Below are 144,179 nucleotides of genomic sequence, written 5' to 3' on the forward strand. Positions count from 1 at the left end.
CAGACTGGGGCGAAGGTTCACTTTCCAAAAGGACAACGACCCTAAGAACACAGCCAAGACAACGCAGGAGTGGCTGAGTGGCCCTTGAGTGGCCCAGCCAGAGCCCGGACTTGAACCCGATCGAACATCTCTGGAGAAACCTGTAAATATCTGAGCAGCGACACTCCCCATCTAACCTGACAGAGCTTGAGAGAATCTGCAGAGAAGATTGTAGCGTCATACCCAAGAAGACTCAAGGCTGTAATCACTGCCAAAGGTGCTTCAACAAAATACTGACTAAAGGGCCTGAATACTTATGTAAATGTGATATTTCGGTTTTATTTATATACATTTATATACATTTGCAAAAACATTATTTTGCTTTGTCATTATGGGCTATTGTTAGTAGATTGATGAGGGAAAAAACACTTTAATCCATTTAAGAATAAGGCTGTAAAGTAACAACATCTGGAAAAAGTCAAGAGGTCTGAATACTTTTCGAATGCCCTGTAAGAATGATTGAGGCAGCTGTGTTCTTGGGGACCTTCAATGCTGCAGAAATGTTCGACACAATCCTGTCTCGCCATTCCAAGATGGCGTAGCAGTTCAGACGTCTTTGTCTTGTCGTGTCCTGTGTATATATATTTTTTAACCTCAGTTTCAACATATTCTCCTGCAACCCGCCTCACCCAATGTGGTATGGATCTGCAATTTTTTATACTTTAGAACCGGAACTCCCAACAGAAGCTAGCCAGCTAACTAGCTATTAGCTAGTAGTCAGTTAGCCACTGCTAGCAGTCATCAACTAGCCTTAGCCTGGTCAACTCCTGCCAGTCTGCACAGCGCGATTAAACCCAGAGCATACCAGACTGCTTTTTCTCCACATCTTCGGTTTCCTACCGCAAGCTCTGAACCTTTTCACCTGGATCATCGCAGCTAGCTAGCTGTTATCCGAGTGGTTACCCCCTAGCTAACGTCTCTGTCCTGAAGCAAGCACCAGTGAGCCTGGAGCTAGCCTCGTGCTAGGCCCATCTCCCAGCTAGCTGAAGAGGTCCAACAGCCACCCCTTGGGCTACAATACATATTTTGCCAATTGGCCTGGAACCCTTTTACTGCCGACACGGAGCCCCGCCGATTCCATCACGACTGGTCTACCGACGTAATCCGCCAGAGGGGTATCAACAGGCTCCTCCGTCGCAATGTCCCCTGAATACCCATCTGCTAGACTGCAAGCCACGGCCCGCTAGCTGTCTAGAGCATATCGGACTGTTAGCTGAAGAGGACCATCAGCCAATTTCTTGGGCTACAATACCTATTTTGCCAATTGGCCTGGACCCTTTTACCGCCTACACGGAGCCCTGCCGATCCAACACGTCTGGTCTGCCGACATAACCGTCTGAGGGGGTTACAACAGACTTCTTCAGTCGTGACGTCCTCCTAAGGCCCTTCTGCTAGCCTGCTAGCCCCGGCCCGCTAACTGTCTGAATCCCCGTGTCTCCAGCTCACCTAGCTTCCCACTGGTCCCTATGATCACTCGGCTATGCTTGCCTCTCCCTAATGTCAATATGTCGTGTCCATTGCTGTTTTGGTTAATGATTATTGTCTTATTTCACTGTAGAGCCTTCAGCCCTGCTCAATATATATGCCTTAGCTAGCCCATTTGTTTCACCTCCCACACTTGCGGTGACATCACCTGGTCTAAATGATGTTTTCAGAGACAAAACCTCTCTCATCGTCACTCAATGCCTAGGTTTACCTCCACTGTATTCACACCCTACCATACCTTTGTCTGTACATTATGCCTTGAATCTATTCTTCCACACCCAGAAACCTGCTCCTTTTACTCTCTGTTCCGAACGCACTAGACGACCAGTTCTTATAGCCTTTAGTTGTACCCTTATCCTACTCCTGCTTTGTTCCTCTGGTGATGTAGATGTAAATCCAGGCCCTGCAGCGCCTAGCTCCACTCCCATTCCCCAGGCGCTCTCATTTGTTGACTTCTGTAACCGTAAAAGACTTGGTTTCATGCATGTCAACATTAGAAGCCTCCTCCCTAAGTTTGTTTTACTCACTGCTTTAGCACACTCTGCCAACCTGGATGTCCTAGTCATGTCTGATCTTGGCTTAGGAAGGGAACCAAAAATCATGAAATTTCCATCCCTAACTATAACATTTTCCGACAAGATAGAACTGCCAAAGGGGGCGGAGTTGTAATCTACTGCAGAGATAGTCTGCAGAGTTCTGTCATACTATCCAGGTCTGGGCCCAATGAATTTGAGCTTCTACTTCTAAAAATCCACCTTTACAAAAACAAGTCTCTCACCGTTGCCGCTTGTTATAGACCACCTTCTGTCCCCAACTGTTCCCTGGACACCATATGTGAATTGATTGCCCCCCATCTATCTTCAGAGCTTGTGCTGTTAGGTGACCTAAACTGGGACATGCTTAACACCCCGGCTGTCCTACAATCTAAGCTAGATGCCCTCAAACTCACACAAATGATCAATGAACCTACTAGGTACAACCCCAAATCTGTAAACACAGGCACCCTCATAGATATCATCCTGACCAACCTGCCCTCTAAATCAAATCAAATTTATTTTATATAGCCCTTCGTACATCAGCTGATATCTCAAAGTGCTGTACAGAAACCCATCCTAAAACCCCAAACAGCAAGCAATGCAGGTGTAGAAGCACGGTGGCTAGGAAAAACTCCATAGAAAGGCCAAAACGTAGAAAGAAACCTAGAGAGGAACCAGGCTATGTGGGGTGGCCAGTCCTCTTCTGGCTGTGCCGGGTGGAGATTATAACAGAACATGGCCAAGATGTTCAAATGTTCATAAATGACCAGCATGGTCAAATAATAATAATCACAGGCAGAACAGTTGAAACTGGAGCAGCAGCACGGCCAGGTGGACTGGGGACAGCAAGGAGTCATCATGTCAGGTAGTCCTGAGGCATGGTCCTAGGGCTCAGGTCCTCCGAGAGAGAGAAAGAAAAAGAGAGAAAGAGAGAATTAGAGAGAGCATACTTGAATTCACACAGGACACCGGATAGGACAGGAGAAGTACTCCAGATATAACAAACTGACCCTAGCCCCCCGACACAAACCACTGCAGCATAAATACTGGAGGCTGAGACAGGAGGGGTCAGGAGACACTGTGGCCCCATCCGATGACACCCCCGGACAGGGCCAAAACAGGAAGGATATACACCTCTGCTGTCTTCAACCAGAATCTCAGCGATCGCTGACTCATTGCCTGTGTCCGTAATGGGTCTGCGGTCAAACGACCACCCCTCATCACTGTCAAACACTTCCTAAAACACTTCAGCGAGCAGGCCTTTCTAATCGACCTGGCCTGGGTATCCTGGAAGGATATTGTACTCATCCCGGCAGTAGAGGATGCTGGGTTATTCTTTAAAAGTGCTTTCCTCACCATCTTAAATAAGCAAGCCCCATTGAAAAAATGTAGAACCAGGAACAGGTATAGCCCTTGGTTCACTCCACAACTGACTGCCCTTGACCAGCACAAAAACATCCTGTGGCGTTCTGCATTAAGATCAAATAGCCCCTGCGATATGCAACTTTTCAGGGAAGTTAGGAACCAATATACACAGGCAGTTAGGAAAGCAAAGGCTAGTTTTTTCAAACAGAAATTTGCATCCAGTAGCACAAACTCCAAAAGGTTCTGGGAAACTGTAAGGGCCATGGAGAATAAGAGCACCTCCTCCAAGCTGCCCACTGCACCGAGCCTAGGAACCACTGTCACCACCGATAAATCCACAATAATTGAGAATTTCAACAAGCATTTTTCTACGGCTGGCCATGCTTTCCACCTGGCTACCCCTACCCGGGTCAACAGTCCTGCACCCCCCACAGCAATTCGCCCAAGTCTAAGGTCTTTGAAAGCCAAGTTAACAAACAGATCACCGACCATTTCGAATCCCACCGTACCTTCTCCGCTATATAATCCTGTAATCTTGTAATCTTTCCAAGCTGGTCATGGGTGCATCTCAGCCACACTCAAGGTCCTAAACGATATCATAACCACCATCGATAAAAGACAATACTGTGCAGCCGTATTCATTGACCTGCCCAAGGCTTTCGACCCTGTCAATCACCACATTCTTATCGGCAGACTCAACAGCCTTGGTTTCTGAAATGACTGCCTCGTCTGGTTCACCAACTACTTATAAGATAGAGTCTCAGCTCACTGGTCACCATAGCAGCACCCACCCGTAGCACGTGCTCCAGTAGGTATACATCACTGGTCACCCCCAAAGCCTATTCCTCCTTTGGCCACCTTTCCTTCCACTTCTCTGCTGCCATTGACTGGAACGAATTGCAAAAATCACTGAAGCTGGAGACTCATATCTCCCTCACTAACTTTAAGCATCAGCTGTCAGAGCAGCGCACAGATCATTGCACCTGTACATAGCCCATCTGTAAATAGCTCATCCAACTACCCCATCCCCATTTTGTTATATATTTATTTATGCTCCTTTGCACCCCAGTATCTCTACTTGCACATTCGTCTTCTGCACATCTATCACTCCAGTGGTTAATTGCTAAATTGTAATTACTTTGCCACTACAGCCTATTTTTTGCCTTACCTCCCTAATCTTACCTCCTTTGCACACACTGTATATATACTTTTTCGATTGTGTTATTGACTGTACGTTTGTTTTTTCCATGTATAACTCTGTTGTTTGTGTCGCACTGCTTTGCATTATCTTGGCCAGGTCGCAGTTGTAAATGAGAACTTGTTCTCAACTGGCCTACCTAGTTAAATAAAGGGGAAATAAAATAAACAATAAAAAGTCTCAGAGCTCTACGGGCAATTCCTTCGACCTCATGACTTGGTATTTGCTCTGACATGCACTGTCAACTGTGGGACCTTATATAGACAGGTGTGTGCCTTTCCAAATCATGTCCAATCAATTGAATTTACCACAGGTGGACTCCAATCAAGTTGTAGAAACACTCAAGGATGATCAATGGAACCAGGATGCACCTGAGTTCAATTTCGAGTCTCATAGCAAAGGGTCTGAATACTTATGTACATCAGGTATTTCTGTTTTCACTTTGTCATTATGGGGTATTGTGTGTAGATTTTGGAGGAAAATGTTTTATTTAAATAAATTTTAGAATAAGGCTGTAACATAACAACATGTGGAAAAAGTCAAGGGGTCTGAAAAAATCATTCGGAAAGTATTCAGACCCCTTGACTCCTAGACTTTTTCTACATTCTGTTACGTTACAGCCTTATTCTAAAATGGATTGTCGTTTTTTTCCTCAATCTATACACAATTCCTTATAATGACAAAGCAAAAACATGTTTTGGGAAATTTTTGCTAATTATATATCACATTCACATAAGCATTCAGACCCTTTACTCAGTACTTTGTTGAAGCATTGATTACAGCCTCAAATCTTATTGGGTATGACGTTACAAGCTTGGCGTAGCAGTCAGACGTCGTGTCGTGTCCCTTGTATATATTTGTTTGTTTTTTTAACATATTTTTCTTCGCATATCTTTTAAAACATTTTTCTAAACCTCAACATCTAAATACTCTCCTGCAACCCGCCTCACCCTATGTAGCGCGTGGATCTGCTTTTTTTCTAAAGTATTTATATTTACTTCGGATCCGGAACCCCTCAACTGAAGCTAGCCAGCTAACTACCAGCTATCAGTCAGCAAACCATTGCTAGCGGTCATCAGCTAGCCTTTAGCTCGGAAAGCTCTCGCCAGTTCGAGCAACGCGACTCTAACCAGAGCATAACGAACCTATTATTTTTATCCCCGGATTCCCACCGCAAACGGAACTTTTTTCATCTGGATCTTCACAACTAGCTAACTAGCTAACCGCAACCCTGGATGACTACTCCTGGCTAGCGTTTCCATCCACCCTGTGCTACCACCGAAGCATACTCCTGGGCTACAATATCCGGACCCACGACCGGTCTATCGATGTCACTGCATGAAGAGGCATAAACAGACTCAACCCCCATCGCGACGTCCCCCAAAGGCTAACTTTCTAGCCCTTGCTATCTGCTTGCTTGCTAATTCGCCCTGCTAACTGCTAGCTTGTTTAACACAGGCCTGCTAACTGTCTGAATCGCCGCGTTCCCAGCCAGCCCATTCACTCACTGGACCCATATTTACTTTCAATCTCTTTTCGATTTTTTATTTGATTATACCTTCCGGTAACCTGCCTCACCCAATGTGATACGGAATCGCTATTATTTTAAATTTTTAGAACACATTCAAGAACCTCCAGAAGCCAACCAGCTAACTAGCTACAAGCTATTTAGTCATTGTTAGCCACTGCTAGCGGCTTTTACCTTCTGCACAGCCAGCCAGTTTTTTTAGCCTGGATAATACTCGCCAGTCTAGCTTCCCTGTCCCATCCACCGCTGCCCCCTGGACACCGTGATCACTTGGCTACATAGCTGATGCCTGCTGGACTGTCCATTCATCACGGTACTCCATTCTGTCTGTTTATGTTTTATCTGTCGGCCGCACTCAGGCTGTGTGTAGTTAATCCGACCCTCCCTGCCTAGTCAACGCCATTTTACCTGCTGTTGTTGTGCAAGCTGATTAGCTGTTGTTGTCTCACCTACTGGTTTAGCTAGCTCTCCCAATCAACACCTGTGATTACTGTATGCCTCGCTGTATGTCTCTCTCAAATGTCAATATGCCTTGTATACTGTTGTTCAGGTTAGTTATCACTGTTTTAGCTTACAATGGAGCCCCTAGTTCCACTCTTCATACCCCTGATACCTCCTTTGTCCCACCTCCCACACATGCGGTGACCTCACCCATTACAACCAGCATGTCCAGAGATACAACCTCTCTTATCATCACCCAGTGCCTGGGCTTACCTCCGCTGTACCCGTACCCCACCATACCCCTGTCTGCGCTGAATGCCCTGAATATATACTACCATGCCCAGAAATCCGCTCCTTTTATTCTTTGTCCCCAACGCTCTAGGCGACCAGTTTTGATAGCTCAGGAAGGCCACCAAAAATTCTGAGATTTCCATACCCAACTATAATTTCCGTCAAGATAGAACTGCCAAAGGGGGAGGAGTTGCAGTCTACTGCAGAGATAGCCTGCAAAGTAACGTCATACTTTCCAGGTCCATACCCAAACAGTTCGAACTACTAATTTTAAAAATTACTCTCTCCAGAAATAAGTCTCTCACTGTTGCCGCCCGCTACCGACCCCCCTCAGCTCCCAGCTGTGCCCTGGGTGAATTGATTGCCCCCCATCTAGCTTCAGAGTTTGTTCTGTTAGGTGACCTAAACTGGGATATGCTTAACACCCCGTCAGTCCTACAATCTAAGCTAGATGCCCTCAATCTCACACAAATCATCAAGGAACCCACCAGGTACAACCATAAATCTGTAAACAAGGGCACCCTCATAGACGTCATCCTGACCAACTGGCCCTCCAAATACACCTCCGCTGTCTTCAACCAGGATCTCAGCGATCACTGCCTCATTGCCTGTATCCGCTAAAGTCAAACGACCACCCTCATCACTGTCAAACGCTCCCTAAAACACTTCTGTGAGCAGGCCTTTCTAATCGACCTGGCCCGGGTATCCTGGAAGGACATTGACCTCATCCCGTCAGTTGAGGATGCCTGGTCATTCTTTAAAAGTAACTTCCTCACCATTTTAGATAAGTATGCTCCGTTCAAAAAATGCAGAACTAAGAACAGATATAGCCCTTGGTTCACTCCAGACCTGACTGCCCTCGACCAGCACAAAAACATCCTGTGGCGGACTGCAATAGCATCGAATAGTCCCCGCGATATGCAACTGTTCAGGGAAGTCATGAACCAATACACGCAGTCAGTCAGGAAAGCAAAGGCCAGCTTCTTCAGGCAGAAATTTGCATCCTGTAGCTCTAACTCCAAAAAGTTCTGGGACACTGTGAAGTCCATGGAGAACAAGAGCACCTCCTCCCAGCTGCCCACTGCACTGAGGCTAGGTAACACGGTCACCACCGATAAAGCCATGATTATCGAAAACTTCAACAAGCATTTCTCAATGGCTGGCCATGCCTTCCTCCTGGCTACTCCAACCTCGGCCAACAGCCCCCCCGCAGCTACTCGCCCAAGCCTCTCCAGGTTCTCCTTTACCCAAATCCAGATAGCAGATGTTCTGAAAGAGCTGCAAAACTTGGACCCGTACAAATCAGCTGGGCTTGACAATCTGGACCCTCTATTTCTGAAACTATCCCCCGCCATTGTCGCAACCCCTATTACCAGCCTGTTCAACCTCCCTTTCATATCGTCTGAGATCCCCAAGGATTGGAAAGCTGCCGCAGTCATCCCCCTCTTCAAAGGGGGAGACACCCTGGACCCAAACTGTTACAGACCTATATCCACCCTGCCCTGCCTATCTAAGGTCTTCGAAAGCCAAGTCAACAAACAGGTCACTGACCATCTCGAATCCCACCGTACCTTCTCCGCTGTGCAATCTGGTTTCCGAGTCGGTCACGGGTGCACCTCAGCCACATTCAAGGTCCTAAACGATATCATAACCGCCATCGATAAAAGACAGTAATGTGCAGCCGTCTTCATCGACCTTGCCAAGGCTTTCGACTCTGTCAATCACCATATTCTTATCGGCAGACTCAGTAGCCTCGGTTTTTCTGATGACTGCCTTGCCTGGTTCACCAACTACTTTGCAGACAAAGTTCAGTGTGTCAAATGGGAGGGCATGCTGTCCAGTCCTCTGGCAGTCTCTATGGGGGTGCCACAGGGTTCAATTCTCGGGCCGACTCTTTTCTCTGTATATATCAATGATGTTGCTCTTGCTGCGGGCGATTCCCTGATCCACCTCTACGCAGACGACACCATTCTGTATACTTCCGGCCCGTCCTTGGACACTGTGCTATCTAACCTCCAAACGAGCTTCAATGCCATACAGCACTCCTTCCGTGGCCTCCAACTGCTCTTAAACGCTAGTAAAACCAAATGCATGCTTTTCAACCGTTCGCTGCCTGCCACCGCACGCCCGACTAGCATCACCACCCTGGATGGTTCCGACCTAGAATATGACCTATAAGTACCTAGGTGTCTGGCTAGACTGTAAACTCTCCTCCAGACTCATGTCAAACATCTCCCATCTAAAATCAAATCTAGAGTCGGCTTTCTTTTCCGCAACAAAGCCTCCTTCACTCACGCCGCCAAACTTACCCTAGTAAAACTGACTATCCTACCGATCCTCGACTTCGGCGATGTCATCTACAAAATAGCTTCCAACACTCTACTCAGCAAACTGGATGCAGTTTATCACAGTGCCATCCGTTTTGTTACTAAAGCACCTTATACCACCCACCACTGCGACCAGTATGCTCTAGTCGGCTGGCCCTCGCTACATATTCGTCGCCAGACCCACTGGCTCCAGGTCATCTACAAGTCCATGCTAGGTAAAGCACCGCCTTATCTCAGTTCACTGGTCACGATGGCAACACCCACCCGTAGCAGGCGCTCCAGCAGGTGTATCTCACTGATCATCCCTAAAGCCAACACCTCATTGGCCGCCTTTCGTTCCAGTTCTCTGCTGCCTGTGACTGGAACGAATTGCAAAAATCGCTGGAGACTTTTATCCCCCTCACCAACTTCAAACATCTGCTATCTGAGCAGCTAACCGATCGCTGCAGCTGTACATAGTCTATCGGTAAATAGCCCACCCAATTTTACTTACCTCATCCCCATACTGTTTATTTATTTACTTTTCTGCTTTTTTGCACACCAATATTTCTACCTGTACATGACCATCTGATCATTTATCACTCCAGTGTTAATCTGCAAAATTGTAATTATTCGCCTACCTCCTCATGCCTTTTGCACACAATGTATATAGACTCTTTTTTTTCTACTGTGTTATTGACTTGTTAATTGTTTACTCCATGTGTAACTCTGTGTTGTCTGTTCACACTGCTATGCTTTATCTTGGCCAGGTCGCAGTTGCAAACGAGAACTTGTTCTCAACTAGCCTACCTGGTTAAATAAAGGTGAAATAAAATAAAATAAAACACCTGTATTTGGGGAGATTCTCCCATTGCTCTCTGCAGATCCTCTCAAGCTCTGTCATGTTGGATGGGGAGATTGGCTGCACAGCTATTTTCAGGTCTCTCCAGAGATGTTCGATCGGGTTCAAGGACATTTAGAGACTTTTCCCGAAGCCACTCCTGCCTTGTCTTGGCTGTGTGCTTAGGGTCGTTGTCCTGTTGGAAGGTGAACCTTCGCTCCAGTTTGAGGTCCTGAGCGCTCTGGAGCAGGTTTTCATCAAGGATCTCTCTGTACTTTGCTCCATTCATCTTTCCCTCGATCCTGACGAGTCACCAAGTCCCTGCCGCCCGAAAAACATCCCCCACAGCATGATGCTGCCACCACCATGCTTCACCATAAGGATGGTGCCTGGTTTCCTCAGATGTGTAAGTGCGACATCGGCGGATGTGGTGGATTTAGATTCATCCAATGCAAAAAAAAAAACTGACAGATTATGATGGGTATTTTTTTTATAACGCACCGGTCCGTCAATCGACTCTAGTTAATAGACACTTACTTGTATGTTTTTATTTAACATTTTGAGACGGGAAACATGTTTTTCATAAAGTTGAACTTGTGCTCTTTATGACAGAATGTTAAAATTAGGTGAAACTTTTTTGGTCCAAGTTAGACTTCTCAAAAGGGACAGAATTGGTGGAACGACCCAGTAATAGTAACAAAAGCTAGTACCATGGACAATTGTGCATAATATATAATTATTTGTAGGCTATAGAAACGGTGTCCTTCAGTAAATTATTTCAGCGCATAAACTCACTGAAAGTCCTCCCAGCATGAGAAAGGGGGCTTGCTGGTGAGTCCATCTTTTGGTGTTTCAGTGGCTTCTTCGATAAGATGATAAACTTCAGATCAGAGTAGGCCTACATCAAACTGGAACCTGAGGTAAACTACTTCTTGGTATTTATTATTTTGTCAAACGCAGAGACAACATACAATCCCAAAATAGGCCTATTAATTGTCCTACAAATAACTTTTCTGATGAGCGGTCAAAACGTGAGCAAATTTTAAAATGGGCATTTCGGTAACAGCTTGTAGAAATGTTGTTCTTGAGGCTGAGATGTCCAGTATACATCCATATGAGGAAGAGGATAACTGAACGCATTACTAATTGTGGCACGTTGCATGCGCATCATTGCGGGAAGCGTGATCAATAGGATCGATAGTGTACGGCTGTAATGTAGGCTATATTAATATTTTAAAAATATGTCTAAATCTATTACTTTATATCAAGATTAGTTGCAGACAGTGCTATACCACATGGATTCTTAATATCCTGGCAATTGGAACATTCTTTCACTGACCCGTGTCTGCTTGACTATAAAAAGACAATAACCTTGTTCCTTTTCTGTATAAGAGTCCAAATCTATAAGAGCAAACAAAGTAAACTAAATTAATATGTTAAATGTGGCTTTGGCTACACAAGAACCAACCCAATGATACAGATTATGCATTGACATTGCACAGAACATAAGTAATATAATTATAAATAATTAAAAAGTTAATACTTAACTATTAACACTGAGATCAAGGCAGAAGTGTGTGAAATGTGCAATGTGAAGACATGTGAAATGCACTCCCCTTGTTTCAATTGTGGTTGAGGTAAAAGCAAGAGACAGAGAACCACGTCTATTTTTGAAACGCATCAGGCTCACACATTTTGTCCCGATGTAAAAACAATGAACAACACAATACAATGTCAGTGTAAAGGAAGATAGAACTGTTTTTTCCCCCCAACTTAAATGAGATTCTGCACAAAAAGTGAACCAAGATTTTATTGACAAAATTACATTTTCAAAAATGTATATGTTTTTAGAAGATTATGCGACACACGTTGTGCTGAACCTGAAACGAAATATGACTTGAATATGAAATGTATGAATCATACAATTACAAATGACATTATGCGGGAACAAGCATCAAATCAAATGTATTTGTCATAAGCTTTGTAAATAACAGGTGTAGACTAACAGTGAAATGCTTACTTATAGGATAAAGTGTGACATCCTGAGGAGTCGTATACCATAAGTATTTTATATCTATGTTATAAAAAATAAACACATTTTGTAGGCCCCATTCACAGTGAAGATGAAACCTCTTCCTTGGGCTCTGCAACAAAAAAAAGACAGGAGTTAGAGTTATGTCCTGTGATATACTATATGTTGCATATAAGTTAAGTGTATTTCTTGTGATGCATTATATTCATTAATTAATGGGGCTTGCGAAAGCGCCAACTTTAAATCTTTGACAAACTTCTGACTTATTATACTGTAGTTACACTGTGTTATTAGTGGGGTTTGTGACGCACAACCCCCATTTTAAATCTTTGACATACTTTTTTTTTTTTTTTGGAATGTGATTCCTCCTACACTGTTTAAGCTAGAAACGTCATTCACACGTCAAGACATGCAGATCGGGTCTGGAATAGTGTGCTTGTAAAACATTGATATCTTTTTACTTTTCCTGAGATTTCCTCAGCATTCTAAAGGCCCCATTGACTTTCAACATTCCATTCACTGTAAATGCTATGATGCAACTCTTAACACAAAATCAGCTACTTTGACCACTTTGCCAACTACTTCTTAGACAAAAGGTTAGAACATGTAAAATCTTCCTCTACTTATCTGCTTTTCGAATCTGAACTCAGAAGTAATGTCAAAGACATTTTGATCTAACTTTTTATAAACAACTGGCATTTTGGCCACTTTCCCAACAAGTTAAACAAAAATGTAGAGGTCAGAACATCTTCGTCTACTTCTGTTATTCAAATCTGTCATCGTAACAAAAAAATATCTGTTACCAATCCAACAATACAGCTGTTTTAGTAACTGCATTGACACATTTTTTCCCAAATTCTTCCAAACTGCCATTTTGACTTACTCCCACCAAAATGCAGACAAAAACTTAGTGTATGAAATGTTCCTCTACTTGTCTGCTTTTCAAATCTGAAATCAGAACAGGAATAGCTTCTAAGTAGAGCTGTTTCAGTAATTCACCAACTGCTTTCATTAAAGATGCAGTAAGTGATGTCAGAAACTAGAAGATTCATTACTTACCAAAAACAGCTGCAAATTCCAATGTCATAAAATTAGCAACTACGTTTTGACTTACCAAAAGTAATGACCACAACTACTGACAACAACCACACAACTACTGACCACAACTACTAAACCTCAAATACTGACCACAACCACAAAACTACTAACTACCACTACTGACCACAGCAACTACTGAACTACACAACTAATGACCACAACCACAAAACTACTGACCACAACCACACAACTACTGACCACAACTACTAAACCTGGAATACTGACTAAAACCACAAAACTACTGACTACCACTGCTGACCACAACCACACACCTACTGGCCACTATTGACCACAACTAATAAACCACAACTACTGACCACCTCTACACACCAAAACTACTGACCACAACCACACACCTACTGCCCACAACTAATGAACCACACAACTACTAACCACAAAACTACTGAACCACACAACTTATGATCACAACGGCACAACTACTAAACACAACTGCTGACCATGTCCACACTATAGGGCCCAAAGAACCTGCAACACAACCACTCAACTACTGACCACATAATTACTGACCACTATTGACCACAACTACTGACCATAACCACACAACTACTGACCACAATTACTAAACCTCAAATACTGACCACAACCACAAAACTACTGACCATAACTAGGGACAACACAACTACTGAACCACACAACTAATGAACATAACTACTAAACTTGGAATACTGTAGCTGTACATAGTCCATCTGTAAATAGCCCACCCAATCTACCTACTTCATCCCCATATTGTTTTTATTTACTTTGCTGCTCTTTAGCACATCAGTATCACTACTTACACACCATCATCTGCTCATCATCATCTGCTCATCTTTCACTCCAGTGTTAATCTGCTAAATTGTATTTACTTTGCTACTATGACCTATTTATTGCCATACCTCCTCATGCCATTTGCACACACTGTATATAGACTCTTTTTTCCCCCTATTCTGTTGACTGTACACTTGTTTATTCCATGTAACTCTGTGTTGTTGTTTCTGTCGCACTGCTTTGCTTTATCTTGGCCAGGTCGCAGTTGTAAATGAGAACTTGCTTTGTCTAGACGCATGGCTAGAACTTTGGCATCCATCTTCATTTCTGTTCCGATTAAACTGATTGGCCGAAAATTTGCACAATTTGTGAGGTCTTTTACTTTCTTAGGGATTAGGGATATAATAGCTGTATTGATGTCTCTGTGGAGTTGTCCTTTTTCAATAGCAATGTTAAGCAATTCAAGAATAACTGGTCCTAGGTCATCCCAAAAATGAGAATGAGTTCAGGCGGTATTCCATCAATACCAGGCACTTTATCTTGTTTCATATTTAAAAGAGCAGCTTTCAGTTGAGATAGTGACAGGGTCCTCTAATAAATCTTCTTGAGAAAGTTTGGGCAACGTAAGGTTCTCCAGGAACTGCCGAACAAGCAGAAGTATCAAAGCTATGTGAGGAACTGTATAAATCTGAATAATATGCTGTAAAAGTTGTATTTATTGCTGTAGGATAAGATAACAGTCCCTTAGTAGGAGGTCTGATCAGCTGTATTGATGGTCTTGTTAAAGCATGTTTAAGCTGCAGCGCCAGTAAGTGGCTAGGCCTACTCCCTTGAAAATAGTATATTTGTCGCACCCTCTGCATCTACTTGTTTTTTAGATACATGTCTCTCTCTGTTGAATGGTTCCAGCATTTCCCAATGATTTTCAAATTCACTGATCTTCTAAAGTCTTAATTTCTGTAAATTAGAGGGAAGATGTGTAGTGTTTCCTCTTATGAAACCTTGTACAGCTAACCATACCATAGTTGAGTCCTCCACTGAGTGGTAACTTATTTCTATTTTTATTTTTTTTTAAGATCTAAACTTGAAGATGAAATCAGAGTTGTGTAGTAAAGTATTATTAAACCTCCATTTTAGTGCACACATATTCATTGGTAAGATTTTTAATTTACAAAGAATGGGATTATGATCAAATAGAATGGCCAGTAATGTTTTTATAAATTCCATGTTACCTGTAATATCAGTAGATGTTAAAACAGTACCAAACAGTACATCTTCGAGAAAGTCTTAAATCTAGCAGAAAAGCATGTATAGTCCTTAGTTTTGGGATTATGACATTTCCAACAGTTACTAAAACTAAGATCTTTAAGAAATGGTTTGGAAGCAATCACTTGTGATGAGCTATGAGAAGGTCCAGATATATCTAGCTAAGAATCAATAATAGCATTCATGTCAGCTCCAATAATATGCGTATAATCTGAAGGGAGAAAATCTTTGTTATAGGAGCATAAATAGATACAAATGCTATTTAAACACATACAGAGTGGAACATATGTTAGTAAATCAGCCCTGTTTATAATTTCCACTTTTTTCAATTGTAAGGGGTAGATTGCGTTTATGTAGAATAAGTACCCCTTTAGATTTAAAGCAGGAAACAGCTGCCCGTTTGTCGTATTTGTTTTGAAGTCAATGGACATCACCCTCTAAAAGATGTGTCTCTTGCAATAGAGCAATGTCAACTTTATTCCTATGTAATACGTCAAGACATTCCTTATTTGGCTCAGTAGAACCCCTCAGATTACAAGAAATGATCACAAAATTAGCCATGATCCATCTGTGGTAATGTGAATACCAGTTTGATGGATAAAAGGGGAGAAAAGTAATTTATGATAACTATAAAATGACTATTTAGTTTCCAACTAAAGAACTGTATACCAGATATTCCTGAAAAAAACTGTAAACATATCCATTGTTGGATAAAATGACAAAACCCTTCAGATTGCCATTCCACCCCAAAACCCTGACAAATGTATCAAAACAGTTGATACAAAGAATCCCTCCCCTCCCTGACAGGTTAGGACACAAAAGTCCTCCCTCTCCACTCAATGTTAAGACCTATGACTGAACGCAGCGGTGTCTATCACTAAACCCCCCCAAATATCCCTGTACGTCTCACTCCATTTCCTAAATATCTTGCAAGAAAGCATTACTAGGGAGGTGATCAAGAACCCGATGGTCACTCTGACAGAGCTCCAGAAGGTTCAACTTCCAACAGGACAACGACCCTAAGCACAGTCAAGACAACGCAGGAGTGGCTTCGGGACAAGTCTCTGAATGTCATTGAGTGGCCCAGCCAGAGCCAGGACTTGAATCCTATCTTACATCTCTAGAGAGAACTGAAAATCGCTGTGCTGTGACGCTCTCCATCCAACCGGACAGAGCTTGAGAGGATCTGCAGGAAAGACTGGGAGAAACTCCCCAAATACAGGCGTGCCACCTTGTAGCGTCATACCCAAGAAGACTCAAGGCTGTAATAACTGCCAAAGGTGCTTCAACAAACTACTGAGTAAAGGGTGTAAATCACATTATGTAAATGTGATATTTCAGTTTTTGGTTTAATGATTTTGCTTTGTCATTATGGGGTATTGTGTGTAGATTGATGACGAAAAACCAACAAGGCTGTAATGTAACAAAATGTGGAAAAAGTCAAGGGGTCGGAATACTTTCCGAATGCAATGTACAAACCTATTCTACATAGTTCTTCAACTACCACAAAAATACTTTTAAAGAGCTGCCATCACTAGATGCACCATCATATTTCTTTCCACAAATAGCGTAACACTCTATTTTCATTACATCATCATTCAACTAAAATCAAATTTAATTTACACTAAACGTTTCAAAAAAGTAAATTGCGCATCTATTTATCTGAAACCCACAGCATAAATGATTGAGTTGCTTTGCTTTCCTAAGAGTGTTGTCCACATGATGCTGCCTTTTATTCCCATCTTCTGACAGAAGATCGCTTTGTTCTGTATCTTTCTTGTATCAGTTTTCACACGCATCAACTGTAGTTTAGCCATTTTTGCGATCTAACTGCCACACAATCGAAAGAAATAAAGGTTGATATAGTAGTCTATCAAAAATAATTAGACCAAATATTTTACTTTGTCTATATGTATGATTTGCTTTAAATAGTAAAGTAAAACTTTTTAAACTTCTTCCATAACCACAAAAATACTTGTAAAGAGCTAAAGCAAGTCCAACAACTTTACTTTTAAAGTTACCATCTAGTTCATATATGCTGTTACTTTGACAGCATATGGCAATGTTATAGTATAAGTTTCATTGGATAGGCCTGTATGTGATATGGTATAGAAATATTACATTTGAATGATTTTATAGGATAAGCAGTGTAATACAGTACCTGTCCATGTTCGGTGCACAGGTAGCTTAAGGGCCGGGTGGGTGATCTCCACGCTCACTCTCAGTCGTGCTCTCTCCTCCCCTCTGGGCCCCTTTCTCACGTTCACCCTGTTTATGTGCAACGTTTCCACTCCTTCTTCCTCTTCCCTACTCTCATCCTCCACCTCCATCTGCGTCACCTTCCTTTCCACGTTGTTGTTCTCTCCGTCTCTTTCGTCAATGTACTCTATTCCTTCCGTTTCGGGGTCAGCGACTGCGGCTTTTGTTTCTACAGACATTAATAGATATAAAGAGATATTTAGTCACTTTACTGGTTAAGATGTGAATGCATGTGAATGCATGTACAAGTACTGCATAGGATTTGTATTACTAATGTTTAAACTTAAATCATAGGCGCAATGAGTTTGCATAAGCACACATAACATTGACTTAATTAGCCACAATAGCATTAGCTTGGGTCGAAACAGGGAGATGTTCAATAAGGCAAATCATTGCAAATAGTTTTGAAACTGAAAACTAAATGAGTGTTTCTTATATTAGACAAATGCTTGTAGTCCCTCCCTTTTCAGTCCGTTTTCTTCCATTTCATGCTTAATGAACACAATCCAGTTCTAACATGGACAGGTACTATTTCACTAGTGTTAATAAAAACCCACTAAGTGTGTGTCCATTTTTCCGACTGTCCATCTGACCATTTTCGTCTGTCTGACTGAGCCAGCAAGTGGATCTCTCCAAAGCGCACACGCTCCTAAACTCTCTCTGTCCGTCCACTCCTTTCCCGCCTGTCTCGTTGGACACCAGGGGTATGAGGGTGGTGCCCCCTGCTGCCCAGAGCACTTTAGCTTTTGGGTTGCCTCCCGTCAATAGGAGATTGAAAACCCCAACACCCTCGCTGGTCCAATGGACAGTAAGAGAGGAGGGGATGGAGGGAGCAGCTGGGAAAAAGAGAGAGAGAAAGAGGGAGGATTAAAGGTCAAAGTATTTTGAAAATGTATAGTAGATAGAATTCCTTGGATATAACATACAGTATACTAAAAAAAAAATATATATATACTGTTTGATAGGTTATATAAGAAAGTGCATACGACCAGTTACAGTCTTAAAACAGTTGGTGTACTGCTAAACAACATTTAAATGAAGTCTATACTAACAATGTTCACATTACATGAATGTCGACTAAAGAGAGACAGGTACCGATAAGAATATTTCTCCACTGCCTCTCGATGGGCTCCTCCAGCGAACAGTGCTCCACTCGGCACACCACCCCTCCTGTGCTCTCCTTCTCTTCATTTGTTCCCCTCTTCCTCAGAGTGGCATTGGCACGGTAGGTACTGGGACCGCTCAGCAGGGGCCCCCAGACTTCTCCTCCTTCTATCACCTCTTCCTCTCGGTCATCCACTTCTCCTTCTCTCAGATGGAGCCAGGTGACTGAGATGCCTGGAGGGTAGAACCCAGTCATGTCACAGCCCAATGTCAAATATTGACCAGGGAAGGAGGCAGAGGTGATGATCTCGGACACATTGGGCCTCTTTATGAAACCTGCAAGGAACAAGATGTAATTGAAGATGAGTGGACCAATGTTCAAAAAATTCTACACTGAGCAAATTTCAGGTCTGTTGAGCGCAAAATTGAACGTTCTGTGCAACTTCCAAAAATCAAATCAAATCAAATTTTATTTGTCACATACACATGGTTAGCAGATATTAATGCGAGTGTAGCGAAATGCTTGTGCTTCTAGTTCCGACAATGCAGTAATAACCAACAAGTAATCTAACTAACAATTCCAAAACTACTGTCTTATACACAGTGTAAGGGGATAAAGAATATGTACATAAGGATATATGAATGAGTGATGGTACAGAGCAGCATAGGCAAGATACAGTAGATGGTATCGAGTACAGTATATACATATGAGATGAGTATGTAAACAAAGTGGCATAGTTAAAGTGGCTAGTGATACATGTATTACATAAGGATGCAGTCGATGATATAGAGTACAGTATATACGTATGCATATGAGATGAATAATGTAGGGTAAGTAACATTATATAAGGTAGCATTGTTTAAAGTGGCTAGTGATATATTTACATCATTTCCCATCAATTCCCATTATTAAAGTGGCTGGAGTTGAGTCAGTGTCAGTGTCAGTGTGATTGAGTTGGAGGCGTGCGTGGCCATGCAGTCCAGGGAGTACAGGAGAGGGCTTGGCAGCAGCCACTCAATGTTAGTGGTGGCTGTTTAACAGTCTGTCCTTGGATAGAAGTGTTTTTCCTCTGATGCACCTGTTTCTGGATGATAGCGATGTCCTTGAGATAGAAGCTGTTTTTCAGTCTCTCGATCCCAGCTTTGATGCACCTGTACTGACCTCGCCTTCTGGATGATAGCGGGGTGAACAGGCAGTGGCTCGGGTGGTTGATGTCCTTGATGATCTTTATGGCCTTCTTGTAACATCGGGTGGTGTAGGTGTCCTGGAGGGCAGGTAGTTTGCCCCCGGTGATGCGTTTGTGCAGACCTCACTACCCTCTGGAGAGCCTTACGGTTGAGGGCGGAGCTGACGCAGTCTGCCGTGATGGAAGCCAGGCGGTGATTGGACAGCCCGCCAGGATGCAAAATGGAGTCGTGGTCAGATTGTGCATCTGTAGAAGTTTGTGAGTGCTTTTGGTGACAAGCAGCCTCCGAATGGTTCTTTGCAGCAGAGCCATCCTGAGGTTGAAGAGGCGCTGCTGCGCCTTCTTCACGATGCTGTCTGTGTGAGTGGACCAATTCAGTTTGTCTGTGATGTGTATGCCGAGGAACTTAAAACAGAAGCTAGGATATGCATATAATTGGTAGATTTGGATAGAAAACCCTGGTTAGGAATTTCACGCGAATGCTGCCATCAGGGTTAGGGAATGTTTTAATCGCTATTGACATCTTCAACGCAGTCTAAAGTTTCTAAAACTGTTAAAAAATAATGTATGTGAGTATAACAGAACTGAAATGGCAAGCAAAACCCCAAGGACAAACCCAATAAAAAAAAATCCTACCACTGATTTCAATGGCTGGCAGTTTTATTATAAGGCGAAATCCTCCCCGATTGCACTTCCTAGGGCTTCCACTAGATGTCAAGTCTTTAGAAAGCTCTGGCTGTTTAAAAAAAAAATAGGTAGAGGTTGTAGTTTTTGTAAGTGGCTCCCATTTTGGCTTGTAGTGTTTCCATGCGCATGGACGTGTGCGAGTTTTTTGTTTATCTCCGGTAAAGACAATAACGATTCTCCATCTTAAATTTGATCATTTATTTACATATAAGGGTACCTAAGGTTTGATTATAAACGTTGTTTGACTTGTTTGGAAAAGTTTATTAGTAATGTTTGGGATTCATTTTGTATGCATTTTCATGGAGGGAAACCAGTGGATTATTGACTGAAGCGCGCCAGCTAAACTCTGTTTTTATGGATATAAAGAAGGACTTTATCGAACAAAATGACCATTTGTAATGTAACTGGGACCTTTTGGAGTGCCAACAGAAGAAGATCTTCAAAGGTAAGGCATATTTTATATCGCTATTTCTGACTTTCGTGTCACAACTGCCTGGTTCAAAAACGATTTTCATGCATTTGTATGCTGGGCGCTGTCCTCAGGTAATCTCATGGTATGCTTTCGCCGTAAAACCTTTTTGAAATCTGACACCGTGGCTGGATTAACAAGAAGTTAAGCTTTATTTTTATGTATTGCATGTGTATTTTCATGAATGTTAAATATTTAAAATTCTGTATTTTGAATTTGGCGCCCTGCAATTTCACCGGATGTTGTCAAGGTGTGCCACTAGCGGCACGCCTAGCCCAAAGAGATTTTAAGCATCAGCTGTCAGATCACTGCAGCTGTACATAGCACATCTGTAAATAGCCCATCCAACTACCTCATCCCCATACTGTATTTATTTATTTATCTTGCTCCTTTGCACCCCAGTATCTCTACATGCACATTCATCTTCTGCACATCTACCATTCCAGTGTTTAATTGCTATATGGTAATTACTTCGCCACCATGGCCTATTTATTGCCTTACCTCATTTGCTCACACTGTATATAGTCTATTTTTTTCTACTGTATTATTGACTGTATGTTTGTTTATTCCATGTGTAACTGTGTTATTGTATGTGTAAAAAATGCTTTGCTTTATCTTGGCCAGGTCGAAGTTGTAAATGAGAACTTGTTCTTAACTAGCCTACCTGGTTAAATAAAAGGTGAAATATTATTTTTTATTTTTTAAATAAATGGATTTAATAAAAGGTATCACTAGTCACTTTAAATAACGACACTTTAATAATGTCTACATGTCCTACATTACTAATCTCATATGATTATACTGTATTCTATACCATCTACTGCATCTTGCCTATGCCGCACGGCCATCGCTCATCCATATATTTACATATTCTTATTCATCCCTTTATATTTGTGTGTATAAGGTAGTCGTTGTGAATTTGTTAGATTACTTGTTAGATATTACTGCACTGTCGTAACTAGAAGCACAAGCCTTTTGCTACACTCGCATTAACATCTGTGTATATGTGACCAATAAAATTTGATTTGATTTGACAAAGAAGGCCTCTCCAATAGTAGTACCAAAACATTGAAAGACGGTTTTCTCAAAAGTGAGTTTACAAGTTGATCAACTTTCAAAGCAGAATTACTTTCCCATTGTTTCCTCAAATGCAGTGTATGATATATAATTTTGTAGCTCTGGGTCTCTACTTTTATCCAATGTAAAAAACAGAAATTCAAATGTTGCTACATAAGACCGAATCCAGGTGGTGAGTCACATATGGAAATGGTCTATTTGTATATAGGCCTACTGCAGCTTTGATTGTTAATGCCACACCGGTCTGTGTAAACTAGTCTGGGCTGAGAAGTGTGTGTCAATGCAATAGAATCCTACTCTGATGTGTTCTGCAGACAACAAAATCTCGTGTAGTTCGTTTTGTTATGTTGCATTGAAAATGGCTAAAATTGCACTGATCCCAATTGTCACAGTAAAGGGAAACGTTGATAGTGTTAATAACAGGAAACACTCTAGAACAGTGTTCACCAACCTTTTCTGAGTCAAGATCACTTTGAGTCAAAATGCAAACCAAGATCTACCACTCAGATTTCTTTTTTACATGACTCAAAAACGTAAGCCGATGCAACAATTATCCAACTTTCAGGGAGAGGGAGAGAGAGAAACACAGCTGCATGTGAGCTCTCACATTTTTCAACATGTTTTTTACAAAAAGATAGATTTGGAGTTAGATCAACTTTGGTTTTTGGTAGGGACATATACAGGACACTACCCTCCACAGCATAACCTTCACTCCAGATCAAACCTTCAAACCTCTACAACCTAATTTTGGACAAAAGGACCTGGAAGGATTAATACTACCAAGCTACCATCCAACCTGGAACTGAGACAGACCAGATAGACCAGATACAACTTCAATTAGCACTGACGTGTGAACTGAGAGGGCCTTTGAGCCCAACAAATGGCAGGCTACCCCACCCAAATCTAAAGGCCTTGAAGCCCCCTCCTGCCATTCAGAGACCATCTACTGGCATTTTCTACTAGAAATCTGCCTCCAGAAAAAAGCTTCTCCCAAGTGGGTGTGACACATACTCCCGTTGCCTGCTGCACTGCTGCTTGGATTCCACCTGGTGATCTGTTCTCCGTCTGCCCTGGTTGTCTCCCCCCGTCTGGTACAGGTACCCCCACCACACTCCCCCCTCTCTCCCGAGCTTTCGCTCGCCTCCAGCACACAGGCACTGTTGGGGCGAGTGACTCTGAACTTACAATGGCTAGCCCCAAGTCGTTATACATTTTTTCTTGTGTATTTTGCTATTTGCCTCATGACTCCTGCATGCTTTGTTGACTATGAACTTTCTTGTTTACCCAACCGTGGGACAGACTGTTTGTTCCCACACTTGGTACTCTGACTCTCTATTGGTTACATGGACTCTTGGCCTCCCATCCTATTCTAACCACCTCTCGCCGGCTTTGCATTCATGTTACCTGATGAAATTGCTGTATAATATGATCTTGTTTCCATCTAATGCACATTCAAACGTCATAATTCAGCACTGCAGAGCTCTCCCTGTCCTCTGCTGTGCATTGATTGTATTAGTGTTGATGATATCTGGAAATGTGCATTTACACCCTGGCCCATTTACTGTTACTAGCCCCAATTTTTACTTTCTGCTCTCGTAAAAGCCTGCTTAAACCTAAAGCAGTGACACTCCCTAAAACTTTCTCAGATTATTACCAATCCCACAAGACTCCAAACACCCAGACAAGGCTACTCTCCTCGATGTTATCAATCCTGATAGGTCTTAGATAGGTATTAGTCTAGTGTTTTCTGTAATGACCTTAGTGATCACTATTTTACAGCCTGTGTTCATAATGGCTGCTCAGTGAAACGTCATGTCCTGATTTGTCATAGATGCTTTCTAAAAAAACTTTAATGAGCAAGCCATCCTTCATGACCTGGCCTCTTTAAATTGGTATAGAATCAGCTGGATCCCATCTGTCGAAGAGGCTTGGACCTTTTTAAAGAATATGTTCACTGATATTGTTAACAAACACATCCCCATAAAGAAAATGAGAATTAAAAACAGGTTCAGCCACTGGTTCGACGGTGATCTTGCAGAGTTACTCCACCTTAAGAATTTCATTTGGCGAAAGGCTCGGCACACGCATACTCAGGCTGACTGGCTCTCTTTCAGGCAAATGAGAAATAAGTGCACTCAGGCTATCTGGAAGGCCAAAGTTAGTTACTTTAAGGAGCAGTTCTCTCTCTGTGGCTCTAACCCCAAGAAGTTCTGGAAAATAGTTAAAGACCTGGAGAATAAACCCTCCTCCTCAAAGCTGCCCATATCCCTTAAAGTTGATGATGTGGTTGTTACTGACAAGAAGCACATGGCTGAGCTTTTAAATCACCACTTCATTAAGTCAGGATTCCTATTTGACTCAGCCACGCCTCCTTGCCCATCCAACATTTCCTCATCTCCCTCCCTTTCTAATGCGACTAGCCCTGATGCTCCTCCCTCTGTCACACTACAAAGTTTCTCCATGCAGGCAGTCACTGAGTCCGAGGTGCTAAAGGAGCTCCTTAAACTTGACCCCCAAAAAACTTCTGGGTCAGATGGTTTAGACCCTTTCTGCTGCCCCTATATTCGCCAAGCCTGTCTCTTTTCTCTGGGGAAGTTCCCATTGCTTGGAAGGCAGCCACGGTTCGTCTTTTATTATAAGGGGGAGATCAAGCTGATCCTAGCTGTTATAGGCCTAATTTGCCATGTTCATCAAAAGTGTTTGAAAAGCTTGTCAATAATCAACTGACTGGCTTTCTTGATGTCTATAGTATTCTCTCTGGTATGCAATCTGGTTTCCGCTCCGTGTCACTGCAACCTTAAAATGTCCTCAATGAGGTCACCATTGCCCTGGATTCTAAGCAAAGTGGTGTAATTTTAATTTACTTGGCCAAAGCTTTTGATACGGTAGACCAGTGGTTCCCAAACATTTTATAGTCCCGTACCCCTTCAAACATTCAACCAGGATCAGCACACCGTCAAATGTTGTTTTTTTGCCTTCATTGTAAGCCTGCCACACACACACTATACGACACAGTTATTAAACATAAGAATGAGTGTGAGTTTGTCACAACCTGGCTCATGGGAAGTGACAAATAGCTCTTATAGGACCGGGGCACAAATAATAATATAATAATAATCAATAATCTTGCTCTTTATTTAACCATCTTACATATTAAACCTTATTTGTTGAAAACTGTGAATAACTCACCACAGGTTAAAACTTGTTCACGCTACCACGTTCCCCAAGGGGTACCAGCCCCCCCCCCCTGACTTCCTGATTGATGTCTTGGCATGTTGCTTCAATATATCCACATAATGTTTCTTACCTCTTGATGCCATCTATTTTGTGAAGTGCACCAGGCCCTCCTGCAGAAAAGCACCCACACAACATAATGCTGCCACGCCCGTGCTTCACGGTTGGGATGGTGTTCTTCGGCTTGCAAGTAACCCCCTTTTTCCTCCAAACATAACGATGGTAATTATGACCAAACAGTTCTATATTTGTTTCATCAGACCAGAGGACATTTCTCCAAAAAGTACGATCTTTGTCCCCATGTGCAGTTGCAAACCGTAGTCTGGCTTTATTATGGTAGTTTTGAAGCAGTGGCTTCTTCCTTGCTGAGCGGCCTTTTAGATTAATGTTGATATAGGACTCGTTTTACTGTGGATATATATACTTTTGTACCTGTTTCCTCCAGCATCTTCACAAGGTCCTTTGCTGTTGTTCTGGCATTGATTTGCACTTTTCACACGAAAGTATGTTCATCTCTATGAGACAGAACGCGTCTCTTTCCTAAGCGGTATGACAGCCTGCGTGGTCCCATTGTGTTTATACTATTGCATACTATTGTTTGTACAGATGAACGTGGTACCTTCAGGCATTTGGAAATTGCTCCCAAGGATGAACCAGACTTGTGGAGGTCTACAATTTTTTTGGAGGTCTTGGCTGATTTCTTTTGATTTTCCCATGATGTCAAGCAAAGAGGCACTGAGTTTGAAGGTAGGCCTTGAAATACATCCACAGGTACACCTCCAGTTGGCTCAAATTATGTAATTTAGCCTATCAGAAGCTTCTAAAGCCATGACATCATTTTCTGGAATTGTCCAAGCTGTTTAAAGGCAAAATCAACTTAGTGTATGTAAACTTCTGACCCACTGGAATTGTGATACAGTGAATTATAAGTGAAATAATCTGTCTGTAAACAATTGTTGGAAAAATGACTTGTGTCATGCACAAAGTAGATGTCCTAACCGACATGCCAAAACTATAGTTTGTTAACAAGAAATGTGTGGAGTGGTTGAAAAACTAGTTTTAATGACTCCAACCAAAGTGTATGTAAACTTCCAGCTTCAACTGTAGTTGCGGAGAGTCCCTGTAATCCTAGATTCAGAACATTCAGGCGAGAAAAAACATCACCCAGACAGGCCAGTCGTGTGAGAAACTCGTCATTATGCAAGCGGTCAGAGAAGTGAAAAGGATGGTCAGTAAAGAAAACTTTAAGCTCATCTCTCAATTTAAAAAAATGGGTCAATACTTTGCCTCTTGATAACCAGCACACGGTATGATGTAAAAGTGTTACTTGGTCGCTGCCCATATCATTCCATAGTGCAGAAAATATACAAGTAATTGTTTCACAACATCTCCTGCCATGTCACTGATGAGTTATGAAACAATTGTTTGATGAAGATACTGTCTGTATAGTTTTTGGGGCCTTTTCCCCCAGCATTGTCCCAGCCATATCCACGGCAGCAGGAATAATTAAGTCCTCCACAATAGTATGAGTCTTGCCTGTCCTAGCCACTCAGTTGCTCATCATACAAAGCACTTCTAGCCCTTCTTAATGGTATCTGTTGCTTTTATACATGCTTTTATATACTACTCAAAAGTAGTCTTTATTCTCACTCAAACAACTCCTGTGGCTTATTTTTCAAATTGGCATGTTTTATTTCTAAATGTCTGCGCAAGAGTGAAGGTTTCATTGAGTTGTGAGATAGTACTTTTGCACATATAAACACACTCTGGCTGAGGAAAGGCACTACTCCCAATATAATTGAACCCCAAATCAATGTAGTTCTCTTCATATTTGCACCTCTTCGATGGTCCAAAGTCCCTGTCTGTTGTTCGGTGATTTTCCAGGTAAGGGGGTAGTAGCTCTTCAGCTGCATCAGATTGACAACTGTCAGTGTCCATGCTAACAGGCTAACAACAAATGTAGAATTACTGATGCTAGCATTGGATGTGCTCGTAGAAGCAGAACAACTTGTGTCGTCGACAGGTGCAGGTGTAGTACTGCTGGTAGTAGTAGTACTACCAGTAGAGCTGGAATGTGTCTCTATGGACGCGGGCATTACTTTTTTTAACCATTTGTCAATTTTTGGGCAAACGGAATGATCAGAAGCTACGTTTGGCTATATACGGACCGTTAGTGGAATTCGGTTAATTAACGGTTAATGTGATTGGATGTTATTTATTTGACTAGGCTACCTGTATTTGACATTGTGTTTTTATTTCGCTGAACACTAGGCCCCACGCTCTTCTCAATTTACATCAACAACATAGCTCAGCCACTAGGAAGCTCTCTCACATCCATTTATATGCAGATGATACAGTCTTATACTCAGCTGGCCCTCCCTGTATTTTGTGTTAAACGCTCCACAACAAAGCTTTCTTAGTGTCCAACAAGCTTTCTCTGCCCTTAATTAACCTTGTTCTGAACACATCCAAAACAAAGGTCATGTGGTTTGGTTATAAGAATTCCCCTCTCCCCACAGGTGTGATTACTACCTCTGAGGGTTTAGAGCTTGAGGTAGCCACCTCATACAAGTACTTGGGAGTATGGCTAGATGGTACGCTTGTCCTTCTCTCTGCACAAATCAAAGCAGCAGGCTAAAGTTAAATCTAGACTTGGTTTCCTCTATCGTAATCGCTCCTCTTTCACCCTAGTTGCCAAACGAATCCTGATTCAGATGACCATCCTACCCATGCTAGATTACGGAGTTGTAATTTATAGATCGGCAGGTAAGGGTGCTCTTGAATGGCTAGATGTTCTTTACCATTCGGCCATAAGATTTGCCACCAATGCTCCTTATAGGACACATCACTGCACTCCATACTCTTCTGTAAACTGGTCATCTCTGTATACCCGTCACAAGACCCACTGGTTGATGCTTATTTACAAAACCCTCTCACTCCCCACTATCTGACATATCTACTGCAGCCCTCATCCTCCACATACAACACCTGTTCTGCCAGTCACATTCTGTTAAAGGTTCCCAAAGCACACATATCCCTGGGTTGCTCATCTTTTCAGTTCGCTGCAACTAGCGACTGGAACGAGCTACAACAAACACTCAGATTTGACAGTTTTATCTCTTCATTCAGACTCAATCATGGACATTCTTACTGACAGTTGTGGCTGCTTTGCATGATGTATTGTTGTCTCTACCTTCTTGCCCTTTGTGCTGTTGTCTGTGCCCAATAATGTTTGTACCATGATTTGTGCTTGATTTGTGTTGCCATGTTGTGTTGCTACCATGTTGTTTTGCTACCATGCTGTGTTGTCATGTGTTGCTGCCATGCTATATTGTCGTCTTAGGTCTCTATGTAGTTTTGTGTTGCCTCTTGTCATGATGTGTGTTTTGTCCTATATTTTGATTTTATTATTATTTTTTATTTTTATTTTTTTAAATCCCAGCCCTCGTCCCTTCAGGAGGCCATTTGTTAGGCCTTTTGTTAGGCCGTCATTGTAAATAACTGACTTGCCTAGTTAAATAAAAGGTAAAATAAAAAAGCACCTTTGGCAGCGATTAGAGCCTCGAGTCTTCTTGGGTATGATTCTACAAGCTTAGCACACCTGTATTTGGGGAGTTTCTCCCATTCTTCTCCGCAGATTCTCTCAAGCTCTGTCAGGTTGGATGGGGAGTGTCTGTGCACAGCTATTTTCAGGTCTCTCCAGAGATGTTCAATCGGGTTCAAGGACATTCAGAGATTTGTCCCGAAGACACTTCTGTGTTTTCTTGGCTGTGTGCTTAGGGTTGTTGAGCCCTCACTCTCTGTGTAGCTTTCTTTTATGCCTGCTACATTACTGCAGACAGGTCATCTGAGCCATCTGATTGGTCAGCGGTAGGCCTGTAGTGCAGTTGATTTGCTCTCTGGGCCTGCGGGGAAGTTAGAGTTTGTACCTTCAGACAAATTAAATGGTTCAAAATGACAACAGTTCACCTACCCAGCACTGCAGTGCAGCTGAATCGGGTGCACCTACGGCCAACAGCCCGAGAGAAAAAAAAGAAGAAGAAGAAAATAGGAACAGAAGGCTTTATCGTAGTTTTACAGGAATGTTTGCAGATTGACTAGGAATGCCTTGGAGATCGACCGGTTGGTGACCACAGCTCTAGAAAGTTGAGTGAATTACAATCTTTGGGCTGATAGGTCTATTTCTGAGTGGCAGTCCAAAGGAGCTGTGCAACAATCTTAGGACAACTGTATGCGCGCATGTTTGCAGTTTAGAGGGAACATTGGTCATTCCTGAGTGGCAGTCCAAAGGAGCTGTGCAACAATCTTAGGACAACTGTATGCGCGCATGTTTGCAGTTTAGAGGGAACATTGGTCATTCCTCACACCTATTTGTTACATTTATGAAACTTCTGTGGAAAAAGACACAAAATATGTCATTACTCCTGCCCCTCCTCCCTTAAAGGGGTAGTTGACCCAAATTATTAAATTATGTATTTGTTTCCTTAGCCTAAAAGCAGTCTGTGGACTCTTAGGTAAATAAAACCAAAGCTTGGGTTGCAGTCTCTCCTTTTCCATAAACTATATGTAAGGGAACAAATAATACACCTTTAACCCTCACAAACACCACCTTCCTCTCACCTCGGGTCTCGCGGGTGATGGGGTGCTTGAGGGCGATGTGATGGACGCTCACCCACACCTTGGTGCCGCCGTGCTCCAGCTCGGCGCGGGGCAGCTTGCACTGGCTCATGGCCGAGAAGAAGCCCTGGGTGTCGGGCCGTGGGGCAGATAGGGCCTGGGAAGCCACAGGGCTCAGTTCGCCCCCCTGGCAGAACCAACGGAAGGTGATGATGTCTGGATGGAAGCACAAGGCCTGGGTGGTCAGGGTGACCACACCTGGAGGAGAGAGTGGAAAGAGACATGAAGCGTATAGACTTGTGTGGTTCAGTTGGTAACAGTGCAGCACTGGCAAAGCCAAGGTTGTGTGTTCAATTACCACAGGGATCATACACACACACAACATTTTTTGCACGGACTGAATTGTAAGTTGTTTTGGATAAAAATGTCTGCTATATTGTCAAAACTGTAAAAAACGCAATTGGTCAAGTTGAAATAGAATTGACTCCAATCCTGATATGCAATGTACTTTAATTTGAATTTAAAATTAACTTGAGTTCATCTTACTGGAGTCATCACCTGCCTCTGTGAGCTGAATCTCTGAGACCTTGGGGGGAGCTGAAGAAAAGTAAGAGAGGACAGGACAAGTAATTTGAAAGTATTTTTTCCACATTTTGTTGTGTTACAATCTGAAATTAAAATGGATGAAATTGAGATTTGTCGTCTCTGACCTACACACAATACCCCATAATGTCAAAGTGGAATTATGTTTCTTAGAAAAAAAAGAATGTTCAGGAGTAAAAATGTGCTTAACAAGTAACATAGTAAGTTGCATGGACTCAGTCTCGACAATAATAGTGTTTAACATGATTTTTGAATGGCTACCTCATCTCTGTACCCCACACATACAGATCATTTTAAGGTCCCACAGTCGAGCAGTGAATTTCAAAGACAGATTCAAAGACACATGAGCATGGTGAAGTTATTAATTACACTTTGGATGGTATATCAATACACAGTCACTGCAAAGATACAGGCATCCTTCCTACCTCAGCTGCCGGAGAGTAAGGAAACCGCTTAGGGATTTCACCAAGAGGCCAATGGTGACTTTAAAACAGTTACAGTTTAATGGCTGTGATAGGAGAAAACTGAGGATGGATCAACAACATTGTAGTTACTCCACAATAGCAACCTAAATGACTGAGTGAAAAGAATGAAGCCTGTACAGAATAAAAATATTCCAAAACATGCATCCTATTTGCAATAAGGCACTAAAGTAGAACTGCAAAAAAATGTGCCAAAGAAATTAACTTTGTCCTGAATACAAAACATTAATTTGGGGCAAATCCAATACAACATCATATGTTCAAGCATTGTGGTGGCTGCATCATGTTATGGGTATGCTTATCATCGACAAAGACTAGGGTTTTTTGGGGGGATAAAAATAAATGGAATAGAGCTAAGCACAGGCAAAATCCTAGAGGAAAGCCTGGTTCAGTGTGCTTTCCAACAGACACTGTGAGACAAATTATTCTTTCAGCAGGACAATAACCTAAAACACAAAGTCAAATATACACTGGGGTTGCTTACCAAGAAAGACAACATTGAATGTTCCTGAGTGGCTTAGTTACAGTTTTTACTTAAATCTACTTGAAAATCTATGGCAAGATTTGAAAATGGCTTTCTAGCAATGATCAACAACCAACTTGAGAGAGCCCGAAGAATTTAAAAAATAATAATATGATAATATTGTACAATCTGGGAGTGGAAAGCTCTTAGAGACTTAACCAGAAAGACTCACAGCTGTAATCACTGCCAAAGGTGATTTTAATATGTAAATGAGATATTTCTCGATCAATCAATTTGCAAAAATATATAAAAACATGTTTTCACTTTCTATTATGGGGTATTGTGTGTCATTTTTATTTTATTTAATCCATTTTGAATTCACGCTATAATGTGGAATAAGTCCAGGGGTATGAATACTTTCTGAAGGCACTTCTGAGACAGAAGGAAGAGAAAAAGTTAAATACAGCCTTTCTGTAAAAGAGACAGGATTGTATTCAATTCCATTTTAATTCAATAACATTTTCTGAATTGAAGAAAATTGACACAAACCCTGTTGCGAGAGCTGTCCCTTACCTAATATGGTGAACTTGTCTGACACCCTCTCCACCACAACCTGGTCTTTCCCCACATAAGACACCTGGCACTTGAACACCGCACCCTTGTGGATGGAGATCAGGGGGATGAAGGAGAGCGAGGACAGCAGTCGCTGCTTGCTGCTGTCCCCCGTCGAGTGCAGCGGGCCCTGGGTGTGCAGCTTGTAATAGCCCACGTCGCCACCAGAGAGCAGCAGGGGACACTTCTCCGAGACTGGGGAGGTGAAAGTGAGACCGTAGGGTAGAAGCATGGTGCTTAGTTGGTTACGGAGAAAGTTAGTGTTGTTAGCGTACGCTTTGAATGTGGGACGGGATTCTGGTCATTTGATGTTGGACAATATTTGTTAGTAGAATTATGTCATGAAAAAGACAAAAGGCAACAAGTTACTTAAGATAATGTACTGAACAAAGGCAAAATGCTAAATAAATGACAAAATAAAGTAATACTTCACTTAATTAAAAGTCCTTGTATAATTACTTGTATAATACTTTATAACTTGTATGAGCCTTTGCCTACTGCTGTCTCTCTATGTAGGACATTATAAACTGGCTGAAAATTCTATACAAATTCTGTCAGTTATTCAGTCAGGATCATTATGAGATGATAATAAGACATAATACATGCTTATGACATGTCTTACAATACATTCTAACTGTATAGTAATGTTTTATACCTATAGGCTGTAATTAAAGTGTTACCGAAAGAGACATTGTGGTCTGGCTCTATGTGTATATACACTCAACACAATATGCATTTGGACAGTGAAGCATTTTCAATTTGTCTCTATATTCCAGCATTTTGGATTTGGACAGAGTGTCACCATTAATTTGAAGATATTTTCATAGACATCCGTTTACCATTTTAAAATGAAAGCACTTACTTTATTTTATCCAACGTTTTGTAGTTGGTACCATATTCCTTGTAAGCAAATAACTATATCAGGCTTGTGACTTTACAAACTAGTTGGATGCATTTGCAGTTTGTTTTGGTTTGGTTTACGTTTTGCCCAATAGTAACTGAAGGGTGAATAAGCAGTAATATTATTTCTAAGTGAGTAGATCAAATGTTTCTGAACACATCTAAATTAATTCCGCTTATGCCATAATTAGGAAAACTCATGAATGAATCAAGAATAACGATGAGGGATAATGTTAAAGAGGCTACAACAAATCATGCTAACCTCTCACTATTACTAACAACAGGGGAGGTTCACAATTTTTTGGGGGGGTACAGTATGATATTTGTGACTCTAACTTTCTCACTCATCATTATTCACGATCCAGTCATGATTTTCCATAATCATAGTAGCATCCACATGAATGTAAGTGTTCAGAAACATTTCTTATTCTTACTCTAACAATAAAAGTGGCTCCAAAATGACACAAGACATAATCTGAAACACAACCAAAACAAACTGCAAATGCATCCAACAAGCTTGATGTAGTCATTGTGTGCAAGGAATATGGGATCAAATGCTAAACTTTTGACTACTTAATATACATAGCCACATTAAAGCCACATTAAAACATGTAACTTCACTGTCCAAATACATGTTATAGAGTGTATATAATGCTATGATGCTTTATAATAGTATAATGCTTTATAACATATTATAATCATGAATGGGCCTTAAAAATGTCTTAGAATAAAGCTTACAATATGTTATGTAACATATTGTGGTTTGGCTCTACCTGTGTGTGAGGTGTCTGAAATGGGGGTGTCATTGAGAAACCAGGTGGTCTGGACCCTGTCCACCCTCCTCCCCTCCACACTGATGGTCACCCTGCCCTTCTGACCCACAATGACCCGGGGAGGTAGAATGATCCCCGATACATTTAGAAACTTCTGCTTCTCTGGGGAGGGAACGAGGGAGAGGGACAGAGAGAGAGGAGAGGGAGATACATGTCAGTGGTGATATGAACACAATTTTCTGAGACTAGTCATGTTACAAAACTTCATAATAAAAGTGCAATTATATACATACAGTGGGGTCTGAAATTATGGCACCCTTGATAACTATGAGGGGAAAAAAGACTATCCTGCGTCTGCGTTTATGGACTGCTCTCTTCAACTCAAACTACAGGTTCAAACTACAAGTCCAGAGATGACCATTGCAAAATGTTGATTTTGTGGTTAATTAACAAATTATTTGTGGAATTTGACGTGTGCTTGGAGTTATTGTCTTGCTGGAAGATCCACTTGAGGCCAAGCCTTAGCTTCCTGGCAGAGGCAACCAGGTTTTTGGCTAAAATGTCCTGGTACTGGGTAAGATTCATGATGCTGTTGACATTAACAAGGGCCCCAAGACCGGTAGCACAAAATAGCACCATAACATCAAAGATCCACCACCTGATGTTACAGTAAGTATGGGGTACTTTTTCTGCATATGCTTCTTTCCTTCGACACAAAATCCACCACTGGTGTACATGACCAAAGAGCTCTATTTTCATGTAATCTGACCATAGCACCATGAAAATATAGCCCTTTGGCCACTCACACCAGTGCTGGGTTTTGCTTCAAAAGAAAGATGCATATGCAGAAAAATAGCCCATACCTACTGTAAAATCAGGTTGTGTGTCTTTGATGTTATGGGGCCATCTTGCTTCCAGTGGTCCTGGGGCCCTTGTTAACACTAGAACCACCTGGCCTTTCAGCCTTTAAGTACCCACTAGACAACATTGCCGGGCGTCCTATTTAGCATACTGATCAGATGCATATCAACACACAAGGTGAGCAAACATAAGCACCAAGGCTCAATAAATTGCAGATAAGCAATTGTAAACCATGAATTGCATCAAGAAATATTTGTGGAAATATATCCGTGTAAAAATATAACAATAATGGTTATTTCTCTAAATAGAGTCAAGGATATTGGGGGGGTTATAGCGCCCCTCCTTGGGTTGTGCCGTGGCGGAGATCTTTCTGGGTTATACTCAGCCTCGTCTCAGCATGGTAAGTTGTTGGTTGAAGATATCCCTCTAATGGTGTGGGGGCTGTGCTTTGGCCAAGTGGGTGGGGTTATATTCTACCTGTTTGGCCCTGTGCGGGGGTATCATCAGATGGGGCCACAGTGTCTCCTGACCCCTCCTGTCTCAACCTCCAGTATTTATGCTGCAGTAGTTTGTGTGTCGGGGGGCTAGGGTCAGTCTGTTATATCTGGAGCATTTCTCCTGTCTTATCCGGTGTCCTGTGTGAATTTAAGTATGCTCTCTCTAATTCTCTCTTTCGCTCTTTCTTTCTTTCTTTCTTTCTTTCTTTCTTTCTTTCTTTCTTTCTTTCTTTCTTTCTTTCTTTCTTTCTTTCTTTCTCTCTTTCTTTCTTTCTCTCTTTCTTTCTTTCTCTCTTTCTTTCTCTCTTTCTTTCTCTCTTTCTCTCTTTCTCTCTTTCTCTCTTTCTGAGATCCTGAGCCCTAGAACCATGCCTCAGGACTTCCTGGCATGATGACTCCTAGCTGTCCCCAGTCCACCTGGCCATGTTGCTGCTCCAGTTTCAACTGTTCTGCCTGCGGCGATGGAACCTTGACCTGTTCACCGGACATGCTACCTGTCCCAGACCTGCTGTTTTCAACTCTCTAAAGACAGCAGGTGTGGTAGAGATACTCTGTGTCATGCCCTGACCTTAGTATTCTTTGTTTTCTTTATTATTTTGGTTAGGTCAGGGTGTGACAAGGGTGATAATACGTTTTTGTCCTGTCTAGGGTTTTTGCATGTTTATGGGGTTGGGACCAGTCTAGGGGTTTTGTATGTCTATGGTTGCCTAGATTGGTTCTCAATTGAGAGGCAGCTGTTTATCGTTGTCTCTGATTGGGAACCATATTTAGGCAGCCATATTCCTTGAGTATTTTGTGGGTGATTATCTATGTCTATGTGTTAGTTGCCTGTGTCTGCACTTATCATATATAGCTTCACGTTAGTTTTGTTGTTTTGTAAGTTTGTTTAAGTGTTCTTCGTTTCATTAAATAAGAAGATGTATTCATCTCACACTGCGCCTTGGTCTCATCCATACAATGAACGTGACACTCTGAATGATCGGCTATGAAAAGCCAACTGACATTTACTCCTGAGGTGCTGACTTGTTGCACCCTCGACAACTACTGTGATTATTATTATTATTATTTGACCATGCTGGTAATTTATGAACATTTGAACATCTTGGTCATGTTCTGTTACAATCTCCACCTGGCACAGCCAGAAGAGGACTGGCCACCCCTCATAGCCTGGTTTCTTCCTAGATTTTGGCCTTTCTAGGGAGTTTTTCCTAGCCACTGTGCTTCTACACCTGCATCGCTTATTGTTTGGGGTTTTAGGCTGGGTTTCTGTACAGCCCTTTATATATGAGCTGATGTAATAAGGGCTATATAAATACATTTGATATATTTGTATAATTCTACAAAGTCCTAGTGAAAAAAAGCAAATTCTTCTAACCAATGACGCATCAACATTCTAACAGTCTAATAAATAAATGTAATTTATGCTATCGGAAGAATAATAATTTGATTGTTTTTATAAAGGTCTAAGGTAACATTAGAAAACCAAAAAACATTCCATTTTGTACCATCAAAAGTATGATTATATGTAGAAACCAGATAACATAGTTTAAGTCTTTAAAATCGATAGAACAATATATCCCAGAGCAACCGGGATTACGGCTGTGGCTGTCATGCAAAGGTCTGCCCCTTTCAAGGTAATTGGCCGTTAATTAACATGAACACATTTAGCCTCCACGCATAGAAACCGCTGATTGGCGCCTTTGGGACATCTACATTAAGATATTTGAATAAATCTATTTGATAATATACACCATCACAATAAATCCATTATTTCTTTTAGGCAGCTCTAAGGAAACATTATGACATGAAGAAAATGTATTTCAGAAGAACAGAACATGACTTGGCCTACTATACAGTGGGGCAAAAAAGTATTTAGTCAGCCACCAATTGTGCAAGTTCTCCCACTTAAAAAGATGAGAGAGGCCTGTAATTTTCATCATAGGTACACTTCAACTATGACAGACAAAACGAGCAAAAATAAATCCAGAAAATCACATTGTAGGATTTTTAATGAATTTTATTTGCAAATTATGGTGGAAAATAAGTATTTGGTCAATAACAAAAGTTTATCTCAATACTTTGTCATATACCCTTTGTTGGCAATGACAGAGGTCAAACGTTTTCGGTAAGTCTTCACAAGGTTTTCACACACTGTTGCTGGTATTTTGGCCCATTCCTCCATGCAGATCTCCTCTAGAGCAGTGATGTTTTGGGGCTGTTGCTGCTCAACACGGACTTTCAACTCCCTCCAAAGATTTTCTATGGGGTTGAGATCTGGAGACTGGCTAGGCCACTCCAGGACCTTGAAATGCTTCTTACGAAGCCACTCCTTCGTTGCCCGGGCGGTGTGTTTGCGATTATTGTCATGCTGAAAGACCCAGACACGTTTCATCTTCAATGCCCTTGCTGATGGAAGGAGGTTTTCACTCAAAATCTCACGATACATGGCCCCATTCATTCTTTCCTTTACACGGATCAGTCGTACTGGTCCCTTTGCAGAAAAACAGCCCCAAAGCATGATGTTTCCACCCCCATGCTTCACAGTAGGTATGGTGGTCTTTGGATGCAACTCAGCATTCTTTGTCCTCCAAACACGACGAGTTGAGTTTTTACCAAAAAGTTATATTTTGGTTTCATCTGACCATATGACATTCTCCCAATCTTCTTTTGTATCATCCAAATGCTCTCTAGCAAACTTCAGACGGGCCTGGACATGTACTGGCTTAAGCAGGGGGACACGTCTGGCACTGCAGGATTTGAGTCCCTGGCGGCGTAGTGTGTTACTGATGGTAGGCTTTAATACTTTGGTCCCAGCTCTCTGCAGGTCATTCACTAGGTCCCCCCGTGTGGTTCTGGGATTTTTGCTCACCGTTCTTGTGATCATTTTGACCCCACAGGGTGAGATCTTGCGTGGAGCCCCAGATCGAGGGAGATTATCAGTGGTCTTGTATGTCTTCCATTTCCTAATAATTGCTCCCACAGTTGATTTCTTCAAACCAAGCTGCTTACCTATTGCAGATTCAGTCTTCCCAGCCTGGTGCAGGTCTACAATTTTGTTTCTGGTGTCCTTTGACAGCTCTTTGGTCTTGGCCATGGTGGAGTTTGGAGTGTGACTGTTTGAGGTTGTGGTCTTTTATACTGATAACAAGTTCAAACAGGTGCCATTAATACAGGTAATGAGTGGAGGACAGAGGAGCCTCTTAAAGAAGAAATTACAGGTCTGTGAGAGCCAGAAATCTTGCTTGTTTGTAGGTGAACAAATACTTATTTTCCACCATAATTTGCAAATAAATTCATTAAAAATCCCACAATGTGATTTTCTGGATTTTGTCTGTCATAGTTGAAGTGTACCTATGATGAAAATTACAGGCCTCTCTCATCTTTTTAAGTGGGAGAACTTGCACAATTGGTGGCTGACTAAATACTTTTTTGCCCCACTGTATGTTATCTGGCTATGTGCCATGCCATAGGCTGGAGGTTTGTTCATTTAGCAGACACGACATGCTTATAAGTCAGGTGTCCTTATTTTATATTGTATGATTTTATAGTAAGAAGAATATAATTTAACTTAGCTGAAAAAAATAGAAAGGATATTTTCCCCATTCCAGAGCGAGAGTGCACATATGAAGTGCCTATGTTGAGCGTAAAAGTGATCATTTGAAACAGGTTCTAGATGTTAGATTGAGTTATTTGGCTATAGTTGTGAAGGATTTAAACCATAGAATGCCTTAAAAATCAAAAGATACAGTATATGGGCTGCATGATGCGACTATAGGCTATTGATGATTTGAGAAGTCGCAAAAAAAGCTTGTGCTCTTTTCCTTGCCTTAGGCTGCACAGCTGTTCTCTCTTCAAGAGATCATATTTTCACCCAGACTATCCTCAATTTCATCTCGTCTTTACTAATATGTCAAATTAGTTTCGATTTAGAATAGCTAATGGGCTGGAACAGAGGCAAGAGAAAAAAGGTATGTCATCCATATGCACAGAATGGAGGCCACTTTCCCGCCCATGCTTTTCACTCATGTCAGGTAGGCTACTCTGGTTATTTCGCTAAGCGACAGGTCATATTTTGCCCAAACTCTGTAGGCTATTCCACGGTCTCTCAAACCTATTCCTGCAGCTACCCATTGCTTAATTAGGGAATCCAAGTGAAATCTGTTTGGGAACATCGATAGTAACAACGAAACACATTTAATTAAACTGAGGAGAGAGGGGAGGGGATGGAAATGCACAGTGGTGAGATATTCTGTTTCTAAAGTTAACTGTGTCAGCCTATTAATCATGAAAATATTTAGAAAAATGCCCCATTACTAGGCTATTCAAAATCAAATAGAAATGCACAATAATTATAGGCCTGTGTATGCCTACGCTCTAAAATGCATATGGGTCTTTTGAATTAATCATCACCTTAGAAAGCACTGTCCATTTCGTTGTGTTAGTCCTTGTGGATGTTGTTTCAAAGCCTACTTTTTCCACTCCGTTTCAACCTGTTGTTGAACTTCTTACTTCAAATGTATCAATCACAGTGAGGTCAGTTTTAAAAGCTCATAGTGTTTTGATGATAAGTGTTTGACGTGATTTTCGATTTCGGTGTATAGATATCAGAGTGCTTAGAGGGACAATAGAGCCCAGAGTACCAGTCTATTAGTGACCTGATAATCATTAACGAGTTGAGTACTGCTAAAACATGTTCAGAGTGCATAAGAGGAGATTACTGTAACTCAACCGTCATGTACAATTTTATGGCAGTCATGACTCTTACCATTTTACGGCGTTAATATGTTCACTGCAACAGGATAGAGTGAGCGGTCAGTTATACACAATAGCGAACCAATCTTTAATTAAAGCGACGCTGAGCCTCGAACCCAATGAGCCATGGCTTCCCTTAGAGGAAAAGACAAAGAACAACTTGCAGATGCAAATGAAAGCAACACACAGATAAAGGATATCCAGGAAAGCATAGCTAAAATGCTGTCAATGCTCACCAAAACAAACAAATTGTTACAATCTGTTGTTAAAAAATAAGATTTGCTCGAAAAGAAAGTAGTCTATTGTGTCAGATATGTATATACAGGGTGGGCGTGTGGACGAACAAGACAACAAAAATTGGCCTTCTGGAAACAAAAGGTGCAAACTTTAGAAGATGAACTGATCAAGACAAAATAATGTGAAAATATTGTGCATACCCGAAGGCGAAGAAACAGAGAATGGAGTACACAAGCACCGATGAAGCCCAGAACAGGCTGCAGGAAACCTTGCAAGTTGAGAGAGAGCCTAGTACCCTGAGGAGAGGTAAAAGTGGAAAAAAACTGATAAGAACACTAGGCTACATACAGTGATGCCGAAAACCAGCTTATCGTTAATTGAGACCATATTCCTTCCCTCTCCCCCTAATACAATCTAAACTATATTGTCCCAAAGTAACTGTTCTTCTCTAGGATGTAATGATAGAAATAGCCAATGCCAATGAGATATACACAGACACTGAAAATACAGTATAAAAGAGGAAATATAGCATGTAAGTCATTCATTGTCAATAATTGATTGATGTACAGTTGAAGTCAGAAGTTTACATACACTTAGGTTGGAGTCATTAAAACTCGTGTTTCAACCACTCCACAAATTTCTTGTTAATTAACAAACTATAGTTTTGGCAAGTCGGTTAGGACATCTACTTTGTGCATGACACAATACATTTTTCCAACAATTGTTTACAGACAGATTATTTCACTTTGTATTCACTATCACAATTCCAGTGGGTCAGAAGTTTACAGACACTAAGTTGACTGTGCCTTTAAACAGCTTGGAAAATTCCAGAAAATGATGTCATGGCTTTAGAAACTTCTGATAAGCTAAATGACATCCTTTGAGTCAATTGGAGGTGTACCTCTAGATGTATTTCAAGGCCTACCTTCAAACTTGCTTGACATCATGGGAAAATAAAAAGAAATCAGCCAAGACCTCAGAAAAAGAATTGTAGACATCCACAAGTCTGGTTCATCCTTGGGAGCAATTTCCAAATGCCTGAAGGCACCACGTTCATCGGTACACACAATAGTACGCAAGAATAAACACCATGGGACCACGCAGCCGTCATACCGCTCAGGAAGGAGACGCGTTCTGTCTCCTAGAAATGAACGTACTTTGGTGCGAAAAGTGCAAATCTATGCCAGAACAACAGCAAAGGACATTGTGAAGATGCTGGAGGAAAAGGTACAAAAGTATCTATATCCACAGTAAAAATGAGTCCTATATCAACATAACCGGAAAGGCCGCTCAGCAAGGAAGAAGCCACAGCTCCAAAACTGGCATAAAAAAGCCAGACTACGGTTTGCAACTGCTCATGGGGACAAAGATCGTACTTTTTGGAGAAATGTCCTCTGGTCTGATGAAACAAAAATAGAACTGTTTGGCCATAATGACCATCGTTATGTTTGGAGGAAAAGGGGGGAGGCTTGCAAGCCGAAGAACTCCATCCCAACCGTGAAGCACGGGAGTGGCAGCATCATGTTGTGGGGTGCTTTGGTGCATCAGGGCCTGGTGCACTTCTCAAAATAGATGGCATCATGAGGTAGGAACATTATGTGGATATATTGAAAGGTCTCAAGACATCAGTCAGGAAGTTAAAGCTTGGTCGCAAATTGTTCTTCCAAATGGCCAATGACCCCAAGCATACTTCCAAAGTTGTGGCAAAATGGCTAAATGCCAACAAAGTCAAGGTTTTGGAGTGGCCATCACAAAGCCCGGATCTCAATCCTATAGAAATTGTTTGGGCAGAACTGAAAAAGCGTGAAAAAGCAAGGAGACCTACAAACCGGACTCAATTACACCAGCTCTGCCAGGAGGAATGGGCCAAAATTCACCCAATGTAAGGGAGTGTGTAACTGGCGGCAGGGAAGTCAGGCGCAGGACAGCAAAACAGGGTAATCAACGGAGCAGTTTTATTCAGAAAACCACCGGAATCCAGAAAAACAAACAAATGGGTACTAAACCCGTCGCGCACCAGAGAAAACGTGCACTTACAATAAACAATCCCACACAAAGACATGGGGGGAACAGAGGGTTAAATATACAACAAGTAATTGAGGGAATTGAAACCAGGTGTGAGGAAAAACAAGACAAAACACATGAAAAATTAAAAGTGGATCGATGATGGCTAGAAGACCGGCAACGCCGACCGCCGCCTGAACAAGGAGAGGACCGGACTTCGCGGAAGTCGTGACACTCAACTTATTGTGGGAAGCTTGTGGAAGGCAACCCAAAACATTTGACCCGAGTTAAATTTAAAGGCAATGCTTCCAAATAGTAATTGAGTGTATGTAATCTTCTGACCCACTGGGAATGTGATGAAAAATAAATGCTGAAATAAATAAAAAATCTCTACTATTATTCTGACATTTCACATTCTTAAAATAAAGTGGTGATCCTAACTGACCTAAGACAGGGAATTTTTACTTGGATTATATGTCAGGATTGATGAAAAATGGAGTTTGAATGTATTTGGCTAAGGTGTATGTAGAATTTAGAATTCAATTGTACATGTTGTGTGTGTGTGTGCCTCTGCATACAAATGGGAGAGTGAAGGAGGGCGTATATGAATATGTGTAGGAGGGCGAGAGAGAATGGTTGTGCAGAGGCATAGGGTATATGTTGTGTGTGAATGAAGGAGAATGGATGAGTAAGTAGATGTGTAGAGGGTCGTAAGTAAATTTGTTTGAGTAGATGGGAGGCAGGAAAAACTTAGCCTAGATGGGTAAGGAGGGGAGATGGTAATAAGCTTGGCTTGGGGAGGGGGGCAAGGGGGAGTAAAGATTGGTGGGGATGAGCTCGGCTTGGACGGGGTAAAGGGGGGAGAACAGGAAGGGGGTGGTGGAGAGCAATGGATTTGGTTTGGAAGAGAGAGAAGGAAGGAAGGACTTGATTATACTACATTGTAATTATATTTATTTTGTTCATGACTAAAATGAATGAGAGTTCTGGACAGATTAGGAAAGGATATCGAATCATTATTATTCCGTGTTCGTCTTTACAACTAAGAGTTAATAATGGTGGTTATTCATGAGAATGGAGAGTGGCTATATCTGTTTGTCGGACAAGAATCATCTAATAATGATAAAATATAAATAAAATATTTTTATCTGGACACTTTCTGTATTTGATATTTCTACTATGCAAGTAAACACTTCACTGTACCGTTTACACCTTCTGTATACTGTGCATTTGACAAATAAACAGATTTTATTTCATATAGCTAGTGTTTACCACATGGCCTCACATGTGAATCCTTAACGAGATGGGTGTGAGCGATGCTGAGTGGGTGTAGACAAAGAAGAGCTCTCCAGTCGGTGTATTGAAACATTCAAGGGCCATTTTCTCAAAAGTGGGGTTACAAGTTTATCAACTTTCAAAGCAGAATTTCTTTCCAATTGTTCCTCAACTGCAGTGTAATATACAATTTTCTAGCTCTGAGTCTCTACTTTTATCCAATGCAAAAAACACAATTTCAAATGTTGCTACATAAGACTGAATCGAGGTGGTCAGTCCAAGCTAAAAAGCCCTAAAAAAGGCATGGCGCCTCAAGTACAAAGACATAAAATATGTCTTCTCAGCCCACATGCTCTATTTATGTAATGTTTACAATACCTATGTTTTTATTCTATTATCCTCCCATTTTATGGAATGCCGACCACGCTCATATGTCATGTCTGCTAAAATGTAGTACTTGGTTTTTCAATGATAGACGGAACAGATAAGGTTAACTTTGATTTGATACAAGACCAACAAAATCCAATTTATCACATGGAATGTGCACGGGCTCCATGATGAAAAAAGAAAGCATATGGGTCTCAAACACTTAAAGATATTCTCAGTAGATGTTGTTTTCATGCAAGAATTACATTTTTAAAACGCAGAAAATGAACATTCAAAGAGGAGCTGGGTTGGAGAGACCTATGATGCCACCTACTGTTGTATCAGCAGAGGTGTAGGCATCCTGATAAAGAAGACTATACAATTTTCCCTTATATCCCAGCACATTGACCAAGAAGGACGTTTTTGAATGTTGAATTTGACCTTAAAATGGTGAAAATAGACATTGTTCTCATTGAATATCCGACCCGGGGAAAATCTAAGCTATATTATGTTCTGCCTTATTATTATTCGACCATGCATTTATGAACATTTGAACATCTTGGCCATGTTCTGTTATAATCTCCACCCGGCACAGCCAGAAGAGGACTGGCCATCCCACATATGCTCTCTCTAATTCTCTCTTTCTTTCTCTCTCTCGGAGGACCTGAGCCCTAGGACCATGCCCCAGGAATACCTGACATGATGCTGACATGATGCATGATACCTGACTGCTGCTCCAGTTTCAACTGTTCTGCCTTATTATTATTTGACCATGCTGGTCATTTATGAACATTTGAACATCTTGACCATGTTCTGTTATAATCTCCACCCGGCACAGCCAGAAGAGGACTGGCCACCCCACATAGCCTGGTTCCTCTCTAGGTTTCTTCCTAGGTTTTGGCCTTTCTAGGGAGTTTTTCCTAGCCACCGTGCTTCTACACCTGCATTGCTTGCTGTTTGGGGTTTTAGGCTGGGTTTCTGTACAGCACTTTGAGATATCAGCTGATGTACGAAGGGCTATATAAATAAATTTGATTTGATTTGATTTGATATTAGATCAAATCCAGATGGGAAATATTATTTTAGCAAGTGACCTAAATTATACATTCGATTAGATTGACAGACGTAATAATAAAAAAGGCACATTTTGGGAGCCTCCAACGAGGCTGAAAACTGTCATTTCTACAAATAATTTACAGGACCCCTGGAGATTATTATCCCATTACAGTCAAAGCCCTGTTTAAACCTGGTCGTACTAAGCTATATGAAACTGTTTTAAGAAGGTCATACCTAGGATCATTTTGCTTTACTGCTATTATCCCATACAAACGCATTGAATAACAGATTCACTACATGGAAGATCAGATAGAAGTCCCCCCCTAAAGGAAGTTTGTTCTGATGTGTCTGTCCTATATCTGAGAGATATAATAAAGATCAGGAAACATTTTTTTCTTCATGTATTTAACCCCTTATTTTTGGCACTAAACGGTCTTTACTTCCATACATTTTTTCAACTGCTACCTAGGAACCTTCAGACGAATCCTGTGAGGCTTGTGGGCGTCTTAGACCAAAACAACTGACGTGTTTGTGAGAGTCTCACCTTTCCACTAATATATTAGTGTGTCGCCCAAACTGTTTGAATGATACAGACAGAAGTTGGCAGATCGGCTGTACCAACTTCAGACAGTCCCAAGACTTTGTGGGGGTCGTAGAGGAAAATGGAGAGCATCATTGTGTTCGGTCAGACACCACAGACAATTTTGTGAGAAGACCGAATTCGGGATGTCTCATGGTCTGACAAATATCGCTCTAGCTCTGTCACCTTTCATGGCAGATGCAGAAGTGCGACATCGGCGGATGCAGTGGATTGAGACGCAGATGTCTCTAGCTTAAACTGACAGATTTTTTACAAGGAATTGTGTATTACGCTAATTAGATTTCCACGAGGTGTGGATATGCCAACTTTAGGGCATTTATTTCCAATTACACAATGGGTGGGTCTAATCCTGAATGCTGATTGGTTAAAACCGCATTCCAGCCGGTCTATTACACAAGTTACCACCGGCTAAATCTATGACGTTAAAATGCCTATTTACTTTGTTCCATCTGACTGTGCAATCCACTGTCTCATCAGCCCAGCCAAGCAATTTATAAACTTGATCTCCACTATTAAAAGCATCTAGACATGATCTCATTTCTTTTAGACTAACATTTTGCTTTTAAATGCATAGATTTGTATAAACCTTGCTGTCTGTCTCTCTGACATTTGCAAAATTGTTTCAATATTAAAATTCGATCTCCAGCTGTCCCATACTGTGGTAATGAACATGTCGGGAGTCTGGACGAAACAGACAGGCAGACAGCGTTTCTTAACCAGTCGAAATCATGAATCAGCTGGCATCCTTTTTATGGATATATATAAAGAAATGTCAATTGATTTTTTTAAATTATGAAACAAAGTGCAGCTAGTTTGCCGTCTTTCAGCTTCAGTTTGAAGTGTTTGTGTTAGCTGTGTTGTTGGATAGCTCCTCGGAACAACAGTGTCCTGACGAGCGAGCACATTTTCTATGCCAGGCGATGTCATGCCTCATTAGCTCATTGTTATGGATGTATCCAATTAAATGTCACTAGAAAACCACTTTTAAAAAATGCAAATGCAGTTACTTTGTTGTTATTCTGGCTGCAATGTTTGATGTGACTGTAAATTAGCCGTAGCTGGCTAGCTAGCAAGCAAGGGATAAGAATGTTGTCAGCCAGTATGGCAGTGGAACATTTAGAATGAACAACTGGGTCGGGTTCATAGATACAGAACAAAAAGACTGAACGACTGGGTCGCTTCTCCAGCAACCAAACTGATAGAACGAACGACCAGCCGGCTTGGGTAGCAACCCTAGATTTGTATCGGGACTATATCTTGTGGAATGATTAAATAGTATGAATAAATTAAAAAGAAAGTTTTTATTGAAAATGTCAATCATTATTTGAATATTTAGGTGACCCGTTGTATAAAAGTGATGAAGCTGATGTTTGGAGGATATATTGGCACGGTTTGCCAGCCCTCAACTTCGCCTTGGGCCTAACAACACCCATGCCAATATATCCTCCAAAAATTGTCTTCTCAGACATTATCACTTAATTACAAAATACTATTCTTTTATTTCTCAAAGTAAGAAAAGCTATTGAAGAATTGACAACATTTATATTTCCAAAAATGCACTAAACAATTTACTAGATAAAAATGTTTTATCATATAGTGATCGGATCATTCTCCAGTATCATGTTTCATTACACCAATAGAACATACACTTAGCGACTGAGTTTGGAGAATGAACAGAACGCATCTTCTGGACCCGAAATGTATTAAATACATAAAGAAAAAATCTACACTTTTACCATTACAAATGTAGACATGGAGAACAGAGAAAAGCAGACCCCCGATATAATTTGGGAAGCCTTTAAGGCATACATTAGGGGGATTACAATCTCATGCTCTGCAAAAATTAAATCTTATTTAGAAATTAAAATGAAAGAAAAATAAATCACTATCTTTAATAAAGTCTTTACCCAATAAGAAATATTAGATACTGTTAAAACATTCACACGGAGAAAAGCACCAGGAATGGATTGCTTTCCCATAGAATTCTATTCAACATTTTGGGACAAAGTAGCCCCCCTATTTACACAAATGACAACACGTCACTCAATTGAGTACTTCCCAGTTCCATGTATCAAACAGTAATTTCAGTTATATTTAAAACAAGAAAATCTGGAGAGTGCCTTACTGATTATAGACCCATAAATGCAATAAATTGTGAAAGTAAAATAACAAAGTTTATAAGCAATACAATGGCAAAAGTCTTACCAGACTTGATACATAACAATCAAACACGGTTTATTAAAAATAGACACTTACAAACACCCCATGGGTCTCCTAGTCGCAGCCGGCTGCGACAGAGCCTGGACTCGAACCAAGATCTCTAGTGGCACAGATAGACCACTACGCCACTCGGGAGGTCCCTATAAACTAAACCTGTTTGATGATGATGTCTAGATATACCTGACCAATATTGAAAACTCAATGCACCCTTTGCTAAAAAATAAATAAATCTGAATACCCCAAAAAATCTGGATATAAAATTTAGGTGGAAAAAACTAAATAACTACTTAGGATCTTTAATAAGTGACAACAAACAACAAATATATAAAGATCATTGTATTCCATTAGTCAACAACATGAAAGCAGATCTAATTAAATAGAATACATCTTCCAATAAATCTTACAAATATAATAAACCTCTTTTAGAACAGCATGGCAGCCAAAGTTTTTGTATTTATTGTCAGTAATACCAATTACCCCACAGAAGACATCCTTTAAAAAAAGTATACTCTGTCATAACAGAGTTCGTGTGGGTAAATAAAATTTGAAGAATAAAAAGGAACATTTTACATCTCCCTAAGTCTGAGGGTGGTTTTAACCTTGGAATTGTATCAACTCGCTACCCAAGGCTTTTACTTGCGACATATATAAAATGCACTAAAGAGGAGCGACGGTTACTTATTTTAGACATGCATGCTCATCCTCAGAATATTTTTACATGTCTATTTTCAAAGGATTAAGCTAAGAACATTAACAATTTCATAGGTAAGAACGGTATAACAATATGGAATCAAATAAAACATATTTGACAAAAACCAACATGTCTTCCTATAAACACCTATAAAACAATCCTTGGATAGCTTTTCAGAATTCACCAATAAATTGGTGCACATGGAAACTAAAGGCATAGAAACTGTAAATGACTTGGAAATACCTTTATTTCCAAGACAGTATTAAAAAGTAATTTTGGACTGACCAATGTAGATGGTTTAAAATACATGCAACTTAAATGTTACATATACTGTAAATACATTTCATTTTGAAATCATTCAAATCATTCAGTCCAACCTTGAGGGAATCCTATTTGAGTCAGAATAGGATGTTCATATGATAGGGAAGATATATAACACCTTGCAGAGATCATATCCAAGAATGTATGATACAAGAGACAAAATTCAGAAATTCTACAGCACAACAGCACAACAGCAGAGTCATGTCTTAAGTGTAAAACTAATAATGACTAATTAATCAATGCTTTCAAGGAATACTTCAACGTCCAGAAGTTGTGGGCGGAGTAAGAAAGTTGGCTGTCAGATGTATTACAATGTAAACGTACTTTTAATCCATCGGTCTGCATATTTCAAGACGTGGCACAGTGGGGTGTAGTGAGATACCCGATGGGTTGGACGATCCTCTTCTCATAACTTACCTTTAAAAAAGCGTATACTACAGACTTGGAAATCAATAAATCTGCCATCATTAACACAATGTAAAAATAAAATGATTTATTATTTAAATATTGAAAGTGTGTATGCTACTTAGAGAAACAAAAAATGGTGCAGTTTCAGGCCATGTGGTGGAAAATGATGTGGGCACTGGAGATGGGCTGTGTGTTAGTGTGTCTGAGCAGGTTTGATGTAGTTGATGTTGTCATTTGTATGTGTATGTATTGTACTGTTTATAAAAGATCAAATAAAATCATAATTTTTACATTTTTATTGTGTCATTTCGAACTTTATCCGTAGCGTTATATTCCATTTTGTTGCGACTTGAGCAATACCTCTCCCTTATTCTACAGGTAACTGCCAAAATAAAGGAACAGCATATTGAAAGCATGGGGCGCTTCCACACATTAAGTTCCAGACACTTCTAGAATCTATGCCAAGGCGCATTGACGCTGTTCTGGCAGCTCATTTTGGGTTAATGCCCTATTAAGAGACTTTATGTCGGTGTTTCCTTTATTTTGGCAGTTACCCGTAGTAGCAGGCTACACAGAGAATGGAACAGCTGTATTGAGGAAAAGGCTCTAGTTGCACAAAAGGGAATATGACATTGCGGATAAAGTTCGCAAATTTCATGTGTACAACTACAGATCTGCATCACTATAATGAGAGCTTTGCTTTTTCTAAAAGGACGTATTTGTTCATGTTTTCAAGGGCACCCATACTACACAATTAGGATGAGGAGTTGATTTGCAGTTTGGGGTAAGCTTCTCAAAATCAAGTGAAGTCACCAAAATAATGTGTCTGAACCTTTCTATAACATGCCATTTACATCCAAAATAGAGATTTCATTGTAAAACGTATCCTTCAAGGTCAACAGCATTTTGAACTACCCAGCACCAGGACATGTGAGCTAAAAATCTGGTTGCCTCTGGCAGGAGGCTGAAACTTGGCCGCAAGTATATCTTTTAGCAAGACAATAACCCCAAGCACACATCCAAATCCACAAAGAAATGTCATAATTGACCACAAAATAAAAAAAATTCAATGGCCATCTCTGCCTCTGGACTTAAAGCCCATTGTGGTTTGAATTGGAGAGGGCAGCCCATAAGTACAGAAAAAGATATCAAGGATCTGGAAATATTCTGTATGGAGGAATGGTCTAAGACCCCTCCCAAGTGTTCTCCAATCTCAAAACATTTTAGAGAAAGGCTCAATGCTGTTAACCTCGCAAGGTGAGGTATTGAAAACAGGGGTGCCAATAATTTCCATTGAGCATGCTTTTTAGTCCAGGACTAGTCTTAATCTGTTTCTGGGAAACCGGCTCTATATGTAGCACCAGTCCATCTCAAATGACAGAAGTTTTGAACTTCAATTAGCTATTTATGGCCTGTAGGCCTCATTGACCTGAGCTCATACAACACTCGTTTTTGAGTTGCATAATGTATGGATTATTTTGACTATAACAAATAGTCCGATTAAACATATTGTGCTATTTATCACAGACTACTTTGTGTCAAAGTTTAACAAGGATATTTGTTTCGAAACCATTTCAATTTTTTAAATAGTGGCAGGATTTCATGTAATCAACTGTTGGCTCTGGGGTCATCCAGATAACATTTCAGCCGACAGCTGACCTCTCCTCTCAGGTGGGGATGAAGACCAGGACAAATTCCCATTATTTGACCGGAATGTAACAAAAACCTCAACAGGGCCCCTTTCTCATCACTAAATTGTTCCACATCGGATGTCTCTTGGTCTGGATCATATTCTTTGTTGTCATCAACGACTGACACTTCCTCCTCTAATGCATCTTCACTGTCAGTTTCCTGGTCTCTTTCCTCCTCACCAGTATCGTGATCAAAGATATGATCAAGAGCCTCACATGCAGTATATCATTTGGTCATTGTGCTGCCACAGAATGAATTGGCCTCAAAAAAGCTTTATACACCAGAGCTGCGAGAAAAGTTCTATATATTACTGAAACAATGTTGTGATTGTTTGTGAGAATCCCAACAGGTGTGGTTCTAATGGGGGAAAGATTACAGTTGAAGTCAGAAGTTTACATACACCTAAGCCAAATAGATTTAAACTCAGTTTCCCAATTCCTTAAATTTAACCCTAGTAAAATTCCCTCTCTTTGGTCAGGTAGGATCACCACTTTATTTTAATAATGTGAAATGTCAGAATAATAGTAGAGAGAATGATTTATTTCAGCTTTTATTTCTTTCATCACATTCCCAGTGGGTCAGAAGTTTACATACACTCATTTAGTATTTGGTAGCATTGCCTTTAAATTGTTTTACTTGGGTCAAATGTTTCGGGGAGCCTTCCACAAGCTTCCCACAATAAGCTGGGTGAATTTTGGCCCATTCCTCCTGACAGAGCTGGTGTAACTGAGTCAGGTTTGTAGGCCTCTTTGCTCGCACACACTTTTTCAGTTCTGCCCACACATTTTCTATAGGATTGAGGTCAGGGCTTTGTGATGGCCATTCCAATACCTTGACTTGGTTGTCCTTAAGCCATTTTGCCACAACTTTGGAAGTATGCTTGGGGTCATTGTCCATTTGGAAGATCCATTTGCGACCAAGCTTTAACTTCCTGACTGATGTCTTGAGATGTTGCTTCAATATACCACATAATTTTCCCATCCACATAATGTTCCTTCCTCATGAAGCCATCTATTTTGTGAAGTGCACCAGTCCCTCCTGCAGTAAAACACCCCAACAACATGATGCTGCCACTCCTGTGCTTCACGGTTGGGATGGTGATCTTCTGCTGGCAAGCCTCCCTCTTTTTCCTCCAAACATAACGATGGTCATTATGGCCAAACAGTTCTATTTTTGTTTCATCAGACCAGAGGATATTTCTCCAAAAAGTACAATCTTTGTCCCCATGATCAGTTGCAAGCCGCAGTCTGGCTTTTTTATGGTGGTTTTGAAGCAGTGGCTTCTTCCTTGCTGAGTGGCCTTTCAGGTTATGTCGATATAGGACTTGTTTTACTGTGGATATAGATACTTTTGTACCTGTTTCCTCCAGCATCTTCACAAGGTCCTTTGTTGTTGTTCTGGGATTGATTTGCACTTTCGTAGCAAAGTACGTTCATCTCTAGGAAACAGAACGCATCTCCTTCCTGAGCGGTATGACGGCTGCGTGGTCCCATGGTGTTTATACTTGCGTACTATTGTTTGAACAGATGAACGTGGTACCTTCAGGCGTTTGGAAATTGCTCCCAAGGATAAACCAGACATGTGGAGGTCTACAATTTTTTTTCAGAGGTCTTTGCTGATTTCTTTTGATTTTCCCATGATTTCAAGCAAAGAGGCACCAAGTTTGAAGGTAGGCCTTGAAATACATCCACAGGTACACCTCCAATTGACTCAAAGGATGTCAATTAGCCTATCAGAAGCTTCTAAATCCATGACATAATTTTCTGGAATTTTCCAAGCTGTTTAAAAGGCACAGTCAACTTAGTGTATCTAAACTTCTGACCCACTGGAATTGTGATACAGTGAATTATAAGTGAAATAATGTCTGTAAACATTTTTTGTGGAAAAATTACTTGTGTCATGCAAAGTAGATGTCCTAACCGACTTGCCAAAACTATAGTTTGTTAACAAGAAATTTGTGGAACGGTTGAAAAATGAGTTTTAATGACTCCAACCGAAGTGTATGTAAACTTCCAACTTCAACTGTATATTGGCAACCCCGTGGGGGGTTGCCCGTGGGGGGTTGCCATGGAAGTCAAGAAGGGGAGTGAGGTGTGTGTGTGCGCTCAAACACATATGCATGTGGGGGTCTGGGAGAGGAAGTGTGTCCATCTGATGAATGGGCATGTGCCTGAACACAATTTTATACTCAAATTGTAGTCTCACCCATTCATTTCTAATGACTGGTCATTTTTGACCGGGACCACCAGAGGTGTACAAAAGTTAAATAAAACACACAAAATGTTATGAAAATAATCAAAATGTATTTTGTGTGTTCAGATGCCCTGTGTGGACAAAGCCATGGAACCTTATGACAGTCAGATTAAATTAACTACATTTTTCCGAGATAAAACTTGTAAATTGGTCCAAGTCGACTGGAATACAGCAGAAGGGCTAGTTAAGTGTCTAGAGCATCAGCATTTGTGAGTTCGATTACAGGCTCAAAATGACCAGAAAAAAATAACTTCCTTCTGAAACTTGTCGGTCTGAGAAATTAAGGCTATTCCATGCGAGAAACTGCCAAGAAACTGAAGATCTCGTACAATGTGTACTACTCCCTTCACAGAACAGCGCAAACTGGCTCTAACCAGAATAGAAAAAGGAGTGGGAGGCCCCGGTGCACAACTGAGCAAGAGGAAGTACATTAGAGTGTCTAGTTTGAGAAACAGGCGCCTCAAGTCCTCAACTGGCAGTTTCATTAAATAGTACCCGCAAATAAAAAGCCATATCTCAGACTGACCAATAAAAAAAGAAAAGATTAAGATGGGCAAAAGAACACAGGCTTTTTCTTCGCAACTCTGCCTAGAAGGCCAGCATCCCGGAGTCGCCTCTTCACTGTTGACGTTGAGACTGGTGTTTTTCGGGTACTATTTAATGAAGTAGCCAGTTGAGGACTTGTTAGGCGTCTGTTTCTGCTGATTTTAAAAAATAAAATAAAAATTATTTCACCTTTATTTAACCAGGTAGGCAAGTTGAGAACAAGTTCTCATTTATAATTGCAACCTGGCCAAGATAAAGCAAAGCAGGTCGACACATACAACAACAGAGTTACACATGGAGTAAAACAAACATACAGTCAATAATACAGTAGAAAAATAAGTCTATATACAATGTGAGCAAATGACGTGAGAAGGGAGGTAAAAGCCCCCCCCAAAAAAGGCCGTGGTGGCGAAGTAAATACAATATAGCAAGTAAAACACTGGAATGGTAGATTTGCAGTGGAAGAATGTGCATAGCAGAGATATAAATAATGGGGTGCAAAGTAGCAAAATAAATAAAGACAGTAGGGGGAGAGGTAGTTGTTTGGGCAAAATTATAGATGGGCTATGTACAGGTGCAGTAATCTGTGAGCTGCTCTGACAGCTGGTGCTTAAAGCTAGTGAGGGAGATAAGTGTTTCCAGTTTCAGAGATTTTTGTAGTTCTTTCCAGTCATTGGCAGCAGAGAACTGGAAGGAGAGGCGGGCAAAGGAAGAATAGGTTTTGGGGGTGACCAGAGAGATATACCTGCTGGAGCGCGTGCTACAGGTGGGTGATGATATGGTGACCAGCGAGCTGAGATAAGGGGGGACTTTACCTAGCAGGGTCTTGTAGATGACCTGGAGCCAGTGGGTTTGGCAACGAGTATGAAGCGAGGGCCAGCCAACGAGAGCGTACAGGTCGCAGTGGTGGGTAGTATATGGGGCTTTGGTGACAGAACGGATGGCACTGTGATAGACTGCATCCAATTTATTGAGTAGGGTATTGGAGGCTATTTTGTAAATGACATCACCGAAGTCGAGGATCGGTAGGATGGTCAGTTTGACAAGGGTGTTTGGCAGTATGAGTGAAGGATGCTTTGTTGCGAAATAGTAAGCCAATTCTAGATTTAACTTTCGATTGGAGATGTTTGATGTGAGTCTGGAAGGAGAGTTTAGAGGTGGATCAGAGACTCACCAGCAGCAAGAGCGACATCATTGATGTATACAGAGAAGAGAGTTGGTCCAAGAATTGAACCCTGATGCTCCAGATACTCTTCAAGTTTAAAGAAGGCCAGTTTTATTGCTTCTTTAATCAGGACAACAGTTTTCAGCTGTGCTAACATAATTGCAAAAGGGTTTTCTAATTATCAATTAGCCTTTTAAAATTATAAACTTAGATTAGCTAACCCAACGTGCCATTACAACACAGGAGTAATGGTTGCAGATAATGGGCCTCTGTACGCCAATGTAGATATTACATTTCCAGCTTCAATAGTCATTTACAACAATAACATATTATTTCTGATCAATTTGATGTTATTTTAATGGACAAAAAAATGTGCATTTCTTTAAAAAACAAGAATTTCTAACTGACAACAAACTTTTGAACAGCGGTATATGTTGCACCAACCAATCTATATACTGTGTATACTACTTTCATTAAGATGGCATTAGCAGGTATTACAGTACACAGTGCATGAACACATCATTCATTATATACTGTATTTATATTCAGATATACATATGGAAATATATGAAAATGTAAATATGATGTACATTATTAATAAAGTGAAATAATATTATGTTTTACTCACCATCTCGCCTTCTCCAGGAGAAGCCAAAGCAGAGCAGAAAGACCAGCACCAGAGAGATGCACATCAGAGACACAGATGCCTTGGCAGACTTGGTCAGCGCAGTTTGTGTCTCTGGGAGAGGAGATACACAAGGGAGGAGGGTAGAATATGTTTGAGGCCAGGCTGAATAGAATATATACTTTATTGTCCATTTGGTAAGGACATACATTTGTTCTCTTTTCCCCAACCTCAGACACACACACACACACGTTGAGAGGCACAGGGTCAGCCGTGTTGCAGCGCCCCTGGATGGAGAGCTAGTTTTGGGGTTAAGTGCCTAGCTCAAGGGAACAACAGCATTGGTAGTAATGATTTACACCAGAAGCCCTCCAGTGGCCAGTTCAGTCCACGCTTTTTCATCAACTAATCCTTTTGGTTACTGGTCCATCTCTCTAACCTCTTACCACCCTCTGCTGTTTCTAAGAGCGGGTTATGGTGGAAACCCAGCTATGAATTTGATCAAACCCAATGTTGGGATTTCTTGAATTTGTGAACATTCTCTCTGTCCTCTTCCCTTCTTCTCTCTCTTTCTCCCTATCCCCTCCGCACTCTCTTTCTTACCTATGATGGGGTCGATGTCTGCCAGGGCTGCGGAGGTGACCACAGGTTCAGTGATGCTGGGCAGATGGACGACACACTCCACCTCCCCGGCTAGCTCCCTCTGCTCGGGGCTCAGGGTGTAGTAGCGCCTGGTTCTGAAGGTGCCATCCGGGCCCGACTCGCTCAGCAGAGGTGCGGGGAGCTCCGTGCCATTCTGTAGCCAGGAAACGGAGACGTCCTCCGGATAGAAGCCCTCGATGTCGCAGGAGAGGGTGAGTGGGGAGTCGCGGGAGGGCAAGGGCATTGCGGAGAGGGTGACAGTCGGGAGGTCTGGGGAGGAAAGAGTAATATACACTACCGTTCAAAAGTTTGCGGTCACTTAGAAATGTCCTTGTTTTTAAAATGACGTCAAATTGATCAGAAATACAGTGTAGACATTGTTAATGTTGTAAATGACTATTGAAGCTGGAAACGGAAGATTTTTTAAATGGAATATCTACATAGGCGTACAGAGGCCCATTATTAGCAACCATCACTCCTGTGTTCCAATGGCACGCTGTGTTAGCTCATCCAAGTTGATCATTTTAAAAGGCTAATTGATCATTAGAAAACCCTTTTGCAATTATGTTAGCACAGCTGAAAACGGTTGTCCTGATTAAAGAAGCAATAAAACTGGCCTTCTTTAGACTAGTTGAGTATCTGGAGCATCAGCATTTCTGGGTTTGATTACAGGCTCAAATGGACAAAAACAAATAACTTTCTTCTGAAACTGGTCAGTCTATTCTTGTTCTGAGAAATGAAGACTATTCGTGGTGAGAAATTGCCAAGAAACTGAAGATCTTGTAATAGTCTTCATTTCTAGTAGCCATTATTTACTGTTTTACACCTAAGGTGTAAACCCATTTTATAAGAGATTCTCCAAAATTGGAATATTCCAAGCATTTATGTATATATATGTATACACACTCCAGTCATACTTTATCAAAACTCCTTTTTAAAGTCAGCTATGAATACCTGGCCTGGTTTCCCATATTTTTCATAGTGTTCTATTGTTTCCAGTACTTGTCTTATATTGTCTACAATGTATAACATCAGACAATAGCTTTTTAATTCTATGCATTTTCCTATAATTTTTGCACCACAACGCTGAAGTGTAAGAGGCCTACGATTTTTTTAATGGACTGGATCTTTATATTTACCACTTGGATCGTGTTTCAGTAATAATGAAATCAGACCTTCTTGGTATATGTCTAATAATGTACCATTTTTATAGGAGCGGTTAAAACATGCTAATAACGGCCCTCTGAGTATATCAAAGGTTTGGTATACCTCCACTGGTATGCCTTCCAGCCCTAGTTTTCCCAGACTTAAAGGCATTAATTGCGTCAAGAAGTTCTTCCTCTGTAATTTGGCCTTCACATCAGTCTTTCTGTAGAGCTGTCAATTTTACATTGTTAATAGAAAAGAAATCCATACAATTAGCTTCGGTTCGTGGAGATGGAGACAAATGTAAACATATGCTTAAAGTACTTCCTCTTTCAAAATATTGTTTGGTGAATCATGGGTGACTCATGGGTCATTTGTAACAACTTTCAGAAAATTATTTTTGGAAGCATGTCTATGTTAAAGATAAAACAATTATTTGGTGCATTTTCCCCCATATTCCATCGAGTTGGCTTTATTTTTATAATATATTACACTTGATCCTTCTTGAATAAGTTCTTCCATTTCTTTTTGCTTTTCCTCTAACTTAATCTGAGCCTCTATGGTACAGTTTTGATTGCTATCTGTATGGTTTGTTCTTCCCTTTCCTTTGTTAATATGGACTCTTGACCTAAATTACTTTTGCTTTTGAAATAGGTACTGAATTGCATGGCCTCCAAAGGCACATTTAAAAGTGTCCCATACATTAAGGGGATCTGTGTACATATATTATGTCGAAAAAAGTCAGTTATAAATTCTTCTGCCCTAGTTAAAAACAAGTTATCATCCAATAGGCTTTGATAAAATTTCCAATATCCTCTCGCACGTGGAAATTCTGTCAGAGTAATATATATGCCAATTATTTGATGGTCTGACCTCATTCTGTCCCCAATCAACACTTTTTAAACTTTTGGTGCCAGAGAGAATGACAATAGAAGGTAGTCAAGGTGACTAACTTGATTGAGCTTCCGCCATGCATATCTCCCTAGGTCAGGTGTAATGGAGAGGCTGGGAATCAAGAAGCAAGGGGGTGACATGGAACGAGACAAAACAAGAGCAGCATCTGGACATGAAACATAACTAATACTGTCTGCGGAATGAATCAAAGTGTATAGATACAGATATAGGTGAGGTAATCAGTGAAGTGATGGAGTCCAGGTGAGTCTGATAATGAGTCACAGGTGCACATAACGATGGTGCCAGGTGTGTGTAATGGTTGTCAGAGCCAGTGATTAGTAAACTGGCGACGTCGAGCGGGAGTAGACGTGACATCAGGAAATTTAAGCCTCCATATATCCACTAGTTCCAACATATCCATGACATTCCTGATTTCCTTAAGTGCATGAGGGTGATAGTTTGTATTGTGATTTCCTTTACAGTCCATAGAGGTATTTAAAACCGTATTATAAACTAACCATAAGAAGTGTTAAACAAATCAAAATATATTTTATATTGGAGATTCTTCAAATAGCCACCCTTTGCCTTTTGATGACAGTTTTGCACACTCCTTGCGTCGTTTTATGAGTTATTGGCGTTCAAACAGGCAGCAATCTGGCCGGTATTTTTTATTTGTTATTTTTTTATTTAACCAGGTGGGCTAGTTGAGAACAAGTTCTCATTTGCAACTGCGACCTGGCCAAGATAAAGCATAGCAGTGTGAACAGACAACAACACAGAGTTACAAATGGAGTAAACAATAAACAAGTCAATAACATAGTAGAAAAAAAGAATCTATATACATTGTGTATGAGGTAGCACCGTGATAAAGTCTCACTACACTGGAAGTTAATAGGAATGTGATTTTTCACTACACTGGAAGTTAATAGGAATATGATTTTTAGATTGTGAAAACGTCTATCATACATGTCAGATTTCAATACTGGTCGATGTCATAACTCGGGAGGGTATCTTCTCTCGAATGAGCCATTGATCATACTTCTGCGATATTCTTACCTTGAAAAATGTGTAATTTAACAGAGGGTCTAGCACATTTTTGCCATTAGTCTGCCTCTTTAGTCCAGAGTGCATTGCATGGTGCCGTTGACAGAGATATTATAGAAACGAGATAGGAATCAAATCAATTAATGTAAAACACCACACCCAACATACTGCTGACCAATCGCGTTCACGTTGCCATGACCCTTCACGCGGTTTCTAAGCTAATCATCGCGCAGTACCTTCTCAAAGTCAGTGGAAATGTATAGAAAAGTTCTTATTTTCCTCGAATGTATGTAACGGCACGATTCCAGAGCTATACGTTAATACAGAGAGCAAGTTCATTAGCTCACATTGAGTTTTTTTTTTAACTAGCACAAAATAAACTCAAATTCATACCATGAAGGAGAGTGATCCTTGTCACAGAATCTTCCAGAATGCAATACACGGCCCATTGACGTAGCATGGGCAACATTTCCCATCTCCTCAAAAGTGTATCTGTCGTTGTGAATGTCAGCCTCCTGTCTGTGAGGCATATCAATCTGCAGGTTGGACATGGAGAGATTGTAGACTCCAAAATCTGATAATGCAGTTTGTTTAGGCAATTTTACAGCTAACTAGTTACGCTACTGCCTCTGATCTGGAGGACAAACTAAACACAAATGCTTCATTTGTAAATTGTGTCTGAGTGTTGGAGTGTGCCCCTGGCTGTCGTTAATAATAAAATAATCATGCTGTCTGGTTCGCTTAATATAAGGAATTTGAAATGGTTTATACTTTTACTTTTGATACTTAAGTATATTTAAAACCAAATAATTTTAGACTTTTACTCAAGTAATATTTTACTGGGTGACTTTTACCCTGAATCATTTTCTATTAAGGTATCTTTACTTTTACTCAAGTATGACAATTGAGTACTTTTTCGACCACTGTTGCTACCTAGCCTGCCAACCAGACCATAGAGAGAGTATTGCATTTTGGATTTTGTAGTCGACTTGACCTGCAACAGATTTCCACAACGCTTTTCCATGTTGCTACCAACCTCATTATAACGCCAAAATTAAACATTTGTTCACAAAATATATTGTTCTCACCTATTAGTGTTATTTAACATGGCAAATTAAAGGAATTAGTGGATTTTAATAAACTGCATGCTTTCCCGACAAGTTGTAATGGGAGAACCACACAGCATGACTCCAAGTTTACATTGATATGATGGTGTCATACCCTGATCTGTTTCACCTGTCTTTGTGCTTGTCTCCACCCCCTTCCAGATGTCGCCAATCTTCCCCATTATCCCCAGTGTATTTATACCTGTGTTCTCTGTTTGTTTGTTGCCAGTTCGTTTTGTTTCGGGAAACCTACTAGTAGTATTCCCCTTGCGTCTGTATGTTCTAGTGCCTGTTTTCTAGTTTATCCCAGTTTTGACCAGTCTGCCTACCCTGAGTCTGCCTGCTGTTCTGTACTTTGCCACACCACACTGGATTATTGACCCCTGCCTGCTCTGACTATGAGAGTGCCTGCAGTTCTGGACCTTTTGCACCCTATCTGGATTACCGACCTCTGCCTGCCCTTGACCTAGTAATAAACTTTTGTTACTTCAACACTGTCTGCATCTGCGTCTTACCTAAAACGTGATAGTACGAACTGGCCATGACTGACCCAGCAAACTCGGACCAGCTCCGCAACCGCATCTCATCCCAAGGAGCCACCATTGGAAGGTACGAAGAGGTGCTTCGGGGTCTTATGGAAGGCTTCCAGACCTTGGCCGAACGCCATGACCAAGCATTGAACACATTGCTGGAGCAATTCTGCGTGTTGTCTGTTAGGCAACCTACCACGACGGTAACCTCCCAGCCCCTCAATAACCCGGCCGTAAGCAGCACTGCCTCCCCGGTCACCCCGGTTTCCAAAGAACCCCTCTTACCTCTCCCCAGAATGCTTCGATGGAGAGTCGGGCCTGCCGGGCGTTTCTCGCTCAGTGTTCCCTCATCATTGTGCTGCAGCCCTCCTCCTTCACCTTGGGCCGCTCTAAGATAGCATAGCTCATTACACTGATGTCCAGGAGGGCTCACGCCTGTGCTACAGCAGTACAACAGTTGGCCGTATGCTTCAGTCTGGAGGAGTTCGTGGCAGAGGTGAAAGTTTTTGATGCTCCATTGTCCAGGAGAGAGGCTGCCCGGAAGTTACATCAGCTTCGGCAAGACTCCCGCAATGTGGCAGACTATGCGGTGCATTTCTGCACATTTGCAACTGTGTGCCTGGAACCCGGAAGCGCTGTTTGACATGTACCTGCACGGAGTATCGGAGGAAGTAAAGGACGAGCTTGCAAACCGGAAACTACTGACGGCTCTCGACTCGCTCATTGCCTTGACCATTTGTTTCGATGGGCGGCCACGGGAAGGAGAGGAGATTTCACCCGCCCATCCAAGGATTCCACCTTGCCTCCAAGGCATCCCGGAAGTCTCTGTTGCCGAGAGAACCCGAGGCTACCTGAGTTCCCCCGAGAGTCCCCGAAGGCTGCCTAGTCGCTGCCGAAGGCTGCCTATTCAACTAGGCAGCGCTAGGCTGTCTCCAGCAGCACTACCGGTCATTTCGTCTCCACCTGTCCACTAAAACACTTGTCTCACTGGTAGGAGCGAGAAATCTGGTAGGCCATACGGAGAACTTTTCCTCTCCCCTTATTCGTACCCCTTTTCATGCAATTTTGCTATGAGGGAATCAGTCAATCTCTCAAGGTACTCATTAACTCTGTGGCTGAGAGATTTATGGACGCTACCTTGGCTTCTAAGCTGGACATCCCTACAGCCCCTCTCCATTCCCATGGATGTTAGAGCACTGGACGGCCGCTCTGTAGGCCGGGTCACCCACAATACCACCCCCATCAACCTACGTGTGTCAGGGAACCACAGCGAGACGATCCAATTCCTGCTTATTAACTTCTTATGGCTGCAGGGGCAGTATTGAGAATCTTGGATGAAAAGGTGCCCAGAGTAAACGGCCAGCTCCTCAGTCTCAGTTTCTAATTATTAGTATTGGATAGAAAACACTCTAAAGTTTCCAAAACTGTCAAAAATATTGTCTGTGAGTATAACAGAACGGCTATTGCAGGCGAAACCCTGAGGAAAATCAAACCAGGAAGTGGCTTCCATTTTGAAAACTCCATGTTCCATAGCTTGCCTTTGCTCCATTTAAAGAGATATCAACGAGATTCCTTTTCCTTTCGCTTCCTCAAGGTGTCAACAGTCTTCAGACATAGTTTTAGGCTTTTATTTTGAAAAATGAGCCAGAAAGATAACATCGCGTCAGGTGTTCGCATGAGTTTTGCTCGCGCAACAGAGTTTGGGCAGCCATTGCCTTTCCCTCTCCTACTGAAAAATACAGTTGTGGTTGATATATTATTGATTATATATTTTAAAAACAACCTGAGGATTGATTATAAAAAACGTTTGACATGTTTCTGTGGATATTACGGAAACAACTTGTCGTGACTGCTCTTTCCTGTGGATTTCTGAACATAACGCGCCAAACAAAAGGAAGCATTTTGGATATAAAAATAATCTTTATGGAACAAAAGGAACATTTATTGTGTAACTGGGAGTCTCGTGAGTGAAAACATCCGAAGATCAAAGGTAAACCATTAATTTGATTGATTTTCTGATTTTCGTGACCAAGCTACTTGATTGTAAGTGTACATAATGTTTTGACGAGCGATCGGTGAACTTGCACAAACGCTTGTATTGCTTTCGCTGTAAAGCATAATTTCAAAATCCGACACGACAGGTGGATTAACAAAAGGCTAAACTGTGTTTTCCTATATTGCACTTGTGATTTCATCAATATAAATATTTTTAGTAATATTGTTTGAATGTGGCGCTATGCAATTTTTTTATTTTAAATATGTGTGTGTAATGGTTGTCAGAGCCAGTGATTAGTAAACTGGCGACGTCGAGCGGGAGTAGACGTGACATCAGGAAATTTAAGCCTCCATATATCCACTAGTTCCAACATATCCATGACTTTCCTGATTTCCTTAAGTGCATGAGGGTGATAGTTTGTATTGTGATTTCCTTTACAGTCCATAGAGGTATTTAAAACCGTATTATAAACTAACCATAAGAAGTGTTAAACAAATCAAAATATATTTTATATTGGAGATTCTTCAAATAGCCACCCTTTGCCTTTTGATGACAGTTTTGCACACTCCTTGCTTCGTTTCATGAGTAATTGGCGTTCAAAAAGGCAGCAATCTGGCCGGTATTTTTTATATGTTTTTTTTTTATTTAACCAGGTGGGCTAGTTGAGAACAAGTTCTCATTTGCAACTGCGACCTGGCCAAGATAAAGCATAGCAGTGTGAACAGACAACACAGAGTTACACATGGAGTAAACAATTAACAAGTCAATAACACAGTAGAAAAAAGAGTCTATATACATTGTGTGCAAAAGGCATGAGGAGGTAGGCGAATAATTACAATTTTGCAGATTAACACTGGTGTGATAAATGATCAGATGGTCATGTACAGGTAGAGATATTGGTGTGCAAAAGAGCAGAAAAGTAAATAAATAAAAACAGTATGGGGATGAGGTAGGTAAAATTGGGTGGGCTATTTACCGATAGACTATGTACAGCTGCAGCGATCGGTTAGCTGCTCAGATAGCAGATGTTTGAAATTGGTGAGGGAGATAAAAGTCTCCAACTTCAGCGATTTTTGCAATTCGTTCCAGTCACAGGCAGCAGAGAACTGGAACGAAAGGCGGCCAAATGAGGTGTTGGCTTTAGGGATGATCAGTGAGATACACCTGCTGGAGCGCGTGCTACGGGTGGGTGTTGCCATCGTGACCAGTGAACTGAGATAAGGCGGAGCTTTACCTAGCATGGACTTGTAGATGACCTGGAGCCTGGCGACGAATATGTAGCGAGGGCCAGCCGACTAGAGCATACAGGTCGCAGTGGTGGGTGGTATAAGGTGCTTTAGTAACAAAACGGATGGCACTGTGATAAACTGCATCCAGTTTGCTGAGTAGAGTGTTGGAAGCTATTTTGTAGATGACATCGCCGAAGTCGAGGATCGGTAGGATAGTCAGTTTTACTAGGGTAAGCCTGGCAGCGTGAGTGAAGGAGGATTTGTTGCGGAATAGAAAGCTGACTCTAGATTTGATTTTAGATTGGAGATGTTTGATGTGAGTCTGGAAGGAGAGTTTACAGTCTAGCCAGACACCTAGGTACTTATAGATGTCCACATATTCTAGGTCGGAACCATCCAGGGTGGTGCTGCTAGTCGGGTGTGCGGTGCAGGCAGCGAACGGTTGAAAAGCATGCATTTGGTTTTACTAGCGTTTAAGAGCAGTTGGAGGCCACGGAAGTAGTGTTGTATGGCATTGAAGCTCGTTTGGAGGTTAGATAGCACAGGTCCAAGGACGGGCCGGAAGTATACAGAATGGTGTCGTCTGCCTAGAGGTGGATCAGGGAATCGCCCGCAGCAAGAGCAACATCATTGATATATACAGAGAAAAGAGTCGGCCCGAGAATTGAACCCTGTGGCACCCCCATAGAGACTGCCAGAGGACCGGACAGCATGCCCTCCGATTTGACACACTGAACTCTGTCTGCAAAGTAGTTGGTGAACCAGGCAAGGCAGTCATCAGAAAAACCGAGGCTACTGAGTCTGCCGATAAGAATATGGTGATTGACAGAGTCGAAAGCCTTGGCAAGGTCGATGAAGACGGCTGCACAGTACTGTCTTTTATTGATGGCGGTAATTATATCGTTTAGTAGCTTGAGCGTGGCTGAGGTACACCCGTGACCGGCTCGGAAACCAGATTGCACAGCGGAGAAGGTACGGTGGGATTCGAGATGGTCAGTGACCTGTTTGTTGACTTGGCTTTCGAAGATCTTAGATAGGCAGGGCAGGATGGATATAGGTCTGTAACAGTTTGGGTCCAGGGTGTCTCCCCCTTTGAAGAGGGGGATGACTGCGGCAGCTTTCCAATCCTTGGGGATCTCAGACGATATGAAAGAGAGGTTGAACAGGCTGGTAATAGGGGTTGTGACAATGGCGGCGGATAGTTTCAGAAATAGAGGGTCCAGATTGTCAAGCCCAGCTGATTTGTACGGGTCCAGGTACAAGCTCTTTCAGAACATCTGCTATCTGGGGGGGGTTGCATACCGCGGGGACTATTCGATGCTATTGCAGTCTGCCACAGGATGTTTTTGTGCTGGTCGAGGGCAGTCAGGTCTGGAGTGAACCAAGGGCTATATCTGTTCTTAGTTCTGCATTTTTTGAACGGAGCATGCTTATCTAAAATGGTGAGGAAGTTACTTTTAATGAATGACCAGGCATCCTCAACTGATGGGATGAGGTCAATATCCTTCCAGGATACCCGGGCCAGGTCGATTAGAAAGGCCTGCTCACAGAAGTGTTTTAGGGAGGGTTTGACAGTGATGAGGGGTAGTCGTTTGACTGCGGATCCGTAGCGAATACAGGCACTGAGGCAGTGATCGCTGAGATCCTGGTTGAAGACAGCGGAGGTGTATTTTGAGGGCCAGTTGGTCAGGATGACGTCTATGAGGGTGCCCATGTTTACAGATTTAGGGTTGTACCTGGTGGGTTCCTTGATGATTTGTGTGAGATTGAGGGCATCTAGCTTAGATTGTAGGACTGCCGGGGTGTTAAGCATATCCCAGTTTAGGTCACCTAACAGAACAAACTCTGAAGCTAGATGGGGGGGAGATTAATTCACAAATGGTGTCCAGGGCACAGCTGGGAGCTGAGGGGGGTCGGTAGCAGGCGGCAACAGTGAGAGACTTATTTCTGGAGAAAGTCATTTTTAAAATTAGTAGTTCGAACTGTTTGGGTATGGACCTGGAAAGTATGACATTACTTTGCAGGATATCTCTGCAGTAGACTGCAACTCCTCCCCCTTTGGCAGTTCTATCTTGACGGAAAATGTTATAGTTGGGTATGGAAATCTCAGAATTTTTGGTGGCCTTCCTGAGACAGGATTCAGACACGGCAAGGACATCAGGGTTAGCAGAGTGTGCTAAAGCAGTGAGTAAAACAAACTTAGGGAGGAGGCTTCTGATGTTGACATGCATGAAACCAAGGCTTTTTCGAACACAGAAGTCAACAACTGAGGGTGCCTGGGGACATGCAGGGCCTGGGTTTACCTCCACATCCCCCGCGGAACAGAGGAGGAGTAGTATGAGGGTGCGGCTAAAGGCTATCAAAACTGGTCGCCTAGAGCGTTGGGGACAAAGAATAAAAGGAGCAGATTTCTGGGCATGGTAGAATATATTCAGGGCATAATGCGCAGACAGGGGTATGGTGGGGTGTGGGTACAGCGGAGGTAAGCCCAGGCACTGGGTGATGATAAGAGAGGTTGCATCTCTGGACATGCTGGTTGTAATGGGTGAGGTCACCGCATGTGTGGGAGGTGGGACAAAGGAGGTATCAGGGGTATGAAGAGTGGAACTAGGGGCTCCATTGTAAACTAAAACAATGATAACTAACCTGAACAACAGTATACAAGGCATATTGACATTTGAGAGAGACATACAGCGAGGCATACGGTAATCACAGGTGTTGATTGGGAGAGCTAGCTAAAACAGTAGGTGAGACAACAACAGCTAATCAGCTAGCACAACAACAGCAGGTAAAATGGCGTTGACTAGACAGAGAGGGTCAGATTAACTACACACAGAGCCTGAGTGCGGCTGGGGCCGACAGATAAAACATAAACAAACAGAATGGAGTACTGTGATTAATGGACAGTCCAGCAGGCATCAGCTATGTAGCCAAGTGATCACAGTGTCCAGGGGGCAGCGATGGATGGGACAGGGAAGCTAGACTGGTGAGTATTATCCAGGCAAAAAAAAACTGGCTGGCTGTGCATCAGCGGTTGTTGATGACAATTATCCCGTTAACGGGATTGCAGCCATAACAAGTTACATTTCCTCAGGTTCCCGTGGTATTGGGATTCTCTTGGCTCCAGCTCTTCTGGTGCCATCATGGGCTGGGGCCCATTGCCTGAAGTCAGCACAACCTGCCCCAGGACGTCTTCCTGGGGGCTCGGAAGTTGCCATTCCTGAGTGTACCAGGACCGCCGGGAGGTCTTCAGTAAGGCCCAGGCTACTTCGCTTATGGCGCACTGACCCTATGACTGCGGGATAGACCTTCTCCCAGGCACCACTCCGCCCCGGGGACTACTGTACTCTGTCAGGTCCGGAGACCAAGGTTATGGCAATCTACATTGAGGACTCCTTAGCTGCAGTGTTCCTCCATCCTTCTGCCTTCCCCTGCCAACGCAGTGTTCTTCTTTGTGGAGAAGGACAAAACCCTGTGCCCAAGGTCTCAACAAAACGGTGAAGAACCGCTACCCCCTAACCCTTATCTCCCCGGACTTCGAGTCGCTCCAGTGTTCTCCAAGCTGGACCTACAGAATGCCCTACCACCTGGTACGGCTACGGGAAGGGGACGAGTGGAAAACTGCCTTCATCGCTGTCACTACGAGTATCTGGTCATACCATTTGGCCTTACCAACGCCTCTGTTCCAGGCTCTGGTTAATGATGCTATCCGGGACATGTTGAACCGGTTAGTCTTTGTCTACCTTGATGACATCCTCGTGTTCTCCCGCTTCGCCAAAGAACACGTGCTCCAACACCTCCTGGAGAAAGCAGGGAAGTGCGAATTCTAGTGCTCCACCATCCCCTTTCTGGGTTACATCATTGTTGCATGGAGTGTACAGATGGTTCCTGGATCGGTGGTGGATTGGCCCCAGCCTACCATCCAGGGTGCAACTGCAATGTTTCCTGGGATTCGCCATCTTTTATCCGGGGCACAGCACCCTGGCTTCCCGCCTGTCTGCACTCACCTCTCCCAAGGTTCCGTTCACTTGGTCCTCAGCTGCTGACCGTGCATTCCGGGATCTCAAACACCGCTTCACCACAGCTCCCATCTTGGTTCATCCTGACCTGCCAGTCCATGGTTGAGGCCGATTGTTTCGGGTGACGGCTGTCCTGTCCCAGCGTTCTGGCCTGGATCTCAAGTTGCATTCCTACGTCTTCTCCCACCGCCTCAATGCCAAAGAGAGGAACTATGATGTGGGGAATTGTGAGCTTCTCACTATGAAGATGGCGTTGGCATGGAGGCACTGGTTGGAGGGGGCGGAACATCCGTTCATTGTGTGGACTGCCCACAAGAATCTGACATATCTTCACCGCCAAGCACCGCCAAGTGCCTCAGATGTTCCTTCCTGATGCGGTCCGCTCCTTGGTCCTGGAGTGGGCCCACTCTCCAGGCTTGCCTGCCTCCCGGGCTCCTGGTGGACCATGGCCTTTATGCAACAATACTTTTGGTGACCTACCATGGTTCCTGGCATCTCCGTGTTCGTCGCCGCATGTACGATCTGTCCACAGAACAAGACTCTTCGGCAAGCTCTGCTTCAACCTCTGCCTGTCCCTCACCGTCCCTGGTCTCACATTGTCATGGGTCCCCCCCATTTGATGCCCCCCCCGTTCGATGGCAACACCGCCATTCTGACCATAGTGATCGGTTTTCCAAAGCCGCCCACATTCCTCTGCCAGCACGTCTTCCGGATCCATGGACATGGTCTCCGACAGTGGTCCTCAGTTCTCGTCCCGGTTCTGGAAGGTGGTCTGTACACTCATTGGATCATCGGCCAGCCAGTCTTCCGGGTTTCACTCCCAGTCCAACGGCCAGTCAGCCCGAGTCAACCAAGACCCGGAGACGACTCTACGACCACCTGGAGCCAGCAACTAGTGTTGAATACGCCCACAACACCCTTCCTTGCTCTGCCACGGGTCTATCGCCCTTTGAGTGTTCCCTGGGGTATCAGCCCCTGCTCTTCCCTGAGCAGGAGGAAGATGTCAGCATACGTTCGGGCCAGATGTTTGTCCTCTGCTGTCATACCTGGACGAGAGCCTGGTTGGCCCTTCTCAAAACCACCTCCAGATATTGATGACAAGCGGATTGACCCCAGTGCCCCGGTATCGTCAGGGGCAGAAGGTATGGCTGTCCACTCGGGATCTTCCCCTCCTGGTGGAATCCTGCAACCCCCCGGTTTATTGACCCATCCAAATCTCAAAAGATCATTAACCCGTCTGGTGTTCATCTTCTGTTGCCTCGTACCTTCCATATATATCTCACTTTTCATGTTTCCAGAATGTCCCACAGCCCTCTGTCTCCTGTTTCCAGACCCATCCCTCTCCCCCGTCTCATCGACGGCCAACCGGCTTACATGGTGAGGTCTCCTGAAGGTTCGACCTCAGGGCACGGGGTTCCAGTACCTAGTTTACTGGGAGGGTTATGGCCCAGAGGAGAGGTGCTGGGTCCCCGCTAGGGACATCCTGGACCCAAGCCATACTTTATTTCCAATGCCGACACCCCACTCAATCAGGTAGGTGCCCAGGGAGGATGCCAGGTGGCACCCTTGGGGGAGGAGGTACTGTCACACCCTGATCTGTGTCACCTGTCTTTGTGCTTGTCTCCACCCTCCAAGTGTCACCAATCTTCCCCATTATCCCCAGTGTTTTTAGACCCGTTCTGTTTGCCTGTCTGCTGTTCTGTACCTTGCCACACCACACTGGATTATTCACCCCTGCCTGCTCTGACCCTGAGACTGCCTGCCATTCTGAACCTTTTGCACCCTATCTGGATTACTGACCTCTGCCTGCCCTTGACCTGTCGTTTTGCCTGCCCCTCTACTAGCAATATTATATCAATATTTGGTTATAAGTGTTTCCGCCTAAATGTTTTCTCACATAATTAATTTTACAGACACAAGAATATCTAACCTTGTGTAGTGTATTTTGTTTCTTAACATTTGGAAAGTTTACCGAAATGTTTTCTGTTTCCATTTTATCTGACATTTACTTAAGTCACAAAGGTTGGCTGGAAACCTGGTTAGTAGCTAGGTTTCCATCTAATTGGCAACATTTTTATGCGACTCTATTCAAGTAAGCATAAAGAAAATATGCAGATTTTTCCATCAAACTGACTTGTTGCAGATAAAAAGCAGTGTGGTGATAGTGCACACAATTCACTTAAGTTTTCATGTACCGACTAAAATCTAATGTTCATTGTGTTTCCAGTGCCTTTTCAACTCTACCGATTAGTTTTGTCAAACTGTTGCGTTAAATATCAAATGGCCCTACTCTGGTCTTGGCACTTGCGCTCTAGGCATACAGCTCTCAGATACAGTGCTTGTAGGCTGTGTGGTTAGGCTAGTCTACATAATGGGATTATGAATAAGTGGGAATGGTGTTTTTATTTGTCAAAACTGCAGTCAAGTATTTATTGTGTCAGCAGCTCATACCATGCACTTTCACCACCCTGTGAAATTCATCACGTATTTTATCTGTAGCCTAATTTAAATTGCATGGTTTCCGAACTTGTAGTGGGAGGACCACAAACCATATCATCTCGTGACTTACTTCAATATGGTTATATCAATATTTGCGCATAAAGGCATTTCCACAAATTTCTCGCATGATTAACTTTACTGGCACAAAAAGATCCCACCATGTCAAACGAACAAATGATCTGTCGGCATTTATAAAATTGCACAGAAATGTTCTGTTCCCATCATAGCTGTCATACATTTTTTATATATGGTATGACTTTACTCACAAACTGCGGATGGAAATGGATAGTGAGAATTCTAAATGACAAATTGTTAATGTTCAATGAACTTCTATAATCTAGAGGCGAAAGAAACGCACACCTACAGTATTCAAGTGAGGTGCTGGCTAGCGGAGTGGAACACTTAAAAAATAAAGGAGAGCCGCACACTCTAGGAGCTCAGATGCAACAATATTTATGTCCAACCTTTCGACAGACAAGTTGTCTTCATCAGGGTATAATGACAAACACTGAAGGATAACTAATTTATATAGTGTCAAAAGACACACACAGGTGTCTGTGTTCACGGCCGGGTGTGGCCTGATATCATTGGTTAATTCTCATGTATTAAAATAGCATACAAAAACATCCTATATTTTTCAATGAACTTCTATACCATATAAAAAATCTGAAAATGGTCTCTTGACATGTATCATGTTGATAACCATGTATTGTATTAATCAAATGAGAGTAATTAATTGAAAAAGTTGACACTTACAGACGAAGCTGAGTTGAAACTCTAAGCTCAGCAGTTTGTCCAGGGCGGCGTGAGTGACCACACAGCCATAGATCACATTCTGGTCGTCCACCAAAGGGATAAATTTCAAGACGTTGACCGCCCAGTAGGTCCCTTCTGGGGTGTGGTCGACCGCTGTGACCGCTTGCTCTAGCTGGACTACCTCCCCAGCTCTGGTCCAGGAGAAGTAGACGAGTGGAGGGCTAAAACCCTCTGCAATACACTGAAGCTCACTCTTCACATCCAGTACCACCATCGTGGAGGGAATGGAGAGAGTGGGTGGAACTAAGAAATGAGAGAGATTCATTTATTTGTTTCATGGTGAAGCATTCAGATTCACATGACCAGTTGTGTCCAATGTTTTTTTAACTTAACTTCCTGTTGCCCTTACTTATCTGAGAGAACTGGATACATGAATGTCACATGAGGGAACAACTACAAATTAGAAACTACTTCATGGCATCCTTTCCTTTCTCCCTTTAGTGAATGTTATTGGATTGGTGAAAGCTGTGAAGAGGACCTCATGTTTTTACCTATCCAAACATGTTAGATCATTCAATACATCACGGAAGTGTGGAAGAGAGGTATTTGAGCAGGGCCTTAGACCTAATTTAAAACTGAAAGGACTACGAAAGACTTACCTTTGATGTCCAATGTAACATTGCTGGAGTGTAGCTCGGAGACGTTGTATCTGACTTGACACTCATACACGCCCTGTTGGTCAAGAGTGGCATTAAGCACAGTCAGAGAGAAGGTCCCATTGACAAATAAACTGGTGTCCCAACTAAAGCCTTTGTCGACATGGTTGTCGTCTGTCGTCCCGAAGGAGGCTATATGGGATCCGTTGAAGGTCCAACTGATCCCCAGGAGAGAGTCGCCTACAGGAGGGACTGAGATAGAACAGGGTAGAAGGGCAGACGTATGTGGCCGGACCCAAACTTCAGTTGGGGAGACTGAAAGAAAGAGTGAAAAAAATTGAAAATATCAGTGGTCTATATACATGTTCATAAAGGTTTTGTCCTTATTGACAAACAAAAGTATCATCAGAGATGGATGAAGTTACATCAAAATGTATCTAGTTACAAAACTCGTTTAAGACTAACGTACCAAAGTAAAATACAAAATACTGGTGCCGAAAAAATTATGCAATTCAAATAAATGTATTTTGTATTTTCTAATCTGTAAAGGGGGAAAAATGCCCTTTTGGGATATTACAACAAAAAAAACAAGTTACTTCAAACAACAAAAACTGTTTTTTCCCCCTCAGACATCATTGCACGTGCGATAGAACACCAGAATATGTACTACAATTATTTTTACCATGCTGCTGGACACTCCTCTCCTCTGTTTCATCAATAAAACTTAAACAATAACAAAGGTGCTGGGTCGAACAGTGGCGGTGTTTCCCACTTGACGGATTTCAGCTTTAAATGAGTTATAAATAACCTTGCGACCCTTGGCTAACACGCTATGAGCAGTACCAAAAGTCCAGTTAATTGGCACAGTTCATGGCGTGTTAATCTTCAGAGCTTTGTGGCACCCTTTAAGTCCAAATTCACTGCACTGGTGTCAGAAATGAGATATCAGAGGTGCAGGTAGAAAGCGGTTTGAAAGAAATGAGAGGCATGGCACTCATTACCCGAATGAAAGTGAGTGTAGTGATTGTGTGGCAATAACATTGTGTGTGTTTGCTTTCAAAGTTGAGTTCAGTTCCCACTTTTGGTCTAAATTCACCCCATTATCCTCACTCTGGAAGTGCATCCCTGTGCATACAACTTTATTTCAAGGACCTCCACTCATCCATCAACACCTCTCATGGCCTCACACGATAGTGCCATCAGACTTCTGATACCAATGCAACAAATTTGGCATGACGGGGGCCACAACATTTTGAAGTGCTATAAACAATGGTAGAAAAGTATTTTTAGTGATTTGAAAATGCAAAATACCATTCCCTGAAGTATCTTACTACAATTACATGTTTTTTTAGATGTTTCAAATACAAATGACCAAATACTCAAAAGTAATTGAAATACATATGTCAAATACATAGAAATACAACCATAATAGAAATACTAGAAATAGAGATATTACCATCTCTGAGTATCAGCAACGTCTTAATTATGAAGTTATGTAAAAGTTCAACATAACCTGTAAGATCAATAGCTACATATACATCTTGGTCAACTCACTGAAAGCTCAGTTGATGAAACATGAGTTAATTCAGTGAGTTTAGAGCAGATTTACTTATCCCAGCAGACCACAATCAATCAATAAATCAATCAGATGTATTTTATAAAGCCCTTTATACATCAGCAGTTGTCACAAAGTGTTTTACAGATTCACAGCCTAAAACCCCAAAGCTCAATCAATGCAGAGCACAGTGGCTAGGGAAAACTCCCTAAAAGGCAAGAACCTAAGAAGAATCAGGCTCCAAGGGGTGGCCGGTCCTTTTCTGTCTGTACCAGGTATAGATTTAAGACTACATGTGGCCAAATCATTTTTCAAGACATTCAAATGTTCATAGATTTCAATTTTTTACCAGGCAAGTCAGTTAAGAACACATTCTTGTTTTCAATGACAGCCTAAGAGCAGTGGGCTAACTGCCTTGTTCAGGGGCAGAACAACAGATATTTACCTTGTCAGCTCAGGGATTTGATATTGCAACCTTTCAGTTACTAGTCCAACACTCTAACCACTACGCTACTTGCTGCCTAGTAGATTACCAGCAGTGTCAAATAATATCCATGATGGCTATAGAGGGTGCAACACTTCAACGCTTCAAGATTCAGTGTCAGTTGGCTTTTCATAGTCAGACATTCAAACCGCAACGTAAGAATGGTAGCAGGTTGACGTTTATTGTCATGAATCTTGTCCTGGCGGCAGAACTGAGTGATTTCCCCTGAGATAGGCCAGCTGCAAAGTAAAAATTGGCGAGATTGTAATACTTTTAAATGTTTTAATTCAGGGTTAGGCATTAGGGTTAGCAGTGTAATTAAGGTTAGGATTAAGGTTAGAGTTAGATTTAAAATGATATTTCATGACTTTGTGGCTGTGCCAGCTACTGACCACTCTGCAGAGCTGCTTCCAGAACAAGATTCATGATGAAAAACGTTAACCTGCAGAATGGTATCAGATGTATATATCCTATGGCAAACTACATTCCTGACTGTTGCTTGTTCCACGAGTGGAATTTCTTGAGAAATACATATAACAGCCATTGTCAAGCAATCAAGAGAAACACAAACCACAAAGATAAAAACTTACAACAACTTACATTAAAATGTTAGAACAGCAAATTATTGTTGTGAAAAGAATGCATTCCTATTGGCTTTGAACACACAGTAGGCCTCCAGTACATGTATGCAATTTCACAACACACAAATCTAAACCATCAAGTTAAAAAGGAGGAGGGTTGGTGAAATTCCATTTCATACTTTCTTTCCAGGCTTTCTTCTCACCCCTGACCAGCATCGCTCTCAAAAGGTAAATTTAGCCTCAATTTTGCAGAATGCTATATATAGGGTAAATATAGCTAAATACAATAGGAAGGCTTGGGAGACAATGTTCCACTACAGGAACACTGGTAAGGCTGGTTCCCTATATTAATAAATAACAAGTGCTATAAATATTAGTAGATAGGATTAAAGGCAAGTCGTGAAGTTTGATACTTGAGGAGAAGGTGAAGTGTTAATATTAGCACAACTTTCAGAATGATGGATGGATGATGGGTGGAGTGACCAGGAGAGCGGAAGGAGAGGAGAGGTTGAGAGAAAAAGAACATGGAGCTGTGTGGCTTAGTTGGTAGGGTTGTGGATTCGAATCCCACTGGGGCAACCCATTCGAAAATGTATGCGTGCACTACCGTAAATTGCTTTGGATAAAAGTGCCTGCTAAAAGGCATATGTATAGTAGGAATCTTGATAAAGTGAAAGATCTGATTAGTGGACCCTAAGACTCCTAAGATCAGTGTCTGACCTGTAAGAAGAGAGACGACAAGATAGGTAATGAGTGACAACAAACAAAATACATGATGCATAAACTACCCCTATAAACATGGTTTTGAATGTGAATTATGAGTGAAACCTCAAGATGTGAGATATATTTGCTACATGTTCCTAAAGAAAGATCTGAAAACTATTCTGAACTATTCTAATACAATACTATTCTCTAAGAAAATGTTTTTAGGGAGTTGGATAGAGCAAAACAAGATTAAATTGTGATATGACTGTTGATATTGTGCTTTTGGAGTACAGTGGCTTGTGAAAGTATTCACACCCCTTGGCATTTTTCCTATTTTGTTGCCTTACAACCTGGAATGAAAATGTATTTTTGGGGGGTTTGTATCATTTGATTTACACAGCATGCATACCACTTTGAAGATGCAAAATATTTTTTATTGTGAAACAAACAAGAAATAAGACAAAAAAACTGAAAACTTGATTGTGCATAACTATTCACCCCCCCCCCAAAGTCAATACTTTGTAGAGCCACCTTTTACAGCAATTACAGTTGCAAGTCTCTTGGGGTATGTCTCTATGAGCTGGGCACATCTAGTCACTGGGATTTGTGCCCATTCTTCAAGGCGAAACTTCTCCAGCTCCTCAAAAGTTGGATGGGTTCCACTGGTGTACATCAATCCTTAAAAAACTTCTCAGCGACAGCCCCCTTTTTTTCAATGTTCGCCTAAATGACATACCCACATCTAACTGCCTGTAGCTCAGGCCCTGAAGCATGGATATACATATTCTTGGTACTATTTGAAAGGAAACACTTTTAAGTTTGTGGAAATGTGAATTGAATGTAGGAGAATATAACACAATAGATTAGGTAGAAGAAAATATGAAGAAAAAAAACAACCAATCTTTTTCTACCACCATATTTGAAATGCAAGAGAAAGGTCACAGTTAAAGCCATCACCCTGGTTGTAATTCCGACAGTGTCCACAAGATGGCAGAAGTGTGTGTGCAAAGTTTCAGATGGATAACTTGAAGTATGAGTGAACTGCAATACTTTTAGCGTGAAGTTCCCAGGTACATTTGGGCAAATTGTGAAGGAGACATTCGCATTCATATAACATTTTTCTGCAAGAATATAGTCAAATCTATATACTTGGACTTTGATTTGGCTTTCAAAGTATTAGCAAGTATTAAAAGTTCAACATTTGCAAAACAACCAGTTTCATAACTTCATAACTCTGAATATCCTTAAAATTCTTGTCCAAATTGAAAAGGCATGCTGTCGTACAAGGTTAATAGCTACATTTTATGACATGTAAAGTCATAAACTCCCATATAGCCCAGCTCATTGGCTATCTAGCTAGCTTTGTTTGACCCCGAATGGTGCTTGTTTGACAAAGCTACAGTCGTTCAAGTGATGACCGCCCGCGTCATTGGCGTGCCATGAAGGCGTCGCTTTCTGACCAAATATGGTGTCCTATAGGATATACTACACCCCTAATGATATAGTGAAGTATTGTTACCTTCTAGGATCTCTGAGGAATATATACGAACGTGATTTGACTTGTTGAAACAACTTTTAGGGTGAGATTTTCACAGATTCCTTTCTTTTCAAATTGAACGAGTGGAAATACAAAATCGATCGTGCATGCTACATGGACCTTTTTAGGACACTTCATGTTATCTCTGGGACCCTTTGGATGATAAATCAGAGCAAGATTTCAGAATGTAAGTACACATTTCACCTTCAGAGGTGAACTTATCAAACCTATCGTGGTGAAAAAAGTGTTTTGTTGTTAGGAGCTCTCCTCAAACAATAGCGTGGCATTTTGTCATAATAGCTACTGTAAATTGGACGGTGCTGGTATATTAAGAAGAATTTAAGCTTTCAGCCGATATAAGACACTTATATGTACCGACATTTTTCATTTCTCTAAAATTTGCGGTCTTGACATGATTTACAACTGTCCTGTTTATTGGACCGATCCTGTCACGCCCTGGTCAAAGTATTTTGTGTTTATCTTTATGTATTTGGTCAGGCCAGGGTGTGGCATGGGGTTTTTGTAATTGTGGTGTGTTTGTCTTGGGGTTTTGGTGGTGGTATTGGGATTGTAGCTTAGTGGGTTGTCTAGCAAGGTCTATGGCTGTCTGGAGTGGTTCTCAATCAGAGGCAGGTGCTTATCGTTGTCTCTGATTGGGAACCATATTTAGGCAGCCATATTCTTTGAGTTTGTCGTGGGTGATTGTCCTTAGTGTCCTATGTGTACTCGTTGTTAGTTTGCACCAGATAGGCTGTTTCGGTTTCGTTTATTGTTTTTTGTAAGTTCGTGTTTCTTTGTTATATTAAACATGGATCGCAATCGACACGCTGCAGTTTGGTCCGACTCTCCTTCATCACCACTAGAAAACCGTTACAGAATCACCCACCACCAACGGACCAAGCGGCGTGTCAACAGCAGGAGCAGCAGCAGCTACAGTGGGAGAGGTTGCACCACCTGGAGTTATGGACATGGGAGGAGGAATTGGACGGTAAAGGACCCTGGAATGAGCCTGGAGATTATTGTCGCCCCAAAGCCGAGCTGGAGGCAGCAAAAGCAGAGAGGCGGCATTATGAGGAGCTAGCACGGCAGAGCGGATGGAAGCCCGAGAGTCAGCCCCAAAAATTTCTTGGGGGGCTTACAGGGAGTATGGCTATGCCAGGTAGGAGACCTGCGCAAACTCCCTGTGCTTACCGGGGGCTGGAGAGACCGGGCAGGCACCGTGTTATGCTGTGGAGCGCACGGTGTCTCCAGTGCGGGTGCACAGCCCGGTTCGGTATATTCCAGCTCCTCGTATCGGCCGGGCTAGAGTGGGCATCGAGCCAGGTAAGGTTGGGCAGGCTCGGTGCTCAAGAGCTCCAGTGCGCCTGCACGGTCCGGTCTATCCAGTACCACCTCCACACCCCAGCCCTCCGGTAGCAGCTCCCCGCACCAGGCTTCCTGTGCGTGTCCTCGAGCCAGCACCACGCACCAGGCCTTCAGTGTGCCTCGCCTGTTCAGCGCAGCCAGCGCTTTTCTCCTCTCCTGCGCTGCTGGAGTCTCCCGCCTGTTTAACGCAGCCAGAGCCTTCCTCCTCTACAGCGCTGCCGGAGCCTCCCGCCTGTTCAGCGCAGCCAGAGCCTTTCTCCTCTACAGCGCTGCCGGAGCCTCCCGCCTGTTCAGCGCAGCCAGAGCCTTCCTCCTCTACAGCGCTGCCGGAGCCTCCCGCCTGTTTAGCGCAGCCAGAGCCTTTCTCCTCTCCTGCGCTGCCGGAGTCTCACGCCTATCTAGCGCTGTTAGAGCTTTCCTCATCTCCAGCGCTGCCGGAGTCTTCCGCCTGTTTAGCGCAGCCAGAGCCTTCCTCCGACACAGCGCTGCAGGAGTCTCCCGCCTGTTCAGCGCAGCCAGAGCTGCCAGTCTGCATGAAGCAGCCAGAGCTGTCAGTCTGCATGGAGCAGTCAGAGCTGTCAGTCTGCATGGAGCAGTCAGAGCTGTCAGTCTGCATGGAGCAGTCAGAGCTGTCAGTCTGCATGGAGCAGCCAGAGCTGTCAGTCTACATGAAGCAGCCCGAGCTGCCAGTCTGCATGAAGCAGCCAGTCTACATGGAGCAGCCAGAGCTGTCAGTCTACATGAAGCAGCCCGAGCTGCCAGTCTGCATGAAGCAGCCAGTCTACATGGAGCAGCCAGAGCTGTCAGTCCGCATGGAGCAGCCAGAGCTGTCAGTCCGCATGGAGCAGCCAGAGCTGTCAGTCTGCATGGAGCAGCCAGAGCTGTCAGTCCGCATGGAGCAGCCAGAGCTGTCAGTCTACATGAAGCAGCCCGAGCTGCCAGTCTGCATGAAGCAGCCAGTCTACATAGAGCAGCCAGAGCTGCCAGTCTGCATGAAGCAGCCAGAGCTGTCAGTCTGCATGGAGCAGTCAGAGCTGTCAGTCTGCATGGAGGAGCCAGAGCTGTCAGTCTACATGAAGCAGCCCGAGCTGCCAGTCTGCATGAAGCAGTCAGTCTACATGGAGCAGCCAGAGCTGTCAGTCCGCATGGAGCAGCCAGAGCTGTCAGTCTACATGAAGCAGCCCGAGCTGCCAGTCTGCATGAAGCAGCCAGTCTACATGGAGCAGCCAGAGCTGTCAGTCTGCATGAAGCAGCCAGAGCTGTCAGTCTGCATGGAGCAGCCAGTCTGCATGGAGCAGCCAGTCTGCACGGAGCTGTCAGTCTGCACGGAGCTGTCAGTCTGCACGGAGCTGTCAGTCTGTAAGGAGCTGCCAGTCTGCAAGGAGCTGCCAGTCTGCAAGGAGCTGCCAGTCAGCACGGAGCCGCCAGAGCGGTCAGTCTGTAAGAAGCCGCCAGAGCTGTCAGCCTATATGGAGCAGCTAGTGCCGCCAGTCTGCCCAGCGCCGCCAGTGCCCCCAGTCTGCCCAGCATCGCCAGTCTGCCCAGCGCCATCAGTCTGCCCAGCATCGCCAGTCTGCCCAGCATCGCCAGTCTGCCCAGCATCGCCAGTCTGCCCAGCATCGCCAGTCTGCCCAGCACCGCCAGTCTGCCCAGCGTCGTCAGTCTGCCCAGCGTCGTCAGTCTGCCCAGCACCGCCAGTCTGCCCAGCGTCGCCAGTCTGCCCAGCGTCGCCAGTCTGCCCGGCGCCGCCAGTCTGCCCGGCGCCGCCGGTCTGCCCAGCATCGCCAGTCTGCCAGACTCTTCCAGATCTGCCAGTCAGCCAGACTCTTCCAGATCTGCCAGTCAGCCAGACTCTTCCAGATCTGCCAGTCAACCAGACTCTTCCAGATCTGCCAGTCAACCAGACTCTTCCAGATCTGCCAGTCAACCAGACTCTTCCAGATCTGCCAGTCAACCAGACTCTTCCAGATCTGCCAGTCAACCAGACTCTTCCAGATCTGCCAGTCAGCCAGGATCTGCCAGTCAGCCAGGATCTGCTGAAACCACCAGCCAGCCAGGAGCTGGTAGATCTATCTACCTGCCTGAGCTTCCTCTCACTCCTGAGCTTCCTCTCACTCCTGAGCTTCCTCTCACTCCTGAGCTTCCTCTCACTCCTGAGCTTCCTCTCACTCCTGAGCTTTCTCTCACTCCTGAGCTTTCTCTCACTCCTGAGCTTTCTCTCACTCCTGAGCTTTCTCTCACTCCCGAGCTTCCCCTCAGTCCCGAGCTGCCTCGGTCCCGAGCTGTCCTTCAGTCCCGATCTGTTCCTCAGTCCAGTGGGGTTCTGGGTGAGGACTACTAGGCCATGGTCGGCGGCGAGGGTGGACTATCCAGGGACGAAGGGAGAGGGGACTAAGACATTAAAGGAGTGGGGTCCACGTCCCGCGCCGGAGCCGCCACCATGGACAGACGCCCACCCGGACCCTCCCTATTGTTTTGAGGTGCGTTCGGGAGTCCGCACCTTAGGGGGGTTCTGTCACGCCCTGGTCAAAGTATTTTGTGTTTATCTTTATGTATTTGGTCAGGCCAGGGTGTGGCATGGGGTTTTTGTAATTGTGGTGTGTTTGTCTTGGGGTTTTGGTGGTGGTATTGGGATTGTAGCTTAGTGGGTTGTCTAGCAAGGTCTATGGCTGTCTGGAGTGGTTCTCAATCAGAGGCAGGTGCTTATCGTTGTCTCTGATTGGGAACCATATTTAGGCAGCCATATTCTTTGAGTTTGTCGTGGGTGATTGTCCTTAGTGTCCTATGTGTACTCGTTGTTAGTTTGCACCAGATAGGCTGTTTCGGTTTCGTTTATTGTTTTTTGTAAGTTCGTGTTTCTTTGTTATATTAAACATGGATCGCAATCGACACGCTGCAGTTTGGTCCGACTCTCCTTCATCACCACTAGAAAACCGTTACAGATCCTTAGATCATACCACAGATTCTGAACTGGATTGAGGTCTGTGCTTTGACTAGGCCATTCCAAGAAATGTAAATGTCTCCCCTTAAATCACTTGAGTGTTGCTGTAACAGTACGCTTAGTGTCATTGTCCTGCTGGAAGGTGAATCTCCTTCCCAGTCTCAAATCTCTGGAAGACTGAAAAAGGTTTCCCTCAAGAATTTCCCTGTATTTAGCACCATCCATCATTCCTTCAATTCTGACCAGTTTTCCAGTTCGTGCTGATGAAAACTTCCCTACAGCATGATGCTGCCACCACCATGCTTCATTGTGGGAATGGTGTTCTCAGGGTGATGAAAGGTGTTGGGTTTGCACCAGACATAGCATTTTCCTTGATGGCCAAAAAGATACATTTTAGAGTACCTTCTTCCATATGTTTGGGGAGTCTCCCACATGCCTTTTGGCGAACACCAAACGTGTTTGCTTATTTGTTTCTTTAAGCAATGGCTTTTTTCTGGCCACTCTTCCGTAAAGCTGAGCTCTGTGGAGTGTATGGCTTAAAGTGGTCCTATGGACAGACACTTCAATCCACGCTGTGGAGCTTTGTAGCTTCTTCAGGGTTATCTTTGGTCTCTTTGTTCGCTCTCTGATTAATTTAAAATAGGCAATAATGCGCTCATTTACAGTAATGTCCTGGCCTTTATATTGGCCTAATACACAACAATGCAATAAAACAGTACAGTAATTCAAACACGATATGCAAATGTTTGTAAGAAGTGTGTCACGGTGTGGGCTACTGGTTGAACGTAAGTCAGGTGCAGGAGAGCAGACATGGGTCATAATAGGCGCACTTTATTCATATCCAATGAAAATAGCCATATACGCCCAAAGTACACGAAATGGTACAAAATAACCAACACACACGGGCCAAACACAGACCCGGTGCTAACAAGACTAATACGGGCTACACATAACAAACCAACAATTTCACACAAAGACATGAGGGGGAACAGAGTAATAAATAAATGATGTGTGATTGGAAATGAAAACCAGGTGTGCAGGGAACAAGACAAAACTAATGGATAAATGAAAAATGGAGCGGCGATGGCTAGAAAGCCGGTGACGTCGCCCGCCGAACGCCGCCCAAACAAGGAGAGGAGCCGACCTCGGCGGAAGTCGTGACAAAGTATAAGATGATGGAAGATGATCAGGCATGGCAAAAAGCAAATACCAGGCAAGTACAAGAGTTTCAACATGCACATTTAGTTGTGTTTTGTTAGTTGGGTGTACATTGAATTTATTCAGTTGATAATTCAAAACAATATCAGTGTATATTCAACACAGTGTGATGTTGGTTACCCGCAGGCAAGATGGAAATCCAATTAAGTTTGTTTCAGAATATTTTGCAGCTCATTCTGGCAACGTAAAACAATAGTGAGAGGCCTTATACACAGCCCAAGAAGCATTCAAGCAAACTATGCAGATGAATGACCATGGTAAGAAGTGGAAGACAAGTGATAAGGTGATAAGACATTACAAATACACTGTACTCGGCAAGTTCAAGAGTCTGTTATTAACCCTAAGCACTTTTGAGCATAGATGGTAACACAATTAGTTTGTTTCAGGATCTTCTGCAGCTCATTCAGTCAAAGTGAATCAATAGCGATCCAGGGCCGTAAACATGTTGACTCGCCCTCCTTGTAGAAAAGTGCAAATGCCATCCTCCTCTCTTTCATGTTGCCAAAATGGTCTATAACTATCATACTGTATATGATTTTAGTTTGTTGTTCTAGGCTACCTGGCTAAAATGCTTGTTTGCCTAACTTCCTTTCATGTGCAACGATGAACCAGCTAATTAACATCAGCCTGCTACATCTAGTTACATATTGAACTTCCATCCTCTCAGGCAAGGGGAACAATGTACGTAGTTAAGGTTGGATCAGAATTGCCGATATATTCATTGGCCAGTACGGAGAATTCAGTAAAACCACAAGTTCAAATCCCTATCTCCATCCCTGGATAATTTAGGAAAGGGTCAATTTTAGCTAAGCTAGCTAGCTAGCTATAGCCACTGGAGGACAACAACATAACAAGATGCAACAATTCAAGTTTTTTCTCTAAATTCCATTTGGCTTTTGGTGTGATGTGATTGGTGTGAATCCAAAGCCAGAACCATTTACAGTTGAGCTCACTCAGTTTAGCTCAATGCTGATGGGCTAATATTGTTATAAAAAAATGTATCAAGGGAGGCCAAATGCTGGCTTCCTTTGTATTCAATGCTATGGAGAGCAACAATATCATACTCTTTTTGACCAGATAGCATCAGATAGATGGGCTACACATAAAGAGACAGAGAGGTGCTATTTTGTTCGCTCTGATGTTTTCTTCAGTGAGATATATTCAGTCTCTTGTAAATTGAAGGAAAATTATGGAGCGCAAAGAGACAAAATAAAATGTATTACGTTTTTTTCTTTGTACATTTTTTCCATGAATACACGCCACTGACAATGTCTAGCTTAAACATGTTGATCTCATGGACAGTGGTCAGTCCTTGCATCATAGCTCTAATCAGAAAGTGGTTACATTTCTCCAACCCCATCCATTAGCTTTGTAGCAAACCAAGTGGCAGGACTGCCTTTTGGCTGAAAAACGTTAGATTGTGCCCTTTAATTAGTTTTAAAACAACTCTTTACATGGACATGTATCACATTTAAAGAAAAAGAAAATGGTTACCAACAAACATTAATTATATATTCACATACAGTAGTAAAAGCAATAATTGATGTATTCCCTATAATGTGCAACTACGCATATTCAGTCACCACCGTACTGTAGGCCTATACTGAATCCTAGTCCGACAACTGTCAAAATTAGGTGTTGCGGAAAAAACAATCCAATGTCTGACATATAAACCTTAGAATTCTCCATAAAAGAAATTACCAACACTTAAGTTTTACCTGCATGCTAACCTCATGTAAATCAAATGCTTACCAGAATAATGGTCTAACACTTATCCTCATTTAACTATTACTACTGCTATTGACACTATCAGAAAATGACATTACAGCAATCATTCAGCTATCTGAGATAGTTGAACGCATACAACGCCACACTCGCAGATTATCACCTGGATTTAATGTGAAACCAGGGCAAACATGCAAATCAATGTGGCTTGTTTGTTATCATGAGTGTGAGGGCAATGGCACAACACTCACCATGCTTTATGATTGTCAGGAAGTAGAGGCAGAGAAGGACTTTACACTGCATGGTCCGAGCTTGTCCCAAGACTAACTTCTTATCATCTCTCTCTCACCGGCTCTTATATGGGGGGTGGGGGGCAGTGGGCGGGCTTTTACCCATGAGGAGACACAGGGGGATAAGACATTTTGTCCCGAAGAGTGAGAGTAATGTGCAAAGACACACAAATGGAATAGCAGTCACTTAAAATTCATTTGGGCCTACGGCCAAGGTTTTTGGGCTACTTTACATTGGTGCTGCGTTGCGATGGCCAAATGCTGGTGTGTAACCCCACTGAGCTTATGTAGGCAAACACCCAAGGAAGGCTACCCTTGGATTTGAATGAAGGGAAAGGACTGTATTGCCAATTTGATGGGGGAGAAAGGGAGAGAGCAGTGAGAGCAGTTCACACCTTTCTTTCCTGATCCGTCCCTGTTCCAGCTATCTGGCCAGCCCCTATAATGATCTTTCATTTTGATTGTGGTTAACCATTAGCCAGACCCACTACTTGAATTTTTAACAATAAAGTATTTACTACCTCCCTCACCAATTATTCATTAACTTTATTAGCTGTAACTGTCAAGGTTCAGGAGAAGACCCAGATGCAGAGAGTTTCGAAGTAACAAAAGTTTATTACAAAAACAGGAGGACAGGCAATCGACAGGTCAAGGGCAGGCAGAGGGCAGTAGTCCAGAGCAGAGTCTGAAAGGTACAGAACGGCAGGCAGGCCCAGGGTCAGGGCAGGCAGTGGTCAGTAATCCAGGGTGGTATAACAATGTACAGAACGACAGGCAGGCTCAGGGTCAAGGCAGGCAGAATGGTCAAAAACCGGGAAGGCTAGAAAACAGGAACTAGAGACAGACAGGAGCACGGGAAAACCGCTGGTAGCCTTGACGAAACAAAACAAACTGGCAACAGACAAACAGAGAACACAGGTATAAGTACGCAGGGGATAATGGGAAGATCGGCGACACCTGGAGGGGGTGGAGACAAGCACAAAGACAGGTGAAACAGATCAGGGTGTGACAGTAACTAGACAGTCGTTATTATTACTGTGTGTTAATCCCTGTTTGGAGATTATACGATGATCAGTCTAGCTAGTTTGTGTTTTCAATTACTCTCTGTAATTTACTCAATGTTGTATTTGACACACGTTTCTTTCTTAGTCTCGTTTCTTTATGTAGTTTTGGGTTACAGGTAAAAACATTTTTAAAATAAATGCATACAAAGATAACCCTGACCCATTCTCCCCCCCGAAGAACGCATGCCGCCCACCCATTCCTATCCCACCCATCAACCAAGGTTACTTATCAGTTCCCCTCCCACCCATCCATCCCCTGAGTCTCCTCTTAGATTCCCCCAAATCCCTCCCTGCCCAACCCCACAACAATACCAATGGTAACATAATGGCAAGCATGGAATATAAAAATTTTTGCACTTCAAAATGAATTCCGTAACCTTTCCCCAGAAGCATTTACCTGCAGGGCACTCCCACATCATATGAAGGAATGTTCCTACCTGATTTAGGGGACACAGTGAACAGTGTGGAGTTGGGGCCAATTTCATAGTAAAACATTTAATTGGCGTTAAATACAGTCTGTTAACAAATTTAAAATGTGTAATTAATGGTTCGGATTACGGGATGCCAAGGACATATTTACTGACCATGATATCGGTCAGGGTACGGATTCCACAATTGGACCATTGGGGAGATGCAAAAGGTTGCCCTCCAGATCGAAAGGCTTGCCATTTTGATTCCCAATTATGTTGTTTAAACATTTTGCATCAAATAGAAATTGTGTGAGCAATAAGAGGACCAAAGCATAATTTACATAAATTGTTTAATAAGGGATATACAGTGGTTCCTCCTTTAAATGTTGCGAGCTTATACCGCGGGACTTAGAGATACCCAGCGTCACGGCTTCATTGCTCCAGACCACCACAAGGGGGAGTTAGAGCACTCATTATGCATTTTGGTCCCAAGGTTTTTATATGACAAATCATATCGAGTGGTTCCAATGACGAATTTGATGCGAGCCACCTCTCCCTGGTGACTTTCTTCAGCAAAGATGGCTGACAAAACATTACGGGGAGGCAAATGTAAGTAGTTATAACATCATAACGAGTCAAGCAAAAAATTAGAGGAATATGTTAGTTAATGTAGAGACAAACGATTGAGCATATTTGTTTGTCATAACGTTAATTTACGAAGATTGCTATTTTGCAAGTTTTTTTCTGTCATATCCAATACCAGGTGTATCAAACGCCTCTGAATGATGCTGTGTCGGCATGTATGTATACATACAGTGTATATATATATATATGTATGTACACTTCAACGGTGTTTAACACTCCTGCTCCTGGGACATCAATGATTACACATTGTAACTATGCAATAGACTAGAAACATGATTTTGTCATTCATATATACAGATTAAAAATGAGTACATCCTGCCAGCACACCCACGCGCGTGCTGAGTGACGCGTGGAAGAGAGCGAGGAATGAGATGGGAGTAACAATCAAGGCTATTTGCTCTGAGACCTTTTAATTTACATTTTTTATTTCACCTTTTTTTAACCAGGTAGGCCAGTTGAGAACAAGTTCTCATTTACAGCTGCGACCTGGCCAAGATAAAGCAAAGCCGTGCGACAAAAAGAACAACACAGAGTTACACATGGAATTAACAAATGTACAGTCAATAACAAAATATAATTTTTAAAAAAAGTCTATATACAATGTGTGAAAATGGCGTGAGGATGTAAGGGAATAAATTGGCCATAGTAGTAAAGTAATTACAATTTAGCAAATTAACACTGGTGTGATGGATGTGCAGATGAAGTTGTTCAAGTAGAAATACTGGTGTGCAAAGGAGCAAAAAGTAAATAAAAACAATATGGGAATGAGGTAGGTAGATTGGATGGGCTATTGGCCTTGGTGATAAAACAGTGGCACTGTGATAGACTGCATCAAATTTGCTGAGTAGTGTTGGAGGCTATTTTGTAAATGACATCGCCGAAGTTGAGGATCGGTAGGATAGTCAGTTTTACGAGGGTATGTTTGGCGGCATGAGTGAAGGAGGCTTTGTTGCGAAATAGAAAGCCGATTCTAGATTTAGTTTTGGATTGGAGATGTTTAATATGAGTCTGGAAGGAGAGTTTACAGTCTAGCCAGACACCTAGGTATTTGTAGTTGTCCACATATTCTAAGTCAGAACTGTCCAGAGTAGTGATGCTAGTCGGGCGGGCGGGTGTGGGCAGCAATTGGTTGAAAAGCATGCATTTAGTTTTACTAGTGTTTTAGAGCAGTTGGCGGCCACGGAAGGGGTGTTGTATGGCATTGAAGCTGGTTTGGAGGTTTGTTAACACAGTGTCCAAAGAATGGCCAGATGTATACAGAATGGTGTTGTCTGCGTAGGGGTGGATCAGGGAATCATCCGCAGCAAGAGCGACATCGTTGACATTTACAGAGAAAGAGTCGGCCCAAGAATTGAACCCTGTGGTAACCCCATAGACTGCCATAGGTCCGGACAACAGGCCCTCCGAAATGACACACTGAACTCTGAGAAGTAGTTGGTGAACCAGGCGAGGCAGTCATTTGAGAAACCAAGGCTGTTATCTGCCGATAAGAATATGGTGATTGACAGAGTCGAAAGCCTTGCACAGTACTGCCTTTTATCGATGGCGATTATGATATCGTTTAAAACCTTGAGCGTGGCTGAGGTGCACCCGTGACCAGCTCGGAAACCGGATTGCACAGAGAAGAAGGTACGATGGGATTCGAAATGGTCAGTGATCTGTTATTATTATTTTGAAGACTTTAGAAAGGCAGGGCAGGATGAATATAGGTCTGTAACAGTTTAGGTCTAGAGTGTCAACCCATTTGAAGAGGGGGATGACCGTTGCAGCTGTCCAATCTTTAGGGATCTCAGACAATCTGAAAGAGAGGTTGAATAGACTGGTAAAGGGGGTTGTGACAATGGCGGCGGATAATTTTAGAAAGAGAGGGTCCAGATTGTCAAGCCCAGCTGATTTGTACATCTCCAGGTTTTGCAGCTCTTTCAGAAATCTGCTATCTGGATTTGGGTGAAGGAGAAGCTGGGGAGGCTTGGGCAAGTTGCTGTGGGTGGTGCGGAGCTGTTGGCCGGGGTTGGGGTAGCCATGAGGAAAGCATGGCCAGCCGTAGAGAAATGCTTATTGAAATTCTCGATTATTGTGGATTTATCGGTGGTGACAGTGTTTCCTAGCCTCAGTGCAGTAGGAAGCTGGGAGGAGGTGCTCTTAGTCTCCATGGACTTCACTGTGTCCCAAAACATTTTGGCGTTAGAGCTACAGGATGCAAATTTCTGTTTGAAAAAGCTAGCCTTCGCTTTCCTGACTGACTGCGTGTATTGGTTCCTGACTTCCCTGAAAAGTTGCATATCACGCTGGGACTATTCGATGCTAGCGCAGTCCTGCACAGGATGTTTTTGTGCTGGTCGAGGGCAGTCAGGTCTGGAGTGAACCAAGGGCTATATCTGTTCTTAGTTCTACATTTTTTGAAAGGGGCATGCTTATTTAAGATGGTGAGGGAATTACTTTTAAAGAACGACCAGGCATCCTCTACCGACGGGATGAGGTCAATATCCTTCCAGGATATCCGGGCCAGGTCGATTAGAAAGGCCTGCTCACAGAAGTGTTTTAGGGAGCGTTTGACAGTGATGAGGGGTGGCCGTTTGACCATGGATCCATAGCAAAGAGGCAGTGATCGCTGAGATCCTGATTGAAAACAGCAGAGGTGTATTTGGAGGGCAAGTTGGTCAGGATAATATCTATGAGGGTGTCCATGTTTACGGATTTAGGGTTGTACTTAGTGGGTTCCTTGATCATTTGTGTGAGATTTAGGGCACCTAATTTAGATTGTAGGACTGCTGGGGTGTTAAGCATATCCCAGTTTAGGTCACCTAACAGAACGAACTCTGAAGATAGGTGGGGGGCATCAATTCACATATCAATTCACATATGGTGTCCAGGGCAAAGCTGGGAGCTGAGGGGGTCTATAACAGGCGGCAACAGTGAGACTTATTTCTGGAAATTGTGGAAAACTGAGTTTAATTGTATTTGGCTAAGGTGTAGGTAAACTTCCGACTTTAACTATATATATACAGTATATCACAAAAGTGAGTACAACCCTCACATTTCTGTAAATATTTGAGTATATCTTTTCATGTGACAACACTGAAGAAATGACACTTTGCTACAATATAAAGTAGTGAGTTTCCAGCTTGTATAACAGTGTAAATTTTGCTGTCCCCTCAAAATAACTCAACACACAGCCATTAATGTCTAAACCGCTGGCAACAAAAGTGAGTACACCCCTAAGTGAAAATGTCCAAATTGGGCCCAATTAGCCATTTTCCCTCCCCGGTGTCATGTGACTCATTAGTGTTACAAGGTCTCAGGTGTGAATGGGGAGCAGGTGTGTTAAATTTGGTGTCATCGCACTCACACTCCCTCATACTGACTGATCACTGGAAGTTCAACATGGCACTTCATGGCAAAGAACTCTGAGGAAATCCAAGGCTTAAAAACAAAGGTGTCCATGTATGCCGATGACTCAAGTTTTATATTAAGTCCGCAAGCTAGATACCTGCAATGTCTCATTGAAGATCAAGATAACTTTGGAACATTGGATCTTTAAAAAATACAACTTTTACATTAGCCATGCAGTTTACCTATAAAATGGGCAGATGGTGAAGTAGACATACTCGGTATTCATATCACAAAAGATAGAAATAAGCTCTCCACAATGAATTTCAATAGAAAACCTGTAAAAATAGACATTTATTTAAAAATTAACTCCTTAGTCATATCTCAGTTTACTCACTTACTTATGGAGCTGCCTAATTCCTGATGATTCGTTTTTCAAATTCTATGAGCAAAAAATATTTCACTTTATCTGGGACGCTAAACCAGACAAAACAAAACGTGCCTATCTATGTAATGAATATGAGTTGAGTGGGTTGAGATGATTAAATAGAAAAGCACTAATCCTCTCTCTAAAAGCTTCACTCATTCAAAATTTTTTTTTAACCCTAAAGTAGATTACTAAGTAGATTACTAAGAAAAGCTCATACATTGTTTAAAAAATGGCCTCTTGCAGATTGCCATGTCTCATTTTGAATTAATTGAAAATGATACTTTTTTCAAAGTATCTCTCTTTTTCAAAAAAGCATTGCAGAGCTGGCTACAATTTCAGTTTCATCCCCCTGAAAAGATAGAACAAATATTATGGCTAACCTCAAATGTGCTGGTTGATAAAATACCTGTATTTATGGGAAAGATGTCTGAAAAGGGTATTTTGTTCTTAAATGATATTGTAAATTGGAATGGTAGAGTTATGTCCTTCATGGAGTTATCAGAATTGTACGGGAAGGTCTGCTAAATCCAAGAGTACAACCAATTGATTACAGCTTTACCCCAAAAATGGAGGAGGCATGTGGCAGCGGGAGGAGGTAGGGAACTGGTCTGTCTTCCCAATATAAAGGATCAAAACTGTCAGAGGAATAAAAATAGCATAAATAGGAAAGTATACTAGTTTCATTTGAGGACCAGGATGTTGACAACTGTGCCATACAGATTGCAAAAGAGTTGGGAAGAGATTTTTGATGTACAGATTCCATGGTACAGGGTGTATGAGTTGATATATTAAACAACGCAAGATTCAAGACTTTGTGCTTTTCAGCTAAAATGATTATATAGAATTCTTGCCACCAACAAAATGTTGAATATTTGGGGAATGAAGTCATCGAAGCTCTGCAGATTTTGTTGTGAGGATACAGAATCAATAGACCATTTATTTTGGTATTGCCGTCAGGTAGCCTGCTTCTGGTCTCAGGTTCAGGGATGGCTGAAAATGCATAGCATTGATCTAAAATTGACCCTAGAAATAGTAATGTTAGGAGATCTGGAGAGACCGTTCAGTCAATTACTAATATACTAATACTCTTAGTAAAATGATTTATCTTCAACTCGCAATCTGTGGATTCAATTCAATTTGATAGATTGAAATTGTACATTAAACATCACAGCATAGTTGATAGATATGGGTTGCTTAGAAACCCGAAGTGGGTGGCCAGCAGAGATCGATGGGATGGGCTGAGGGAAGCTGAAGGTTGGGATGTGGAATTGGAGACAAGTGTGAGTGGAGTTGCTGTGTGGGAGATAGAATGATGGTCAAAGAAAAAAGTGTATTTATTTATTTTTAAGTAAAAATAAAACACAAAAAGTCAGTTTGAATTACACTGAGGGGCAGTGTTTTTCAACTAATGCCGGTTTGCCTGAGGCTGATGCCGTGCAGGTGTTTGTACACATGCATATACACACACTCTCATTCAAATAAACATATACATATACTATTACATGTGCATGTCTGGCACATGTAATAGTGCCAGACATGCACACAAACATATACAATTGGCATTGCTGTTATGATTTTAGTTGACCTTAATGTCTTTTATTTTAAATGTATTATTTTGTTTTATTATAATTTTTTGCTTTGTTGTTTTCTGTTTTCTTCTGTCTTTTCCTTTTTTCTCTTTAGTTTATTCTCTTGGTTGTTGGTGCATTGAGGGGGTTCTTGGTGTGGGGAATGTAATTAATTGTATTTTTTCATTTTTTTTCTTGGGGGGACTGTGGGAGGGGTCTCGAATGGTTGAGGGACAACTATTGGGGAACTGTGGGGGGATCTTGGAGGGTTTGGGTTCACGTTTTTTAGCGTAGTGGAAGATTTGTCAACGTGCCCTTGAGCAGGGCATTGACCCTGGATGCTTCTGTGTGTCTCTCTGAATGGGAGTCTGTTGGATGACTGGTATGATGTAGTTGTTGAGCGGCTTCACTACAAGGTTATTGTATGTTTCGGATATTCAATAAAAATACATTATAAAAAAATAAAAAGCAAACCATACCACTTCTGTCCTATAAATATACGAACAGGGATTGAACGCATGTTCTTCAGATTACAAGACCAAATGACTTAGCACATCTCTGTTTCCTCCTTAGAATTTCAACATTCTGGAAAGTAGGAGTTGTGTAAATGAAAATGTAAAACATTTAAGAGAAGCTGGGGATTGAACCCAGGACCTCATACATGCAAAGCATGCACTCTACCACTGAGATACATCCCCTTTCTGGGAAAGGAAATACAATTTTTAAAATTATAATAACTTCAAATATGCCATTATATTCTTGAGATACAGTATGTGTTGACTGAATATATATCAAGTGATGTCTGATTTTTTTGGCCTTTTTTCTTGCTCACTCTAGGTTAAATGAAAACTAAATCTCTAAAATATTGTTACTTTTTAAACAAAGTGATTATTATTATTAATTAATTTAGAATGATATAAAATCCCCTTAGATATTCTCAGATATACTCACAGATCCTAATGGAAAGTGCCCCTTAGATATTTAGTCCTCTAATCCTCGAAATGTAATTACTGGCGGAGAGTCACGTCATTGAAAGAAATATTTTTCGATATACTGTAGACCTACCATAGGCGAAATGAGTCTCACTTGTGTTGAGTAATGTCTAATGAAGGCAAACAATTTACAATCCTCCAATCCTGTTGCCTACTCCCGACCATCACGTTGTACTGGCTTTATTTACAAATTAGTGAGAATGTCTCACCCCATGTTCAAGAATGGCCTTTTTCTCGCTCACTCTAGGTTAAATGAAAACAGGCGGGAATTTGAACCTCGGTCTCCCACTTGTCCCGCATTCTGTAGCAGACATCACAACTATGTTGTGAAGACATCACAACCATGAAATAACAAATATGGAATCAGTTCAGAACAAAGACAGCCTACTCCTTCCTCTCCGTCGCTGTTCTCTGCACAACACAGGGATTCTTTAGCTAAATAGCCCAGTACAGTACTGCCTACCATCACGTTGTACAGCACCATATTTTCCGCTACATTCTAACAGAAACCAAGAGGTGTTTTGGTTTTTCATGGAATAGAAACACCATAAAATGTATCAAATGAATTAAGCAAGTACCAGTTAAAAGTTTAAACACACCTACTCATTCCAGTATTTTTCTTTATTTTTACTATTTTCTACATTGTAGAATAATAATGAAGACATCACAACTATGAAAAAACACATTTGGAATCAGTTAAGAACCTCCATTTTTGTTGAGGTCACACTTTTTTCAATGGGGTTTCTTCTTGCAGTTCCTACCGCTTCCACTGGATGTCAACAGTCTTTAGAAATTGGATGAGGTTATTCCTTTGTGTAATGAAGAAGTAGCACTGTTCAGAACGAGGGTAACTTGTATGTAGTGTACTGTTAGATAGAGGCGCGTGACCAGAAAGCTAGCTACAGTTTGTTTTCCTCCTGTATTGAACACAGATCATCCCGTCTACAATTTTACCAATTATTTACGTTTAAAAAAAAGTTGTATTACAAAAGTAGTTTGAAATGTTTTGGCAAAGTTTACAGGTAACTTTTGAGATGTTTTGTAATCATGTTGCGCAAGTTGGAACCCGTGTTTTTCTGGATCAAACGCACCAAATGGATATTTTGGATATACACTGCTCAAAAAAATAAAGGGAACACTAAAATAAAACATCCTAGATCTGAATGAATGAAATATTCTTATTAAATACTTTTTTCTTTACATAGTTGAATGTGCTGACAACAAAATCACACAAAAATTATCAATGGAAATCAAATTTATCAACCCATGGAGGTCTGGATTTGGAGTCACACTCAAAATTAAAGTGGAAAACCACACTACAGGCTGATCCAACTTTAATGAAATGTCCTTAAAACAAGTCAAAATGAGGCTCAGTAGTGTGTGTGGTCTCCACGTGCCTGTATGACCTCCCTACAGCGCCTGGGCATGCTCCTGATGAGGTGGCGGATGGTCCTCCCAGACCTGGACTAAACATCCACCAACTCCTGGACAGTCTGTGGTGCAATGTGGTGTTGGTGGATGGAGCGAGACATGATGTCCCAGATGTGCTCAATTGGATTCAGGTCTGGGGAACGGGCGGGCCTGTCCATAGCATCAATGCCTTCCTCTTGCAGGAACTGCTGACACAATCCAGCCACATGAAGTCTAGCATTGTCTTGCATTAGGAGGAACCCAGGGCCAACCGCACCAGCATATGGTCTCACAAGGGGTCTGAGGATCTCATCTCGGTACCTAATGGCAGTCAGGCTACCTCTGGCGAGCACATGGAGGACTGTGCGGCCCCCCAAAGAAATGCCACCCCACACCATGACTGACCCACCGCCCAACCGGTCATGCTGGAGGATGTTGCAGGCAGCAGAACGTTCTCAACGGCGTCTCCAGACTGTCACATCTATCACGTGCTCAGTGTGAACCTGCTTTCATCTGTGAAGAGCACAGGGCGCCAGTGGCGAATTTGACAATCTTGGTGTTCTCTGGCAAATGAAAAACGTCCTGCACGTTGTTGGGCTGTATGTAAGCACAACCCCCACCTGTGGACGTCGGGCCCTCATACCACCCTCATGGAGTCTGTTTCTGACCGTTTGAGCAGACACATGCACATTTGTGGCCTGCTGGAGGTCATTTTGCAGGGCTCTGGCAGTGCTCCTCCTGCTCCTCCTTGCACAAAGGCGAAGGTAGCAGTCCTGCTGCTGGGTTGTTGCCCTCCTACGGCCTCCTCCACGTCTCCTGATGTACTGGCCTGTCTCCTGGTAGCGCCTCCATGCTCTGGACACTACGCTGACAGACACAGCAAACCTTATTGCCACAGCTCGCATTGATTTGCCATCCTGGATGAGCTGCACTACCTGAGCCACTTGTGTGGGTTGTAGACTCTGTCTCATGCTACCACTAGAGTGCAAGCATTGCCAGCATTCAAATGTGACCAAAACATCAGCCAGAAAGCATAGGAACTGAGAAGTGGTCTGTGGTCCCCACCTGCAGAACCACTCCTTTATTGGGGGTGACTTGCTAATTGCCTATAATTTCCACCTGTTGTCTATTCCATTTGCACAACAGCATGTGAAATTTATTGTCAATCAGTGTTGCTTCCTAAGTGGACAGTTTGATTTCACAGAAGTGTGATTGACTTTGAGTTACATTGTGTTGTTTAAGTGTTCCCTTTATTTTTTTGAGCAGTGTATATTGACGGAATTAATCGAACAAAAGGACCATTTGTGATGTTTATGGGACATATTGGAGTGCCAACAAAAGAAGCTCGTCAAAGGTAAGGCATGAATTATATTTTTATCTCTGCGTTTTGTGTCGCGCCTGCAGGGTTGAAATATGCTTCTCTCTCTTTGTTTACTGGGGTGCTATCTTCAGATAATAGCTTCTTTTGCTTTGGCCGAAAAGCCTTTTTGAAATCTGACATGTTGGCTGGATTCACAACACGTGTAGCTTTAATTTGCTATCTTGCATGTTTGATTTAATGAAAGTTTGATTTTATAGTAATTTATTTGACTTTGGCGATCTGCATTTTCCCTGGCTTCATATCCCAGAGAGGTTAACGACCTGGAGAATAAACCCTCCTCCTCACAGCTGCCCATGTGGTTGTTACTGACAAGAAGCACATGGACGAGCTCTTTAATCACCACTTCATTACGTCAGAATTCCTATTTGACCCAGCCTTACCTCCTTGCCCTTCTAATGTGACTAGCCCTGATGCTCCTCCCTCTTTTTCCCCTGCCCCGCTACAAAGTTTCTCCCTGCAGGTGGTCACTGAGTCCGAGGTGTTAAAGGAGCTCAATTTACATCAACAGCATAGCTCAGGCAGTAGGAAGCTCTCTCTCATCCATTTATATTTAGATGATACAGTCATATACTCAACTGGCCCCTCCCTGGATTTTGTGTCAAACGCTCTGCAATAAAGCTTTCTTAGTGTCCAACAAGCTTTCCTTGCCCTTAACCTTGTTATGAACACCTCAAAATCAAAGGCCATGTGGTTTGGTAAAAAGAATGCCCCTCTCCCCACAGGTGTGATTACTACCTCTGTGGGTTTAAAGCTTGAGGTAGTCACCGCAAACAAGTACTTGGGAGTATGGATAGACGGTACACTGTCCTTCTCTCAGCACATAGCAAAGCAGCATGCTAAAGTTAGCTGCCAAACTAACCCTGATTCAGATGATCATCCTATCCATGGTAGAATATTGAGACGTAATTTATAGATCGGCAGGCTCTCGAGCGGCTAGACGTTCTTTACATTCGGCCATCAGATTTCCCACTAATGGACACATCACTGCACTCTATATTCTGTTAACTGGTCATCTCTGTATACTCGTCACAAGACCCACTGGTTGTTGCTTTTTTATAAAAGCCTCACTCCCCCATCTGAGATATCTACTGCAGCCCTCATCCTCCACATACAACACCTGTTCTGCCAGTCACATTCTGTTAGACGTCCACAAAGCACACACATCCCTGGGCCACTCGTCTTTTCAATTTGTTACAGCTAGCAACTGGAACGAGCTGCAACAAACACTCAAACTTGACAGTTTTATCTCTTCATTCAAAGACTAAATCATGGACACTGTTACTGACAGCTGTGGCTGCTTTGCATAATGTATTGTTGTCTCTACCTTCTTGCCCTTTGTGCTGTTGTCTGTGCCCAACAATGTTTGTACCCTGTTTTGTCTTGCTACCATGTTGTGCTGCTTCCATGTTGTGTTGCTACCATGTTGTTGTCATGTTGTGTTGCTACCATGCTATGTTGTCGTCTTAGGTCTTTCTGTCACACCCTGACCATAGTTTGCTTTGTATGTTTCTATGTTTTGTTTGGTCAGGGTGTGATCTGAGTGGGCATTCTATGTTGTGTGTCTAGTTTGTCTGTTTCTGTGTTTGGCCTGATATGGTTCTCAATCAGAGGCAGGTGTTAGTCATTGTCTCCGATTGGGAACCATATTTAGGTAGCCTGTTTTGTGGGTGATTGTCTCCTGTGTCAGTGTTTGTACCACACGGGACTGGTTTCGGGTTTTCACATTTATTGTTTTGTAGTTTGTTCATGTATAGTTTTTATTATTAAAAAACCATGAACTTCAACCACGCTGCGTATTGGTCTGCCTCTCCTTCGACGGAAGAACCCCGTTACACTTTCTTTACGTAGTGTTGTGTTGTCTCTCTTGTCTTGATGTGTGTTTTGTCCTATTTTTATTTAATATATTTGTATTTTTAATTCCAGCCCCCATCCCCGCAGGAGGCTTTTGCCTTTTGGTAGGCCATCATTGTAAATAGGAATTTGTTCTTAACAATTAAATCAAAATATTGCCTGTTATAACAATGGCTGAGGGATTGGAAAATAATATTTGTTATTATATTCTTGAAATTGAAGCCAATTCCCATATGTTCCAAGACAGACTAGAGATATGATCATTCTAGTCTATCAAAAGCTTTTTCTGCATCAAGAGTTTGGACACATCTACTCATTCAACGTTTTTTCTTTATTTTTACTATTCTCTGCATTGTAGAATAATAGTGAAGACATCAAACTATGAAATAAAATCTGTGGAATTTTAAAAAAGTAATAAAAAAACAAAGTGTTAAACAAATCAAAATATATTTCATATTTGAAATTCCTCAAAATAGCCACCCTTTGCTCTGACATCTTTGCACACTCTTGGCATTCTATCATCCAGCTTCATGAGGTAGTCACCTGGAATGCATTTCAATTAACAGGTGTCCCTTGTTAAAAGTTAATTTGTGGAATTTCTTTCCTTCTTAATGCGTTTGAGCCAATCAGTTGTGTTGTGACAAGGTAGGAGTGGTATACAGAAGATAACCCTAAAAGACCAAGTCCATACTATGGCAAGAACAGCTTAAATAAGCAGAGATAAACGACAGTCCATCATTACCTTAAGACGTGAAGGTCAGTCAAAACAGAAAATCTCAAGAACTTTGAATGTTTCTTCAAGTGCAGTCACATCAAGCACTGTGATGAAACTGGCTCTTATGAGGACTGTCACAGGAAATGAAGAAACAGAGTTACCTCTGCTGCAGAGGATACGTTCATTAGAGTTACCAGCCTCAGAAATTGCAGCCCAAATAAATGTTTCACAATGTTAAAGTAACAGAGACATCTCAACATCAACTGTTCAGAGGAGACTGGGTAAATCAGGTCCTTCATGGTTGAATTGCTGCAAGGAAACTACTACCAAAGGACACCAATAATAAGAAGAGACTTGCTTGGGAGGTATTATTCATCATCAAACCTAAAATAGTTTTACGTGAAAACATATTCAGCCAGCTCTAGAATGAAGTTTATGGTGGATTTTCATTAGTATCTCTGTCTCCCAAATAGTGTGCTAGTGCTGACATATAGACTCTCATCTAATGTGCCCAAAAGTTCAATCAGGAGAAACGACAGGGATTATCCAGTCGCAGTGCATTTCAATGACCTGAAGCATGACATTTCTACCTTTTAGATTTTGTGGCATAGAGAAAGTTAAGATATCAGACAGGGGAGGAGATATTAATAATAGTAAAAGAGTAATGAGTAAAAGAGAATGTTTTGGGATTTTCACCCACCAGACATTATTTCCTAAAGAACTTAATGATGAAATGCCTGTGTATGTTATGTTGTGAATTTGAACATGAATTATGTGCCTATTTAAGATTACTCGTACGATGTACTCAATGACTAATGAAAACTTGCTATGTCCTCATTGTGGTTTTACAGACGTGTTTCATACGTCTTATTTATACACTTTTGTAATATTTATGAAATGCATATTGTTATATTTGGTAGCACTTATTTGTTTTTCCTGCGCCTCCCACCCCATTCGATGTGTGGAACGGATGTGGGTGGGGCTAGGTCTATGTAACGGATGTGAAATGGCGGTGGTGCGAGCTAATAGCATTTCAATCGGTGACGTCACTCGCTTTGAGACCTTGAAGTAGTGGTTCCCCTTGCTCTGCAACAGCCGTGGCTTTTGTGGAGTGATGGGTAATGATGCTTCGATGGTGACTGTTGACGTGTGCAGAGCGTCCCTGGTTCGCGCCCAGGTCGGGGCGAGGGGACGGACGTAAAGTTTATACTGTTACATCTACATAAGGGTTCAAATTTTAAAAAATTCACAAAAGCCCTGACGAAGGCCGTGAGGCCGATACATAAGCTTATTAAATATCAGTGATACTGTCAAGAGCAGTGTGCGGTTTCCTTTTTCCTTCATCTTGTTCAATTGTTGCCATGCACCTGCAAATAAGATTGCTCAGATGTGCGAGTGCCTTCTGAATTTTTTGAGAATCTCAAAAATAAAATATATTTTGATTTGTTAAAAACTTTTTTGGTTACTACATGATTCCATATGTGTTATGTCATAGTTTTGATGTCTTCATTATTATTCTACAATGTATAAAATAGTAAAAATAAAGAAAAACCCTTGAATGAGTAGGTGTTCTAAAACTTTTGACCAGTGGTGTATACTGTATATTTAAAGACTAAATTAAATCATGAATAGTGTGATGGTGACAATATTAGCCTATCACTTATGATATATTATCACTTGTGAGTGATGCCCATCTTAAGGCAAACAGCAAGTACATCTTTTCCTGACTTTTTCAAATCTTATTCACACACCTCATGTATTCTAGCCCATAGGCCTATATGTCACAACTAAAGTGGCAAAATAACTTCTTAAAATGAAGCACATTACTTTACAACTTTACAAACACATCCACTTTACAACTTGTGTAGAGCCTAACTGGCATACACACGCACCACATGAGTTTCAAGTTTGGGGAAGATAATTTTCACCATAAAAATGCACCTTTATAACAAAATCAATACATACATTATCACATTTGTGGTCACTTTTGAGAATGGTGTTTTCCTGCTAATGGTACATTCGCTCTTATAGCCTACTGCCATGTGCTCATTGCTGCGCGTGAAGAAATAGCATAATAGTTTATCAACACTTAACCTAAACGTTCTCAACTTTTGTGTCAGGCTCATTGCTTAAAACAGTTTTTTTGCTGGTAGTGGTATTAATTGGTGATCTATTGCATCCCACAACTATCCCAGACCAGTTTGAAATATTTTTTTCTCGCACAAGATAGAATAGGTCAACTTTTGTAGTATGGGGGATACTAGATTGACATAGGCAAGTGCTTTTGCTGTTTGGTAAGCCTACTCATCTTGTAGGCTGGCAAAAAGTAAATGTGGACAGTTCTTCCAATATCTTCAATATGCGCCTCGAAATTGGACAAGGACGCTTGTAGTTGCTCAGAGTCTTGAGCAAAAGAGCTCATGTCTTTCATGCGACTTAAAAAAAAATCATCATTAAAGTTCCATCATGCAGCCTTAGAATATTTTAAAAATCTAAACATATAGCACAACATTTGTATCACAACTAAAGATACATAAAAAAAACTCTAAATTAAGCATATAGGAGTACCTGTTTCTTTGTTAACAGCTCAACACAGAATAGCCACATGTGCGCGCTCTCTCGAATCGTTTAGAGAAATTATCCTTTCTATTTAATTCAGTTATTCTCATTTGTGTTCTTCATACTATAAAATAATATAAAATAATGCCATAGAATTCTAAGAAAATCTTGTCTGCTAAATGAACTAACGTAGCCCACAGCCATATTTCATAGTCAGATCAGGCCCTAATATAAGGACATCACAGAGTATGCTATTCTGTTCTTCTCAAATAGACCACATTTTCTTCACATCATGTTTCTTTAGACCTGTCTAAAATAAATTGATTCATTGTGATGGTGTAGGCTATATTTGATGGATTTATTAGACTTTTTAAAATGTAGGTGTTCCAAAGGTCTGCATTAGTGCCTTGTAGGTTATGCATGGAAGCCAGTAGATGCTAAATGTGTTTATGTTATTTATTGGTAAATTAGTGTGAGACTAGCAGTTATTTGCTTGACAAAGTTCTTGAAATGTATTTACTGACCTTCATGTCTTAAAGTAATAATGATGGATTGTCATTTCTCTTTGCTTATTTGAGCTGTTCTTGGCATAATATGGAGTTGGTCTTTTACCAAATAGGGCTATCTTCTATATACAACCCTACCTTGTCACAACACAACTGATGGACTCAAACACAATTTTAAAGCAAGTTTCTCTGGTTACACTTGAACTTGTTATAGTGGGCAAGCTAACTAATTATATTTTTACATAAGGCTCAGGCACTCTATCTTGAAAAAATTACAGAAGGCTAGATTTACTAAATTAACTGGTTCTATTCAAACTGTCACACCTAGATCTGTTTCACCTGACTTTGTGCTTGTCTCCACACCCCTCCAGGTGTCGCCCATCTTCCTCATTATCCCCAGTGTATTTATACCTGTGTTCTCTGTTTGTCTGTTGCCAGTTTGTCTTGTCTTGTCAGGTCTTGCCAGCGTGGTTTCCCATCTCCCTGCTTTCTCAAGTTCTGTTTCCTAGTTTCCCCAGGTTCTGACCATTCTGCCTGCCCTGAACCCGAGACTGCCTGCCGTTCTGTACCTGCCTGACTCTGACCCATTTACGAACCTCTGCCCATCCTGAACCCGAGCCTGCATGCTGTTCTGTACCGCAAAGACTCTGCCCTGGATTACGGACCTCTGCCTGACTTTGACCTGTCTTTTGCCTGCCCCCTGTTTGGGTCAATAAACATCTGTGGCTCTAGCTGTCTGCATCTGGGTCTTATCCTGAGTTCTGATACAAACTCAAACCCTATGTAAATTCCTCTTACTTCTGGGTATGTGCGCCTTACGGAAGAGACGACAAACAAAGGGATGACATGCCCGTACACCTCGTCCAAATGTCCCTTGTCCCCATAGGGTGAACTGGCGATATGCTGCCAGCCTGATGCTCTGCAAAAAAACATCATAAGAAAAGTTAGTCTGATACCAAATCTAAATCACAATGTATTTATATTGAGTAGAACGAGATTTCATGAATCATGATGCTGTCTGCAATTCGAGCTCCTAATCAAAAGGTGAATTTGTTACAACCACACCAAACAGTGCTTGTGTATAATTTTCCTTATAGGACAGAGTTTGAAGAATATTTTCAAGAATAATGGATAAATATCGTACAATCCAGGTGTGCAAAGCTCTTAGAATCTTACCCCAAAAGACTCACAGCTGTAATCACCACCAAAGGTCATTCTACAAAGTATTGACTACTTATGTAAATTATATATGTCTGTATTTCATTTTCAAAAGCATGTTTTCACAATTATGGGGTATAATGTGTAGGAAAAAAAATATTGAATCGGTTTTGAATTCAGGTTGTAACAACCTATTCCAAAATGTGGAATAAGTCAAGGGGTATGAATACTTTCTGAGGCACTGTATATGAGAGGACTCGGTCAAGTTGGGCACCATTCAACGTGCAGATATTAATGTCTGTGGAGTCAATGTTGTGGGCTATTGAGAATAGCATATACTGTACATTGTTTTATCTGTATTCAGTACCAGTTTGTCAACAATAGCTTTTTGTATGACAAATATCAGCTATAGCCTGTTTCACAGAGTAGGCAGAAGATTACGGCACATTGTAATCAGACTTTGTGCACAGACATTAATATCGGCACATTGAATGGTGCCCAAATTGAGTGATTCCCCTCATAGAAATACTTTGGCATTTAAAACACATGTAGATGAGCTAACATAGAATTGTATATAAAAACTGGACTTCTTATACATTGTGCCTTTTGCTTGACAGTAGAAGAAAATTGTTCAGTGGTGACAGGACAACAACCTCTCCCTCAACGTCAGCAAGACAAAAGAGCTGACTACAGGAAACGGTCGTCTGAGCACTCCGCCATCCACATCGACGGGGCTGTAGTGGAGTGGTTCAAGAGCTTCAAGTTTCTCTGTGTCCACATCACTAAGGAATTAACACGGTCCACACACACAGTCGTGAAGAAGGCATGAGAGCGCCGCTTCTCCATCAGGAGGCTGAAAAGATTTGGCATGGGCAGCTGCACAATTGAGAGCATCTTGACTGGATTCCTAACGGCTTGGTATGGCAACTGCTTGGCAATCGACCGCAAGGCTCTACAGAGTGCGTACAGACCAGTGCATCACTGGGGCCAAAAGTCCTATCATCCAGGACCTCTATACCAGGCAGTGTCGGAGGAAGGCCCTAAAAATAGCCAGGAACCAAAAGGAAGCTGAACAGCTTCTAACCCCAAGCCGTAAGACTGCTAAATACTTAACTAAGTAGCTACCCGCACAATCTGGATTGACACCACTTTTGATTCATCACATACTCTGCTGATACTGCTTATTATCTATCGTGTTGCCTGGTCACTTTACCCCTTCACATTGACTCGATAATGGTACCCCGTGTATATAGCCAAGATATATAGCCACTCATTGTGAATTTATTCCTTGTGTTATTATTTTTACATTTTTCTTTCTGCCTTGTTGAGAAGGGCCCGTAAATAAGCATTTCTCTGTTAGTCTACACCTGTTGTTTACAAAGAATGTTACAAATAACATTTGATTTGATATGTTATGTCTTGCTAAAAATCTCTATATATACAGTGCATTCGGAAAGTATTCAAATCCCTTGACTTTTTCCACATTTTGTTACGGTATAAAGCCTTTTTCTAAAATGTATTACGTTGTTTTTTCCCCTCATCATTTACATACAGTACCCCATAATGACATAGCAAGAAAAGGTTTTTAGAAATGTTTGCAGATGTATTAAAAATTAAAACGGAAATATCATATTTACATAAGTATTCAGACCCTTTACTCAGTACTTTGTTGAAGCTTCTTTGGCAGCGATTATAGCCTTGAGTCTTCATGCTTCAAGCTTGGCACACCTACAGTTGAAGTCAGAAGTTTACATACACCTTAGCCAAATACCTTTAAACTCAGTGTTTCGCAATTCCTGACATGTAATCCTAGTAAAAATTCCCTGTTTTAGGTCAGATAGGATCACCACTTTATTTTAAGAATGTGAAATGTCAAAATAATAGTAGAGAGAATTATTTATTTCAGCTTTTATTTCTTTCATCACATTCCCAGTGGGTCAGAAGTTTACATACACTCAATTAGTATTTGGTAGCATTGCCTTTAAATTGTTTTACTTGGGTCAAACGTTTCGGGGAGCCTTCCACAAGCTTCCCACAATAAGTTGGGTGAATTTTGGCGCATTCCTCCTGACAGAGCTGGTGTAACTGAATCAGGTTTATAGGCATCCTTGCTCACACACACTTTTTCATTTCTGCCCACAAATGTTCTATAGGATTGAGGTCAGGGCTTTTTGATGGCCACTTCAATACCTTGACTTTGTTGTCCTTAAGCCATTTTGCCACAACTTTGGAAGTATGCTTGGGGTCATTGTCCATTTGGAAGACCAATTTACGACCAAGCTTTAACTTCCTGACTTATGTCTTGAGAAGTTGCTTCAATATATCCACATAATGTTCCTACCTCATGATGCCATCTATTTTGTGAATTGCACCAGACCCTGATGCAGCAAAGCACCCCCACACCCTGATGCTGCCACCCCCGTGCTTCACGGCTGGGATGGTGTTCTTCGGCTTGAAAGCCTCCCCCTTTTTCCTCCAAACATAAGGATTGTCATTATGGCCAAACAGTTCTATATTTGTTTCATCAAACCAGAGGACATTTCTCCAAAAAGTACGATCTTTGTCCCCATGTGTAATTGCGAACTGTAGTCTGTCATTTTTATGCCGGTTTTGGAGCAGTGGCTTTTTTTCCCCTCACTGAGCAGCCTTTCAGGTTATGTCGATATAGGACTTGTTTTACTGGGGATATAGATACTTTTGTATCTGTTTCCTCCAGCATCTTCACAAGGTCCTTTGCTGTTGTTCTGGGATTGATTTGCACTTTTTGCACAAAAGTACATTCATCTCTACAGTGAATCAGTGAATCATAAGTGAAATAATCTGTCTGTAAACAATTGTTGGAAAAATTACTTGTGTCATGCACAAAGTAGATGTCTTAACCGACTCGCCAAAACTATAGTTTGTTAACAAGAAATGTGTGAAATTGTTGAAAAATAAGTTTTAATGACTCCAACCTAAGTGTATGTAAACTTCCGACGTCAACTGTACATCATCCAGACTGTTACAGATAAATGGGCCGTTTCCTGCGGAATTCAATGACTGTTTATTTTAACTAAAAAGATTAAATGTTTTCTCATAGCTGCATGTTTCATTCTAAACTGCTCTGCTACTCTAGCTTGTAGTACATGTTTACAGGTACACATTAATTATGCATTTTAGGGTAACACTTTATTTGAAAGGGGTATACATAACACCTTCATGAAATCAGGCATAACACCTTCATGAGTATTACTGTGTCATTCATAACAACACATTTATATAAAAGTCAATTTTTAGCTCCCCATTTACCCACTCTACCACGAAAAAGTGACACAGTATTCAAGCAACAGTTTGGGAGCAGCGCAGGGTTAGCCTCCAAGTAGCCTAGGAGGGTCTGAATACTCTGAATATATTGTGTGTAGATTGATGAGGAAACATTTTTATTTAATACATTTTAGAATAAGGCTGTAACGTAACAAAATGTGGAAAAAGGGAAGGGTTCTGAATACTTTCCGAATGCACTGTATATACAGTACCGTCAGAAGGTATTCATAACCCCTGATTTATTCCACATTTTGTTGTGTTACAGCCTGAGTGAAACAATTGATTAAATTGCCTTTTTCTCTATCACCCACCTACTGTACACACTATTCCCCATAATGACAAAGTGAAACATATTTTTAAAAATGTTGTCCAATTTATTGAAAATGAAATACAGAAATATATAATTTACACATCCCTGAGTCAAAACATGTTATAATCATATTTGTCAGTGATTACAACTGTGAGTCTCTCTGGGTAGGTCTCTCAGAGCTTTGCACACCTGGATTGTGTACAATATACAATTCCTCAAGCTCTCAAATTGGTTGTCAAACTTGTCTTTGTGCTTGTCTCCACCCCCCAGGTGTCGCCAATCTTCCCCATTATCCCCAGTGTATTTATATCTGTGTTTTCTGTTTGTCTGTTGCCAGTTCATTTTGTTTCATGAAACCGACCAGTGGTTGTCCCCTTGCTCCTGTCTGTTCTTGTTCTTGTTCCTGTTTTCTAGTCTTTCCCAATTTTGACCATTCTGCCTGCCCTGACCCTTGCCAGCCTGCCTGCCTGCCCGCCTGCCTGCCTGCAGTTTTATACCTTGCCACACCTCTGGATTACTGAGAGGTGTGGATTACTCTGGATTACTGACCCCTGCCTGCCCCGACCCTGAGACTGCCTGCCGTTCTGGACCTGTTGCACCCTTTTGGATTACAGACCTCTGCCTGCCCTTGACCTGTTGTTTGCCTGCCCCTGTACTAGAAATAAACTTTTGTTACTTTAACACTGTCTGCATCTGACTCATACCTGAAACATGATAGGTTGCTGATCATTGCTAGTTTCTCCTATCACAGCTTAAACTCTGTAACTTTGAATGTCACCGTTGGCCTCGTGGTGACATCCCTGAGCAGTTTCATTCCTCTCCGGCACCTGATTCAGGTGCCTGTATATTGATACATCATCCAAAGTGTAATTAATAACTTCACCATGCTCAAAGGGATATTCAATGTCTGTTTATTTTTTTACCTATCTGCCAATAGGTGCCGTTCTTTCAAAGGCATTGCAAAACCTCCCTTGCTTGAATCTGTGTTGGAAATTCACTGCTCAACTGAAAGGACCGACAGATCATTTGTATGTGTGGTGTACAGGGATGAGTCATTCAAAAATCATGTTAAACACTATTATTGCACACAGAATGAGTCTATGCAACATATTATGTGACTTGGTAAGCACAGTTGTACTCCTGAACTTATTTAGGCTTGTCATAACAAAGGGGTTGAATACTTATTGACTCAAGACATTTCAGCTCTTCATTTTTTTAATTAATTTGTAAAAAATGTCAAAAGACATAATTCCACTTTGACATTATGGGGGATTGTGTGTTGGCCAGAGAGAGAAATGTCTCAATTTAATCAATTTTAAATACAGACTAACACAATACAATGTGGAAAAAGTCAAGGGCTGTGGATACTTTCTCAAGGGACTGTACATAGTGTCCCAACACAAAATAATGACAGACTGGGCACATTCTTACAGTGTAAGAGGTCCTTAATTGACACTAAAAGGTTGGAGCCTATTCTATACCCATCTGAAGAGGAACAAATCCCCCCACCACACCATTTGGTGCATGTGAGTACCTGTGCTGTGTGTTTTGACTTTCGTGCCATTGTGGATTGCGCAGATGATTACAGGTCTTGTCCTGTGTGTTAATCATTGTGCATGTGTGTAATTTATTCAAGGTACTCCTCGCTCTTTTGTTTTGGGTTTCTACCCTGTGTTTTGTTACGTGTTTGTTTGGTCTTCGTCCTCGTGCCTTTACATGGATTTAATTAAAAACCCTATTATGCATTCCTGAGTCTGTCTCCCGAATCATTGATGCCAGCGTGATAATACTCAAATTAGACAGCACTGAATATTATGTTGCTATTATCTCTCTGTCTACAAAGTTTTCCCCTCTAGGGAGTGGAACTGGATAATATTTTCATAATGTAACTGGCTTACTTACCACAGTGTGGAAAGACTGATCGCCCCTCTATATGAAGTGAGTTTCTGAAACAGGGAGTTCTTCTTTGCTGACATGAAGAAGAAACTGAATGAGAGTCCAGTGAAGATACGGACAGAAAATGTTTCCCATATTTTCAAGACCTGAGCTATTTAATTTATTTGTTTTATTTATGAAATGTACTAGTTATTTAGGCAATGCAATGTATTTGTTTAGGCTTGGCCTATTTACTTGTCTATGTTGCAGTATAAAGCTATATTTGTCGGCATAAAGCTGAGTGACTCACTCATTTGTGGCTTTGGATTAAAATAAACAAGTACCGAAATTCTTTCTGATATTCTTTAAGAAATAAATGTTTTGACCAAGTTAATCTGCTCATGTTGTGCGTGTGTGTGTATGTGTTAATTTTTCTGTGACATTGTGACAATGAAGAATGTAAATGAAATAAATAAATACATCCTATTCATAATTAATAATTCGATTCGTGTTCGGAGCTGAATTTTGTTTAACAATACAAAACATGCACATACAAACAACAACATCACACAAACTTCAACTACATCACAAAACGACAACATCACACAAACATCAACTACATCATAATTGCTAAAACCCATATGCTCACACCCAAATCTCCAGCTCCTGCATCACTCTCCACAACATGGCATCAAACTGCACCATTTTGTTTCTCTCCATTGCCCATGGACTTTCAATATTTAGATAATAAAGCATTTTATCTTTCCATTTTGTAAATGACTGAGGATTAGTTGATTTCCAGTTTAAGTATACGTTCTTTAAAGATTATTGACAAGAAAAGTATCATCCAACCCATCAGGTATCTCACTGCACCCTCATATGCCATGTCTTGAAATATGCTAACAGACAGATTAAAAGTACATTTCCATTGTAATGCTTCTGACAGCCAACTTTCTAACTCAACCCCATAACTGTTTGACTTTATAACATTCCCAGAAGGCATGGATTATTATAACTTAATGAAAAATGAACCTGGTAATCAAATTTTATTTACTGTGGGCCTAAGACCTATGGGTTTAACCTTATGAATTAATGATTATATTGAAGAAAGAAGCTGAGTCCTGTTACCCAACTGTCACGTTCTGACCATAGTTCTGTTATTTTATTCTTTGTTTTAGTATGGTCAGGGCGTGAGTTGGGGTGGGCAGTCTATGTTTGTTTGTCTATGTTGGTTTTTGTGTTCGGCCTAGTATGGTTCTCAATCAGAATCAGATGTCGTTAGTTGTCTCTGATTGAGAATCATACTTAGGTAGCCTGGGTTTCACTTTTGGTTTGTGGGTGTTTGTTTCCGTGTGTGTGTTTGGGCCACACGGTACTGTTTCGGTTTTGTAAATTCACGCTTTCATTTATTGTTTAGTGTTCTGAGTTTTAATTAAAAATCATCATGAACACTTACCATGCTGCGCTTTGGTCCAATCCTTACTCCTCCTCAGACGAAGAGGAGGAAATCCGTTACAGAAACACCCACCACAAGAGGACCAAGCAGCGTGGTAACGGGCAGCAGCGGCCGAAAACACAAGACTCCTGGACTTGGGAGGAGATTTTGGACGGCAAGGGACCCTGGGCACAAGCAGGGGAATATCGCCGCCCTAAAGCAGAGCTGGAGGCAGCGAAAGCGGAGAGGCGCCGGTATGAGGAGGCAGCACGTCAGCGCGGCGGCACACGGGGAGTGTGGCTAAGTCAGGTAGGAGACCTGAGCCAACTTCCCGTGCTTACCAGAGAGCGAGAGGGACTGGGCAGGCACCGTGTTATGCGGGCAGGCACCGTGTTATGCGGTGGAGCGCACGGTGTCCCCGGTGCGTGTGCATAGCCCTGTGCGGTACATTCCAGCTCCTGGTATCGGCGGGCTAGAGTGGGCATCGAGCCAGGTGCCATGAAGCCGGCTCTACTCATCTGGTCTCCAGTGCGTCTCCTCGGGCCGGCATACATGGCACCAGTCTTACGCATGGTGTCCCCGGTTCGCCAGCACAGCCCAGTGTGGGCTATTCCACCTCGCCGTACTGGCCTGGCTACGGAGAGCATTCAACCAGGTAAGGTTGGGCAGGCTCGGTGCTCAAGAGCTCCAGTGCGCCTGCACGGTCCGGTCTATCTGGTGCCACCTCCACGCACCAGCCCTCCGGTGGCACCCCCCGCACCAGGATGTCTCTTCGTCTTCTCCCTACAGGTGCTCCCGCCTGTCCAGCGCTGCCAGAGCCTTCCTCCTGCCCAGCGCTGTCAGAGTCTCCCGTCTGTCCTGAGCCGCCAGAGTCTCCCGTCTGTCCAGAGCCGCCAGTCTGCCCTGAGCCGCCAGAGCCGCCAGTCTGTCCTGAGCCGCCAGAGCCGCCAGTCTGTCCTGAGCCGCCAGAGCCGCCAGTCAGCCAGGAGCCGCCAGAGCCGCCAGTCAGCCAGGAGCCGCCAGAGCCGCCAGTCAGCAAGGAGCCGCCAGAGCCGTCAGCCAGCCAGAAGCTTCCAGAGCCGTCAGTCAGCCAGGAGCTGGCAGAGCCGTCCTTCACTCCGAAGTTTCCGGAGTCTCCTGCCTGCCCGGCGCTGCCGGGGTCTCCCGCTTGTCCGGCGCTGCCGGGGTCTCCCGCCTGTCTGGCCCTGCCGAATCTCCCGTCCATTCGGGACCCATGGCGAGGGTCCCCAGTCCGAGGTCGGCGGCGAGGGTCGCCGCTCATAAGAGGCCAAGGGCGCGGTTGAGGAGGAGGACAAAAACTATGGTGAAGTGGGGTCCACATCCCGCGCCAGAGTCGCCACCGCGGACAGACGCCCACCCAGACCCTCCCCTATAGGTTCAGGTTTTGCGGCCGGAGTCCGCGCCTTCGGGGGGGTGGGGGGGTACTGTCACGTTCTGACCATAGTTCTGTTATTTTATTCTTTGTTCGGCCTAGTATGGTTCTCAATCAGAGGCAGGTGTCGTTAGTTGTCTCTGATTAAGAATCATACTTAGGTAGCCTGGGCTTCACTTTTGGTTTGTGGGTGTTTGTTTCCGTGTGTGTGTTTGGGTCACACGGTACTGTTTCGGTTTTGTAGATTCACGTTGTCATTTATTGTTTAGTGTTCTGAGTTTTAATTAAAAATCATCATGAACACTTACCATGCTGTGCTTTGGTCCGATCCGTACTCCTCCTCAGACTAAGAGGAGGAAATCTGTTACACCAACAAAATAACAAATTGATTTAGCCTAATTGTTTTTATCACTACATACAGTAGGCTATTATTCCGATTTCCCTGCATGAATTAATTGGTCTGCATGTCTATTCAACATTTGGCTAAACAGAAACCATTGCATGAATTAAGAAGGATATATATTTTTCTTTTCACAATGCAATGAGGCACATAGACAACTCAAAATCACTTTGAAAGAGCCTTCTAATATTAGCCAACAAATTAAGCTACTAAAACAACAACTTCAAAAATAGTAATCACTGGATTTCTTCAAATTGCTGTGCAGGAAAAGGATGTCATCCACCGTGCCTGGTCGCAGGCTAACTTCTGGTTTCTCTCTGACAACACAAATCCATCTGTAGGTGAGGCTTTATCCTTTGGAACCACAGGAGAAGAGTAGGCTGTTTGCTTGCCTCCAAGGCGAGTGTGGCCTCTGAAGCGATAGAGGAAATCAACAAGATCCACAAGTATTCTTTCACAATAGTTGGCCTTGTGCTATCTGCAGTTTGGAGCTGGGAACTGTCCCACTCTGTGGTGAATAGCACCCTCTCCATGAGCACCCATTCTTTGTTTATGTAATGGACAGTAAGGTGCAAGTATCCTATTTTTCGAAAACCGTCATCCAAATGGTAAGTATAATTGCGTCATTGTATTTACCCATGTTCTCTCTCAACTCCGGGACCACCCGCCAGCTGATTGTTTGCCTGATGCAGGAATCTAGTGCAAGAGGAGAGAGAAACTCTGACAGAAACATCCACACCTCCATTACTTTACAAAAGTACAGTCTAATAGCTTGGATAGTTGAGAGGAATCCCCCAATTTGTGCCACAGTTTAGACTACAGATAGATGCTGTGGTCAGTCTCAGTTGAGTCCTATTGTAAAGTGTAGCCTAAATGCCAAAAAGGGCAAACTTGCAATGTATTTAATGCTTAATTACTCTAAAGTTTTACATTTCTAACTCAGTTTCACAGACCTGATTTTCCCCGATGAAAAATGCATCAACCTCTAAAAATAACTGTATTATGTCTGTATTATATTATAATAATTCAAATGAAATGAGCTGTAGCAAGAGAGAGACTAAAGACAATCAGAAAGAATGCGTCTTTAACCCTGCTTTATAGCATAACTTATTCTGAATGAAAGCCAGAAATGAGTGAGTCACCCAGCCAGATGCTGAAAAATATAGCTGTCCACGGTTCTGAAACAATCTTCAATGCGCCACTGAATTGGCGCCTTTCCCTATAGGTGCATAATAGCGAAAATTGAGGAAACACCAACTCAATTAGGTCTATAATCAATGGCCTAACTGTTAAATGTGCCTGTCTTTCCAAATCATCCATATTATATATACAGGAATAACACAGATCCTGATTATGTTGCCTGTTTGATTGCTTAATAGCTTTCTGATCACATGAACACCAAGCCTCACGCAACTGCAAAATGTCGGATAAAGTAATTTCTCAAATTCGGCTATACTTTATTAAAGCCGTACAAAATGCATTAGAACAGTCTCTCTGGTGTTACTTACCAGTTAGTTAGTGTTGTTTACACTGATGAAAATGGGCAGGAAAAAAATGTTGTAATCTAACACTACCTGTTTATCACACAAGCAGCTCTCGCTCCTCTACCCTCCTTTTTCTTGATTTCCTTCTTATTGTTATTATTATGATCATTATCATAAGTAATGACATCATTATAATTAGGCTTCTTATAAACTGAGCAAAAAAAGAAATGTCCTCTCACTGTCAACTGCATTTATTTTCAGCAAACTTAACATGTGTAAACATTTGTATGAACATAACAAGATTCAACAACTGAGACATAAACTGAACAAGTTCCACAGACATGTGACTAACAGAAATGGAATAATGTGTCCCTGAACAAAGGGGGGGTCAAAATCAAAATTAACAGTCAGTATCTGGTGTGGCCACCAGCTGTATTACGTACTGCAGTGCATCACATCCCCATGGGCTGTACCAGATTTGACAGTTCCTGATGTGAGATGTTACCCCACTCTTCCACCAAGGCACCTGCAAGTTCCCAGACATTTCTGGGGGGAATGACCCTATCCCTCACCCTCAGATCCTACAGGTCCCAGACGTGCTCAATTGGATTGAGATCCGGGCTCTTCGCTGGCCATGGCAGAACACTGATATTCCTGTCTGGCAGGAAATCATGTACAGAATGATCTGTATGGCTGGTGGAATTGTCATGCTGGAGGGTCATGTCAGGATGAGCCTGCAGGTAGGGTACCACACGAGGGAGGAGGATGTTTTCCCTGTAACGCACAGCGTTGAGATTGCCTGCAATGACAACAAGCTCAGTCCGATGATGCTGTGACACACTGCCCCAGACCGTGACGGATCCTCCACCTCCAAATCGATCCTGCTCCAGAATACAAGCCTCAGTGTAACGCTCATTCCTTCGACGATAAACGCGAATCTGACCATCACCCCTGGTGTGACAAAACTGCGACTCGTCAGTGAAGAGAACTTTTTGCCAGTCCTGTATGGTCCAGTGACAGTTGGTTTGTGCCCATAGGCAACGTTGTTGCCGGTCATGTCTGGTGAGGACCTGCCTTAAAATAGGCCTACAAGACCTCAGTCCAGCCTCTCTCAGCCTATTGCGGACTGTCTGAGCACTGATGGAGGGATTGTGCATTCCTGGTGAAACTCGGGTAGTTGTTGTTGCCATCCTGTACTTGTCCCGCAGGTGGGATGTTTGGATGTACCGATCCTGTGTAGGTGTTGTTACACGTGATCTGCCACTGTGAGGACGATCAGCTGTCCGTCCTGGTTCCCTGTAGCGCTGATTTAGGCGTCTCACAGTATGGACATTGCCATGTATTGCCCTGGCCACATCTGGAGTCCTCATGGCTCCTTGCAGCATGCCTAAGGCACATTCACTCAGATGAGCAGGGACCCTGCGTATCTTTATTTCAGGGTTTTTAACAGTCAGTAGAAAGGCCTCTTTAGTATCCTAAGTTTTCATAACTGTGACCTTACAGCCTACCGTCTGTAAGCTGTTAGTGTCTTAACGAGAGTTCCACAGGTGCTTGTTCATTACTTGTTTGCGGTTCATTGAACAAGCATGGGAAACAGTGTTTAAACCCTTTACAACGAAGATCTGTGAAGTTATTTGGATTTTTACGAATTATCTTTGAAAGACAGGGTCCTGAAAAAGGACGTTTCTTTTTTTGCCGAGTTTAGTAGTAGCCTTGTAGAACCATCATCGAGCTGTAGATCTAAGAGAGCACCTGTTTAGTCTTAATACCGTAACTTGCTATGTGTGAATCTTTGCACAAAGCCTCTCCAGTCATAAGAGTTCCAAGTTGACAGCTATTTAGGAGACCCATAAATAATCTAGACCTACATGCAACAATATCTCTTCCGCTTTTGACAATGATTTGACATGGCCTAATTCAAATGATATGGCTAAAATATACTACATGACACAAAGTATGTGGACACATGCTCTTGAACATTGTTGCGGGGACTGGTACCATTCAGTCACAAGAGCATTATTCAGGTCGGGTACTGATGTTGGGCAATTAGGCCTGGCTCGCAGTCGGTGTTCCAATTCATCCCAAAGGTTTTCGATGGGGTTGAGGTCTCTCTGCAGGCCAGTCAAGTTCTTCCACCCCAATCTCGACAAACCATTTTGGTATGGACTTCACTATGTGCACTGGGGCATTGTCATGCTGAAACAGGAAAGGGCCTTCCCCAAACTGTTGCCACAAAGTTGGAAGCACAGATTAATCTAGAATGTCATTGTATGCTTTAGCGCTAAGATTTCCCTTCACTGGAACTAAGGGACCTAGCCCGAACCATGAAAAACAGCATCAGACCCTTATGCCCCCTCCACCGAACTTTACAGTTGGCACTGCATTGGGGCAGGTAGCGTTCTCCTGGCATGCGCCAAACCCAGATTCGTCCGTCGGACTGTCAGATGGTGATGTGTGATTCCTCACTCCAGAGAACACATTTCCACTGCTCCAGAGCCCAATGGCAGTAAGCTTAATACCACTTCAGCTGACACCTGGCATTGCTTATGGTGATCTTAGGCTTGTGTGCGGCTGCTCAGCCATGGAATCCCATTTCATGAAGCTCTAGACAAAGAGTTATTGTGCTGAAGTTTCTTACAGAGGTAGTTTGGAACTCAATAATTAGTGTTGCAACCAAGGACAGAGACTACTTTTATGCGCTACACACTTCAACACTCGGCGGTCCCGTTCTGTAAGCTTGTGTGGCCTACCACTGATCTGTTGTTGTTCCTAGACGTTTACACTTCACAATAACAGCACTTACAGTTGACCGGGGCCGCTCTAGCAGGGCAGAAATTTGATGTACTGACTTGTTGGAAAGGTGGCATCCTATGCAACATTGAAAGTCACTGAGTGATTCAGTAAGGCCATTCATTATACTGTCAATGTTTGTCTATAGAGATTGCATGGCTGTGTGCTCGATTTTATCCACCTGTTAGCAATGGGTGTGGCTGAAATAGCTGAATTCAGTAATTTTGTATATATAGTGTATATTAACTGATGTTAACCCAAGTAAATTCGAATATCCTAGTGAATTGCACCGGGACAGGATTATGAGAGCAGCAGACTAATGTGATGAGCTGTGGCAACCTCTCCTCCACTGAGAACATCTGCACTGGAGCAATGAACCTAGAGCAGGCAACAAGGGCTACTACAGTAAAAGCATCCAGGTATAAATGCAGTATGATGCCGTTATAATGCATTGTAAGACTTGTCATGTATGATCCCTTAATAATGTATTATAAAGAGCTCTTAATAATCGGGATAAAATAACATCCAGTTTGAGACAGTTGCCAATTTTATGCATAGAGAGGCATTACACGCTGTATATTATAAGCCTTGTTTTAAGACATTATAAAGGCTCACAAATGGATACTTTAAGTGTTACCAATACTTTTCATGTTTGTTTCTTCAAAAAAGTATGTACAAGTTATAAAGCGTTATTCATAGGTAGCACCTCCATCACTCGGCCGAGTCATTCCATTGTTATGAAGGTTCTTAAGCTACCCTCCGCCATATTGGAGCATAAAAGTCGTGATAAACCCAGTCATTCTGAACACAGGCTAATTTACACTATAGTGACCTGAAAACAGATGTCAGGTGGGTATGCCAGCTAAAGAACAAAATGTTTAAAGACGGCTTCAAAAAAGTTGAGTAAAATCAATCAAATCCCTATTAGAGTGCAATGGCTGTTTAACGCATTGATTGGCTGGCTTTAGGACCATGTGGAGTATCGCTCGGAGTGAAGCTGCCACCCAGCGACAACTTTCTCTTACCTTTGGAAAGCAGAGAGCAGCGGCTGTGCCAGACAGTTTGCTTTGCCAGTCAGCCGTTTAGACAGTGCGCAGATTGCTTTGAATTTGATGTAAGCCTAGCCAAAAGCTGTTGGCATATGCGGAGTGCCAAACAGGCTAGGAAAAGATACGCTTCCCCTACAGTAAATTGAATTACATTTGGAGAAAACATTTTTGGGGGGGAGAATTAGATCCTCCTCCGAGCTAGATTGACATCATATTATACAATTTGTGTCTCCCCTTTTCGTATGCCTAGGTTAGATGTTCAAGACAAAGTCATTTTTACTAATCTGTTTTTTCAGTGTCAGCAGAGTAGGCTTGTAACAATGTACGCTGAGAGTCGGGAAGCAAGTTCAGGTAGTGAATACATTTAATAAATAAAAGAACAAAACAAGAAACACAAACAGCGCACTGACATGAAACAGCAACAATGACGACTGGGGAAAAAAACCAATGGGAGTGACATATATAGGGCAGGTAAACAAGGAGGTGATGGAGTCCAGGTGAGTGTCATTATGCGCTTAATGCTGGTGACAGGTGTGCGCCCTGACGAGCAGCCTGGTGACCTAGAGGCAGAAGACGGAACAAGGCTACTAATTTCTGTCGTATAAAAAAGTCCAGACATATAAAGCGTAGTAGAATTGTATGAAATGTGTTTATAAAAGGTGACATGATTTCCAAATAGCATTTTTGAGTATTGAAATTGTGTAGAAATGCAGTAAATTAGCTTTTAAAAGAATTCCTTCCACCTCCTCCCACACCAAACCTTGCCATACCTTAGGTTTAGCTGAACTGACGCCATTCCCTGGAAATGCGGTGACATTGCTAAAGTAGCCAAATATTAGCAGGATACAACTAAAGTTCCTCAAAAATAGCTAGCAACTAAAGTCCGGTGATATCCTCTCAATCTTAGCTAGCTAGCTAATGTTAAATGCCACTTTAATAATGTTCACATATCTTGCATTACTCTTCTCATATGTATATACTGTATTCTATAGTATCTTAGCCTGCCGCTCTGTCATTGGATTACTGTACGGAAACCAAAAAACCCTGGCAGGAAAACGACAATGTGATGCCTTGGAACTGGGAAACAGATACCGGGTATTGGAAGAGTAGGAGGTCTTTGCCGCTGGCCCCAAAGGAACAAACAACTCTGCCCGGAAGCAAGTGGATCCCCCGCCATCTAAACAATTTACAACGAAACAGCCCTACTACTAGCCCCAAACATTATTCATTTGAATGCTAGAAGCTTGATCGAAAAGTTAGATGTTATTGAAATACTGGTCTCACAATCAAATGCTGACATATTGATTATATCTGTATCCTGGCTCTGTGTCTCTGTTCCAGACTCAGATGTTCTGAGTGGGTACAAAATATCTACAGAGCAGACAGAGTGGGTAAAGGTGGCGGTATTACCATTCATGTTCTTTTCATAAATGTTTACCTCCATGGCGGATAAACACGCCCCATTAAAGCGACTTAGGGTAAAAAATCGAACTAGTCCTTGTTTCTCCTCTGATTTGAAAATCCCTTTCCTGCAAAAGAATCAAGCATGGGCCTTGGCGAGGAAAACTGGTAAAACAGCTGTTTGGCTCCTTTTTAGGCAATTGAGAAATAAATTGACCGGAGGGAAAAAAAGGCAAAATCTAGGTATTATTCTTCGTGCTATGACAGAGTCTGCTGGTGATCCCTCTAAATTCTGGAAAACCGTTAACTCACTTAAACGAGGAAACTCCTCGACGTCCCTGTCAAAGCAAATTATATCGGAATCTTGGATCGTTAGTGACTAGACTGAAATTTGTGATGTTTTTAATAGGCACTTTATTTCTGCTGGTTTTCTTTTTGAAAGAAAAAATGGCCAATATAATCTATTGTCTACGGTCTATTGTTTCAGCCCCTCAGCCCCTCGGCCCCCAGCTGATGTGGAAAACAGTAAGACGGTTTACAATTTTTATTCGTATGTATATACTGTACTCAATACCATCTACTGTATCTTGCCTATGCCGCTCTGTACCATCACTCATTCATATATCTTTATGTACATATTCATATTCTTTATCCCCTTACACTTGTGTCTATAAGGTAGTAGTTTTGGAATTGTTAGCTAGATTACTTGTTGGTTATTACTGCATTGTCGGAACTAGAAGCACAAGCATTTCGCTACACTCGCATTAACATCTGCTAACCATGTGTATGTGACAAATTGCATTTGATTTGATTTGAGTTTCCAAAAAGTCACAGAAGATGAGGTCTTATCTGCACTATCTGCTATAGATTCAAGTAAATCGTTAGGCGCTGACAATCAGGATCCATATTTACTCAAGTGTGCGGCACCTATCATTGCTAGTGCAGTGACGCACATCTTTAATCAAACAGTCAAAGGAAAGATTCCTAAAGCTTGGAAAACATATTTTGTTTTACCACTCCTGAAGGGAGGTGATGGTAGTGAATTGGATAATTATTGTCCCATCTCTAAGCTCTCCTGTTTGGCAAAAATTCTAGAGCCATTGGTGAATAGGCAACTACAATCATTTTTAACTGTTAACAATACTCTTTCTAGCAATCAATCTGGCTTCAGACCTAAACACAGTACCACTACGGCCATTATACGTGTTGTAAATGATATTGCTAATGCCCTAGATCATTGAAAGTACTGTGCCCCCTTTGTTCATAGATTTGTCTAAGTCGGAGTTGGTTAAAGTGGTGCCACACGTTTCTATACTTGGTTCATTACTGTTTACTCTCAACAAAAAGAATATCGGTGATGAGGTAAGAAAGTATACATTAATCTATATGCTGATGACACTGTCATGTACAGTTGAAGTCGGGAAGTTTACTTGCACTTAGGTTGGAGTCATTAAAACTCATTTTTCAACCACTCCACAAATGTCTTGTTAACAAACTATAGTTTTGGCAAGTCGGTTAGGACATCTACTGTGTGCATGACACAAGTAATTTTTCCAACAATTGTTAACAGACAGATTATTTCACTTATAATTCACTGTATCACAATTCCAGTGGGTCAGAAGTTTACATACACTAAGTTGACTTTGCCTTTAAACAGCTTGGAAAATTCCAGAATATGATTTCATGGCTTTAGAAGCTTCTGATAAGCTAATTGACATAATTTGAGTCAATTGGAGGTGTACCTGTGCATGTCTTTCAAGGCATACCTTCAAACTGAGGGCCTCTTTGCTTGACATCATGGGATAATCAAAAGATATCAGCCAAGACCTCAGAAAGAAATTGTAGACTTCCACAAGTCTGGTTCATCCTTGGGATGAACCAGACCACGTTCATCTGTACAAACAATGGTACGCAAGTATAAACACCATGGGACCACGCAGCCGTCATACCGCTCAGAAAGGTGACGTGTTCGTTCTCCTAGAGATGAACGTACTTTGGTGCGATAATTGCAAATCAATGCCAGAACAACAGCAAAGGACCTTGTGAAGATGCTGGAGGAAACAGGCACAAAAGTATCTATATCCACAATAAAACAAATCCTATTTAGACATAACCTGAATGGCCGCCCAGCAAGGAAGAAGTCACTGCTCCAAAACTACCATAAAAAAGCTAGACTATGGTTTGCAACTGCACATTATGACAAAGACCGTACTTTTGAAGAAATGTCCTCTAGTCTGATGAACCAAAATAGAACTGTTTGGCCATAATGACCATCCTTATGTATGGAGGAAAAAGGGGGAGGCTTGCAAGTTGAAAGAAGAACACCATCCCAACCGTGAAGCACGGTGGTGGCAGCATCATGTTGTGGGGGTGCTTTGCTGCAGGAGGGCCTGGTGCACTTCACAAAATAGATGGCATCATGAGGTAGGAAAATTGTGTGGATATATTAAAGCAACATCTCAAGACATCAGTCAGAAGATTAAAGCTTGGTCACAAATGGACAACAAAGTCAAGGTATTGGAGTGGCCATCACAAAGCCCTGACCTCAATCCTATAGAAAATGTGTGGGCAGAACTGAACACCAGCTCTGTCAGGAGGAATGAGCCAAAAATCATCCAACTTATTGTGGGAAGGTTGTGGAAGGCTACCTGAAACGTTTGACCCAAGTTAAACAATTTAAAGGCAATGCTACGAAATACTAATTGAGTGTATGTAAACTTCTGACCCACTGGGAATGTGATGAAAGAAATAAAAGCTGAAATAAATCATTTTCTCAACTATTATTCTGACCTTTCACATTCTTAAATTAAAGTGGTGATCCTAACTGACCAAAGACAGGGAATTTTTACTCTGATTAAATGTCAGGAATTGTGAAAAACTGAGTTGAAATGTATTTGGCTAAGGTGTATGTAAACTTCCGACTTCAACTGTACATTACTCTATTGCTTTAACGGAGGACCAAGCTTTATTGTAGATGGAGACATATTTTAAAATATTACAAGGTTCTTTTTTACAGTTGAAACTTGTTTTAAATGCAAAGAAAACACAAGTCCAAAACGTTGGTTAAAAATACACTTGCACTTACGAGCTTAGATGGCTCATGAATTATTAATCAGGTTCTGCATATACAGTGGGGCAAAAAAGTATTTAGTCAGCCACCAATTGTGCAAGATCTCCCACTTAAAAAGATGAGAGAGGCCTGTAATTGTCATCATAGATACACTTCAACTATGACAGACAAAATGAGAAAAAAAATCCAGAAAATCACATTGTAGGATCTTTTATGAATTTATTTGCAAATTATGGTGGAAAATAAGTATTCGTGTTTAGGTTTGGTTGTGGGCTATTTAAACCCAGTAGGCCCCTCGGCTTTTGTGGTGGCTCCGGTGGTATGGGAGGTGGAAGCGGACATCGAGCGGGCGTTGCGGTTGGAACCTGCGCCTTCACAGTGTCCGACCGGTCTCAAGTATGTGCCGCTTGGTGTCCGTGATCAATTGATTCGGTGGACTCACACACTACCTTCTTCAGGTCATCCGGGGATTGCGAGGACAGTGCGGGGTCTTAGGGGGAAATACTGTTGGACCACCTTGGCCAAGGACGTGAGGCTCTATGTCTCCTCCTGTTCAGTGTGCGCTCAGAGTAAGGCTCCTAGGCACCTGCCTAGAGGGAAGTTACAGCCGGAGGACATCGTATCTGATCGAGGTCCCCAGTTCACGTCCCGTGTTTGGAGGGCGTTTATGGAGCGTCTGGGGGTCTCGGTCAGCCTGACCTGGTTATCACCCCGAGAGTAATGGGGAGGTGGAAAGAGTGAACCAGGAAGTGGGTAGGTTTCTGCGGTCGTATTGCCAGGACCGGCCAGGAGAATGGGCGAGATACGTCCCATGGGCGGAGTTCTCCCAGAACTCACTCCGTCACTCCTCCATGAACATGTCGCCATTCCAATGCGTGCTGGGCTACCAGCCGGTCCTGGCTCCGTGGTATCAGAGTCAGACTGAAGCTCCTGCGGTGGAGGAGTGGGTACAGCGCTCTAGGGAGACCTGGCGGACCGCAGAAGAAGAGCGCTGACCGCCACCGCAGTGAGACCCCTGTGTTCGCACCAGGGGACAGGGTCTGGCTCTCGACCCGAAACCTGCCCCTCCGCCTGTGGCCGCAGTGTTTGGGGCCATTTAAAGTCCTGAGGAGAATAAACGAGGTGTGTTATAGATTGCAACTTCCCTCTTACTATCGCATTAACCCCTCGTTTCATGTGTCTCTCCTCAGGCCGGTGGTAGCTGGTCCCCTACAAGAAGGTGAGGTGCCGGAGGTCCCTCCGCCCCCTCTGGACATCGAGGGGTCCCCGGCGTACACGATACGAGCTATTCTGAACTCGAGATGCCGGGTGAGGGGCCTGCAGTACCTCGTGGACTGGGAGAGGTAGGGTCCGGAGGAGAGGTGCTGGGTACCAGTGGGGGACATTTTGGATCCTTCCCTCTTGAAGGACTTCCACCGCTTTCACCCAGATCGCCCTGCGCCTCTCCATCCGGGTCGCCCTCGAGGCCGGGGTCGGGGGGGATGGTGCCTCTTCCTGTTTGGGCGGCGCTCGGCGCTCGTCATCGCCAACCTACTAGCTGCCGCCGATCCCCTTTTCTGTTTCATTTAGTTGTGTCTGATTTGTTGCACCTGTTTCGTGTTTAGATTTGGTTGTGGGCTATTTAAACCCAGTTGGCCGGTCGGCTTTTGTGCGGGCTTGTTTTTCTGTTTATGGTGTTTGATTATTCTTGTGGTTTCTTTTTTCCAATCAGTTTCGTCCTGGTTTTTTTGACTGGGACTTCACGCGCCCATGTGTGTGTAGTGTGACTGTCTCTCTGTTTAAAAAATATATATATTACAGATCCACATCTTTTGAACCACCCTGCTCTCTGCGCCTGACTCCTGCACTCACTACTTATTGGAGCCGTGACACCCCTTGCCCATTTTAAACATTTATTGGAGGATTTTTATTTTAGTATTGCTTGTAACTGCTTCGGGTAATGCAAGTTCGTGTGCTATTAGGGGAATAACCTGTATGTGAATGTAACAATCTGCTGTTGTATCTTTTGATTGTTTTGCTTGTCTTGTGTAATTTCTTAATCATTGTAGCTAAACTGTATGTGTAAACATGTATACGCAGGGCCCAGCTGTAAAAGAGACCGTGGTCTCTGTCTGTGTTCCTTGTTGAAATAAAGGTGTAATAATAATATTTATATAGTCTTACTCCATTCCTTTACTTAGATGTGTGTATTGGGTATTTGTTGTAGAATTGTTAGATATTACATGATAGATATTGCTGAACTGTTGGAACTACAAGCGCAAGCATTTCACTACACTCGCAATAACATCTGCTTACCATGTGTATGTGACCAATCAAATTTGATCTGATTTATACTGCATCTAAACTAAATTTAAAACTTAAAAATGATGACAAAAGGTTTGCTGTATGAATAATTTTCCAAGGCACTGTAATGCAAATCTCCATCAGCGCTCATTGAGTAGAATGCTCAGAATGCATCAATCCTAAAACGAATGTTCAAAAGAGTATTGTGACTAAACATGCAACCCATGATTACCGAGATGCTTTAAGTAAGGTGTTACCCATATGTCCTTATTTTTGTTTCTGGGTTCTAGTCATTACTGTGTGGTGAGGTAGGCTGTGAATGTGGGTGCAGGTCAGGAATATTCTCTCCCTGTTTAAGTGATTCTCATTGAATGTTGATTGCTCTACAGGTGGCCCACTGTTTGGTAAGTCCAGGCAAGCATGGTTCAAGACTGGAGTGATAACAATGAATGAGCATGTAAATGGTACCAATTCTTGAGCGACCGAGATTCATGTTTTTGCCAAAACTTCCAGATTCGGGTACTTTTTTAATAAGATGGTCATTGACTTCTCCTTCCCGGCAACAACCACAGGTCATGTCTTCCCCAGCTCTTCTTTTCTCTTTTTCTCCCCATTTTTCTCCATGTTCTTGCTGTCAGGCTGGTAGTTCCTACAATCTCTCTGTTTGGCAGTGTCAAGAAACTTTATTAATGCACTTAAAGTGAACAAGGTTATTATTTTTCATTTTATTGAACCTTTATTTATACAGGTTTTTCTTATTGAGATAACATCTCTTTTCCAAGAGAGAGCTGGTCCAATAGCAGCAGGGGAAACAATGTTTCAGACAAAACAACTTACATACACTAACACAACATTAAACAAAACTGTAAACACACGTACAGTACAACAATTACATATTACATTACAAAACACAAAAGTCTAGACTAAAAAAACAGCTGTCCTAAAGACAATTATACTCTTCTATGATATATACAGTATATAACATCACTATGTAGCGTGAACCGTGAAAATAGAACTTTCCTCTCCACAACCAGGGTAATGAAACTTAATGTTTACATTTGTGGTACCAAAGAAACAAACTAGCAATTTGACAAAAGCGTGAATGTCAGGAATAATCCTTTTTTTAGGCACTTTTCCCCCCAATTTTATGATAGCAAATTGGTAGTGACAGTCTTGTCCAATCGCTGCAACTCCCCTACAGACTTGGGATGTCGAGAGCCATGCGTTCTTCAAAATAAAAACCTGCCAAACTGGTCGTTTAACCCAGAAGCCAGCCACACCAATGCATCGGAGGAAACACCGTCCAGCTGGCGACCAAATTCAGCCTGCATAAGCCTGGCTCACCACAAGGGGTCGCTAGAGAGCGATTGGACAAGGAAAACCTGGGTGGCTAAATTTCATCAGCCAGGGATTGTCAAGCAAATAACTATCGGTCTCACGGTAATTGACCGTTAATTAACATAAACACATTTAGCATCTCCTGGCTTACACCTTAGCCTCCAAGCTATGTGTGTCATTTTCAAAAGTCAAATAAATCTATGTAATATAGCCTACAGGTCTAAAGAAGCATGATATGAAGAAAATGTAGTCTATTTCAGCAGAAGCTGTCCTTATGTTAGGTCCTGATGTGGCTATGCCCAATGGCTGTGGGCTACACTAGTTAATTTAGCAGACAATATTTGCTTATAATTCCGTGACATCATTTCATGTTATTTTATAGTATGAAGAATACGATTGAACATAAAATATACATATTTTCTCCAGACGATTTGAGGGAGTGCGCACATGCAGCTATTCTGTGTTGAGCGGTTACCAAAGAAATGGGTACTCCTATATTCTTACTTTAGAGTTATTCATGTACCTTTATTTGTTCTACAAACGTTGGGCTGTATGATGAGACTCCAATGATGATTTGAAAAAAAAAGTTGTTTGAAAGGCATGAGCTCTGCTTTGTTTTTTTGCACAGGCTGTACACACTCCAATAGTCTCTCATTCACAATTTGACAAGCACTTGATAATGTCTAGAATTTCACGGAGGCATCCCCTTTGTGGCCGTAATGCACCATAAAAAGATCCATGCCTTTTGCGGACTGGAGTGCTGCGTTGTGCCCTTCTCCCTGAGTGTGCTGCACAATCAGAAGCGCCTCTCACTCACATATGGCTTTCTGTCATGTGATAGGTTCTTTTTCATAGGCTTACAAGTGGAGACAGACAAATCGGGGATGTAACTGCGTTTTTCCTTATCCAATTACGAGGTGTATATTGAAGATATTGGAAGAACTGTCCACATTTACTTTTCGTCAGCCAACAAGATGAGTATGCCTAACGAACAGCAAAAGCACTAGCCTATGTCAATCTACTATCCCCGATAGTACAAAAGTTGACCTATTCTATTCTGTGCGAGAAATAAATATTCCAAACATAGTCTGGGACAGTTGTGGGATGCGATATATCCCAAATTTATACAACCATTAGCATTAAAAAAAAACATTTTAATGCAATGTGGCTGACACAACAGATCAGAACATATAGCTTAAAATGTTGATAAACTATTAGGCTATTTTTTCACATTATAAGCGCACCAATGCACACATAGGCTATAAGCGCAAATGTTACATTAGCAGAAAACACCATTATCAAAAGTGACAGCAAATGCAATTATGCATGTAATACTTTTATTATAACGGTGCATTTTTATGGTAAAAATGATCTTCCCCAAACTTGAAACTCACAGGCTGCTTACAATTTATATGCCAGCTAGGCTCTACACCTCTTGTAAAGTGGATTAATGTGCTTTATTTCAAGAGGTTATTTGGCCAATTTAGTTGGAATTACAAACCTTATTAAAACATATAGGCCTATGGGCTAGGCTACATGATTGTGTGCAACTATGATTAGAAAAAGTCACAATTTCTTTTTCTTCTTATGCTTGGCATCATTCACAAGTGATAATATATAATTCACAAGTGATAGGTTAATATTGTCACCCATCAGATTATTCTTGATTTAATCTTGTCTTTACATATACTAAATAAAATGTGTGACATTTGTTTTGATTTAGAATGGACCGTTATCATGCACCTGTATCGAAACAGGGGCAGCGGGAAATAACACGTCATCTCAAATCAAATCAAATTTTATTGGTCACATCACTTGGTTAGCAGACGTTAATGCGAATGTAGCGGAATGCTTGTGCTTCTAGTTCTGACAGTGCAGTAATATCTAACAAGTAATCTAACAATGGGCTACACTATGCACTTAATGTAACGGCAGATTTCCTCCTCTTCGTCTGAAGAGGAGTAAGGATCGGACCAAGATGCGGCGTGGTAATTGTTCATGTCGTTTATTTTAAAAACAAACTGAACACTAAGAATACAAAAACAATAAACGATGACATGAATAACCAAACCGAAACAGTACCGTGTGGTGACAAATACAGACACGGAAACAAACACCAACAAAGGAACAGTGAAACCCAGGCTACCTAAGTATGATTCTCAATCAGAGACAACTAACGACACCTGCCTCTGATTGAGAACCATACTAGGCCGAAACTGAAACCCAAACATAGAAACCCAAAACATAGACTGCCCACCCCAACTCACGCCCTGACCATACTAAATAAAGACAAAACAAAGGAAAATAAAGGTCAGAACGTGACACTTAAATATCAAATGGAGGACGCTTTCCCCGTGGTTTATTTTCATGCCAGCCAGGTAGGCTATACTCCTGTTGAAAATATCAGCAATGTGCTTAATATTAGGAAATATGAGAAATAAATATAGTAGGCCTAGCCTATAGAAAGCTGATGGGATCATCGTCTCTTTATTAGTGGCCAATGACCCAACACACCTCCAGGCTGCGTAAGGGCTATTTGACTAAGAAGGAGAGTGATGGAGTGCTGCATCAGATGACCTGGCCTCCACAATCACCCGACCTCAACTAAATTGAGATGAGTTGGACCACAAAGTGAAGGAAAAGCAACCAACATGTGCTAAGCATGTGTGGGAACTCCTTCAAGACTGTTGGAAAAGCATTCCAGGTGAGGGTGGTTGAGAGAATGCCAAGAGTGTGCAAAGCTGTCATCAAGGCAAAGTGTGGCTCCTTTAAAGAATCAAAAATGTACAAATATATTTTTTGGTTAATACATGATTCTATCATGATTCTACAAATTTCCATTGGTCTAATGTCCATTGCTCGTGTTTCGTGGCCCAAGCAAGTCTCTTCTTATTGGTGTCCGTTAGTGGTTTCTTTGCAACAATTCAACCACGAATGCCTGATTCACGCAGTCTACTCTGAACAGTTGATGTTGAGATGTGTCTGTTATTGAACTCTGAAGCATTTATTTGGGCTGCAATTTCTGAGGCTGATAACTCTAATGAACTTATCCTCTGCAGCAGAGGTAACTCTGGGTCTTCCATTCCTGTGGCTGGCTGTCCTCATAAAAGCAAGTTTCATCATAGGGCTCAATGTTTTTGTGACTGCACTTTCTTGAAATGTTCCGTATGGACTGACCTTCATGTCTAAAAGTAATGATGAATTGTTGTTTCACCTTCCTTATTGGAGCTGTTCTTGCCATATGGTCTTCTACCAAATAGGGCAATCTTCTGTATACCCCCCTACCTTGTCACAACACAACTGATGGGCTCAAACTCTTTAAGAAGGAAAGAAATTCCACAGATTCACTAGAAGGCACACCTGTTAATGGAAATGCATTCCAGGTGACTTTTTCATGAAGCTGGTTGAGATAATGCCAAGAGTGTGCAAAGCTGTCATCAAGGCAAAGGGTGGCCATTTGAAGAATCTCAAATATAAATTATATTTCGATTCGTTTAACACTTTTTTGGTTACTACATGATTCCATATGTGTTATTTCATAGTTTTGATGTCTTCAATATTATTCTACAATGCAGAAAATAGTAAAATAAAAGCCCTTGAATGAGTAGGTATGTCCAAACATTTGACTGGTAGTGTATGTAAATGTGATATTTCAGTTATTTTATACATTTGATAAAATTTCCAAATTGCTTCATCATGAGAGGTTATTGTTTGTAGAGTTCTGAGGGAAAAAAATAGGTAATACATTTTAGAACAAAGCTGTAACGTAACAAAATATGAAAAAAGTCAAAGGGTTTGAATGCTTTCCAAATGCACTGTATACTTTGAATTAATGAAGCATGTTAAACATCAGTTGTTCAGCAGTAAAGTACACAACGAACATAAGCTACCTGTAACGGTTCTCTTGGGGTGAAGTAGAGGCGGAACAAAACGCAGAGTGATTATATTGATTCATGTTTAATAAACAAAGATAAACACAAACACTACAAAACAATAAACGTGGAAAACCAAAAACAGCCCTGTCTGGTGCAAAACAGAGACAGGAACAATCACCCACAAACACAGTGAAACCCAGGCTACCTAAATATGGTTCCCAATCAGAGACAATGACTAACACCTGCCTCTGATTGAGAACCATATCAGGCCAGACATAGAAATAGACAAACAAGACATCCAACATAGAATGCCCACTCAGATCACACCCTGACCAACCAAAACATAGAAACATACAAAGCAAACTATGGTCAGGGTGTGACACTACCATACATTCTATTCTTTAACTGATGTTGTATGTTAAATATAATAATTGTATATTGTTAAATCAAACTAAATGTGAAAATGATTATTTATCAGAAATGCAAGAAATGTTTAGTTTTTTTGGCAGTTTATTTTGTAGAAATATTTACATTTATTGTCATGCTTGGTATGTTTCAATAAACTAAACTAACTCATGACATGTACTGTAAGCTCTAAGCTATTGCAAATTGGAAACCAAAGATCATGTCCAAAAATGAATCCAATCTTCCAACAAACAGATGGATATCTTGCCAGTTGGAAGATTGGATTCATTCATTTTTGGAGGGAATTATGAACATGATCATTGGTACCCAGTAGCACAAGGATAGGGGATGAATTTAAAGCAAGCTATCTAGTCACTGTATCAATTAAAATGTGAAGAACAATAAAACAAACATTTACTATGTAGCACAATGTCTGTGCCATACAAATACCAGAAGGTTTCATAAGAAATGTTACAGTTAAATTAAAGCTGCAAGATTACTCATTTAAAGCTGCAATATGTAACCTTTTGGGTGACCTGACCAAATTCACATAGAAATGTGAGTTATAGATCTGTCATTATCATTGAAAGTAAGTCTAAGAAGTGCAAGATGTGTTCTATGTGCGCTATTTCTATGCGTCCCATTCTTAAGCATCGTTTTGGCATCTTTAACTTTCATTTTGTACACAAGCTTCAAACAACTGAAATTACAATATTTTTGAATGTTTTTTTACACCTGAATTAAGATGTTATTGCTGTAAAATGACATGTGGGATTCAACCTCTCCTGGGATTTGAACTTACAACCTTCTGGTTACCAGTGACCAGGAATGTTCTGCTTTTTGAGCATGGCAGCGATTGCCACAGATTTATTGGGAAGAATACATTTCTGCACTTTGCTAAAGGTTTCTCAGACTGTTAAAAATGATCTATAATTATTATATATTACAGTAAACACTGGCTACTGAGTAGCAGTAAAAATACAGTAAATATACAATTTACTAGGGTATTATTGCCCTAAAATAACTTGTAAATGATGATATTTACTGTATTTTTACTGCAACCTCCAGGTTGCCAGCGACCTGAATTACCTGCTACGTGACCAGGTCTCTGGGTATGACATTGGAGGTGGGCAACACCAACATAAAAATAGCAGGGTTCTGGGACACTTAATGTAAAGTATGAATATATGCTTTGGGGATTTGAACTTGCAACCTCTTGGTCAGAGGTGTGTTGATGTTTCTGCATTGCCACCAGGTACATATTTATTACCAAGAACATAATAAGGGTATGGTTAGGGCACAGTGTTGTACCCTAGGGTACATAAAGGTAAAATATACAAATAAGGCACCTTCAGAGGTACTCATATGATCTCACATGGTACTGTTTTGTAACTTTTATGGGTAATCTAGTGTAATGGTTAAAAATATTTTTAATATAAGGTGCAATCATCTATGCACTTTGAATTGTAGGTGGGAGGCAATGTACTGGCAGGGGGCTCCCTATTAGCATATTTGTGGGCGTTGTCTACAATATGTATTTGTGCCAAACGTTGGTTAGTGGAAGTGTTGCACCAGTTTAAGTGGTCTATGGTTATGTTAATTGAGGTTGAGCACCTCTTTTGTCCACTACTAATTCTGCAGTCTTTGTAAGAGCATGCGACAATAGAGAAGAACGGCACTGTAAAGGGGTTACTGAGCATTTTACAGTAACTTATAGGCAGATAGTTGCCAGGAGGTTAACTTTTTATTTACAATAACTTTCTGAGTTGATCCATATGCTTTGGTGCATTTTGACCTCTTTTGATTTGAAATAATCTTTACATACATATTTTTCCATACATACTAAAATCTGAATAAAATTGAAATTGTATCTTTGAAATGGTACAAACAAGGTTGCAGATCCACCCATCAAAGAATGTTGACTTGAATGGGAATATCCATTATTCTAAATTCTGTTGTCAATCTTCCATAGGAAACCTATTGAAATCACAGAAATATGGATATAATAGGACATTCCCATTCAAGTTAACATTCAACAGGGGTGGACCGGTGGCCATCTTGTTGGTAATAAAGCGAAGTTAAAATGTTAATTCAATTAAAATGTCAATGGTGTACCAGCTTAAATGCAGTGGTCACACACTACAAACTTCAGCTAACTTTAGCCACTGTTAACTAACAATCAATGGAAGTGTGGCAACTGTGCAAATGATTTACAATGGCCAAATCACCCTTTACTGCACACGTTATTATAGAACCATGCCCCCTATCACTTCCATTTTCATCACTTCAAATGGCCTCAAACAAATGTAGAACAATGTTTGAAAAAATATATTTTAAAGTTTTATTTAACTGTATGTTGCCTTATGGAAACACTGTGCGACAACGGTAATACTCTTCTACTAATATCATGAATAATTGGGTTTTCTAATAAAAATTAGGTGTTTGAATTATAATTGTATTGTTTTATTCCTTCACACTTTCTGAAAATATGTTTTCTTAAAAAAACTATTAAATCTAGCCCTATTATATATTTATGTAATGGATATTATAATATTATACATATAAAAATAATTGTATTTTCCATGCATATGTAAATAAAGTCGTATGTTATCTTGGCCAAATGTTATCTTTTTGGGGGGAGGGGGAGATGTAAAGATGATTGTTTTATGAGAATCATTTGTGGAGCAAATTAATAACTAGCTCTTAGCTAGTTATGTGCGTGGTAGCTAGTTATTATCTAGTTAAAAGGCCATGGTGTATTTTTTCATTTAGGGAAGTAAGGGGGTAAAGAGAAATTATATGTTGCCACATGGTAACATTATGCAGTAAAGGTTTATTAAGTAACGAAAAACCAACTATGTAGTTGATTTGGCCGATAACATTTCTAAATTGCACGATTGCATCTATCACAAGCATCGTTTTTTTGTTAGCAGTGGCTCAAGTTAGCTGAAGTTTGTAGTAGATTTAAAGAAAACCGAACCATGATTTACTGATTTTCCTGACCCATAGACTACTTTTTCGGTAAGGAACCATCTAACATCAAGTTGTAAAATCCTGAACTTCCTCTTTAATATTTGTACACATTCAGTGAGCAAGTCCAATAGTTTGCTATTATTCAGGCGAGGCAGCTTCTCCATCACCCCCTGGTCCATCTTCTGATGTATTCTGCATCATCTGCTTCAACTGGCTTTTGAAAAACCCAGCCTGAGAGAAAGAGACATGTGTAGAGAGAGATTATGACGTTATTTAACAGTTTTTTGGCAAATTTATTGCATAGTAAGAGTATAAGAATGTGTACTACATATTAGATTCCTGCATCGGCCCAGGTACCCACTGTTTCCTTGGATTAGGGAACTGTCTATTATTGGTGCTGAAACATTCTAATTTGTACACGTGCAGAGGCGTTCACAACTGAAACTTTCATTCACCATAAGCTGGTCATATAATTTGCGTTTGACTGGTGTGGCTGGCAAAGGTTAGAAGATTGTTGCAGGCTATATTCAATTCTGGCAATGCTTTATTTAAGTTTCAATTAAACAATTTGATAACCAAAACAATTTTGCCTGCAAAGGTTTTGAGTTGTTATAAATTAAAAAACTGTATTTTTCCTGCAAGTAATCGTCTTTTTCAACTAAATAAATAACATAAACATAGTAGGTTAGTAGAACTAGCTACTAGCTGAACTTGGTTACACAACTAACAGAGGACAGGACGACAATAACCCAACATAAAAACAAAAACAAGTTGCTGGCTGGCCCGTGTCTCTGATATTTGATGAGGAGGTATGCTGGATGGAGCAGATGAGCCTTTCACTATATAAGCAGGCTATTTTTCAAAGCGATTGAGTTATCAATGTGCCACATTGTGAAAATAAAAATAAATAATTTTTATGGTTTCCTTTATCCAACGGTTAAATAAACATGCAGACAAATTAGGAAAATCAATGGGCTTACTGTCTGGAGTAAAAAAAACAATTTAAAAAATAGATGCAATTTGGCAGGTTCACAGATAATCTCTCGGAACAATTCTTTGTAGGTGGGTCGATTTGTGGAGGACAATCTGTCCTGGTGTCGAATGGGTATCGGAATTGTGGCAGGCGTGGGGCGGGTGTGGCTCCAAAAAACGGATCCATGCAGACCTCTACTATACACAGTGCCTTCAGAAATATTCACACCCATTGACTTTTTTCACATTTTGTTGTGTTACAGCCTAAAATGTATTACATTGTCACTGGCCTACACATAATACTCCATAATGTCAAAGTGGAATCATGTTTTTTTTTTTTTTTACAAAATAAAAAAATTCAAAGCTGAAATGTTTTCAGTCAATAAGTATTTAACCCCTCTGCTATGGCAGGCCTAATTAAGTTCAGGACTACACATTAGCTTCACAAGTCACATAATAAGTTGCATGGATTTGTGCGTGCAATAGCGGTGTTTAACATGATTTTTGAGGTAGTCATTTTTGAATGACTATCTCATCTCTGTACCCCACACACACATCTGTACCCCACCTGTAAGGTCCCTCAGTCGAGCATTGAATTTCAAGCACAGACTCAACCACAAAGACCAGGGAGGTTTTCCAATGCCTTGCAAAGAAGGGCACCTATTGGTAAACATAAACAATCTGACATTGAATATCCCTTTGAGCATGGTGAAGTTATTAATTACACTTTGGATGGTGTATCAAAACACCCAGGAATGTAGAAAACCGCTCAGGGATTTCACCATGAGGCCAATGGTGACTTTAAAACAGTTACAGAGTTTAATGGCTGTGATAGGAAAAAACAGGATGGGTCAACAACATTGTAGTTACTACACAATATGAACCTTAAGGACAGAGGGAAAAGAAGGAAACCTGTACATAATTCAAATATTCCAAAGCATGCATCCTGTTTGCAACAAAGCACTAAAGTAAAACTGCAAAATAATTTGGCAAAGCAATTAACTTTTTGTCCTGAATACAAAGTGGTATGTTTGGGGCAAATCCAATACAACACATTACTGAGTGAGTACCACTCTCCATATGTTCATGCATAGTGATGGCTGCATCATGTTATGGGTATGCTTGTAATCATTAAGGACTGGGTATTTTTTCAGTATAAAAAATAAATGTAATGGAGCTAAGCACAAGCAAAATCCTAGTGGAGACCTGGTTCAGGCTGCTTTCCACCAGACACTGGGAGATTAATTCCCCTTTCAGCAGGACAATAACTTAAAACACAAGGCCAAATATACACGAGTTGCTTAGTAAGAAGACAGTGAATATTCCTGAGTGGCAGAGTTTCAGTCTTGACTTAAATCTACTTGAAAATCTATGGCAAGACCTCAAAATGGTTGTCTAGCAATGATCAACAACCAATTTGACAGAGCTTGAAGAATTTTGAAAATAATCATGGGCAAAGGTTGCACAATCCAGGTGTGGAAAACTCTTAGAAACGTAATGAAATGTCTTCTTCCAACTCACTCTCAAACACTTAAATCCCCTGAAGGCAGCTCACTTTCCAGCCCACTTGAATAGCCCCCACGATATGCAACTTTTCAGGGAAGTCTGGAACCAATGTACTCAGTCAGTTAGGAAAGCTAAGGCTAGCTTTTGCAAACAGAAATTTGATTCCTGTAGCACTAATTCTAAAAAGTTTTCGGACACTGTAAAGTCCATGAAGAATGAGAGCACCTCCACCCAGCTGCCCACTGCACTGAGAATAGGAAACAATGTCACCACTGATAAATCTACGATAATCGATAATTTTAATAATAATACCCCTACTCTGGCCAACATCTCAGCAACCCCTGCAGCAACTTGAGCGTTCAGTGTGTGAAATTGGAGGGCCTGTTGTCCGGACCTCTGGCAGTCTATGGGGGTGCCACAGGGTTCAATTCTTGGGCTGACTCTTTTCTCTCTATATATCAATGATGTCACTCTTGCTGCTGGTGATTCTCTGATCCACCTCTATGCAGACAACACCATTCTGTATACATCTGGCCCTTCTTTGGACACTATGCTAACAAACCTCCAAACGAGCTTCAATGTCATACAACACTCCTTCCGTGGCCTCCAACTGCTTTTAAATGCTAGAAAAACTAAGTGTATGCTCTTCAACCGATTGCTGCCCGCACTCTCCCGCCCGACTAGCATCACTACTCTGGACGGTTCTAACCTAGAACCTACCGATCCTTAACTTCGGCGATGTCATTTACAAAATAGCCCCCAACACTCTACTCAGCAAACTGAATGTAGTCTATCACAGTGCCATCCGTTTTATCACCAAAGCCCCATATACTACCCACCACTGCGACCTGTATGTCCTTGTTGGCTGGTCCTCACTACATATCCGTCGGCAAACCGACTGGCTCCAGGTCATCTATAAGTCTTTGCTCGGTAAAAGCCCAGCCTTATCTCAGCTCACTGGTCACCATAGCATCACCCACCCATAGCACACGTTCCAGCAGGTTTTTTGCACTGGTCATCCCCAAAGCCAACACTTCTTTTGGCCGCCTTTCCTTCCAGTTCTCTGCTGCCAATGACTAAAACGAATTGCAAAAATATCTGAAGCTGGAGTCTTATATCTCCCTCACTAACTTTAAGCATCAGCTGTCTGAGCAGCTTACCAATCACCGTACATGTACACAGCCAATCTGTAAATAGCACACCCGTCTACCTTATTCCCTTTGATATTACTTACCCGCTTACTCTTTTGCACCCCAGTATCTCTACTTGCACATTCATCATCTGCACATCTATCACTCCAGTATTAATGTTAAATTGTAATTTTTTTCGCCTCTAGGGCCTATTTATTGCCTTCCTCCCTACATTTCCCCACACTGTACATATATTTTTGTTTTATTTTGTGTTATTGACTGTAGGTTTGTTTATGTGTAACTCTGTGTTATTGTTTTTGTCTCACTGCTTTGCTTTATCTTGGCCAGATCGCAGTTGTAAATGAGAACTTGTTCTCAACTGTCCTACCTGGTTAAATAAAGGTGAAAAAAAAAACTTTCCAGCTCACACTCAAACACATAGATCCCCTGAACGCAGCTCACTCTCTAGATCTCAATCACCTGAATTCTGATCACCTGTTCACACACCTGTATGTCATTATCACACACTATTTAGTTCAGTTCTTTGCACCCAATCATTGTGAGATATTGTTTGTTTTGTGACAGACTTCTATTCGGAGTTCTGTTTTCACTTAATTGAAATCCTCCCGTGTATGATAGTTTTTGCCTGCCTCACTAACAACGCTTTTTGCCTATTCCCTGCCTGTACTTTCGGATTTCCTGTTATCAACCTATTGTCTGATCTCCCGGGCGGCGTTACTAGCCTTTTCCCTGCCTTTACTGTTGCCTTTTTGGACTCCCTGTGTATGACCTTCTGCCTTCCCCTGGACCCAGCTACCTGCCTCCTGTGGTCCTTCACAAATAAACACCTGCTGCGCCCTGCGCTTGAAACCAGCTCTCTGTCTCCCATCGTGTTCATTGCACATACCCAGAACGATTCACAGCTGTAATCGCTGCCAAAGGTGCTTCTACAAAGTATTGACTGAGGGGTGTGAATACTTAACTAAATGATATATTTCTGTATTTCATTTTCAATACACTTGCAAAAAAATCTAAAAACATCTTTGCACATATGGGGTATTGTGTGTAGATGGGTGAGATTTTTTTATTTAATCAATTTTGAATTCAGGCTGTAACACAACAGAATGAGGAATGAGTTGAGGGGTATGAATACTTTCTGAAGGCATTGTATGCTGTACATGGCACATTACATGGATATGAAAACAACCCTGGTTTTAGAACTACTTAATATAAAATGGTGATGTACAACCTTTGTGTCACGCCCTGGTCTAAGTATTTTGTGTTTTTTTTTTTTCATGTATTGGGTCAGGCCAGGGTGTGGCATGGGGTTTTTGTATTGTGGTGTGTTTTGCCTTGGGGTTTTGGTGTGTATGTATTGGGATTGTAGCTAGTGGGGTTATCTAGCAAAGTCTATGGCTGTCTGGAGTGGTTCTCAATCAGAGGCAGGTGTTTATCGTTGTCTCTGATTGGGAACCATGTTTAGGCAGCCATATTCTTTGAGTTTGTCGTGGGTGATTGTCCTTAGTGTCCTCTATGTTAGTTTGCACCAGTATAGGCTGTTTCGGTTTTCGTTACATTCTTTGTTTTGTAGTGTGTGTGTTTATTCGTGTTGTACGTTGTTCATTAAACATGGATCGCAATCTACACGCTGCAGTTTGGTCCGACGCTCCTTCACACCTAGAAAACCGTAACACTTTCAGTATACTGTAGATATTCAACATATGAGAGTGAAATTGATTATACCAAATATGTAATGAATATTACCTTATAAAGCCCAGCTGTGATCAAAGCTAACAGCAGCAGACCTCCCACAACACCCCCAATGACCCCCTTTGTGAAGTTAACTTCAGGATACACCTCCACCTGAGTTTCAATCTGAGGATGACAAATGCATGTATTTTCAACTGAAGCTAAATTAAGTTATCAATCTTACTGGGTGGCAGGGTTGGAGTCAATTTGAAATTGAAGGCAGTCAATTCAGGAAGTAAACTGAAATTCCAATTCAATAAGTAAAACATTTTAATATATTTTTTAATAACTTTGCAATAAACTGAAAAGGAGAAGCTATTTAAGCCAAAGTTTTTACATATTTGGATTTAAAATTAAATTCACTCCCTGAATTGACTGATTTCAATTCCAATCGACCTCAACCCAGATTTGAGGAGATCTAAAAGGCTACCTTTTGTATAGGTGGGTTATTTTTGGAGTCCGAAGAATAATAGATGTATTGGTTTCTGTCATAATCTATAGTGGCACTGCTGACCAAGTTGAACTGGGCAGACTCAAGACCAATCTGAGAGCAGAGAGAAAGAGCGAGGAATGTTAGTAAGGAGATATGTTCTGTAAATTAGCACAGCTAGCATTGGGGGAAAATACTGTATACAATTATCCATACCTCCATCCTTTCATTTATTACCTGTTCAATCCATTGAGAGCTGAGGTTACCAGTGATGTTATAAGAGTTACGATCCAAATTTCGAATGAAGCTTTTGCACATGAACACCCCACAATTTGCGACAGAGCAGTCCTGTAGGATAGGGGGAAGAAAAAATAATTGCGATCAATTTGAACTAATGACAATCGAACACATTAATATAATAGAATACATTATTTACTATTAACCCATGAATAAGCATTACAACTATTTATATATGCATTTTAGTTGGTAAGCATTTATAACATATAATTTATAAAGCATTTATACTCCTTTATGGACAATTTATAATGGGTTATTCATAAGTTATAAAGTGTAACACAAATCAAGTATTTTAAAAGTCACATTTTAAGAGGTTGTGAATACCTTTTCTTAATTAAGTTTGCCTTCATACAGAATCAGGCAACTACCTAAATGTAATTCTGTTTACATTTAACAGCATTTCTAGACACAGCAAATCTGTAATAACACCTGTAACAACACTTGGCTTCAACATCTTAAAAATGATAGAATATATGTTTAGCCATTAGATTATGTGTTAAATAAATAATCTATTAGCAGAAAACCTGTCATTGCTACTGTTCGTGACACTCAAGGCAAGTTGGTGTTAGGTGTGACCGTTGCAATACCAGGAAGTTGCAATATCAGGAAGTTGTTGAGAAATATTATTTCAAATAGAAGTGGATGGCATTATAAAACTGAAATGGGCTAGCACTATTCACCACAGCATGATTTTTCTGCAGTTGGTCCACAAACTCTGTGGCAGTAGGTTCCTCATTCTTGTGTCTTTGACAACCTTGAATCTGAAACACAAAAGTTTCCTGTCAATTCCAATCATCACAAAACTGAAATAAAACCTGCAATATCCACCTTCTTTGTCCCATTTCTTGGGATTGAACATAGTGCTTACTTTACTTTATATTTGTGCTATTTGTGCATTTATCATTACTAATGTATTTATACACTGAACAAAAATATAAACACAATATGTCTAGTGTTGGTCCCATGTTTCATGAGCTGAAATAAAAGATCCCAGAAATGTTACAAAAAGCAAAAAGTGTGCTCTTCACAGATGAATTCCGGTTTTAACTGTACCGGGCAAATGGCAGACCGAGTGTATTGCGTTGTGTGGGCGAGCAGTTTGCTGATGTCAATGTTGTGAACAGTGGGGTTATGGTATGGTATAAGCTACAGACAGTCGAACACAATTGCATTTTATCAATGTCAATTTGAATGCTGAGATACTGTGACGAGATCCTGAGGCCTATTGTCGTGCTATTCATCCGCTGCCATTAACTCATGTTTCAGCATGATAATGCACGGCCCCGTTTCTAGTCCCTCCTGTAGCAAAACACCCCCACAACATGATGCTGCCACCCCCGTGCTTCACGGTTGGGATTGTGTTCTTCGGCTTGCAAGCATCCCCCTTTTTCCTCCAAACATAACGATAGTCAATATGGCCAAACAATTCTATTTTTGTTTCATCAGAGCAGAGGACATTTCTCCAAAGAGTACGGTCTTTGTCCCCATGTGCAGTTGCAAACCGTAGTCTGGCTTTTTTATGGCGGTTTTGGAGCAGTGGCTTCTTCTTTGCTGAGCGGCTTTTCAGGTTATGTCGATATAGGACTTGTTTTACTGTGGATATAGATACTTTTGTACCTCTTTCCTCCAGCATCTTCAAAAGGTCCTTTGCTGTTGTTCTGGGATTGATTTGCACTTTTCACACCAAAGTACGTTCATCTATTGTAGACAGAATGCATCTCCTTCCTGAGCGGTATGACGGCCGTGTGGTCCCATGGTGTTTATACTATTGCATACTATTGTTTGTACAGATGAACGTGGGACCTTCAGGCATTTGGAAATTTATTTTGATTTTCCCATGATGTCAAGCAAAGAGGCACTGAGTTTGAAGGTAGGCCTTGAAATACATCCACAGGTACACCTCCAATTGACTCAAAATATGTCAGTTAGCCTATCAGAAGCTTCTAAAGCCATGACATCATTTTCTGGAATTTTCCCAGCTGTTTAAAGGCACAGTCAACTTAGTGTATGTAAACTTCTGACCCACTGGAATTGTGATACAATGAATTATAAGTGAAATAATCTGTCTGTAAACAATTGTTGAAAGAATTACTTGTGTCATGCACAAAGTAGATGTCCTAACCGACTTGCCAAAACTATAGTTTGTTAACAAGACATTTGTGGAGTGGTTGAAAAACAAGTTATAATGACTCCAACATAATTGTATGTAAACTTCCGACTTCAACTGTATATACAGTGCCTTGCGAAAGTATTCGGCCCCCTTGAACTTTGCGACCTTTTGCCACATTTCAGGCTTCAAACATAAAGATATAAAACTGTATTTTTTTGTGAAGAATCAACAACAATTGGGACACAGTCATGAAGTGGAACGACATTTATTGGATATTTCAAACTTTTTTAACAAATCAAAAACTGAAAAATTGGGCGTGCAAAATTATTCAGCCCCCTTAAGTTAATACTTTGTAGCGCCACCTTTTGCTGCGATTACAGCTGTAAGTCGCTTGGGGTATGTCTCTATCAGTTTTGCACATCGAGAGACTGAAATTCTTTCCCATTCCTCCTTGCAAAACAGCTCGAGCTCAGTGAGGTTGGATGGAGAGCATTTGTGAACAGCAGTTTTCAGTTCTTTTCACAGATTCTCGATTGGATTCAGGTCTGGACTTTGACTTGGCCATTCTAACACCTGGATATGTTTATTTTTGAACCATTCCATTGTAGATTTTGCTTTATGTTTTGAATCATTGTCTTGTTGGAAGACAAATCTCCGTCCCAGTCTCAGGTCTTTTGCAGACTCCATCAGGTTTTCTTCCAGAATGGTCCTGTATTTGGCTCCATCCATCTTCCCATCAATTTTAACCATCTTCCCTGTCCCTGCTGAAGAAAAGCAGGCCCAAACCATGATGCTGCCACCACCATGTTTGACAGTGGGGATGGTGTGTTCAGGGTGCTGAGCTGTCTTGCTTTTACGCCAAACATAACGTTTTGCATTGTTGCCAAAAAGTTCAATTTTGGTTTCATCTGACCAGAGCACCTTCTTCCACATGTTTGGTGTGTCTCCCAGGTGGCTTGTGGCAAACTTTAAACGACACTTCTTATGGATATCTTTAAGAAATGGCTTTCTTCTTGCCACTCTTCCATAAAGGCCAGATTTGTGCAATATACGAATGATTGTTGTCCTATGGACAGAGTCTCCCACCTCAGCTGTAGATCTCTGCAGTTCATCTAGAGTGATCATGGGCCTCTTGGCTGCATCTCCGATCAGTCTTCTCCTTGTATGAGCTGAAAGTTTAAAGGGACGGCCAGGTCTTGGTAGATTTGCAGTGGTCTGATACTCCTTCCATTTCAATATTATCGCTTGCACAGTGCTCCTTGGGATGTTTAAAGCTTGGGAAATCTTTTTGTATCCAAATCCGGCTTTAAACTTCTTCACAACAGTATCTCGGACCTGCCTGGCGTGTTCCTTGTTCTTCATGATGCTCTCTGCGCTTTTATTGGACCTCTGAGACTATCACAGTGCAGGTGCATTTATACGGAGACTTGATTACACACAGGTGGATTGTATTTATCATCATTAGTCATTTAGGTCAACATTGGATCATTCAGAGATCCTCACTGAACTTCTGGAGAGAGTTTGCTGCACTGAAAGTAAAGGGGCTGAATAATTTTGCACGCCCAATTTTTCAGTTTTTGATTTGTTAAAAAAGTTTGAAATATCCAATAAGTGTTGTTCCACTTCATGATTGTATCCCACTTGTTGTTGATTCTTCACAAAAAAATACAGTTTTATATCTTTATGTTTGAAGCCTGAAATGTGGCAAAAGGTCGCAAAGTTCAAGGGGGCCGAATACTTTCGCAAGGCACTGTATATATACACACACTACCGTTCAGAAGTTTGGGGTCACTCAGAAATGTCCTTGTTTTTTTAAAGAAAAGCACATTTTTTGTCCATTAAAATAACATCAAATTGATCAGAAATAGAGTGTAGAGATTGTTAATGTTATAAATGACTATTGTAGCTGGAAATGGTAGATTTTGTATGGACTATCTACATAGGCTTATGAGGCCCATTATCAGCAACCATTACTCCTGTGTTCCAATGGCACGTTGTGTTAGCTAATTCAAGTTTATCATTTTTAAAGGCTAACTGATCATTAGAAAACCCTTTTGCAATTATGTTAGCACAGCTGAAAACTTTTGTCCTCTTTAAAGAAGCAATAAAACTGTCCTTCTTTAGACTAGTTGAGTATCTGGAGCATCAGCATTTCTGGGTTTGATTACAGGCTCAAAATGGCGAGAAACAAATACATTTCTTCTGAAAATTGTCGGTCTATTCTTGTTTGAGAAATGAAGGCTATTCCATGCGAGAAATTGCCATCTTGTAAACTGAACATTGTGTACAATGCTGTGTACTACTCCCTTCAGAGAACAGGACAAGCAGACTCTAACCAGAATAGAAAGTGGGAGACGCCGGTACACAACTGCGTAAGAGGACATGTACATTAGAGTGTCTAGTTTAAGAAACAGATGCCTCACAAGTCCTCAACTGGTAGCTTCATTAAGTAGTACGTGCAAAACACCAGTCTCAACATCAACAGTGCAGAGTCGACTCCGGGATGCTGTCTTTCTAGGCAGAGTTCCTCTGTCCAGTGTCTGTGTTCGTTTGCCCATCTCAATCTTATCGTTTTATTGGTCAGTCTGAGATATGGCTTTTTCTTTGCAACTCTGCCTAGAAGGCCAGCATCCCGGAGTCACCTCTTCAATGTTGACGTTGAGAGTACTATTTACACACAATACCCCATAATGACAAAGTGAAAACAGGTTTTAAGAAATGTTTGCAAATGTATAAAAAAACACATAAATACTTTATTTACATAATTATTCATACCCTTTGCTATGAGACTTTGGGTTCAGGTGCACCCTGTTTCCATTGATCATGCTTGAGATGCTTCTACAACTTGATTGCAATCCACCTGTGGTAAATTCAATTGATTGGACATGATTTGGAGGGCAGGCACCACTTTTGACAATGTTATGTCAGAGCAAAAACCAAGCCATGAGGTCGAAGGAATGGTCTGTAGCCATCCAAGACAGGATTGTGTCGATGCACAGATCTTGGGAATTGTACCAAAAACATTTCTGCAGTATTGAAGGTCCCCAACTTCACAGTGGCTTCCATCATTCTTAAATGGAAGAAATGTGGAACCACCAAGACTCTTGCAAGAGCAATCGGGGGAGAAGGGCTTTGGTCAGGGAGGTGACCAAGAACCCGATGGTCACTCTGACAGCGCTTTAGAGTTCCTATGTGGAGATGGGAGAACCTTCCAGAAGGACAACCATCTCTTTAGCACGACCAATCAGGCCTTTGTGGTAGAGCTGCCCGATGGAAGCCACTCCGCAGTAAAATGCACATGACAGTCATCTTGGAGTTTGCCAAAAAGCACCTAAAGGACTCTCAGACCATGAGAAACAAGATTATCTGGTCTTATGAAACCAAGATTGAACACTTTGGCCTGAATGCCAAGCGTCACATCTGGAGGAAACCTGGCACCGTCCCTACGTTTAAGCATGGTGGTGTCAGCATCATGCTGTGGGGAAGTTTTTCAGTGGCAGGGACTGGGAGACTCGTCAGGATCGAGGGAAATATGAATGGAGCAATGTACAGAGAGATCCTTGATGAAAACCTGCTCCAGAGTGCTTAGGACCTCAGACTGGGGTGAAGGTTCTCATTCCAACATGACAACAATGCTAAGCACACAGCCAAGACAACGCAGGAGTGGCTTCGGGACAAATCTCTGAATGTTCTTGAGTGACCTAACCAGAGCCCGGACTTGAACCCCCTCGAGCATCTCTGGAGAGACCTGAAAATAGCTGAAAATACCTGTGCAGCAACACTCCCCATCGAACATGACAGAGCTTATGATCTGCAGAGAAGAATGGGAGAAACTCCCCAAATACAGGTGCGCCAAGCTTGTAGCATCATACCCAAGAAGACTCGAGGCTGTAATCGCTGCCAAAGGTGCTTCAACAAAGTACTGAGTGAATGCTCTGAATACTTATGTAAATGTGATATTTGGAGGAGGGGGGGGGTTTACACATTTGCAAAAAAAAACAAAACTGTTTTTGCTTAGTGATTATGGGGTATTTTGTGTAGATTGATGAGGGAAAAAAACGATGTAATACATTTTAGAACTGAATGTGGAAAAAGTCAAGGGGTCTGAATACTTTCCGTATGGACTATCTACCAATCCCAGGCATTTTTAAAGTTTGAGACACTGAAAATCAAGACAACCTAGAGCCAAACTAGAATACTGGGCAGCTAAACCAAATTGTTTTTTTTCTGTCTAAGCTAAAAAAAAAAAATTACTTTCACATTGTAATTTGCTAAATGAAGTACGGCAAATGTCTCTTCAATATCACTGTTCACCACTTAATCACATTTTAACAGGGTGCAATTCACTCAATATTGGGAGATTAGACAAAGTTTACAATACCAGAAAGCTTCAATTCTCCTATTTTCTATCAGTTGCATAGGTGATTCAAAAA

General features: G+C 41.7%; 2 protein-coding genes across 5 annotated transcripts in view; both read right to left on the minus strand.

Moving 5' to 3' along the window:
* Positions 1 to 11,822: 11,822 nt before the first annotated feature.
* On the minus strand, positions 11,823 to 84,206 carry si:ch211-180a12.2. 3 transcript variants are annotated; one of them, XM_024387095.1, is made up of 13 exons: positions 84,111 to 84,206; positions 71,752 to 72,063; positions 71,093 to 71,395; positions 55,835 to 56,143; positions 55,235 to 55,345; positions 33,662 to 33,823; positions 31,950 to 32,183; positions 30,375 to 30,425; positions 29,832 to 30,086; positions 18,549 to 18,893; positions 18,011 to 18,289; positions 17,356 to 17,622; positions 11,823 to 12,174 (listed from the first exon to the last, which is right to left on the minus strand). In XM_024387095.1, the coding sequence occupies exons 1-13, from the start codon at positions 84,160 to 84,162 to the stop codon at positions 12,143 to 12,145; spliced, it is 2,712 nt and encodes a 903-aa protein (XP_024242863.1). In that variant the 5' UTR covers positions 84,163 to 84,206; the 3' UTR covers positions 11,823 to 12,142. The 3 variants fall into 3 exon arrangements, with proteins under 3 accessions (XP_024242863.1, XP_024242862.1, XP_024242861.1); XM_024387094.1 differs by having other exon boundaries at positions 18,047 to 18,289; positions 31,950 to 32,285; XM_024387093.1 differs by having other exon boundaries at positions 31,950 to 32,285.
* Positions 84,207 to 128,666: 44,460 nt separating this feature from the next.
* The window catches only part of LOC112223837 (integrin alpha-X), a 67,115-nt gene continuing 51,602 nt past the window's right edge, over positions 128,667 to 144,179 (minus strand). For both annotated transcript variants that reach the window (XM_024387091.2, XM_024387092.2), the window contains exons 26-30: positions 138,317 to 138,397; positions 137,577 to 137,687; positions 137,340 to 137,453; positions 136,925 to 137,035; positions 128,667 to 131,783 (exon numbers count right to left, since the gene is read on the minus strand). In XM_024387091.2, the coding sequence (XP_024242859.1) occupies positions 131,691 to 131,783; positions 136,925 to 137,035; positions 137,340 to 137,453; positions 137,577 to 137,687; positions 138,317 to 138,397 (510 nt within the window). In that variant the 3' untranslated portion in view covers positions 128,667 to 131,690. The remainder of the gene's footprint in view (positions 131,784 to 136,924; positions 137,036 to 137,339; positions 137,454 to 137,576; positions 137,688 to 138,316; positions 138,398 to 144,179) is intronic.

The sequence above is a fragment of the Oncorhynchus tshawytscha genome, linkage group LG24, assembly GCF_018296145.1.
Source record: "Oncorhynchus tshawytscha isolate Ot180627B linkage group LG24, Otsh_v2.0, whole genome shotgun sequence".
Taxonomy (NCBI): domain Eukaryota; kingdom Metazoa; phylum Chordata; class Actinopteri; order Salmoniformes; family Salmonidae; genus Oncorhynchus; species Oncorhynchus tshawytscha.

What these genes read in the sequence shown, in the direction of transcription:
- si:ch211-180a12.2 (XM_024387093.1), bottom strand. Translation starts at nt 84,162, where the DNA reads ATGCAGTGTAAAGTCCTTCTCTGCCTCTACTTCCTGACAATCATAAAG. An exon ending in GTTTCAACTCAGCTTCGTCT is followed by an intron (nt 56,144 to 71,092) that starts GTAAGTGTCAAC and finishes TTTCCTCCCCAG; the next exon opens with ACCTCCCGACTGTCACCCTC. An exon ending in TGTGCACCGAACATGGACAG is followed by an intron (nt 12,175 to 17,355) that starts GTACTGTATTAC and finishes TTTTTGTTGCAG; the next exon opens with AGCCCAAGGAAGAGGTTTCA.